This window comes from Sarcophilus harrisii, chromosome X (genome assembly GCF_902635505.1).
Source record: "Sarcophilus harrisii chromosome X, mSarHar1.11, whole genome shotgun sequence".
NCBI classification, from domain to species: Eukaryota; Metazoa; Chordata; class Mammalia; order Dasyuromorphia; family Dasyuridae; genus Sarcophilus; species Sarcophilus harrisii.
This window is the reverse complement of record NC_045432.1, coordinates 58,682,167-58,806,311: the sequence shown is the minus strand read 5'-3', so window position 1 is coordinate 58,806,311 and position 124,145 is coordinate 58,682,167. Positions and strand designations below refer to the sequence as shown.

Genomic DNA, 124,145 nt, shown 5'->3' with positions numbered 1-124,145 from the left:
TCCAATTGTATATTATCCCCACTCATGGCCCCTACAATCCACATCTTTGCATAGGTGCTTTGAAGGCACAGCTTAAATGTCTCTGCTAAATGAGAACCATCTTCCCTGATTTCCCCAATTGTAAATGTTTTCTACCTCTTGAAATGCCTTTGTCCTGCCTTCCGTAAATTGTAGTATAGGGTAAAGCTTCTAAAACTTGATTTGTGACCCCATGGGGGGTCTTGGAACTGAATGTGGGGGTATTGTGAAATTATGACTCATCAGTAAATGTTTGATTTGTATACCTATTTATATACCTATATACCTGGGCCACATAAAAATTTCTTGGGTGAAAAGAGATTGAGAGTGGAAAAAGTTTAAGAAGCCCTGGCATGAAGTTATTCGTCTAGACACAGGAATCCAGAGATCTCTCTTAACAGAAAGTAATCTTACTAAAGTCAAGGACTGCTTTTGTTTTGCTTTGGATCCTTCATACAGAGAACAGTGCCTTGCACAGGATAGGTGTTCAGTAACTGCCTCTTAAATTGAATTAGGTTAAATGAAGAAGGCTAGATACCAAGTGCTAGTAGTTTTTTTTTTCAATTCCACAAAGTTTATTTTGTAAAATTGCAAAGGGAAAAAAGTGGTTGCCTAGAGGAATGCCAGTAATCTTGACTGTTGGTATTAAACTCCTGGAATAAAGGTATTCTATAACACATAGCATTTAGCTCAAGGTATCCTTGCCCATAATAAGCACTTAAATTTTGGCTAAATTATTATGTGCATGAGTATAATAATCACATTACTGAGTGAGACAGAGGCACATGCACTCACTACGCATATATGCCTAGTAGAGAAACTGAAAGTTCTCTCTTCTTCTCTTTGCAAAGTACCCAGAGTTTAACAATAATAAAACCTAAAAAAACCAATACTCTTTCTTCTCTGTCTTAGCTCAGCATGGTAACTCAGCTATGTTTGAGATGGATGGGAAGGTTGAAAAATCCACATGAATTCAGAGGCATCTGAGAGATTCAAGAGAAGTAAGCAGCCTCAGAGAAGGATGGGAAGAGCAGCAGAGAGTCAGAAAGGAGTAGACAACTGGAAGGGATAGAAAGGGCCAAGGGAATCTCCCTTCAAAAATGATGGAGTGAGGGCAGGATGATATACTTCTGGTGGAACTGGGAATTGGCTCAGCTTTCCTCGAAAGAAATTTGGAATTACGCTTCCAAAGTCACTAAGCTATACATCTACTAGGTCTATGTTCCAGAGAGCAAAGGAAGAGCAAAAAAACTCATATGTACAAAAATACTTATGGCAGCTTTTTTTTGGAGCAGGAAGGAACTGAAAACTAAGAGAAAGTTCATCAATTGGGGAATGCTTGAACAAATTCTAGTATACAATGTACCATTGTGCAATGTTACATTGAAGGGGGATTATTTTAGAGAAAATTTGGAGAAACTTATGAACTGATACAGAGCAAAATGAGCAGAACCAAGAAAACAATTTATAAACAACACTAAAAATGAACATCTTTGAAAGACTTTAAAAACTCTAAATCAAGTCAACAAGAATTGATTAAGTACCTACTAGGCACTATATTGCTATGCTAAACCCTAGAAATACAAAGAAAGGGAAAAGAGAGTCTTTGTCTTCAATGAGCTCATAGTCTAGTGGAGGAAACAATATTCAAATGACTTCATACAGATAAGCTATATATAGGATACATTAGGGAACACCAACAGAGAGAAAGTCCTAGCTTTAAGGGTAATCTGAATAGTCATCCTGAACAAGATGGGCTTTTGGTTGGGGCTTGAAGGAAGCCAGGGAAGCCAAGAGATGGCAATGATGAAGGAAGGAATTATAGGCATGGGAAGTCAGGAATATCTTGTGGGTAGAACAGGAAGGAGGCTAATATCACTAGAATGAAGTATGCAAGGGTAAGCTCTAAGGAGATGGAAAAGGTAAAAGGGGGTTAGGTTAGGAAGGATGTTGAATGCCAAATAGAGGGGTTTATATCTGAACCTGGAGGTGATAAGGAACACTGGCATTTTGGGAATAGAGGGATGACAGGGTCAGCTTTGCACTTTAGGAAGATCATTTGACAACTGAATGGAGGCTAGACTGGAGTGGGAAGAGACTTGAGTCAAGAGAGACTAACGTGATATGCTGATGAAGAATATTACTTACCCACTGACATGACTCTTGCTAGAGAATGAGACAAACATTTTTGGAAGTAACCTATATAAGAATTTGTTTTTCTTGACTATACATTTTGTTATAAAGATTTCTTTTTCTTTTATTTTCCAGAGGTTGGTTGGCTGTTGTTTGTTCTTGAAGTGGATCAAAATGACATCACCTTGTTAGAGTTAGCATGTTCCACTATAGCTGATCTAATCAATATGAGCTCAGAATTTTCAGCCACAGGTCAGACACAAATGGTCCCTCTGAACATTTTTTGGGGGGTAATCTCTCTAACTTCGTGCATCTTGCATTTCTTCTGAGCTAATTCAATTCTGCTTTGCTCATAGAGCACAGCACCTTGTCTAATGAGGGCACACCATGCTGGGCGATCCTGTGCCAATGTCTCCCATGTCACACAATTGATTCTAAAGTTCTTAAGAGACCTTGAGAATGTCCTTGTATCGCTTTTTCTGACCACTTTCTATGGTAGTGGGAAAGAGAAAAAAATAAATGTTTGTTAATTGGGAAAAAAATAACTGCTAAAAGAAAGGCATAAGGATGGAAAATACAGGATCATCAGGGTATATAAGAAAGAGCAAGAACAAGACCCTGGGGGAATCCACTAGAAAACCAGCATCGGAAGGATCAAACAAAGAAACAAGTAGTTTTTGAATACCAGCTAAAGGGACTGCTCAGAGTAGTGGGGAGAATTGATCCTGAAGCCAGGGAAACCTTGGTTCAAGTATCACTTCAGACCGGAACCATCTGTATGGACCTGGCCAAGCCACCTTACCCCACAATGCTCTAGACCAATAGTTCTTTAAAAAGTGAAGTCTGGAAACCCAGGGGTTTTCCCAAGACCTTTCCAGGAGTTTTGTGAAGTCAAAACTATTTCTATAATAATACAAAAACATTTTAATTTCTAATAGAGTAAATATTAAGAGATGTGCCAACATTGACAAAAGATCCTTACAGAGGGGAAAGGTCCTCAGTCATTTTTAAGAATGTAAAAGGATCCTGAGACCAAAAAGACAAATTTCTAGACAATTCTTTAAGACACATGCAACAGCTGCAGAGAAGGTTCCAGCCCCCATTGATAGAAAGAGTTGTCTCACTTAGGAGTTCCTTTTTCTTATGAAATAAGAAATCTAGACCCTGTGCCAAATATATTCAATGTAGGGAAACAGAGGGATTGATGGAAGAAGAGACACAGGAAGTCAGAACTATATGTCACAATCCTTAGTTTCACTGACCTTGTGATCTACTACAGAAAATAAAATCTAGCACAAAACTGAGGACAAAGCCAAACCACCTATAATCAAGGAAGAGCTGAATTATAAAGCAAGCACAGTATTTAGCTAGTGCAGAAACAAGAAAGAAGTTCTGGCAACAAACATTTGTTGAATATCCATCCCTTGGTCACTGGAAACACATAGAACTATCCATAAGGAGAGTGACTAGGATGGGGAGGTAGTTGCGCCTCATGCCATAGGAAGAACGGTTAAAGCAACCAAGAATGTTTAGCCTGCTGAAGAGAAAACTTAGGATCACATGACAGATGTTTTCGGTACTTGAAAGGTATCTTGCAAAAGAGAGATTAGCTTTGTTCTTCTTGATCCCTGACAACAGAACAGTGCAGTGGTTGGAGCCTGGGTCAAAGAGCTCATTTAGGCTTGATGTCCTAACCCTTAGGACAATCTCAAAAGAGAGGGAGTGAGCTGCCTGGGGAGGAGAAATCTCTCATTGGCAGCTTCAAGAAAGGGCTGGATGGTTACTTGGAGAGGCTGTGGTACAAGGTCCAGGCTGCCTCTAGATGGAAGATCTGACATCTCTTCTAGCTTTGAGGATTTGAGAGATTGCTTATAACAGTGATATAAGGAGATGTAAATGATGAATGATATCCGAGTATTCAATGTTCAGCACAGATATAGCAGATCTCGATGGACTGGGCAATAGAGAAGGGGGCAATGAAAAGAGAGGGCATTCCTCCCCAGTCAGCTGCCTTTGAGGGATTTTTTTCCCCCAACTGTTCCACATGCTAATATCAGAGAAGGAATTCTCCCCTCCCATAAGCCTGAGAGTCAGCTGCGAAAGCTCCATTAAAAAGGAGTCATGGCCCCAGTTGACCATGGCTTAGCAAAGATTCCCACTAGGGTGTGACCAAGAGGCCCAGGGAGGAGAGGGGACAGATTCTATTCCTTGTCTAAAAGCTCACCCCTGTCAACAAGCAGAGGGGCCTTTCCTGGTCACTGCTTTCTTAGAGATGGGAGCTTCCCCACCAGAGGCTTCCCGATTACCTGAGAACTCACCAGGGTCCAGGTTTTGCTATTCTTTGGCCCAACACCTTGACTGTTCCACAAAGGCACTTCTATCAGTATGATATAAAGGCCTTGCCTTCAGTAGTCTGTGTTACCAGCTGAGTGTGCTAATCAGTCTTTATAAAAAGAAGCTGCATCACTGACAAAGAACTGGTGACTAAAATAAGATTGTGAGGATTGAGTAGCTGGCAGCCTGTGGAGAATTAGCCAGTCAGATCTGATTTCACTACACTCTTAAAGGCCAAGGCCAATTTCACTGATAAAGTCTGCTGGTGACAGCTGAGGTCTCAACTCCTAAATATTCAACAAAAGCAGGGCCTCAACTTAAAACCTCTTCTGGAATGATCAGATTCTGGCTTAGATAGTTGCAAGAGGACCAGCTTCCTCTTATCTGCCTTAGTAAAATGAGCCTTGGATTTGGGGCATGAAGCTCTGCATTCAAGTTCCAGTTCTGATACTAACTAGCTCTGTGACCCTGAGTAACTCATCAAACTGCTCTGTGTCTCACTTTCCTCCTATGTAAAATACACAAATGGATTACATACAGCAAATGGCCTCCAAGGACAACACTGGCCTAAATCTATGATCCTACAAAAATTAATCTGTCAACTACGACTTGTGATGCAGACATGCCAAAAAGCCACTTTGAACGTGACTGCAATTTATCTGCCAATACCAGTTGCACACGATGAAGAAGAGACATATTTCTACTAAGAATGTGACAAGATCCTCCACACCAAGTTAGCATATGCCTCGATACTCAGCGATTCCAATGTGTGGCAGGTACCAGACAAGGCACGTTTGGTATTGGAAAATCAAAGAAGCCACATGGTTAGGCTACTCAGAAGCTTCATACCCGTTTATCATAATAGTCTCCTTAAGAACAGTTAAGAGGTTTCAGACGTGGAGAGCACTGAACAACTGTCAAAAAATGAAACGTATGTTATCTTAGCAGAGAAGAAATGGCTGCTTACTGATGGGATGCTCAGCTATCGATCAGTTGTCTTTCTACAGTTGGTACGACTATCGACTAGTTAAAGCAAAAGTAAATAATCAACACCAGATTAGAAGAAATGGCAAAGATGAGTAGACACTATGTAGAATTAAAATGGCTCAAAATGAAATGATCTAAAGAAGTTGTTTACTCTAAACCCTGACCCATTTTTTAGAGAAGTTGAAGAGGTAAAAGTGACTACAACAAGAAAGCCAAAGCAACCCAGAAACCATCTTAACTAGCAAATGCTTGATCTTGTCACGAGGAGAGGCACAGCAAACTGAGGCTATTCACCAAGAACTCCCTCTTCTCCCCTCCTCTTCATCTCATATCACTCAGCGCTCTTCCCCTACTATTTCCCCCTTTATCATAGTTTACCTGAAGAGGTTACCCTTCTCCTTATCAAAGAGAACCACTCTACAAGAACCTTTGATCCCATTATATCCTCTTTCCCAGCAGATTGCCTCCAATATCAACCCCACTTTGTCACTAATCTTCAATGTCTCCCTATTTACTCAAAACTGCCCATTAGACATTTCAAAGTACATGTCCCATAAGTATTTTAAACTCAATGTGTCCAAAATGTAATTCATTACATTTTCCCAAAGTCCTCTTCTCTTCCTAACTTCCCTATGTTGTTGAGGATGACACCACCCTCCCAGTCATCCAGGCTCTTAATCTAGGGATCATTCTTAACTTCTCACTCTCACCCCCTTCCATGTGAAATCATTTGCCTATCCCAGTCAATTCTATCTTGATAATATCTTTTATATATCTTCTCCCTTTTCCAGACTTCTTAGATCTCACTCCCCTCCCACTATGTATTGTTCTATACAATGACACTGGCAACCTCGCTTTTCCTCCCACAACACACTCTATCTCTCAACTGTGACTTTTCATTAGCTGTCTCCCAAGCCTGGAATGCTTTCCCTCTTTATCTGCCTTCTGATTTCCCTTGCTTATGGATTACTTCAGATCTCAGCTAAAATACTACCTTCTAACCCACAGAATGCTAAATAATCTAGTTCAGAAATTGCTAAATTTTTTGTGTCACAGCTTCCTTCTGCAGTTTGGTGAAGCCTATGGACCCTTTCTCAGAATCGTGTATCTAATTGCACAAAATGAAATCTGGAAGATAGCAAAGAAAACCAATTATCTTGAAATATAGTTACCCGAATTATTTTGTAAGTACATCAACCCCAGGCTAAGCTCATCTGATCTAGAAGAAGTCTTCCAGTAAACCAGGTGGACCATCTATGAAGAACTAATGGGAGAACACAGCCAAGGAATACATAGGCTAAGAAAGCCTGGCTAACGTGTCATCTGTCTCAGTACAGAGAATTCCTATATGAGTCTGAAAACCCACCAAAGTAGTGAATTATAACAAGGATCATCTATTTGAAACTTTTCCTAGATTGGACTCTGTTCTGGATAAGAAATCACAGACAAATTTTACATAATAGAGTAACTTAGCACTTAGATATAGGACTCCACCCAGTGTCATTCTCAACTTCTCACTTTCTCTCATCTCCCATATGAAATTATTTGGCAATTCCAGACAATTCTAGCTTTATAACATCTCTCCAATGTGCCCCTTCTACATGAAAAGCTCATGTTCGTGGGATATTTGATCACTTGCAAAGCCCTTTCCTCACCATACTAAGAAAAAAGAAGTGAAAGGATTCTTAGCCAATTTTATAGATGACAAAACTGATGCTCAGAAAACTCAAAGATGTGCAGAATGCCAAATCTGGAAAGGACTTCAGAGGCTAAATAGTTCCAGTCCCCTGTTTACTGATAACTATGATAGGGACAGTGACTTCCTAAAGCCACACCACTAATAGAAAGCAGAGTCAAGAACTGAACTCAGATCCACTGACAGAATACTAAAAGAGTGAGGAAGAGGTTATGATATGTGGTGTGTGCATTGATTGTGGCAGCGTACCAGACAGTGCCACCTATGGCAGCCAGTGAGCATCAGCAAAGCCATGAATGCTCTTCGGGTAAATGGTATATCTCCCTTCTTACCAACCATTCTCAGGATCAGGAACTTGAAAGGGACATAAAAGATCATCTAGTCTGTTCCCCTCATTTTATGGAGGTAGCAACCAAAATCCTACAAATTAAGTGACTTCTTCAAGATCATATAGGTAATACATGGCAGAAAGAAGATCTGAATTGAAGTCCTCTGGCTTTCTTCCTACTGTTTTTTTCTGGGTTGACCTTACAGTCACCGAAAGAATTTCTTTGGAAACTTCGCAACTTCAGTTATTAAACAGCATTTTCTCTTTCAAAGCTGAAAACACTTCAAATGCATTCTCTCACTTATCTTCATGAGTACCATCCTGTGATAAATGCTTGTGCTGTTGTCTCAACGGAAACAAGAAAAGGGCCTGGCACTCTTTTAGCTCTTGGCATGGCCCCAATGTCTACGCCCTGCTCAACTGCCTCTGGAGACAGAGAGGTTCCTTCCCTTCAGCATTTGTCTGCTCCTCCCCAGCCCTCGCTTCTGTAATGTGAAAAGGCCAGAAATTCCCTGTCATCAAGGCCATCAAAAGGTCAAATAGGCTGCCCTGGGAAGTGAGGGGCAAGAGGTTCTGAAGGGGCTGAGATAACCTTTTTAGTCTCTTCCAACTCTAAGATTCTAGAATTCTGGGATTCTCAGGAAATCTGCACTTCTCAGCTCCTACACCTGATACTTCCTAGTGCAAGCTTGGGGAAATGAAAGCATTTTCATCCGTTTGTATGTAGTTGAGTAGCATCCTACTAAACCCTAATTTAAGGCATTTAATTTAAATAATACTGTTGTCCTTAATTAAAGGGGAAAAGTTCTGCTCGGTTCTCTTCATCATGGTCTATATGAACACTGTTCATTTCCTAGGCAGTGATGGTACAGACGCAGTTCTTTGCCTATGTGTCACAGAGGCTGGCTCTTCTTAATAGTCAGAGACCTCCTGGTTGCCTTTCTGCCAGTCCTGCACTGGGTAACCTAGTCCAGATGGGATGCGCTAAAGCATCACAAGTCCTGCTATCTTGCACCAATATTCATCACAACAGAAACCAGCTCCAAGCTTTTATTAGGTCAGCAGGTATTACAGTTGCAAGGTCAACCCAAAATCTCTCATTATTCTCACATTTCCAGCAGCATATCCAGAAAGGCATTTTGTCAAGATTATTTCAGTCCATTCTCCTTTTTTTTTTTTACAGAAAAGGACAACAAGACTCAAAAGAAATGATCTGCATTATATACTTCAACAACAATACTATATGATGATCAATTCTAATGGACGTGGCCCTCTTCAACAATGAGATGCTCCAATAGAGCAGTAATGAACTGAACCAGCTACACCCAGCGAAAGAACTCTGGGAGATGACTAAGAACCACTACATAGAATTCCCAATCCCTCTATTTTTGCCCGCCTGCATTTTTTATTTCCTTCACAGGATAATAGTACACTATTTCAAAGTCCGATTCTTTTTGTACAGCAAAATAATGGTTTGGACATGTATACCTATTTTGTATTTAATTTATACTCTAATATATTTAACATGTATTGGTCATCCTGCCATCCAGGGGAGGGGGTGGGAGGAAGGAGGGGGAAAATTGGAACAAAAGGTTTGGCAATTGTCAGTGCTGAAAAAATACCCATGCATATAACTTCTAAATAAAAAGCTATAATTCAAAAAAAGAGAAATGATCTGCCCAAGATCATAGAACTCCCTAGTGGCAGAGCTGATACTAGAACCTGGATGCCAAGTCCTAGACCTGTTAGCTCCCCTCTGTGCCACCCTACCATGCTTTTCACTAACCCAAATATCAGGGGCAGCAGCATCTAACTCATATTAACCATCCCCCTGAAAAGCAAGTTTCTAACAGAGATGGTGATCATCAACAGCAAATGAATCCCCATCCACCAGTATATCATTTGCTAACAAAAGGTCATAAGGTGTCTCAGGATTAGAAGACAACAAATAGCCTGATTTTCAAAAATGGGAAAATAATGAAGCCTACCAACTATTTGCCAGAGAGTTTGATTTCAATTGCTAAGCAAATTCTAGAACACACTGTTGAAGTGATGCCTTGCTTGCATTTAAGAGAAGCCGTGATCCCACGGAGCTAGCAAGACTTTATCAAGAACAAGTCATGTCAGGCCAGCCTTGTTTCCCATTTTGTTTTGTTTTGTTTTATTGAGGGGGACTGGGTAGCTAGAATGGGAATGTCATAAATATAAGTACACTAGAATTTCAGGAAAATGTTCAACTAACTCTCTCGTGCTCTCTTTGTGGACAGTATAGAAATATGTGAGCTGCAGTGGAGCAAATTAGATAAAGTCAAAATAGAATTAATGAGCAGATTCAAAGAGTAGTCATAACAGGTTGATGAAGAATTGAGGAAGACCTCCAGTGGAATACCTTGGGGATCTGTCCTTGGTTCAGGGTTTTATGGTGACAGATGAATGAAACAGATGGCAAGATTGTTGAATCTGCAGATGAGACCGAAGTGGAAAGGACGACTACACTGTCTGATGAAGTCAGTGAGATAATACTGAAAATCAGTGGAGGGAATTTAGTGTCTACCATATGTCAGGCATTGTGCTAAGTGTTGTGGATACAAAAAGGGCAAAAGTCAGTTCCTGCTCTCAAAGAGGTCACAGACTAATGGAAGGGACAAAAAAACAAACAAATATGCACAAACAAACTAAAGACAGGATAAATGGGAAATAATTAACAGAGAGAAGAGACTGGAATTAAGAGGGATTAGGAAAGGCTTCCTGTAAAAGATGGAATTTTAGGTGAGACTTACAGGAAGCCAGGATACAGAGATAAGGAAAAACATTCTAGGCATGAGTATAGTCAGAGAAGAGGTCCAAAGCCAAGAGATGGAAGGTCTTGTTCACAGAACAGCAGGAGGTCAGTGTCAATGGATCAAAGAGTGTGTGTCACAGAGTAAGGTATAAGAAAAACCGAAAAAGTAGGAGAGAGTAGGTTATGAATGTCTTTGAATGCTAGAGAATTGTATATTTGATCCTATATTTTATAGAGAACTCACACATGGCAAGCACTCACAAGGCAATCAGAAAAAAACCGATATAAAGAAACTCTCAAGTCTCTCCTAAGAACTTTAGAATCCATTGTGTGACATGGGAGACACTGGCACAGGACTACCCAGCATGGCGTGCCCTCATCGGAGAAGGTGCTGTGGTCTACGAGCAAAGCACAATTAAATTAGCTCAGATGAAACACAAGATGCACAAAGTTAGAGGGCACCCCAAATGTTCACAAGGATTATTTGTGTCCAACCTGTGGCAGAGCATTCCGAACTTATATTGGTCTGATCAGCCACAGTTAGACGTACTGTAACTCGACTTCAACATACTGATGTCATTTTGCTCCTCTTCGAGAAAGGGGACAAAAACAATAGATATGCCCCAGAGAATCAACTAAAAAACTATTAGAAATAACCCACAACTTTAGCAAAGCTGCAGGATACAAAATAAATCCACATAAATCATCACCATTTTTATACATCACTAACAAAATCCAACATCAAGAGATACAAAGAGAAGTTCCATTTAAAATAACCATCGATAGTATAAAATATTTGGGAATCTATCTGCCAAGGGAAAGTCAGAAACTATATTAACACAACTACAAAACACTTTCTACACAAATAAAGTCAGATCTAAGCAACTGGAAAAAATATCAAGTGCTTGTGGATAGGTCAAGCGAATATACTAAAGATGACAATACTACCTAAACTAATCTTTATATTTAGTGCTATATCAATCAAACTCCCAAGAAACTATTTTACTGACCTAGAAAAAAATAACAACAAAATTCATCTGGAAGAACAAAAGGGCAAAAATTTCAAAGGAATTAATGAAAAGCAAACTAAGGTGGCCTAGCTGTACCAGATCTAAAACTATATTATAAAGCAGTGGTCATCAAATCATTTGGTACTGCCTAAGAAATAGAGTAGTTGATCAGTGGAATAGGTTAGGTCCACAGAACAAAATAGTCAATGACTATAGTAATCTAGTGCTTGACAAACTCAAAGACCCCAGATGTAGGGATAAGAATTCACTATTTGACAAAAACTGCTAGGAAAATTACAAACTAGTATGTCAAAAAGTAAGCATAGACCCACACCTAACACCGTATAACAAGATAAGGTCAAAATGGGTTCATGATCTAGACATAAAGAATGATATTATAAACAAATCAGAAAACATAGGATAGTTTAGCTCTCAGATTTGCCGAAGAGGAAGGAATTTGTGACCAAAAAAAAAAAAAAAAGACATTATTATTGATCACAAAATAGACAATTTTGATTATATTAAGTTAAAAAGTTTTTGTACAAACAAAACTAATGCAGACAAGATTAGAAGGGAAGCAATAAACTGGGAAAACATTTTTATATCCAAAGGATCTGATAAAGGTCTCATTTCTAAAATATAGAGAGAATTGACTCAAATTTATAAGAAATCAAGCCATTCTCCAATTGATAAATGGTCAAAGGATATGAAAGACAATTTTCAGATGAAAAAATTGAAACTATATGTAGTCACATGAAAAGGTGCTCCAATCACTATTGATCAGAGAAATGCAAATTAAGACAAGTCTGAGATACCACTACACACCTGTCAGATTGGCTAGAATGATAGGAAAAAATAATGTTGAATGTTGGAGGGGATATGGGAAAACTGGGACAGTGATACATCATTGTTGGTGGAATTGTGAATGCATCCAACCATTCTGGAGAACAATTTGGAACTATGCTCAAAAAGTTATCAAGTTGTGCATACCCTTTGATCCAGCAGTGTTACTACTGGGCTTATACCCCAAAGAGATCTTAAAGAAGGGAAAGGGACCTGTATGTGCAAAAATGTTTGTGGCAGCCCTCTTTGTAGTGGCCAGAAACTAGAAACTGAGTGGATGCCCATCAATTGGAGAATGGCTGAATAAATTGTGGTATATGAATATTATGGAATATTATTGTTCTGTAAGAAATGACCAGCAGGATGATTTCAAAAAAGCCTGGAGACATTTACATGAACTGATGCTGAGTGAAATGAACAGAACCGAGAGATCATTGTACACTTCAACAACAATAGTATATGATGATCAATTCTGATGGACGGGGCCCTCTTCAACAATGAGATGAACCAAATCAGTTCCATTTGTTCAATAATGAAGAGAACGTGCTACACCCAGTGAAAGAACTATGGGAAATGAGTGTGAACCACATATTAGCATTCTCACTCACTTTGTTGTTGTTTGCTTGCATTTTGTTTTCTTTCTCAGTTTTTTTCCCTTCCTTCTTGATCTGATTTTTCTTGTGCAGCAAGATAACTGTATAAATATGTACACATATATTGGATTTAACATGTATTTCAACATATTTAACATGTATTGGATTACCTGCCGGGGGGGGGGGGGGGGGGGGGGAAGGAGGGAAAATTTTGGAACAAAAGTTTTTTGCAAGAGTCAGTATTAGAAAAATTATTCATGCATATGCTTTGTAAATAAAATTAATTAATTATACACACACACACACACACACACACACACACACACACACTAGATAGGGAGCCACTGATATTTAGTGAATAGGGATCAGGAAGTGACCAAAAAGGTGTGCCTTATTGTCCACTTGCATTTTTGTTTTCCTTCTCAGGTTATTTTTACCTTATTTCTAAATCCAATTTTTCTTGTGTAGCAAAATAACTGTATAAATATGTATACATATATTGTATTTAACATATATTTTAATATATTTAACATGTATTGGACTACCTGCCATCTAGGGGAGGGGGTGGGAGGAAGGAGGGAAAAAGTTGAAACAGAAGGTTTTGCAAGGGTCAATGCTGAAAAATTAGCCATGCATATGTTTTGTAAATAAAAAGCAAAAAAAAAAAAAAAATGGGGATAACAATGTGTCTATTTCCTAGGGCTATGTGAATTTCAAATGAGAAATTTTTATGCATTTAGCACAGAGATTGGAACATAATAGGCACTTAATAAATATTTATTTTCTAAAAAAAAAAAAAAAAAAAAGGTGTGCCTTAGGAAAATCACTTTAGTGGCTTAAAGTAGGAAAAATTGGAATAGGAAGAGACTTGTGGTAGGCATCTCTACCACCAGTCTATTGCAACAGTCCAGAATGAGGTGATGAGGTCCTACACTAGGGTGGTGTCAGTGTCAGAGAAGAGAAGTCAACTTATTTAAAAGATATTGCAAAGGTAAAATAGACAGATTTTAGCAACAGATTGAATATGGGGTGGGGAGGTAAGAGACAGTGAGAAGTCCAGGATGACCCCTAGGTTGCAAGCCTAGAAAGTGTTGCCTTCTATAGTAACAGAGAAGGTAATAGAGGAAGAGGGTTTAGAGGAAAAGATAATGAGTTCCACTTTAGATATGATGACTATAAGTTGACTTCTGGACATCTAGTTTAAGGTATCTGAGAGGCACATGGAAATGTAAGATCGGGGATCAGCAGAAAAATTGGAACAGGAAAGCAAGATTGGAGACTTATCAGCATAGACATAGTAATTAAATGCATGAGAGCTGAGGAGATCCCCAAGTGAAGTAGTATAGAGGGAGAAGAGGGCTCGGGACAGAATGTGGAGGGAAACCCATAGTTAGAGGGCATGATTTTGGAGAGGATCCAGCAAAGGAGACAGAATTATTTGAGATGCAATCGGAATCCTGGTCCTTCTGATATGAAGGCCAGTACTCTTTTCTATGATCTGTGCTGGGACTTGATCAACTTCACAGGTGCATAAAAGGACCTTCATATACACGTGCCTAGATAACAGTTCTTGTGCATGGGATCTGGGAATTATACTGGAATGCAAGTTCAATATGAATCATCAAAAGAGCTATTGAGCTCTCAGGTGAAATTACCTTCTTCATAATGAACACTGTATTTCTGTTAATCAGCCTACTCTATTCTTCCTTGATTACACTAAATCTAAAGTATTATATTCTGTTCTGAGTATTACCTTCTAGGAAACTTTATTTCAACCTTACCTAACCTTCTACTTGACCTCAAAGGCAATAACTGAATAAGTTCCAGTTTGGTCAGGTTTGGTCAGGTTACCCACTGAATTTTAATTCAAGATGTGGCCCAATAACCCTCCAAACTGGCATTTCAAGCATTCCACAGTCAAATTTCATATTACCTTCCTTCCTTCATTCTCTGTTCCATTCAATCCGCCCTACTACCTCTTCTCCTGTATACAATATTACATTTTCTGCCTTTGCACTTCTGCCCAATTGGTCCCTCAAGCCTAGCATGCCCTCTCTCCCTCATCGCCTTCCTCGTAGTAGAATCCCTAGTTTCCCTTAAAGTACATTTTGGAAGCCATTTCATTCACAAGGACTTACCTGATTCACTCTGCCTCCCCTGCAAACTCAATCTTGAAATTCCTTGGTATATACAGTCAGTTCTGTTATAAGTTGACAAATGGATTCCTAAAAATCACTGAGATCAATATGGAATTATGCCCAAAGGGCTATAAAACTGTGCAGACCCTCTGACCCAGCAGTGTTACTACTAGGCTTATATCCCAAAGAGATCTTAAAGGAGGGAAAGGGACCTGTATGTGCCAAAATGTTTGTGGCAGCCCTCTTTGTAGTAGCAAGAAACTGGAAACTGAGTGGATGTCCATCAATTGGAGAATGGTTGAGTAAATTGTGGTATATGAATGTTATGGAATATTATTGTTCTGTAAGAAGCAACCAACAGGATGATTTCAAAGAGGCCTGGAGAGATATGACAAGGACAAGTCTAGCAAGTTTTTCCAACTTAAGAATGCCAAGAAAAGCAGAGGGGAACAATGTCAAGGAGAGTTCCATCTTTACAGCCACAGGAGCAGAGGAGGGGCCCTACACTTACACAGTGAGTGCAGGTTGGGACAGGATCCACTTTGTGTTTCCTTCACGTGGGCACTGGGACCAATGAGTGGCCAAGAGGGCAGCTAGGAGAGTTTCTGCTTCAAAGAGTAATGTTAATTGTTCAACAATGCAAATAAAAGCACAAATAACTACAAAGCAGTTCTCTACTAGGGCCAGGTGCTCTCTCTTCTTCAACCATTTCAAAGCATCCTTGTTGCTGTTCATTTTCTCAGGAACAAATCAATTCTCATCACCTCAGAGATGTAAATTAGGAAATGTCCCCCTCCTAGCACCCTGGTTTTACAGATGTGAGCTTTTGTCTTCCCAGCAACTGAAACACCTCTTTTTCAATAGCCTTTTGGCAGATGATGGGAGCAGCTGAATGTCAAAACGCTGTCAACAGGAGATTCTTACTTTCCCCCCAACATGTCATCCTTAAAAGGGTAGTGAGAGAGTCCCTGCACGCTCCTCCCTCAGATAAGCACCCTATTTGGCCTAGCATGGTCAGAAAAAGTGATGCAAGGACACTCTCAAAATCTCTCTTAACAACTTTGGAATTGATTATGTGACATGAGAGACACTGGCCCAAGAGCTCCCAGCATGGCATGCCCTCATCATTGTGTTCTATGAGCAAAATGGAGCTGAATTAGCTCAGAAGAAACTCGAGATTCACAAAGTCAGAGACTCCACCCCAAATGTCCAAATGGACCATTTGTGCCCAACATGTGGCAGAGCATCCCGAGCTCATATTGGTCTGGTCAGCCACAGTCAGACACACTGTAACTCGACTCTAGCATAGTTATGTCATTTTGGTCCTCTCTGAGAATGAAGGACAACCACAACCAGATTTCAATAGTGGGGGATCCTATTTGGAACCCAATCTGCTTGGGCCAGCTCTCCAGCTTTTTCCCCACCACTCACTGCCACACAAATGAAAAATTTTTCTTGGACCTAGGCCTCAATGGGAAGGTTCCAAGGTAGGAACAATTCCCCAGATAAGAAGACAGTAGGGTACAGTCTCCCAGTGCCACTGCCCACAGTCTCCCTAGGTCAAGCAGGCTTGCCAGCATTCCAGTGGTAGAAATGAAGTGAATGGATTTAATTGGACAAGAATGTGCTCTGTCCAAGAAAAGATCCATGACTGGAAGAGCTCTCAGGCCCCAAACATGCTTCGTGCCAATCATATCAGAGGCCCATAGCCTTCTCAGAGAAGAGGTTGATAATGGCAGCTCAGATTTCTAGGGTGCTTTATGGTTTGCAAAGCAGTTTACATACTCAGTTATGTAACTACAGTTTCTTCCTTTCCCATGTCCAAAGCTGATGTATCACCCTCCATCTCTATGTCACTACTGGCCACCTTCACTGGGCATTCTTATACAAAGGAAAACCCCTCCTGAGACTTCCCTCTCAAGTCCAGGCTGCAGGAGAGAATGATTTTTCACTAACAGTGAAAGAGTAGATCTCTTTTAAAATCCAAGGGTGTTGTGAGCATGTTATGTGTGTATGTATGTATGTATAAGTATTTGTATATAAAACACATTTATATAGTGCCTACTACGTGCCAGGCACTGGGCTCATGGCTTTATGATCATCATCTCATTGAATCCTTACAACAGCCCTGGGAGGTCAATGCTATTATTATCACCATTTTATAGTTGAGGAAACAGAGGTAAACAGAGGTTAATGACAACCCACAGTCACACAGCTAGTGTCTGAGGTCAAATCTGAACTCGGGTCTTCCTGACTTGAGGCCCAGAACTCTACTACTTATCTACTATAGACTGAATGGCAGAGTCTGAGAAATCTGGGTTCCATTCCAACACTCACAAATAGGCAATATTATCTACCTTCCACCTTGTGATGAGGATCAAATGAAATGCTGGAAAGTGCTATTGAAATAGGAGCCATTGTTACTATAATGTGGCTTGAATATCCAAGAAATCCAAGTATCCTTTCTGGTTAATGGCTTTACAAGTTTCACTGAATAACCATTAATAGTACTAATTATGGAAAAGGCAATCAATTTACTGCCTCTCTTCTTATGGACAATAATGAATAAAAGTACTGACGGGCTAACTGAACCAATCCCCACAGCTATGTCTACTTGCTGTGTTCTGATTCCTTGAGCTTGGTTGAGTCTACCGAACTGACAAGAAATGAAACCAGTACACAATTTCACACCACTAATGATGGGCAACAGACAAGACTGGATGTCCATGGTGCTAATTTAAGCCATTCTACCATCAAATTGTTTCATTATGAGAAGCAAAACTTGGATGCCAGTTTGTCTCTTCTCAGAGAAATTTAAGATGAATCCAAGTGGATTCTCAGAAACAGATACCAGACACTTCATGGTTACACGTCATCAAAAGGAATCTGGAAAACGTTATTAGTGAAAAGGCCCAAATGCATCTGAAATGCTAGGGCTTTCATTGCACATTGTAGGATAGTGAGAGGGCCATAGAAAGTAGCATGATTACCAAATGAGGAAGGATCACCTTGGTTCATTCTCTCGCCATCTTCAAAGTTTTCTTCATGCTTCTCTCACAATTTGGGCATCTCCTCTTGATCTCACTGGGTGAGCAGCTCAGATGTTCCATTCATCCATTTCATGTTTGGGACTGTCAAGAGAGGAAGTGAAGGTAGTTTGTGTTTTCTACCAATTGCCCTTCTCCCCTGCACCTCATTTTCACTGAGCACTCTTTCTAGTAAGCACTGGTAGTCCCCAAATATTAAAAGGCCAAGAGAACATCTTTCAGAATACTACTTTAATAATAATAAAAGCAAAAATAGCTAACACTTCTCGAGCCCCTATTATATGCATTTTGTAAATATCTCATTTGATCCTCAGCAAGATTCTCAAGAGTATTTATGGAATGACATGGATGAGAATGGCCCAGAATGACATGTGAACAGGCTGTGATCCATACTGGTAGACGGGCACCTATACCAAAGAGACTGTGGAAACCTTACAGTATCAAAGTATCTCCCAAGGCAATACTGCCTCCTATTCCCAATGGATCACCTTGCTACATTTTTTCCAAGTCTTATGAACTTTGTTGGATTTTTTATTTTGTCTTCTCCTGTACAGTAGTAATTCAACAAGCTTTTACTAAGCACGTACTATGTTTCAGGAACTGTGCTAAGCCATGAAGATACAAAGAAAGGTAAAAAGACAGTCTGCTTTCATGTAGCTCACTGCCTAATTGGAAAGAAAACAAACAAGTATATAGAAACAAGACTGATCCAAGAAAAATCGGGAGAATGGTCTTATAGGGAAGACACAGAAATGAAAGAGGACCAGGAAAGGTTTCTTGCAAAAGGTAGGGCTTGAGCCAAATGCTGAAGGAAGCCATGGAAATCAGGAGGCAGAGGTGAGGAAGGAGACAGTTCTAGGCATGAGGCCTGAAGAATACCTGGAAGGTTTAAGAAGAGTGGGAGCAGGAGTCAGATTACAAACTGCTTTAAAAGTCAAATACTGTATATTATGTGATCCTGGAGAAATGAATGTTTACCAAAGTGTGAGTTATTTACTAATTGGCTATTTGTGTAGTCAGGCCACTGACCCATTAGAGTACAGAGCAAAATCAACATCAAGTTAGAAAAAATAACAAAGGTGAGAACATATGATGTCCAAAAAAAGTGGATAAGGGAACATATCAACACAGACTACTATCATATCCTATAAAGTTATAACCAATGGTAAGGCCAAAAGAACCTAGAAACCATTGAAGCTAGCAAACAGTTGATCTTTGCCAAACAGAGAGATGTGATAGCCAAGGGCAACTATCCCATTAGTTCATTTGTAAAAATTTACAGAATAGTGGAGCAACAAATGGTAGAAAGGGAAAACAAGTCTGCAGAAACCTTGGGACAAGACCTAATTAAGTCAGATCATTCTAAAGCACTTAAGAATAAAAATAGAATGTACAATATTTCAGAGTCTGATTCTTTTTGTACAGCAAAATAACGTTTTGGTCATGTATACTTATTGTGTATCTAATTTATATTTTAATATATTTAATATCTACTGATCATCCTGCCATCTAGGGGAGGGGGTGGGGGGGGGTAAGAGGTAAAAAATTGGAACAAGAGGTTTGGCAATTGTTAATGCAGTAAAGTTACCCATGCATATATCCTGTAAATAAAAGGCTATTAAATAAAAAAAAATAAAAATAAAAATAGAAGCACCAGGAATATGAAAAATAAAAAAATATGTCAATATTTTGACAAGAACCCCTTTTCTCCATCAATGACAGAAGAGTTACTACATGAGGATTCCAATATTATAATCCTCATTGTGCTCAATGAGAAATCTGAAATTGGGGGAAAAAAAACCAGAAAAGCAGCTGAGCCAGACCAAAAATACCTGAAGAATGCCAATGCCAGAAGGGACATATTTTGAAAGGCATTAATCAATCAATCATGTCAATCATGAAGTGAAATAGGGAATGATATCAAACGACTGAAAAAATCATGAATGACCTCTTAAAAAGCAATTCAAAATGGCAGAGACAGAAGCAGCCAGTCGAGATGAGAGTTTAGTTGTGGGTCACTCAAGAGAATACTGATTAAAGAGTTTGCAGAGGTGCCTCATAGAATTGGAGGGGGAAGGATGGCATGTGCTCTAGATCAAGGTTTGGCCCAAATAGCAATTCTCTGGCCCATTGGAAAAGCATACAAGCTGCTTGGCAAGGCTCAGTCTCTTCTTGCAGCATCCCTGGAGGTGAAATTCCCAGGAAAGCAATACATATGCCTTACCTACACACACTATGTCTACAGGTACAATGCTTGCACATGCCATGCCCAGACATACTGGGTCTGATATATACCATGTCTACATGGACAATGTCTGACACGCAACTCTGATGGAAAACATTGACAGTGGCTCGTTCTAGCAGCTTTTTCTAATCACACGGTGGAACTGCTTTCATATGGCTTCTCTCCTAGAAATCTTTGCTCAGCAAAGGCATCAGGGATTAAGAAGATCCAGAATGAAGACCACAACCACCCCACCCCCCTAGCCCCGTTTATCCTCCCCCCTCCCCTGTCTATCCTCCCCTCCCTGCCCAATGTTTCTGGGAAACTCCTTTGAAGACTGAGCAGTGAGGTGTGACTTTAGGAAAGAAGATGGTGTCCCAGGCATCTTAATGAAGTATGTGCTTTGTTTTCTTGAGAACCATGATTTTTTGAAAGTAGATAAATAACAGCTTCTTGAGAAAGGGATTTCTCCCACTTTGGGGGCAGCATATTTTTTTCTTTGAAAGTAAATTCCAATTCTTTTTCAAGATATCATCAATATGGTCCAAGTTACACTGGATTCTTGATGTTTTTTTAAAATGTCCAACCATATGCTCAAGCTGGGGAACACACACTTTAAAAGAAATCCCCCTCATTTGCCTTGCTCTGGTTCAGTTCATTTTCATAAACAGGTAGAGAACTGTTTTCAGTTTCATATATTATTTCTTTTCCAACTCCTCCATAATGGTATAACTCCTGTTTCTTTTCATCTATTCATTCTTGGAGCACCTGCCATTCTACCCACAGCAATTTTCCCCGTAGTTGTTGGATTCTGGATCTCAAATGAACTCTGCACAATCATTCTCTACCACTGTTACAACAGAGGAAGAAGGGAAAAGAGGAGAAGAAATGGCAGAGAGAGGACACCAGAGGGGGAAAAGAGAAAGGAGACAGAGGAGGGGAAAGAAACGGAGAAAAAGACAGACTGAGAGAGCTGGTGAGAGTGAAAGAGGAAGAGACAGAGAGAACCAGAGGAAAGAAACAGAGAAAGTTGGGGAGGGAGAGAGAGAGGGAGAGGGAAAGAGAGAGAAAGAAAGAGAGAAAGAGAGAGACAGAGAGACAGACAAGAGATAGAGAGAAACAGAGACAAAGGCAGAGACAGTGACAGCAACAGAGAGGGACAGAGTGTCTTTCTAAGCAATCTCACTGAACTTTTCAGGGAATCCAACCATTAAAACAGAATTCCATGAAACCATGGACCCCAAAGTAATGCACAATGCTAGCATGAAACTACATATGTCTGAAACAATTTTTAAAGGATGAAAACCCTGCCAAAAATGCATTCTCCACGCTCCAGCCCAAGCATTTAACAGTTCTCCCCCAGCTGTAAGTTTTTTCAAGACCACCAACAAGGGGTCCTCACAAAGCCACTTAGAAGTTTCTGAATCAGGATACTGATTTAGGATTATGTTAGGGTCACAAACCAGCTGGAAAATATCTGGCCAAGCTCTCGACCAATTCATAGGACTTTAGCCTCTCAAAAAGATATTTATTTTCCATCTCAACCATAACTTTTACAAGGTAAAGTTTAGGGCAGAGTGAATCACTGGAAAACCACGTAAGGAATCTCCTTGGCAGATTCTGCCACAGAAACAAGTCTGAAACACAAGCAGGGCATGCTGAGGAAAGCTCACAATGAAAAAGGTCCCCATGTCACCCTCATAGAAGCCTCCTCACCTGGTGCTGCTTCAGAGTTTCGTGGTAAAGCACTAAAGTGCTGCTTCAAGAGAAAATAGGAAAGGGCACTTTAGGCTTAATTCATTAATATTTCTACCACCATCATCCTCAAATCGAGAAAAACACAATTAAAGGTCAAAGCCCCATAAGAAGAAATTTCTGTAAGACAAAATATAATATTAATAACCAAGGCAATGGCTTACTTATGTCAATTACTGGAGAAAACAAAATTCCCAGGTAGCCCAAAAGTGTAGAGACCTTTGGAATTTGTACAGTTTGATCTCTAAGACACAAAATATTGGGGTTAGAAGGACCCCTAGCTTAGTTCTTCCTTTTACTAATTGGGGATTTGCCTAAAGGGGCCCAGCTAATTGATGACAGTGGTGGAGCTAGAATCCAGACTCCCAGAAGGAAATGAGCATGGCTAGATGAATGAAGAAGCATTTATTAAGCAAAAATGGAAGGGGATATACCAATCAAGAAGAAAAAGGGCCACATCAAACTTGGTTTCTCACTTTCTCTGTCACTTGATCCTTGCTCCCACTCCCTAAGTTTCTGTCTAAATTATCCCATATTCAAGGAATAGTAGCTTTCCATTTCCTCCAGGAAGCTCCTTAAAGGAATGGGAACCATTTCTCTCCCCTTCCAGCTACCATCATGTCCCTGACTCACTGATGCACCTTGATACATTCCACATTATAGTGGTTGCCTTTATGATCTCTCTTATAACAGGCAAAGTCCCTGCACATAAGTAAACTGCATCTTTATATGCAATATATTTAGAATTACCTGTGGGAACTCAACATGTAGAGTCTAACTTGATTTATCTCTTGGGCTTCCCACCGCCATCTTTCTCTGGTGCATCAAGGTGGCATTTGGATGCACCTGGGCAATTACAGAGTGCAAACTCTGACAAGGCTTTCACCAAACTGGAAAAGCTGTGTGTCCGTTATTCAAGAACCAGTCCAGCAAAGTACAATAGGGGCTCATCTCTCAAGAGATGAAAAGGTACGGCACAGAAACTTCTGTATACCACTGACTAACACGTGGAGGCTTTGGTAAGCCTGGGCTCATCAATGGTGGAGGAATGGCCCACGCCCTTATAACCCCAGAGTCTCAAAGTAACCAGAGCAAGGTGCTAAGAACCAGGTGTCCTGTAAATGGCATCCAAATGTACTGCTCTGGAGGTGTTGATTTCCTGACCCATCTCACTTCTGCTGCCACCCATGGAGCAAAGACTTTCTTCATCAAGATCACATATCCAGGCATGTAGATCTCTTTAAACACTAGTGTGGATGGGGAGAGAAGAGTTATTCTAGTCTGAGAAACAAAGTAAGTGGCTAGCTGGGTACCACCTAAGGGTGCTTATGAGAAGGCTCACTCCAAAGGCACCCACATGGAGAGCAAGGAGGCCTCCACAGCACCCAAAAGTGGCCTGCCTATTCCACTCTCAGCTTCCAGTATCTCACAAGCCTCCTTGAACTGTGTTTTGAGTCAATCTCAAGATGCTGCTCTTGATACGGCGTAGTCGACTTTGACGTTCCAGTATCAAAGATTGTGATGGATGAGAAGAGAGAATGAAAGGCTTCGAGTATTCAAGTGACTAAGTAAAAGCGTAACAATAAGGGGAAAACATCAGGCCCCCTATTATAGCAATTTTGAACACAGTAACCTAGTTCCACAAAGTAGTGAGACAACTTTTTGCAAGGAAACTTAATAGAACTTAACATATATAATGACTTAGTTAACAATTAAACATTACATTTACACAGTACTTTAAAGTTACATAGGATATTCACATATATTTTCTTGTGTGGGCCCCCAACAGCCTGTGGGGTCGGTATTATGGAAATTATTCTGCCCAATGTACAGACAGAGAAAATAAGGTTCAGTATAGAGGTTTGAGTGTTACATAACCAATAAGGAGCAAAATCAGGAGTCATCAAAAAAAGAAGCAATGTGGTATAGAGAGGAAAGGCATGTTAATCACAATCTGGGAGGCATCTATTCTAGGCAAGGCACTGTGCTAAGTGCTGAAAAAAATGCTGGATCTGGGGTCAAATGCCTTCCTACCTGTGGAATGTGGAGCAAGTCACAACCTCTTTGGCTCTTGTTTGGTTTTCCCCTCTCCCACCATTAGTAAAATGAGAAGCTTAGACTACATACCCTCTTCCTCACCTTTTAAAAATGTGAATTTATAAAGCTCGGATTAGGAAGAGAATGCCAAAACTGGCCAGTCTAATCTGTGCGTGGATGGCTCACCCCCACCCATTACCTCTTCACAAGTGCTTAGCTAGTCTCTGAATGAATTTCTGTAGTGAAGGGAAACCTACCGCCTCCCCATGCATCCCATTCCTCTTTGGGGCCACTTAGAATTTTTTTACAATTTAAAATTTTTTTTCATATAGCAAGCTCATTCACTTCTCCTCAACCTTTACCCACTGCTCCTACTTCTACCTTCAATGCCAGGTTTTCCAACAGTACTGTCAGTCTTCTCTGTTTCTGTCTCTGTATCTCTTCTCTCTGTCTCTGTGTGTATGTGTGTCTCTGTCTCTTCCTCCCTTCCTTCCCCCCTCCCTCCCACCCTCCCTTCCTCTCCTTCTCTCTCTCTCTCTCTCTCTCTCTCTCTCTCTCTCTCTCTCTCATGCACACACACACACACACACACACACACACCATATTGCCTCACTGGAGTGTTTTAAAGGCAAACAACTGCCAGACAATATCTAACTATGGCAACAGAATTGTCTCTGGCTTCCGTACTATATATGATAAAGGTTCAAACACAAATAAATGTAAAATCTTGGAAAGTGCTAAGGTTTAATTCATCAGAAACAGAGTAATCCATATACTTAGGGATAAAAAGGTTCCTATGTTAAAGTTCATAACTAATGTGTGGAAGAGGCCAAGGGGCGAGACATCTCTATCGTGAAAGAACTGGGAGGAAGAGGCAGCTCCAAAGCTGAGCAGTTCTGTGCAAGTCAGTGCACATCTAGAAGCCTTAGTTTCCCCATCTGTACAGTAAAGCTGATGGATTGGATGACCCCTAATGGTCTTCCAACTCTGAATCTCTGATCCTATGGGAAACGAGAGCAATGATGGCTCCAGAGAAGCAAAGAGATGCATTTCTCTCTTCTAGGTAGATTGGAGGTACAGAACATTGGCTACGCTGTTGGACACATTCACTATGAAGGTTTGTTTTGTAGAAATGATTTTCTGTGTTACAAAGGAGGAAAGGCAGGGGGATGGAGTGATTAAAGTGGTACAAAAAATAATCCAAATACATGAAGAATTTGTGATTTTATCTATTTAGGTAACTCCCATCAAACAAAGCAGAATATAATAAGACCTGGAAAGTTGGCCGAGGCATATTGAAATTACATAAATGACTTGCCCAGGGTAATACTGGTATTCAAAACAGGATTTGAACTCAGGTCTTCTTGACGCCAAATCTAGCACTCTATTCACTATGTAATTCTGCTCATTGTAAAAAAAAAAATAGAAAAAAAGAAAACCATCTAAAAACTGTTAATATCCATCCCTGGCTGGATAAAAGAGACCAGAGGAAATCAAGGCAAAGCATACAGGCCAGAAGAGAGAGTACTCACACTCTTACAATTCTGACGAGGACAGTGAAAAGGAAAATTAGGCTGTAGTAGCAAGACCTAGTTTAAACCCCAACTCTACCACTTCCAAGAACAATCATCCAGGGCCTCAGTTTCCTCATTTGTAAAATGAGTTGTGTCCTAGATTGGCGACAGAGGTCGGTGATGAGCAACACAAACTTCTCTTCTTCCTTTCCCACTCTGGAAATTCATGATTTGGAAAAGAAAAAAATCCATTTGCAGCCAGTCCTTGCCATCCCTGTCAATCCTGCCAAGACTCAAACTGAGAAGTCAGGCCCATAGTTCGGTTGACTCGGAATTAGAGTTGGAAGGGACCTCAGCCCAAACTCCACATTGTACACATGGAAAAACTGAGGTTTAGAGAAGCAAAACCAAATAGTTAACAAGGGGAGAAGGAATAGTTTGAACTTAGAGGCCAGGCCCTTTCTCCATTCTATCACACCATGTCCCCTACAGTAACAGATTTGGCGCCTCGCTGACGCCATAGGAGAAGACAAAGGGGACTCCTCTTGGATGAGTCTTCTTTAGGGAACTTGATTCAGATGATCACAGGTGATGATTAAAAGGAGGAATAATGCAGTGGGCGAAAGAGAAGCCGGGTTTTGATGATGACATTATACAATGAAGATGTTTGAATCAAACATGCTTTGGCTAAAGTTTCCCCCAGATGGGGACCATGTATAGCTATACATACAGTGAAGCTAAAGGTAGAGGAAGACAAAGCACCTCATGGAAGGATGGAGATGGAGAGATCATTTAGAGGTCATTCCACAGATGGAAGAGACTTCCAATGTCACCTCATCCAGTCCCCTCATTTCTCAGAAGAGGTAAGGTACCTTGCCCAAGGCCACAAACTGGTGAGTGCCAGAGAGAGAGGACTTAAAATAAGATGCTCCAGCTGTGTTCTCAGCCCTCAGTCTTCTGAACCATCCTGGCCATGGTATTTCAGGCTTACTTCTCAAGCCCAAGGCAACCTCCAACAGTGTGTTTCTAACATAACCTGGAAAGTATCCAGGCCAGCAGATCCTAGTCTGTGCTTAGCAATGCTGGGCCATTATAATATCCTAATTGTTTTTGTGATTCTGACATTACAGCAGCCATGGAAGGGAGGTTACCCTCATTAAAGGAAGAGTGGTTGGTAAGGAAACAACATGAATTCAAAGCCAAGAAATATCAAAGACAAGATGGACCCAGGTCTTTCCGGACTCCAACACCATAGTATTTCTTCAACAACACTGTGACTTTTCCTACATTTTCACCTGAGAAAATGCGACCCTGGGTATGTAGGTATACAAATATTTACTGATAATATCCTAATTTTGCAACGTCCACATTCAGTTATGCAACCTCATAGAGGGGTCACAACCCACAGTTTAAGAAGTTTTGTTTTAAATGGCATGCATTCCCCTGATTGTCATAGAATATTGAGAATATCCTTTTCTTTACCGTAAGTTCAGAACACACTTCAGTTCTCTTGCCTTCAAGGAATCTCACTGACCTTTTCTCTGTAGTTTTTATTTTTCAAATTTTCAAATTTCCTCAAGTCTTTTCTGAGCTCTTTCTGTCAGATTAAATATTTTTGAAATTTTGAAATGGAATACTGGATTCCAATAAAGGTCCAAGTGAAGCTGAGTAGCAGAGATAGGGGCTTTTCGGGACTGGCAACTGCAGGGAAGGCTCATGATGTCATTTTCCTACAGATGTAGCCAACTACATCTATGTGAATGTCTTCTTGTTAGCTTCAATTTCTTATTTTATTTTTAATATAACTTTCTAAGTTACAGAGAAGTTGTCACCCTGCATCAGTGAAAGAAGTTTCCATATGCTTGGTGAAATTACAAATCCTGTCCTTATTCCTACAAAAAAAAAAGACTATATGCTGCATAATTGGGTGTAAGTGACAGGTTCGTGGCACCAAAGGCGATCCCAAATCTTGATTCTTATAATCTTTGCTCTTCTTGGTCTGTTTCTTCTTCATCAACCCATTTCATGCCGCTGAGCTTGAGAGGAGTGATGTGACAAGCTGACTTGGATCGGCTGCATTTCACCTCAGGAACTGCTCTAGGATCCCCTACTGGAAAGCAGAGGAAAGGGACACCCATTAGAACTGCTGTTCTTAAGTCTGTCCTACAATGATAATGAGTGAGAGCAAGTCTGGAAGAGATCATAGCATCTCAGTGGTGCAAGAGACCTCAGAGGTCATTGAACTCAACCCAAGTCCACACTTTTCTAAATATCCCTGGCAAGCAGTCATAAGCCTTTGCTTGAAGACCTCCAGTGGCAGGAAGCCTACAGTCTCTTCTGAAGGCAGCCCATTGCACTGGCAGCTAACATATTCCTGCCATTAAGCCTCTGAGATCTCTTCATTTTGCCAACTGTACCTAGCTGGGGCTTAGACAGGAGAAGGGAAAGGTACTTCTTTCTTTTCCCAGGTAGGAGAGAATACAATAACTGTGGCAAAAGCATGTCAAGGACAGAAAAACAGCTGCCCGAACTGCTATTGACCAAGAAGCATGGAACTCTAGTTCTTTTGCCATCAGTCCAAGGGAGCCCCGCCTCTGGATCATGCTCAAAAAGATGATGGAAGAAATGACCATAGAGTACTTGGAGTCCCTACAAAAGAAATCCTGCTAAAAACAGATGAGCCTCTAAAGAGTTTCCAAAGCTGTTTTTTCAGGGCCTGGAAAGAAATCCCAACAGTAACAAACACCACCACCAAACCCTGATGAGCGGTTCATAGGACCTGAAATAAGTCATTCATCTGAGGAGAGCGTATGGCTTTGCAAGGGCTCCTCAGGAACCACAGAACAGTACAACTGCCTATTGGGAATCAATAAATCTGCATATCGCACTCTCACCTACCCTGTAGGAGATAATACAGGATCATTCATATAACAGCCTAATGGGGTTGTGAGAAAAGTAGTGTTTGAGCAACATTATACTTATATCCTTTGCAGGATCCAAGATTGCAGAGAATGCCACCTCTACTGGTACAAACTGCAGCCCATCCAAACTCCTACTCCTATTACCACTACTACTACTACTACTAAAAGTCAACATAAATAGCACCTATGTGCCAGGCATTATGCTAAGGACTTTATAACCGCTATGTTCTTTTCATCTTCACAACAAAACAACCCCAAGAGATGGGTGCTACTGTTATCCTCATTTTAGAGATGAGAAATTGAGGCAAACAGGGTGAAGGGACTTGTCTAGGGTCACACAGCTGGTGTCTCAGGCCAGATTTGAACTTAGGTCCTAACTCCAGCCCTGAAACTCTACTGCACTGCCGCCTAGCTGCCTATAACTCCTCAAAGACAATTTTTGTCTGTCTTCTACTAAATATTCTATAGAAGATTGAGTCACCAGTCATATAGGGACCTTCTTCTAGGTCTTTTGAAATTGCCAAAGGGACATGCTGGCAAAGGGATATTGGTTATCCTTGTCTCTTACCACATAGCTGGTCCATCTCCTTGTCTCTTTATCTCTCTGGCTATTTTCTGAGTGACACCTTACATGTGCACTTCTTAAAAGCTCACATTCACTACATAGCTTTCCATAGCCCTTTGGGTCACCTACAATTTTAATTCTTTGGAACCTGTGATATTCCACAATTTACTCCCACACAGCAGTGGCAAAAGAATACTGATGTTATAAAAATAGAGAGAAGTATGAGATTATTAAAAGCAGTCCATACCTTCTACAAGGCAATTCATTCAGTACACTCTCTTCTTCCTATCTAATTGTGGGTCAAACTAATTAACCATCCACAATATTGTGCTCTCCCTCTCCCTCTCTTGCTCTTTCACTCTGTTATGTATATTCACATACAGACATGTATCATGTGCAGACACATATACATATGTGCATGCACTCGTGCACATACATACATGCATGAATGCATACATACATACATGTGGCAGCTAGGTGACTCAATGGATAGAGCACTGGGCCTGTAGTCAGGAAAAGCTGAGTTCAAATATGGCCTCAGACACTTACTTGCTGTGTGACTCTGGCTAAGTCACTTAAAACTCCGTTTTCCTTAACCCACTGGAGAAGCAAATAGCAAAGCGTTCAAGTATCTGTGCCAAGAAAATCCCATTCAGGGACACAAAGAGTTGGACAGAAGTGAAGACCACCAACACACACACATACGTGTGTGCATATGGATGTATGTATGTTACATTAGTATATATACTTATACATACACATTATATGCATACCAATGGATTAGTTCTATGAGTTATTCATACAGTTGTATATCAGAGAAATTGTTTTTCTACCTGGCTTTCCCATGTGGATAATAAGACTGAACTCCTTTGGAGTGATTGTAGATCTCCTTTAAAGGTCACTACAACGTTCTCAGACGGATACAAACAGTATAATGTCATCCTCAAATAAGCACAGCTGAACGATCCCACCATCAACCAGGAATCCATCTTCCATTTAGACACCGACCTGGACATTTTCCACGAAGGTGGTAAATCCCTCTGGTGAGCATGTTTCCCTGTTTTATGCCTTGTTTGATATTAATGATCTGAGAATGGTCAAAAACAGTAAGCTCTCTTGGATATCTTTCAAGGAATCTGCCATCTGCATGAGAGGCAGCCTGTTGTAAGAGGTCCTTTAAGGCAGCACTGTGCCTCACCAAATTCAATGCCTTTTTACAATCAACAAACAATCAGCACAATGGGAACGTGTGTCCTGTACCTCTTTTGGCCAACCACGTGACTGGAGAAGTGGTTCACTTCAGAATATCAATTTGTGAACACCTGCCTTTTCATCTCTCATACCTTTGGCAAGGATGTAAGATTATATTACCATGTAAGATATATCACATAAGATAAGACCCGCATTATGTAGGGAACGTAAACAAGAAAATAATGGGTGGAGGACGGGGATTCTCCTTGATCTACCACCTACTTCATCTCTTCTATTTCTTTATATTAAAGAGAGTTATCTCTAACCCAAGAGTTCACTGGTGTAGAGAAAGCTTCCTGAGTCCATCTTTCCAACGTTAGTCATGGAAGGGCTGTGAGAACACTTTGTTGCAGGCACCGCTTTCCCATTCCACATTTCTGGGCCCCCTTTGGCACCCCAGGGATCCTCTCCCACCTGAAACGGCTCATCAGGAAAGAATCCCCTGCCGAGATATTGCCAAGAGGCAGAAGGAATAGTGTTAGCTGACAAGAAGGTGAAGCTTCCCAGGTCTCTTCACATGAGAGGTGAGAAGGACAAGGTGAGAGGTCGCCATTTGCTTTCTGTTGCCTCCTGGTTAGTGAAAAGTTTGAGAGAAAATTTAATATCATAACCCATTTATCTATCGATTGTCTCCATGTGTTTAAGGTTTCTGGTAGAAGGAGAACAAATTCACAGCTGTTTAAATGACTTCAGGCTGGAAAGAATTCTTTTGAGAGCAGTACAGAGAGAAAGAACAATGCTCTGGTAGCTGGGATGGAGCCCAATGTGTCTACTGGACATTCCCCAGAAATGGTCTCGGGGCTTTCGCACAGGTGGCTGGTGGCCCCATAGACTGGAATGCCCTCCCTCCACTCCTCTGCCCCTTGGGAATCCTAGCTTCCTTCAAAGTACAGTCCTGGTGCCACGTCCGACATGGAGTAATGACAGTTATAACTGATATTTATAGAGTACTATGGGGTTTTACAAAGCATTTTTATCTCATTTGAGCTTTATAACAGCCCTGTAAGATAGGGAATGTTGTTCTCCCCCCCCCCCCATTTAACATCTGTTGTAGTAAGAAGCACAATTAAACTCGGATCTTCTTGATTCCATTTCCAGCACTCTATCCATCGTGCCACCTAGTTTATTCATTTTGTTTTCTCAGAAACTCTAAACATGAATACCTAGAAGAGGAAAAATCCTAAATGACACTTTGTTTGTGGACAGAACCTAGACCTTTCTTGGTAACGGTTTGCCATTTCCTTCTCCAGCTCATTTTATAGATGAGGAAACTGAGATAAACAGGGTGAAGTGACTTGTCCAAAGTCACAGAGTTAGAAAGCATCTAAAATTGGATTTGAATTCAGGAAGATGTCTTCCAGACTCCAAGCCCAACACTCCATCTACTGCACCACATAGATACAAAAGGCATGCCAGGTTGAAACCACTACGCACCTCTCAGACTGGCTAAGGTGACAAAAAAAGATGATAAATGTTGGAGGGACACTGATACATTGTTGGTGGAGCTGTGAACTGATCCAACTATTCTGGAGAGCAATGCCCTATTGAACTACACCCAAAGGGCTGTCAAACTGTGTACACCCTTTGATCCATCAGTGTCTTTACTGGGCCTGCATCCCAAAGAAATCATAGAAAGGGAAAAGGACCCACATGTGCATAAGTATTTGTGGCAGCCCTGTGTATAGTGGCTAGAAACTGGAAACTGAATGGATGCCCATCAGTTGGAAAAATGGCTGAATCAGTTATGGTATATGAATGTTCTGTAAGAAACGATCAGCAGGATGATTTCAGAGCAGCCTAGAGAGACTTGCATAAACTGATGCTGAGTGAAATGGGCAGAACCTGGAGATCATTGTACATGGCAACAAGAAGATTGTGTGATGATCAGTTCTGGGCTCTTTTCAATGAGTCATTCAGGCCAATTCCAATAGTCTTATGATAAAAAGAGCATCCAGAGAGAGGACTGTGGGACTGAATGTGGATCACAACAAAGTATCTTCACTTTTGTTGCTGTTGTTAATTCACTTGCTTTTTGTTTTCTTTCTCATTTTTTTTTGCTTTTTGCTCTGATTTTTTTTTGAGCAACACGATAATTGTGGAGATAATGTAGAAGAATTGCACATGTTTAACATATATTGGATTGCTTACCACCTAAGGGAGGAGGTGGGGGGAAAGGAGGAAGAAAAAATTTGGAACACAAGGTTTTGCAAGGGGAAATGTTGAAAACTATGTATATGTTTTGAAAATTAGAAAGCTAAAAAAAACAATTAAATACCAGAATAAAGACAGTTTATCAATCTATTTGTTAACACAGTGTCCACTGTTGACGGTACTAGAAACACGCTGAAGTCAGAGGATATGTTTTATATAGATAACACTTTTGCCAAGTGAAAAGACATTCACTGATTGTTCAGACATGTCACCATTCAAGTAGTTCTTTGTACAACACTCATCTTCCTATACAAAGATACTATTCCTGACCCCCTCAGTCAAGCATGAATTTTTATTTGTTTTCCCAAAGCAGTGCTAGTTTCTTCCTCTACTGACATCCTCCTTCACAGGAATCCTCCACTGATGCCCTCTTCCAAAGATTCAGGCACTGTGGTCTAGAAGTGAGTCCAGATCCCTGAGAGCTACACACAAACCTGGACAGGCTTTAAGGAGGGCCTGGTAATGGAAGGGACATCATAATCTAGCATTCTGTCACCTAAGGCCAGCCTAGCAAAGCATGAAGAAGCATAACCAGGTTGACCCATGGGGATGATTCCTTTATTTTTGTCTGTAGTGCTTCATGAAGGCCCTCTATTAAGGCATGGTGGGGTTTTGCTCTTTGTGAGCAGAAGTGGTGGTCTCACTGATGAAATCACAGGTCTGTGAAATACTGACATAACAACAGCTTTATTGATCCATCCAGTATCTTAACCAGGATCCTTTGAGACCAATAGCATGTGGACAATAAGACAACAGCCCAAGAGTTTGGGGGGTATTCTGTGGCCAGAGCACAAAGTAATGCTTCTTGGTCCACAACTCATGACTTGAGGCTTATTAGCACTATGTTTTATCACAAAAAGTCATTCACCTAAAATGCTAAATACACAAATGTCTCAACCAAACTAAGAGATTGAGAGGAACAGGTGATGAGACAAATGTGATCAAGCAAAAAAAAAAAAAAAAAAAAAAAGCAACAACCCAAAAGACAAGGTGTTTAAATAAAGTTCTATGCTAGTCCATTTATTATCACTTCTGAAGTTTATGATAGCTAGCATAATGTGTCAAGAAAACTGATGGGTCAGTGCCTTAGAATGTCTTAAGACAATGGACCCAAGCAGCTGGAGGGGCTGATGGGGAAACCCAGAGAGAGAAAAGGGAGATAGGAAACAGCTCTAGTTAGAGGTCTTACAACTTACCAGTAAGAGACTGGCACCGCTTTGACTTCATTTGGTAACTCTGATGAGCTAAGAATCCCGCAGCTTTCTAGGAAGAACAAAGAGCATGAATGATTCTTCTCCCAAAGATGGCACACAAATCATTGATTCTGCTTCTATGACATTTGAAACAAAACAAATAGTTCCCCCCATTTTTATTTCTTAGTCAGAGTTTCTTTGAAATATAAGCCCCTAAGATAAGATATTACCTCTCGAAAGACCCCAAAGAACAATACATAAATATCTAGGAACAAGAGTATGAAAATCTATCGCTCATTCTTCAAAATGAATTCTTCTGAATTCCATGAGTATGAGCGAACACCAGTGATCCAGTGGGTCCAAGAGGCTATCAACTGGAAAAGAGTTTAACTAAATTAAAGACATCATCTGTTTGAGTGGAAGGCAGGGGCGTAAACTGAGGAACTCTTGTCTCTCTGTTCTTGGTGGTGGAAAGCTCAATTTCATCCTTTATTTTTCTTAGCAAATTATTGTGTTAGGAAAAAATCATAGCACAAAACTCTTTGAGGTACTTGGTAAGCAGCAGCTATATAGGTCAACGATTATCATCATCTTATTTAACTTTTCTATAGCACTCTCCAATTTGCTCACAAATGAAGTCAACACATCAGTGAGAATTTATTAAGGGCTTCTTATTTGTCAAGCACTGTGATAAGGGCTGTTGATACAAGGAAAAGCAAAAAAAATATTCATCTGCTCTCAAGGACCTCACAGTCTAATAAGGGAGGCAATATGCAAACAACTACATTCAGATGAGATATAGTTGGACTAAATGGGAGTTAATCTTGGGGGGAAAGATACCGGCATCAAAGAAATCAAAAAATGAGCCTTGTACAAGGTGGGATTTTAGAAAAGAGAGTCAAGGGGGAAAAAAGAGTTCTAGGCATGAAGGACAACTAGTAAAAAAAAAAAAAAAAAAAAAAAAAAAAAAGGCCCAGAAGCAAGTGATGGAGTATCTTTGAGGAAGAGCAGTTTGGAGTCCAGAGTGTGTAGCTGAGAGTAACATGTAAGAAGACTAGAAAGATAGGAGGGGATTACATTAAAAAGAACTTTAAAAGCCAAACAAGATTTCAGATTTAATCCTGGAACCACCAGAGTGGGTTGAATGGGGTGGGAGGGCAGTCAGATAGTCAGAACTGCACTTTAGCATGATTAAAGGAATATGCATTGGAGGGAAGAGAGACTAGAGGCAGGAAAATCAAGCATTCACCTACTAAGTAGTCTACAGGAAAGGTAATGAAGGCCTTAGTCAGGGTGTTGGCAGTGTCAAAAGAGAGAAGGGGGTACACAGAGGAGAAATTAGAAAGGTAGAAAGATCAGGACTTGCCAAGTGATCAAACTGAAGTGAGGTGAGAGAGACTGAGAAGTTGAGGATGACGCCCAGGTTGTTAGCCTGAGTGACAAGGAGAATAATGGAGACCTCAACAGCAACGGGGACATTAGGCAGAGGAGGGCATCTGAAATGAGAGATCATGAATTCCATTTTGTATATGTTAAATTCAAGATATGCACTAGGCAATTGGTAATGGGAGACTAGAGATCAGGCAGGAAGTTAGGGATGGATAAATAGATTTGAGACTAAGATGATAATTAAATCCATGGAGGCTGATAAGGTCTAGTGAGATAGCATACAGAAAAGAGAAGAGAGCCCAGGATTGAGCCTTGGGGAACACTCACTGTTGGTGGGAAGAGTCAGAAAAGAAAACTGAAGAGCAGAGAACCAGAAGACATCAGTGTCACAAAAACTCAAGCAAAATTAATATCTAGGAGAAGCGGGTGATTGATACTGACCAAAGCAGCAGAGAAGTCAAGAAGGACAAAGACTGAGAAAAAGCCATTGGAGTTGTTAAGTGAGAGATCATCGCTAACTTTGGAGAGAGTAGTTTTGGTGGAATGATGAAGTCGCAAGTCAGAAGGTTTAAAATAGAATGACAGGAGAAGAAATGAAAGTAATGATTAAAAATACAGCCTTCTCAAGAACTTCAGCCAGGAAAGGGAAGAGAGATATGACGCTATCGAACAGAGGTGGGCACTTCATATGCAGGGTTTTTGAGGTAGTCAATGTGTACTATCAACTCTATTTTACAGATTTCGAGAGAACATGGTACCAAAGTGGGAAAGTGACTGGCTGATGGATCCATGGATCCTGTCAGAATGAGAATTCAAACCCAAATCTTTTCACTCTCATCTCACTGAAACACACAGGTCAAGAAAAACCTTCTAGGAGTCACTTTCCTCTCAATCCCTGCCATCATAGCTAAAAGTCCATGATTTTTCCATGCCCAAGATCTGAAGTCAGAAGTCCATGCCTCAAGATTCCCAAATCAGTAAGGTCTGGAGAAAGACGCACTCAGAGATATCTTGCTCTGTGAGCTAATGAGTTCAATTCAATTCATCAACCTTTTACTAAATGTTTATCATGTGCAAAGCACTTTTTCTAAATTCTAGAGATATGAGTGAAACTGGCCCTGTCAATGAGCAAATGCTCCATTGGTTCTATTTGAACACCATTAATGGTGCATGATAGCATTCCCCAAGAGAAGGGTCTCTGCAACCAGCCCCAACTTGTCAGACACGGATCTTCCACGTGCATCTCGGGTCCTAGAATGTGATCAAGGGATATCATGGCAAACATAAATTTTTTAATCACAGTCTAAAGGTAGGGACAAAAGCAATGCCAGAAAACATATCTATAGGAATCAATGAAAAGACATAGGACAGAGACAAATTTCAACGTAAACCAGTCAGCATCATTTTGGCCTGTGCCACAACCTTAAATAAGGCCCTAAAATGCTGCTAAGTGTTATTGAATGAGTCAGAAAGCAGGTATGTCAGTACTTTGGGTCTCAAAAAGAAGTTACTAGAGGGCTGATCCAAATAATGTTTCTGTGATTTTCTTCTTCTCTCATGAGAAAACAGGGTCACACAATTTGAGAAAGAAAAAAACATGAGAAAAGTTCATCTTCAAAGAAAGATATTTCTCATGAGTTAAGGGGAGGGAGAAGGTAAAAAATGACAAGTAATTTAGTATCATTTCTTGTCCCAGAAAGTGTATCTCATTCACAAAGAATTTCATGAAATTGAATCACAAAATAAAGGATTCCCATGATATGCAGGTACCTTACACTGGCTCACCTAGAATGAAGTCTTATCCCCAAAATAAACAAGAGCTTTTAGTGTTCCCAATGATGTTTTTATAACCACCCACTGAAGCGACCATGTGATATTGTTTAATCAAGTCCCAATAAGTTTACTGCTTCTCGCCTGGTCATTTCCAGAAACTACTTTTGCTAGAACATCTAGCTGGTACGATCATTTGGTTATTGTGGGTAAACAAGACACATTAATTTCTAGGATCACAGATTCTCTGAGTTGGAAAGGATCTCAGAAGCCATCTAATAATTCCTCCCTGATAAGATCTTCTCAATAGTAGACCAAACGAGGGGTTGGTCAGTCTTTTATTGAGGATCTCTAGGGGGCAGGAAACTGTTCTCTTCTGGTACACTGCACAGAGGGAAAGTTTGACCACACCTCAATGTGTTTCCCTGCACCTTCTCCTCAGTGCCCTTGTGTCTGCCCTCAGAGACCAAGTGGAACAAAGCTAATCCTCTTTCACATGAAAGCCCTTCAAATATTTGAAATGGAACATTCCCTTGGCTGTTTAAGCTTGGCAGGGGGCTCCAGGCCTATGGCTTTTTACAGAAATCAATTAGCAAGATGTTTTCTTGACTGTATGTCAGAGGCCCCATGAACACTCTCAGAACAGGACAACAGCAAGGCACACTTGCCCCTTCAGACAGCCCATCTCCATCTTAAATGCATCTTAGTGAATTATCTCCTGCTTTTCTACTCCATCCCTGAACACAGCTTTCTGGGAAAATGGCCCCAGCTCCTGTTTCTCCACAAGTCCGATTCCAGATCTTCCAGTCCTCGGGGAGCATCTAATTCTTCTGTGCAGTGCTATCAGTGCCTAACACATGATGATCCTGAACTTCTTGAAACCTTAACATGTGTTTTTAAAGGTTAGGAATACAGAAGGCACTGGATTCCCTTCTATTTCATTTGGTAAGCATTTATGTATTTATTACCACAAGCAGGGTATCTGAAGGACTGGAGTGGGGCAGAAACATTAGCTTTATTCTGCCCTCCACTATTTATGCTCTATAGAACCTCTTCTCCACTTCAATACTACAAATCTCAGTGTGTGAGAAAATACCACAAAAGGCAAGGAGAAGCTAGGCTGCATTAGGAGAAGCAGAATGCCTAGAACTAGGGTGTCGATAATGCCGCTGATCAGGCCAATGCCCAGATACCATGATCAGCTCTGGGCAGCACATTTTAGGGAGCGCGTGGAACAATCCAGAGAGGAGGCATTGGGAAAGTGAGAAGATTCTCCTGTATGAAGAATGCTAGAATGAGCTGGAGATGTTTAACATGGAGAAGACTTAGCAGGGGCATGACAGCTGCCGTCATGCATCTGAACAGCTGCCATAAGAAAGAGGGATTATCCTTGTTCTGTCCTATCTCTGATCACAGACCCATGAGCAGAAGGGATAAGCTATAAAGAGCCATATTTAGATTGGGGCAAAAAGAACTTCCTAACACGGAAGTTCATCAGCCAACACTGTCTCTGGACCAGTGGCTCTGCCTCATCTGCAGTTTTCACAGATGGCTGGAGGACATTTGATGGGGATATTATTTAAAAAGGCAGAGTGGACTAGTGACCAGGGTAGTGGACCTGGAGGTGAGGGATACTTGGGTCAAATGTGGCTCTGCCCCAAGTGAGCTGTGGTACCACAGAGTATACAACAGGGGAAAAGAATAACTGGAGTGGCTACTTCACAAGGCCATGTAGGAATCAAATGAGAGATGCTCAGTGTTGTATAGACAGTATTCACAAAATATAATATATACAATGTAAAGGGCACAGCTGTTATTAGAAGATATTCTCAGTTAGGTACATATTGACCTCAAAGGTCCCCTCTAACACTGGGATTATGTAAAGTCCTTGAAGTCCAAAGGATCTCTGCTTCTTCACCCATAAAATGCAAGGGTCAGACTAGAAGATGATCACCAAGGTCCCTGTGGGGCCCACTTGTCAACTACTATGTCATGTAGACTCCTCATAGACATGGATTGGACTAGAAGGACTCTAAGGTTCCAGTCAGCTTTCAAACTTCTGTCATTCTGTGAGTGATTCATATGAGTGGACCAATTCTAGCAAAACTCTACTGATATTATCTTCAACAATTCATTCATTCAACATATATAAATATATACACATATATGCATATATATATATATATATATATATATCCACATCCATATATCCATTACGTATGTGTTATGAAGTCACATAGTAATTACAAGTCATGAGTTCACATACTACTAGGAACACCAAGAAAAAATGGCCAAGGCCTTGCCCTCACATGGTTCCCGATTCAGTAGGAGAGACCATGAGACAGGTCCACAAATGACGATAACATAAGGTAGGCCATGACGCTGGTCATTCAGAGACACAATCCAACTTGCATATAATGAGAATGGGCCTTCCCGGGCACGCACGCATAAGCAGCACACAAACACCCAAACAGAATTGCCATCAATGTACCACAATCAGCATGTATGAGCACTGTGGATGGAGCCACATCTCCCTGATAAGCCTGTCTGCAACAGACCAATTGCCCTGAATGGACCCAACAAATGTTGTATAGTCTATACAAGTTCACTATGACACCATTTCTCATATAGCATGTGGTTTGATATCAAGATACACGATCTAGCCAGAGCCAGGTGTCCATGCCTCAGGCTAATCTGCAGTCAGTAACTTTAGAGTGCCTTTCAACAAAGAACATTAAGATTGAACATAATTAGCATTCCCTCCGTCAGTCGCCCCAACAGCTGCCACAGTGCGTCATTTCTATTCACTCTTTGGTATGTAACACACAAAACTATCCAAGCAAGGGAACCAAAAATCACTGCTCCATTTCTAAACCATGCCAAAGGCAAGAATGGGGCCTCTTCTATAGGCTGAGGGAGTCCTGGGAACAAATGTGAGTTAATAATATAGCAGTACCTACTGAATCTGATTAAAAACGGTTGCCGGGGGGGGGGGGGGGGCACAGCGGAGCAAGGGAGAATGAAGGCAAAAGATATAGAATAATAGAAAACTGAGAACTTACCAGTACATATATAGAAGATAAAGAATTAGAAGAAGTAATTAGAAATATAGGTTAAATTAGTAGACCTGAGGTCACTAATGGTATAGTAGAACACTGACCTTTGACAGAGAAGCTGACTCTATCACTTAAGACCTTGGACAGATCCATGCTCCATCACCAAATTCTTTCACATTTCTGGGCCTTAGTTTCTTTCTCCTTAAAATGAGGAAGCTGTATTTAATGATCTCTAGAGTCCATTTCAATTTTAAATTGAGTCATTAAGTTGAGTTGATAAGCATTGATTAAATGCTTACTATGTGTCAGGAACTTTGCTAAAAGCTGGGCATGTGTAGAAAGGCCAAAACAATTCTTACCATCAGGGAGCATAAATTCTAATTGGAGAGACAACATAAAAATATCGAGGTATATGCAAGATAGAAATAGAGTATTTGGTAGATAATCTAGAGGGAAGTCACTAGCAGTTGAGGGTTCTGAAAGAAACTTCTTAAAGAAGGTGGTATCTGAGCTGAGTTTTGAAGAAATAATAGAGGTAAAAATGGTAAGTATTCCATGTAGGAGGAACAGCCAAAGACATGGAGAAAGAAAACGGAGTGTCATATACATGGAATACCAAGATGGCCCATGAAGCTGGATCACAGAATGCACAGAGAGAAGATAAAAGATTGGAAAGCTAGGAAGGGGACACTTTAAGAGGAGCTTTAAATGCCAGAGGACTGTGACTAGAGAACTACCGGAGTTTACTGACAAGGGGCAAGCAGAATGACGTGGTCAGATTAATAGTTGGCATTTGCATTGATGATAACTAGAGTGAGGAGGGAGACTGTAACCTATTACATTAGGAAAGGCAAGATGTGAAAAGAGCCTGCTCCAGGGTGATGGACCTAAGTGAAGAGAAAGTACACAAATGAAGGATGCTGGGAAGGTTAAAAGAGCAAAGGAAAGATTACATTAGGGCACAGAATGGATATGTGAGGTGAGTGGGAGTGAGGAGTCAAGAGTGGTATTAAGTTGAAAGCCCAGGTGTCTGGAAACATGGTGGTTCCCTCGATGGTAATAGGGAATGTAGCAAGAAGAAAGATCAGTTTTGAGCATCCACTTGAAGACATGGAAAAACCAGGACTGGAAGTGAGGAGAGAAGTTAGGGTTGGAAAGAAATCTGAGAATTATCAGCAAAGACATGATAACTGAACTCTTGGGAGTCAATGAGATCATCACATGAGAAGCTGGTGTGAGATTGAAGCTCTGGTGTGTGGGGGAGAAAAACCAATGGATTTGAAACCAGCAGAGCTGTGCTACCTCTTATGCTCACTATGGACTAGTGACCAGACACACATCATTGAAGTCTCAATTTATTCAGCTGCAAAAATGGGGATAGTAACAGGTATTACCTATTGCTGTGAGGAGTAAATGAAATAATGCATGGAAAGTGCCCTGGAAATGCCAATTAGTATTATTGAGGGCTCTGTGTAGACTAAAGCACTTATAGAACATCAATACCTAAGGCATCTAGGAAAATGAAATAAGGCTCTGTCCCAAATCCAAGGTAAATGGTATGAGAACAGCTGTGCTACCTAGACTCAAAATAAACGAAGAGGTGGACTACAGGCTTCTGCAAATTCTAAGAGATGTGCCAATCACAAAATGGTAAGAAAAAAATCCATATTAATTTGAATAGACTCGAATTTTTTTTAAAAAAGATCTCTAATAACAATGAATTTATCAAAGATTCAAGAAACTAAAAAAGGTAGAAATTTTTAATGGCATACACACTTCTGGCTCTTCATTCATCCTTTCTCCCTCATTTGAACTACTCAGTCCCAGCCAGTTAAAATTCTGTGTTTTCTTATGCAAAGGAAGGAGGATTATAACAGAATGAAAACAGGGATGGGTCAGTTGTGTATGGAAAGAAGCCGGGGATGTTTGCAGAGAGCAATGGATTGGGGATTGTCAATATGAGCAGAAGAGTCTGGCAGCATGCTTCCTTGCTCCCCCCACTCCTCACCCCCCACGCCTTTCCCACGCTCAAAAACTTCTTACTAGCTCCCTCCATCTGTCTATCCTCTCCTTTCTTTCACACTAAGACTCCATCCATCCATCCACTGATCCTCTCTACCTCTCCTCTCTTTTACCATAAGAATCCTTGGAAATCCCATCAGTTCTTTCCCTTCTTTTCTTTTCACTTTTTCCTTAACTCTCTGCAGTCTGACTCCCCAACTTCCCCATTCAACCAAAACTGCTCTCTCTAAAATTATGAATGGACTCTTAATGGACAAGCTTCTTAATCTCTCTACAACTTTCAATACTGTTGGTGACTACTTTCTTCTCCTGGATAGTCTCTTCTCTAAATCAGGGCTTTTTAATTTTTTTCTACTCAAGACCCCTTTTTACCCAAAAAATTTTTACATGGCCCCAGGCATCTAGGTATATAAAATAGGCATGCAAATCAAACATTTACCCATAAGAAATCATAATTTCATGACCCTCACGATCAGTTCTGAGATTCCATAGGGGGTTACAACCCACAGTTTAAGAAGTTGGGCTCTATATTTTCCTGATACTGATTTGCCCTTATCCTCTTTTTACCTGTCTGATCACTCAATAAATCAGTCTCCTGTGTTGGATCTTCCTCCACATCATACACTCTAACCTTATGTGTCCACCAGGGGTCCCTCCTCTTCAAATATGGTGAGCCTGTCATTGGACATCATACCATATGTCTAATGATCACGTCTCTGCAGATGACTCATGGCTCTCTGTAGTCAGTCCTAGTCTCTCTCTACGGAACTACACTAGTGCGTCTACTTCTCTCTTTGTCATCTTAAAAGGACAGGCATCTCAGGTACAGCATGAACACTATAGAATTCAGTACATTTGTCCGCAAGTCTGCCCGCCTTCCAAGTGTCTCTATTATTATCAAGGACATCGTGATCCTAGTCGCCTTGACTCCTGCTTCTGAACCCCTATAACCAATCAGCTGCCATGTCCCAGCCTTTTGTAACATCTCTTGACCACACCCCCTTCTCTCCTCTGACACTGCTACCCACCTCCCCTGCCCCATGCAGGCCCTCATCACCTCATGCCCGGATTCTTACCATAGCTGCTAAGAGGTCTTCCTGTCTCAGAGTTCTCCTTACTCCAGTCTACCCTTGACTCAGTTGCCCAAGTGATCTTTTTCTAGAGCAGGTTTGACCATGTTACTTACCTCTCTACTTGACAAAGGCTAGTGGCTCCCTACCCCTTCTGGGAATCTATGCTGAAATCATCCCTTTGCTTTTTCAAGCCCTTTATGACCTGGCCCTGGTCCATCTCTCCCACTCTCTCATGCTTTATTCCTCTATGCTCTCCCCCATTCAACCACACTGGCCTCCAGCTAGTCTTTGCCCACACTTCATCTCTTGCCCGCATCTGTACTCTAGCTGTGCCCCCTGCCTGGAATGCTTTCCCTCCTCAGCGTTCCCTCCGGGCTTCCTTCAAGGCCCAGCTCAAATCCTCCTTCTGAAATCCCATCTTTCCCGATCCCCCTTAATGCCAGTGCCCTCCCTCTGCTCATTATTGTCTGTCTAGAGATGGTCAGCACATAACTGTTTGAATGTTGTCTTTGTTAAACTGAGAGCTCCTTGAGAAAGGGACAGTTTTTGCTTTTCTTTGTATTTTCAGAGCTTAGAACATGCCTGGCACATAGGAGGTGCTTAATCAATGCTTGCTTGTTAACTCAAATTAGCAGGGAAACTTGGAGGCTCAGGGTGTTTATATTGAAGGGCATGGGAGGGAGATAGAAGAAGAGAGAGTTGACTAGAGCAGATTTATCTTTGCTAAAAATAGATACGAATTTCACTAGAAGGGGATTTTAGAGGAAATCACAGAATCAGAGTTGAAAGAAAGGCGTTTTAGATGTTACTTAGTCTAACTTCCTATCTATGGCAGAACACTACATATAATTTTACTGAGAATATGTGCTGACCCAAAGCAGACTGGGCTGCACTGGGAGGTGGTGGGCAGCCTTCCCTTTGGTGGAAGGTTTCAAAGGTCAGTTGGGTACTTTTTGTGTCCCCCCCACACCACCCATCATAGCCCCCTGGATATGGAGGGCACTTAAGAAATATGTTGATTGAATGGATGACTGGATGTGAGAATTAGGGGGAAAAAAACAACTGTTCTAATACCTTCCATATCGGATCTATTAACTGCACAGTGCCTTTATTAAAGTCACAGCAGGGTTTTTACCCCACAAGCATTTTTTCTTAAAAAGATTGCTAGTTTTCCTGAAAATTAACTTTCCTAAGCTAATTAAAATGGTGATAATTCCTAATTTTTCTCATTGTGAACATGTCACTAAGGCATTTTCACTTTAATATGACTTAGAAGTCTGGGTGTTCATATATGCCAAAGTTCAAGGGCATGAACTTACCCAATCCCTATTAAGAGCCTGGAAATCAAGGTTTGTCCAGTCTTGATCCTTGAAGCACACTCTGAGAAATCACATTCCAAGCCTCTTAAAAAACACCATCCTTAGAAAATACACCCCCCACACACACACATACCCCACTCCCCATTTCAGGGCATCAGGGCAGTGAGCCTGCAAACAAGGACCCCTGTATTCTCTGCTCCCATCACTGAGTAGGAAGGACTTGCTCTTTAGGAATTGTCATTTGTCGCTTGTGAATCGAATTCTAATAGTTCCATCTGGTGGTAAAAACGAGAACAGAGCTGTGTGATGTCTCAAATCCAACCTAATATGAGGAACTGAAAGTGAGCCCCTCCCTTACTCTTACTGAAGCAGCTGAAAGACAGTTTCATGGCCTATTCCCTTGCTCCCAACTCCCTCCCAGCAGAAAAGAACTTCCCGAAGGCCAACAACTATCTTCTTTTTCTCTTACACACAGTACATGCTGCATAGATCTTGTTTGGATTGGTGTTCAACTAGAATTTGCTTCAGAAGCCTCCTCTGCCAAACATATTGAACCTGCCTCAGAATGTGGCCCATACAATCAGGCCTCAGAATGTATTAACTCCCTTTTCTATCTCAAGGAGGATATAAATCCTGACCTTCCCGACCTTCACTGAGGCATAATTCATTTCTCTATTTTTAACCAAAAATTTTGTTGGATATTAATTTTGGTTTTTCTAGCAAAGAGAGGAAAAAGCTAAACTGTCTACAGGCCCTAGAGCAGATACAACTGGGCAAATCTCTTGAAAAATGTTTCTTTGCTCATGATGGTCCATAACAACCTTGATCAAATTTCATTATCTTAGTAGCAAAAAAAAGGTATCTATTTAGTTATGCTGTCATTGATCTATTATCCAAAATAGCAGATTTGATCTGTGGGCAGGAAGTCGCAGATCTTGAGCTAAAAGGGATCTTGGAGACCAACTGACACAAGCCTTTCATCTTCCAGATGAGGTGTAACCTGAGGGAAGTGACTTGTCCAAGGTCACACCATTAACAAGAGTCAGAGAGACATGATTTGAACTTGGAGCCTCCAATTCTAAGTCTAGTTCTTTTTCCCTGCCTCCCAATCTGGAGCCATCCTTGCCACTAGGACTCCATTGCTGCAATGGGAAAATCAGCCCAATTCAGCCTCCACCCATGACTGCCTTCGGCCATAAAAGGCCCCACCCCTCTCTCAGCACTACTCCACTCTGGTCTGCTGTAATACACATGTTCTTCATTCTCATCCATTTTTACAACAGACCCCAAATGCCAGGTCTCCAGTGGAAAGGGTCAGACTTCTTTGGGCCTCACCTTCCCAAGGTGTACGAAGGTAGAAGGGTGAGCCAAAGAACCAGATTGATTTGAGGAAGCAAAGTTTTACCCAGGACCACTTTCCCCCAGGGAGGATGTGGACACAGCTACTGACATCCTCTGTTGAACAGACTGACGGCTATCTACTGGAATTATCCTTAGGCTAGATCTGAGGCTGAGTGACGGTGTCTCAGGGACTGGATGTAATTAGGCTGGCTCAGACTCTTGTGGATGGCTAAAAGTCAGCTAGTCAACCCTTGGAACTTGTTTTTTAGCATCAGTTGAAGAGTGAGATCTTTTCACCTTTTGGGATGAATCCAGAGCTCAAACCGGAGTGCCAACTTTTGGGGTGGGCCTGGGTACCTGCATGACCCCTCCCAGTTGCCAATGGATGCCTTGGACAGAGGCCAAGACACTCCACATTTGCACCAAGCTTACCCACTAGCTTAAAAGGGAAAGAGCTCTTGGCCCAGCAGCAGAAAGGCATGGCTGAAAGATGGCAGGCAGCAGGAGACTGGGGAGTCATTTGGCTGAGATGGGAGTTCCTAAACCCTAGGCTTCAGGAAGAAAGCTTTCCCCAAGGATCCAAGCTGGTTCTCAGTTTTCCTGTCCTTGTTTGTGCTCAACTCTCCTAAATGTATTCAAAAGTGCAAAACAGCCACTCAGCAAGGGATGCCCTTTTCGATCAGTTTAGCACAAAGGAGTAGGCCCTGTCACAATGGCCCAAGCTAAGATCATCATTCCCAGGCACTGAGAGTGCCTCGCCTAGGACAATGAGAAACCAAAAACCAAAAACACATTGCCTCATAGGAACACGGTGATAGGGAAGATGGGGAGCCATCCATTTCCCCACTATATTTCTAGGCTTCCTTCCATAATATAATCTAGGTCCAAAACAAGCCACTTACTCCTTTCATCAAAAGAAACCGATCCCAACATATCCCAACTTTGCCTTTCCATGGACTCAATAAATGACTCATATCTAAAAGGAAGAGACTTCTGGGCACAAGCCAAAAAAATTCTACTGAAAGTCATACCCACACGTATACAGATGAACACACACCGTACACAAATAATACACATGCATGTATACTATATACACATATATATGTGAACATATATGTGTGTCCACATAGACATACCTAATGCCTATTGGCAATGGGGGACAAGAAGCACCTCTCCTTGCTCCTTCTTTCCCATATGGTGAATTCAGGAAAGTGAAGCACTGAGTTTAGAAGAACCCTACCTACCTGAAAAAGATAATCCTTCTGTCTGAAGACAAGGAACTTATATTTACTCTGCTAAAGAAATAAATTCTAGCTCTGGTGCAGGAAGCCAGTTAAGGGTCAGTCACTTAGAGTTAGTCGCTCCAGTTTTAGAAGTATAGCCCCACAAAATAAAAGTCACATGCTAGTGTGAGGGTCACGATAGCTAAGGAAGCAGATCAGAGAGGTCACTGCTCAGAGTGCTAGGCACACAGCTCCTAGAGGAGCAGAAATAGACTGAGGTCTGCACTGGACTGGGAAGGCCTAGTCTGGGATCCTCATTCTGCTAACTTTTACCTGGATGGCCCTTAGAAGTTGTCACAGACATACTTAGACAATGGTCCATAGGCCCCTGCATCAGCAAAGAGGAGAAAGCCAGCTTGGCTCCAGGTCTCTGGGTCTGAATTATCCCATCTGTAAAAGTACATGGTTGTACTACATGATCCTTAAGATGTCCTCAACCCTCAATCGCCCTGATACATCCCTCCTGTGCAAAAGTTTCAAGTCCTCCATTCTGCTTCCTAAAGAAAGTAGAAATTCTTTTGCCAGTTACTCTAGACTGCCCTACCTTTTCAGATGCTGTTCCCAACAGATGCAATGCTTCATTTAAACTGTAATATTCTCTATCCTAGGGCTAAATAAAGATATTTATTTATCAGTAAATATCAGGCAAAAGGAATATCTTCTGCAGGCAGATAGGGAACATCTAGGTTAAGTGCCTCACTTTCCTGAAGCTGCCAACTGGGAGGGAAGGAGCAAGGAGAGGAGCTCCTTGCCCCCATGAACCCTTCTCCATTCCTGAGGATTGAGGTAGGTGTGTGTGGTGTATGTATATGCATGTGCACATGTATGTTCACGTACACGTGTGCATGCCGTGTGTGTTTGTATTGGTTGTGTGCACATTCGGGGTGTGCTTATATATACCAATATATGCATGTGTTGTGTGCATTTGTGTGTTGTGCATGGTATATATATATATATATATATATATATATATATATATATAAATATATATATACACACACACCTATATACATAGATATATACCATATATGACACACAAATATTTATATATATATATGAGGTGGACATGTGTGTTTATGAAATGGTGTTTGTATATGTGGCACATGTGTGTTATTGTATATATGTAGGGTGTGCATATGTGCATGTATCTGTATGAAATTTGTTAAGTGGTGTGAGGGGGGTGGGTGTGAGTGTGTGTATAAAGTTGATGGACCTAGAGTCTTCCTGAACTCCAATCCGGCCTCAGGCCACTCACTGGCTGGGTGATCACAGACAAGTCACTTCACCCTGTCTGCCTCAGTTTCCTCCTTCATAAAATGAGCTGGAGAAAGAAATGGCGAGCCATTTCAGCCATGAAAACTCCAAATGGGGTTACAAAGAATCAGACATGACTTAAACAACTGAATAACAACAACTCTCTGCCCAAAGAGTGTGCCAATGCTTTCCCTCCTTGACTCATGACTTTTTTGCTCACACTGCTGCAAATGCCTGCAATGACCTCCCTTCCCTTTCCTGCCTGCTGAATTTCCATATGCCCTTTAAAACCTAATTCAAATTGTCTTTCCCCAGGGCCGCCTTTCCTGGACGCCTGGCCTGTTTTGCTCTTTCCCCTCAGACGTCACAAACCTCCTTTGTTTGGGGACTCGGCCGTGCAGAGATCCCATGATAGTGAGCAGCAGCAGTATTCGTAGCATCAGTGCCCAATCTCCCTAGAGCATGACCTCCAGGAGGTAGGGGCACAACTTCCCTCCCCAGTTCTCCCCAAGTCGTGTTCTTCACAGGGCAAGTGCCTAATAAATGCTTCCTGAATGACTGTTACAAGTCAGGCCTGACTCCGGCCCATCCCCTGGGAGTTTGGGTTTGAAACTGGAATTAAATGAGGTACTTGCAATCTCTCTGTCAAACAAAAGGGAATGTGCTTTGCCACAGTAGGGGAAGAATATTGCTCTCACCACAATGAGAGAGTGAAGGAATGAATGAATGAACAAATGAAAATGAACCACCCGATGTTTCAGTGAGTAGAGAAACATGTTAGCATCACAGAAAGAGGAGAAAAACAATCTCTACTCCAGAAGAAATCATGAGTTGTAAGGTTCCTTACAGCTCTGTATCAATGATCCTACAACTTGAGAAGTCACTGAGGAAGGAACAACATAGGTCTGAGGGGTGGAAGGACCTTTCCCGGAGTCTCACAGGAAGTCAGTGGGCAAAGGAGAAATTCAAACCCGGGTTTTCAGGCTCCCAACACGATGGCATTCTAGCTTTCCCTTCTGAGTGTCACATTTAGCAAAGAGAGAGAGGAAAATGGTCCATCATTTTTGTAAGCATGCTTTCCTGGTGTTGAGAGTTTCTAAATATACTGACCCCTTCCTACTGTCCTTTTAAGTTCAAAGTCAGTGGCGACTCCCAGTCAGGCCAGAACAGGACAAACAATATTAATCAGAATAGGCACCATAGTTCCAGTAAGAACATTATTGGCATTGGATCCAAAAAAAACTGTTATACAACATGTTTGTGATAAGCTTTCTCCTAGGTTACTTGATTCCAATAATTCTCATCCGACTGAACTGCATTGTTGGCTAGAATGAGAATTCCTATGCTTATTTGCATTTTCTCCTCATGGCAGGTTCTTAAATATTATTAATCTGTAGCAAGCATGGGCCAAGAGGAGGTGGGGTTGCCCCTCCTCCCTCACATGCCAGGGCCTCCCCAGGGTGCACACGCACAAAAGGACAACGGATTCCATAAAAGAGGGAACATTTGGGCCACAGGAGACATAGATCGAGAAAGACACCACACAGACCTGAAAGCGGCAAGCGGCTTGGTGAAGTCAGCATGAGGCGCACCACAACCCGCGTGCCAGGGGAGATACCTCTGCTCCGTGTACATAGCCCCAGAGGAGATGGAGCTGGGGGAGACCCAGAACCACATGCAGACCTGGAAGAAGCAGGGGGCCAGAAGAGATGGAGATGCCAAGGAACACTTGGGCCTGGAGAGAGACCTGAGCTAAAGGCCCCTGCATCCATGTGGCCCCTGAGAGAACGAGCTGACAGGGGCTGGCAGTGGACCGAGAGAGCAGCTGCCCCGGGACCTGGAGAGAGGCCTGAGCTGAAGGCTCCTACATCCATGTGGCCCCTGAGGGAAAGAGTTGACAGGAGCTGGCAGTGGACCGAGAGAGCAGCTGCCCCGGGAGCTGGAGAGAGGCCTGGCTTAAAGGGCACAGCATCCATGTGGTCCCTGGAAAGAAGTGGCCAGCGTCAGTCGAGGATGCTGAATCAGGAGCAGAGTTCCCAGATGCCGCAAGGTGAAGGAAAAGTGATGCAGCAGGGAATGGCCCAATTGAGCGGCAACGAAGCATCGGGCAACACCGGGGAGCCATATGTCCCAACCCTCCCCTTTATGGGCCATGGGGCCACTGTGGCTCCAGGAGATGAAGGTGAACAGTCATCTCCCTAGCAAGCCCAAGCTAAACAGGGCACTACCCCAAGGGCCAGCGCTTCCAAGCTCAGTAGGGTAGCAATGAAAAAATAGAGTACAATAAGACAGGATTGTACCATGGGGGGGGGGGGCAGGGAGGGGGGGGGGGGAGGAGGAAGGGGAAGTCTTCCTACTGTCTAGGAGTTAAGATACAAATACTTTCAATCTTTTTCTTGCATAAAGAAAACCTTTTCTCTCATTAATGCTTTGTTAGATGCGTGTAGGGAAATGAAGTCACTTGTTGGAGGAGGGGAAGATGCAAAATCAATCAAATACTAAAGTTTCTAGAGTTACCCTGGATGTGGGCATGAGCTAAGGAGTTTTTTTTAAAAAAATAAGACAGATGTTTTCCCTGAGAAAAGACACAAGATTTTGAGGGATAATCCCAAAACTGTATCTAAGTCCTTGTGGAGCAAGGGAGGGAAAAGGAGATGGGGGAGAGGAAGGAGAAGGGGGAGGGAGAAGAAGAGAAGGGAGAAGGGGAGAAGGGAGGGGAAAGAGAACGGGGGAGGGGAGGAGAAGGGGAAGGAAAGGGGAAACCAAGAAGGGGAAGAAGGAAGAACAGAGGAGAAAGAAGAGGGGAAGGATGGAAGGGAAAGGAAAAGGAGGAGTGAAAGGGAGAGGGGAGAAAAAAGGGGAGGAGAGAAGGAAGGGGGGAAAGGGGAGGGAAGGGATGCTCTAACTCCAGAGTTAGAAACACAGCTATAATTTACTTACAAAGATAATTTTTGTGATGATTTTTAAAATCTTGCCTTTTAAAGTGAATGTTCTCAATAATGTATTTATATGCTAATACTTGCAAAAATTATATTCTATTAAGAATTCTGTCTATTAAGCATTCTAGTCCTATTTTGTAACTCATCATGGTGCAGCATGACTGTTCTTGAAGGCTAAGCCCATGGAACTCACTTTCTGCCAGGTCTTCTGGGACCTGGGGATGGGACCATCTCTCTCGTGTCCAACAGCCAACCTGGCTCCCCGCTCCGTGTTTGACCACAAGAACTCTCGGGGACAGCTACACAGGTCATCAAAGAGCTGAGTCTTGCATCATCAGAGGGTGGTATCCATACCACTGGAATGCCAGAGCTCTGGACTGGAGAAGTGTGAAAGTTCTACATGCGTCCTCTAAGAGTTAGTCATTGTAAAGAGAATATCTATTGGTCTTTCATGTGGTCTTTGCATTATACCTTATTGTTCACACACGCCACTTGCCATGCCTTTCCGGCAAATGCAATTCTCCTCACACAAAATGGCCCTTTCTTCTGCTCTTCCTTAGCTCAAGATCAGTGTATGTTCATCCTCACCAGAAGCTTCCCTAACTCACTCCAACCTTTCTCTCTTTTATTGATCTCGTCTTTAGTTTTGTGGATTTGGGAATGGATTTCTTTGGAAAGGATATCAAGGATGTATATGACAGAAAAAGAAGAGGAGAAATAGTGGCTGGGCTGTGCTAATATAATAAAAATGGATGCTGCTAATTAAAATCATCTGCCTATTTATTGTTATACCAGTCAAACTGCTGAGGGGTCATGTTTTATAAAATCGGATAAAATAATAACAAGATTCATCTGGAGAAACCAAAGATAAAATTTAAAGGGAAGTTGGGAGTAGTGGCACAAGGCTGTGATTCCTGCTAGTGGGGAGATCAAGGGTAGAGGACTGCTTGAATTTAGAAATTCTGCAGGGGACAAAGTCAATTAGGCAAGCTTCCAGGAGTGGGTGCCACAATCCTCTCTAAAGAGGGGCACACTGGTTCGGGATGGAAATGGAACAAATCAAAGCTTCCATGCTTTGGACCCAGGAAAAAGTCTCTGCCCTTCCAGTGTGGGAAAGCTATAGACCTTCAGTCTCTAATAACAACTAAGAAATAATGAGAAAAGTAAGATGAAAGAGAGGCTAATATTATCATAACCTAATACTTAATGCTTAATAAAGCAGTATTCAACCAAACTATTGGGGCTGATTTAAAAAACAACAACAACAACAACAATACAGAAAAGTTGATTACTAGCAAAGACTTAGTAAGACTCAGAAGCAATAGAATTTAGTAGCCAGTGTTCAATAAACCCAAAGAATTCTCTCCTCAACAAAAACAGTTGGGAAAACTAGAAATCAGTTTGGCAGAAATTGTATTCAGGCCACAAAAACATCCCAATTAGGTACAAATAAATATATGATCAAATAAGAAAGGCCAAACTATGAAAAATTAGAGGAGAATGAAAGGAATTACATTGGTAAAGAACAAAAGGAGGGATAGTTATGACCAGGGAAAAAACTATTAGCTATATGAGAAATAGAGGTGATAAAAGAAGATAAAATAGACCATTTCAATTACAAAGAATTTAAAGTTTTCATCAAAGAAAAGCAACATAACTAGAATTAGAAGAAAAACAGTTAATTAGGAAAAAATCTTTGTGATAAAGATCTCTCATAAAGTTCTGATATCTAAAACATACAGGGAATTGATAGAAACATACAAAAAAGAATATAACTCTTGTCTTAAAGATAAATGGTCAAGGATTATAATAGATAGCTTTCCCAGAAGCCAAAATGCAAGTTATCCACAACCATATGAAGTTACTAATACTAAGAAAGCCCTTTGACCTTACGTATCTATTCCACAAGGTACAGCACACACGCATATACCCCAGGGAAACTAAAATCTGAGGGAAATGTTCCATCCACACAAAAACATTTACAGCAGTGCTTTTCAAGCTGACAAAGACCTGGAAGCAAAGTGAGTAACTATTGATCAGATGGACCATGAGTAATGATGAACATGAAGACTCGTATGAACTGATACCAAGATAAGAAACGGATTCAAGAGACCAATTGACATGATTACCATAGTGCTGTAAAGGAAAACAATAGCTAACCACTTAAAAATTAATGTTTCCAGTAAAAATAGTGTGTATATTTATTGTTATTCCAATCTAGTTTCTAAGGGGTTATGGAGAACTCTTCAGAAGTGATTCCAGAGGACTTGCTTATGAAACCAGTCTGCTTTCCTCCTCTTGGGACAAGGGCCGAGGGGTGAGAGCCAGTGTGCCATTTTGTTTTGTCTGGCCGCACCTATTGGTTACAATTGCACAATTGGTTACCATTGCGCAATTGGTTACAAAACTGGCCGGGGAAGAAGAGGGGGATGAAGGAAGGGAGTCACTGGGAAGTAATCACTGTGTAAGAAAAAGAAAAGGGCATCCTCAGAGAGGGAGGTGAGTCCAACTTGTATCACGAGTTAGGGCTGACAGATGGCCAGCCAAAAGTTCCACTGGTTCCCGTGAAATATTCAGTGACCCAGAAAATGGCCTCCGGCATCCAAATCCTCTCTCTCCAGAGGCTTTCAGGCAAAGTCTCAAAAGGGTACCAGTGCATTAGTGAGAAAGGAGCCACATCTTGTGGTCACAGTTCTGACTGTAGATAGACATACTTGCCCTAGAAGACTCGGGTGAGTGACTCAAGCCCTCAGTGTCTTTCAGAAGACTCCTACCTCTGTGACAGCTTGCTCCCAGTCACTTCTGGAAAGGTTATGGTGCAGGCTCTTGTGTCTACGGATGAGAATTTCTTTGACCTCTTCAGCTGCCCCTGTTTCTCCTGGAAGTGTGTGCCTGTTATACGCAGGAGTCTGGAAATACAGCCCGATCCAAAGTAGACAGAATGAAGGGTCCCAATGAAATAAACATCAAGAAAGAGACTTAAGGTTGTGGGCACACATAATTCCAATTAGCTTAAATTCAGAATCCTTTAAAACTATATGCACTTTCCAGGGAAGTTAAACCAAAAACAAAAAAAGGAGTTAACTTCTTTCATCCATACATATGTTGCCCCTCATCCTTAAACTCAGAAAACATCTTAAATCGCATACATTATTTCCACACAAAAATAAGCTCTCAAAACGATATCAAAACTAGAAGAAAAAAGATTCTGCCTTTCAGAGAACTAAATCTCCTTGCTGTCTGTTTCCAGTCACTTCTCTTGATGGCTCCAGGGACATATTGCTTCTGGCATAAATGACCAATCACCATCCAAGATGAGGTTTGGTCTGATCTCCTGAGGTTGCCAAGGTGGCACTGCTGAAGAGGGGAGGTTCCCGCATGGTTAAGAACTTAGGCAGGCACAGCAGGCAATCACAGCAAGCCAGGGCCAGGACCAGACTCTTTCTGCTCTACTTCGCAATGGCTCTAGGCTCCCCTCTGGAAGCTGAGAAAGAACATGGGTGGGTTGGTAAATATTTAACAATCAGATGGGAGAGGGAGTGGTGTATGCAACACACACTTTTAAATTTCATCTATATTAACAGTTTCTCTATCACTTTCTCAATTTAAACAATCAACAAAATAATTCATCAAGCCCTGATCAAGCATTTGCTCACACTGAAAGACTCACACTGAAAATTTAACAATGAGGTTTTACAAGTCTGTTGAACTGACACTAGCATCACTCTGAATGGTTAGGCATATGGTTAGAAGCACAGAGGGAATATAAGGGCTGGAAGAGATCTATAGAGTTCATATACAGGTGCCCAGCCACTGTCTTTGGACTGATTTTTTGGTCCTCTCTTCTTACTTCTTATGGACCTGGCACATAAGTATTTAACAGATGCTTTATCTATGATCTCTCTTTAAGAATCTTTAAGAAACAAAGATTCTACTACCCCCTCATGAGGTCACTCATTCTCAAGTTCTATTTCAGAAATTGCTCCTTATGTCCAAGCAAAACTGCATCATGTTGGATCTGGTTGGGGTTTCCAGAGCCAGACAAAATGACCGCTTGACATCCTCCTTGTAAATCCTTACTTGAAAACAATAACTGATGCCTTGTCTTCCTCAAACTAAACAACCATGGTTCTTCTGGTTTACTCTGGTATTCTTTTTGAGGTCTTTACTTATCTCTGTTCATCAGTCCATTCATCCATCTAATTTGCTCATCTATCCATCTACCTGTCTAGCCATCTGTGTTCTTCTCTCCTCTCTTCTTCTCCTCCAATCTCCCAGTTTCTCCACATCTTTTTATGACATCTGGTGGCCACAAAGCTTTCCTATGAGTCTGACAATTGTATAGCCGTGAAAAGATTATTTCATAGCCCTTTCATATAATAATCATTCAAGCTAATCATAGATGATAATAACTCCCATTTCTATCAAACTTTAAAATTTCCAAAGCATCTTCCACAATAACTCTGGGCAAGCATCATTTATCTCCATTTTACAGAAAAAAGTGATATTCAGAAAAACTTTGAATTCTGTGCTCCTATCTTCAAGTCCAGTGTCCTCTATACCCCAACACATTGTATCCTAACATACCCCAACATACAGAGTAATATCTTGCAAGTAAGGAATCTGAGGGATAACAATATGGAATTATTCCAAATTAGTAAAAGAACGGAAATCACATGTAAATTGGCAGAATTATAATTATGTCTTTTATTGGTAGTCTTATTACTGAATTTTTATCCCATCTTTTCTGCTGTGCATTCCAAGTGCTTTCTATTGTTAGATCACAGTTCTCTTTTATTGTCCTGACTCAGTTTCCCTAATTATCCTGACCCAGTCATGACTCAGTTTCTCTAATTGTACTGCTTCAGTTTATCATTATCAGCTCAAAGCTCAGTCCTGCAAACCCTCCCTCCCTCTTTATCAGAATATTTGATAAGGATAAAAGATCTTATGTTTTAGAATATCAGAATGCCTCTCCCCATCCCAAGCTACGGGAATGTCAGATATCACCTTATCAAGATGCCTCTCCCCCATCTCCGGGGTTCTTCCCCCAATTAGGTCATCCCATCTCCTATGTCATCCCTCTCTGGAGGCTCACCCCACCCTGTCAGAGTCCAGTTCCTGCTCTCAGCACCCTGACTCCACCCCCGCCTCAGTCTACTCCCTGAATCTGAGCCACTTGTATATAGGTCATTGAGAACTCACATTGTTGGCTGGATCCTTGGAGATGATAGTCTCATTCAGCCCTGGGAGCAAACCGTGGATCCATTTGGTCCCAGTAAATCTCTCCCTTTCAAATAAATTATTAAATGTTCTCTAATCTCTATCTTGCCTCAGTTTCTCCAGCATTACACTATATCTACTTAATTCTCGTCTCTGAGTCATTCCATCATCTAATATCTTCACACACAGAATATTATTAATATCTCAAAAAAAAAAACCCAAATCTTAGAATTAGAAGGGCAACACCAGTATAGTTCAGCAACTGGCTACCAAAACGAGAGCACCACTGGGGCTACTCAGCTTCACAAAATCCATGTGAAATGTAACAGAACAGAAACAAGTTAGTTCCACTTGTGGAACTACAACAGCATTACTTGAACTAAAAACATCTTTACCCCTCTCCTGATTTTATATAGGTTGGTAGCCAATATGTGCTGTATATTATCCACGAGATCTTGATCCAGAACAGTTGGAGCTGTGGCTGTTGTGGCTGGTTCATGACTGTGGCTGCAAAGAAAAAAACTGAGTTGTTTACAGGAACCAAATACAAAAAGTCACAGGAGCTAATGGTATGAGAATGATGGAAAGTCATGCTATCGAAGCATCAGAAGACAAAAAAGTAAACAAAATAAGGGCGGCCAAGAGATCGGTATATCAAAAAGAAAAAAATTCTTGAATGATTACTGATGGACTTCAACAAGAGGTAGCTAAGTGCAAATGTTAATAAATATGAATGTTTTGAAGAATAAGTCCAGTGCTAGCTGCTAAGAACTTCAGTATTCTTCCCACTGAACAAAAAGAAGGTGGGAGAATTCCAAAAATGAGTTTTGAAAGGGCAACAGTATTGAAGAATCACAAACTTTTTTGAAGTGATTCTTCTTCTGAATTCTGTAGGAACAATGTGGAAACCCAATTAATTCAGACACTGAGATAAGGCACAAAAGCTGGATGGGAGGCATTATTCACAGGCATTTCCAATGGCTTGCAGGTGTTTTCCTAGCTGTGCAGTCAGCTTCCATTTCACAGTAAATGTTTATGATCTTCATGCCTTTAGGGTTTCTTTTTCAGCTCAGATTCTTAGAGCTAGAGAGCTCAATGAAAAGACAATGACCTATGGCTTCGGAATGTCCCTGGAAGTAATCCTCCAGCAAGGGTTATGCAGCCAATGCAATATAGAGCCCTAAGCCGTCATCTGGCTATTTCAAACAACAGACACAGTTGGTCTATGGATTTCAAGTAAAACCTACTTAGGTCCTGAATCATCCAGATTATCTATATCTGCCCACATCCCCAGATTATTCTTCAATACTCCCTTTTTTACATGGGTTACATAGCTCTACCTTGATCAGATCAAAAAGGTCAGTGCCCTAGGTCTCCCCCATCCCAAATAATCAGGCCCAAGGAATCACGTCCCTCCACCACCTACGTCTGCCTCATTCCAATTAGTCCACCCCACCCTGAATTCACATAGAAATGAGCTGGCAAGGTCCTCAGAAGGCCATCTAGACAAGACAATCCCCTTTATGAAGACAAGGGAAGGAGACCTAAGCCATCCAGAACAGCTGAATCCTGCAGGGGTCTGCCCTAACTTAAAAGTTCTCCAGAAGAAAAGATTCTACCATGTTCCTTGATATCCTGTTTCAGCATTAAACTTATAAAATCTCTTTATGAGTAAATGAATGGTCTTATTTTCATTGAAGCCTACTTCCTTATGTGGGGCCCTTTTTGGGAGGGAAGCTAACTGATGAGCATTTTGCTCTCCTTGGAAGGTACAGAGGAAGCCTGGAGCTCTACAGAGGCAGGTCACTGAAGCGGGAGTTGGGAACAAGCAAGTTCTAGGCCCACTTCTGACACTTACTGGCAAGTCATTTAGCTCTGCAGACCTCTAACAATTCCACAGGATTGGTTTTCTAAATCATGGAGGGATTGAAACTGTATTAGGGGAGAATTTCCCTCCACTGATGAATTGAAAAGTCCTCTCCATATACTTGGGTCAATTCCCCCTTAGCCTTCTTTTTTCTTCTATAAGGTAAACAGCATGATTTGCTCTAATTTTCCCTTGAAGCACCTCATTCATCACTGCTGCAATCCCTCTTTTCCAGAAGTCTTTGGGACCCATTTTTGCCTAAAGGCTCTCTGAACAAAGGCAGCCACTCCTTAGCCACCTGGTTTTGTCAGGCCCATATAGATCACTTTTTAAATAGTAGTGTTCCATCAGTAACTCTTCTAATACTTAGGATGGGCTACTGGTGCTTCTTCCTTGGACCTGAATCATTTAGATTTGGGGCCTTAGTAAAAGTGAGGCCAACCATGTCCTCAAGCATAAGGCAGACCCCTCAAGCATCAATGGATATAAAGCATGGAATCAGTGAGAAGCAATGCACTCATACGAGGTACTCACTGGCTGACTGAGTGGAAGGGACCCAGCCATCATTATTGTCTGGTTGGCTAATACAGCCAGAAGTCAAAATTTTACCAGCATAGACACACTCACTCCACCAATAGAGGCTGGCCCGTCTCATGACAAGACTCTCTGCACTTAGCCCAAGACTGTATTCAAGGCCCTTCCAGCTTGATAGAACATACAAGAGGTTATATTCCTCGGGTATAATCTTTCAAAATTGTGGATCATCTCTGGGCCACAATGGGGCTTTAGAGGAGGACTTTGCTAACTGCAAACCCCAAATTCTTCTAAAACCATTGACAAAAATTCCTTGAAACTTTTACCAAGAGGAAGAAAACCCAACCTCACAGCACTCATAGGAGTACCACACTCCCAATGTAATGTACCTTCAATGTGAACTGCTCCACAGAATTATTTCTTTTTCGTCTTTCTCTCTCTCCTAACCCCACCATTTTCCCTTTTCATGTTCTCTCCCCCTTAACCATCATCCAGAAAAAAGAGTAAGGAAACCCTTGGTTCATCCATTATTTCTGTCCCCTTCCCCTGCCAAAAAAAACACCAACAAACTTATGAAGTTGTAGTCATGTCTTACTGGATGGAAGTAAAAAGTAACTTCATTTTTATTTTAATATATATTTTTTTAAAAAATTTAAGTACATTTGAACACTGAAAGAGATGGATTTTTAAAAGAATCTTTTGGAGGCTTCTCCATATAGCTAAAGACCTCACAGCCGGCCTCCCCCTTTTAGATGCTCAGCAAGGAAGCTGAGGTAGCAAGGCCTGGAGTAGGAGAGAAGGGAAACACAGCTCCCAAGAGACAACTTTCTGCTCTTTCTTCTAGTGGTTGTGGCTGTGGCTGTTTGTATTTTTCCAAAGGCCAGGAGACTGAGCTCTTTGGTTGGCACCTGTGAGAGAACAGCACAAATCTTGAACAATACTTACCACTGAGGTACACTGGCTGAAGGATGGACCAGTTGGCCAGTTTCCACCAGTTCAATGGCGTGTTTTCTCTCTAGCTTTTCATACAGGAGCACGATGCTAGACTTGGGCTGGTCATAATCCCGCAGCAAAATCTTCTGCAGATATTGGCTATTGAAATACTCCAATCTGCTTAGGTAGCAAAGAAAAAAAATGCTAAGAATTCATTGGCCCCTGGCCCCAGAAAAGTCTTTTAGTTCAAGTCAAGTCAGTCCCCAAACATTTGTAAAGATCTACTGAGGGCATGAAGGGAAAAGGAGGTACAGTCTCTGCCCTCAAGGTAACATGGCATAAGTGGAAAGGAGCAGAAGGCCTGGGTTCAAGAGCCATCTCTGCCACTTCCTAAGCAGCTACATGATTTTGGCCAAGTCACTGAATATCCCCTGGTCTCAAGTCCTCATCTGTGAAATGAAGACTGATCTTAGTGAGGGGACACACCAATGACACAAACAAGTTAGAGATGGAGTAGAAGGTGGCCACAGAAAAGGATCGTGGGATTGAAGAACATCTAATCCAACTCCTTCATTTATGAGATGAAATAACACATTAGAAAGGGAAAGTGACTTGCCCAGAATCACAAAGCTGGGAAGAAGGAGAGCTGGGATTCAAACCCAGATCATCCTACTTCAAATTCAGTGGCCCCCACTACAACACTCTGTGGCTACTACCCTCTCTGAGTTTTTTGTACTAACTTCTTACTGCCATCACCCAGGGCTACTATAATGCTCTGCCAGGAGGATTACGTGCTTCTATTCTCTTCCTCATCCAAAATATCTTTCAAACTAGTGTGAGAATATTTTTTCTCATGCATACAAGTAGTTTAGTTACTTCTCTGCTCAAAAATCTTTTAACTCCTTATTACATCTGGAAGAAATATCAAGAAGAAATATCAACTGTCCTCTGCACAGCATTCAAGGTCCTCTACAATCTGACACTACCTTCCCTTTCCAGTCTCAGCTCCTGGTACTCTCCTCCACACTCTCTATTCCTATTCAAAAGGCACCTCCCCCATGTAGCCTTCCCTAATGTCCCACTGTGCACCTCTGTCATGCACTTACCACATATCACTGTGGGTTGGGCTTATCCTTGATGGTGCCTTATACCCTGCTAGGCTGTGAACTTCATGAGAGAAGACCATATCTTTTAGAAATTGTGTATATTCCATAGCTCCTAAAACAGTGATGTTTGTGGAATAAAAAGCAAAATAGAAAAGATTTGGAGGATGGGACCCTTGTGGGTTAGGCCCAGGTAGCAAATTGTCTTTAAATGTTCTAATTTGGCTAGTTAAGCTTCACAAGTGCATACCTGAGAATTAAGCTGAAGTTCTAAATTTTAAAAAATAAATCTGAGTTTGATTTTGAACACGGAAAGACAACCCTGTCCCATGTAAAAAAGAGGTTTGGTATTGTGATGGGAATAAGCATTTATTAAGGAAGCATTTATTAAGCATCTATTATGTACTAGACAGTATACTAAGTGTTTTAAACATTATTTCATTGATCCTCACAACCCAGAGAGGTGCTATTATAACTCCCATTTTATAGTTAAGACAAATAGCAGCTCTGTGACTTGCTCATGATCACACAGCTAGTACATATCTGAGCAGGATTTGAACTAAGGTCCTCCTGACTCCAAGGTCACAATTCTATTTTTTTATTTTTCTTAATAGTTTTATTTTCCCCGGTTACATATAAAACACTTTTTTTACATTTGTTTTTCAAACTTTTGAGTTCTAGATTCTCTCCCTTCCTCCCTCCCCATTCATTCCCCATTGAGAAGGTTGAGGTGAAGTTAACATAAAACATTTCCATAAAAGTCATGCAGTGAAATAAAACATTGATCCCCTTCCCCCCCCAAAAAAAACCCTCAAGAAAAATAAAGAAACACAAAGTATGCTTCAGTCTGTATTCAGATAGTCAGTTCTTTGGATATGGATAGGATTTTTATCCTAAGTCCTTTCAGAGTAATCTTGGATCATTATATTGCTGAGAATAGCAAAGTCATTCACAGCTGATCACCCTACAATATTGCTATTACTTTGTACATAGGACGTTTCACTTTGCATGAACTCGTGGAGGACTTTTTTTCTGAGAGGATCCTGCTCATCATTTCTTATAGAGCAGTATTCCATCATAATCAAACCACAGTTTATTCAGCCATTTCCCTAACTGATAGGTATTCTTTCAATTTCCAATTCTTTGCCCTAAGAAAAGATTTGCTATAAATATTTTTGTACATCTAAGTTCTTTTTTTAAAATTTTTTATTATAGCTTTTTATTTACAAGATATATGCATGTGTAATTTTTCAGCACTGACCCTTGCAAAACCTTCTGTTCCAACTTTTCCCCTCCTTCCCCTCACCACCTTCCCCAGATGACAAGTAATCCCATACATGTTAAATATGTTAAAGTATATGTTAAACACAATATATGTATATATAGAGGGATTGGAAATGCTATGTAGTGGCTCACACTCATTTCCCAGAGTTCTTTCACTGGGTGTAGCAGATTCTCTTCATTACTGAACAAATGGAACTGATTTGGTTCATCTCATTGTTGAACAGAGCCAAGTCCATCAGAATTGATCATCATATAGTATTGTTGTTGAAGTGTACAATAACCTCCTGGTCCAGCTCATTTCACTCAGCATCAGTTTGTGTAAGTCTCTCCAGGCCTTTCTGAAATCATCCTGCTGGTCATTTCTTACAGAACAATAATACTCCATAATATTCATATACCACAACTTATTCAGCCATTCTCCAGTTGATGGGCATCCACTCAGTTTCCAGTTTCTAACCACTACTAAGAGGGCTGCCACAAACATTTTTGCACATACAGGTCCCTTTCCTTTCTTTAAGATCTCTTTGGGGTATAAGCCCAGTAGTAACACTGCTGGATCAAAGGGTATGTACAATTTGATAACTTTTTGAGCATAGTTCCAAATTGTTCTCCAGAATGGTTGGATGCATTCACAACTCTACCAACAATGATGTATCAGTATCCCAGTTTTCCCACATCCCCTCCAACATTCATCATTATTTTTTCCTGCACCTTAGCCAATCTGACAGGTGTGTAGTGGTATCTTAGAGTTGTCTTAATTTGCATTTTGCTGATTAATAATGATTTGGAGCATCTTTTTATATGGCTAGAAATAGTTTCCATTTCTTCTTCTGAAAATTGTCTGTTCTGGAGAATGGCTTGATTTCTTATAAATTAGAGTCAATTCTCTATATATTTTGGAAATGAGGCCTTTCTCAGAATCTTTGACTGTAAAAATGTTTCCCCAGTTTATTGCATCCTTTCTAATCTTGTCTGCATTAGTTTTGTTTGTACAAAAACTTTTCAATTTGATATAATCAAAATTTTCTATTTTGTAATCAATAATGCTCTCTAGTTCTTCTTTGGTCATAAACTGCTTCCTCTTCCACAGGTCTTAGAGGTAAACTATCCTATGTTCTTCTAATTTATTTATAATCTTATTCTTTAAGTCTAGATCACGAACCCATTTTGACCTTATCTTGGTATATAGTGTTAAGTGTGGGTCAATGCCTAGTTTCTGCCATACTAATTTACAATTTTCCCAGTAGTTTTTGTCAAACAGTGAATTCTTATCCCAAAAGCTGGGGTATTTGGGTTTGTCAAATACTCGATTATTATAGTTATTGACTATTTTGTCCTGTAAACCTAATCTATTCCACTGATCAATTAGTCTATTTCTTAGCCAATACCAAATGGTTTTGGTGACCGCTGCTTTAAAATATAGTTTTAGATCTGGTACAGCTAGGCCACCTTCAGTGGATTTTTTTTTCATTAGTACCTTTTGTTCTTCCAGAAGAATTTTGTTGTTATTTTTTCTAGGTCATTAAAATAGTTTTTGGGGAGTCTGGTATAGCACTAAATAAAGAGATTAGTTTAGGTAGTACTGTCATCTTTATTATATTCGCTCAGCCTATCCAAGGGCACTTAATATTTTTCCAATTGGTTAGATCTGACTTCATTTGTGTGAAAAGTGTTTTGAAGTTTTGCTCATAGAGTTCCTGATTTTCCCTTGGCAGATAGATTCCCAAATATTTTATACTATCAGCAGTTAATTTAAATGGAATTTCTCTTTGTATCTCTTGCTATTGGATTTTGTTAGTGATGTATAAGAATGCTGATGATTTATGTGAATTTATTTTGTATCCTGCAACTTTGCTAAAGTTTTGCATTATTTCTAATAGCTTTTTTGTAGAATCTCTGGGGTTCTCTAACCATACCAACATATCATCAGCAAAGAGTGATAATTTTGTTTCTTCATTACCTACTCTAATTCCTTTAATCTCTTTCTCAACTCTTATTGCCAAAGCTAGCATTTCTCATACAATCTTGAATAGTAATGGTGATAATGGGCAAACTTGTTTCACTCCTGATCTTACTGGGAATAGTTCCAGTTTATCCCCATTACATATGATGCTTACTGATGGTTTTAAATAGATGCTACTGACTATTTTAAGGAAAAGTCCATTTATTCCTATACTCTCAAGTGTTTTTAATAGGAATGGATGTTGGATTTTATCAAATGTTTTTTCTGCATCTATTGAGATGATCATAAGGTTTTTGTTAATTTGGTTACTGATATAGTTGGTTATGCTAATAGTTTTCCTAATACTGAACCAGCCCTACATTCCTGGTATAACTCCTACTTGGTCATGGTGTATTATCCTGGGGATGATTTTCTGTAATCTTTTTGCTAATATCTTATTTCAGATTTTTGTATCAATATTCATTAGGGAGATTAGTCTATAATTTTCCTACTCTGTTTTCAACCTACCATATCTGTGTCATAAAAGTAATTTGGTAGGACTTCTCCATTCCCTTTTTTTCAAATAGTTTATATAACATTGGAGTTAATTGTTCTTTATGTTTGGTAGAATTCACATGTAAATCCATCTGGTCCTGGGGATTTTTTCTTAGGGAGTTGATTAATAGCTTGTTCTATTTCTTTTTTCTGAAATGGGACTATTTACTTCTTCCTCTATTAATCTGGGCAGCCTAAATTTTTGAAGGTAGTCATCCATTTCACTTAGTTTATCAAATTTATTGGCATAAAGTTGGGAAAAGTAACTTCTAATTATTGCTCTAATTTCTTCTTCTTCATTGGTGGAAAGTTCTCCCTTTTCATTTTTGACACTAACAATTTGATTTTTCTCTTTCCTTTTTCTAATCAAATTTATCAAAGGCTTACTTATTTTGTTGGTTTTTTCATAAAACCAATTCTTAGATCAACCAAATCATTTCCAATGGAGCAGTGATGAACTGAACCAGCTACGCCCAGAGAAAGAACTCTGGGAGATGACTAAAAACCATTACATTGAATTCCCAATCCCTATATTTTTGCCTACCTGCATTTTTGATTTCCTTCACAAGCTAATTGTACAATATTTCAGAGTCTGATTCTTTTTGTACAGCAAAATAACAGTTTGGTCATGTATACTTATTGTGTATCTAATTTATATTTTAATATATTTAACATCTACTGGTCATCCTGCCATCTGGGGAAGGTGGTGGGGGGTAAGAGGTGAAAAATTGGAACAAGAGGTTTGGCAATTGTTAATGCTGTAAAGTTACCTATACATATAATCTGTAAATAAAAGGCTATTAAATTAAAAATAAAATAAAATAAAACCAACTCTTAGTTTGATTTATTAATTCAATAGTTTTTTTTTACTTTCAATTTTATTAATTTATCCTTTTAATTTTAGAATTTGAAGTTTAGTATTTGATTGGGGGGTTTTAATTTGTTCTTTTTCTAGCTTTTTAAGTTGCAAACCCAATTCACTGATTTTCTCTTTCTCTATTTTATTCAAGTAAGCCTATAGAGATATAAAATTTCCCCTTATTACCACTTTGGCTGCATCCCACAAATTTTGGTATGTTGTCTCATTGTTGTCATTCTCTTGAGTGAAATGATTGTGTCTATGATTTGCTGTTTCACCCATTCATTCTTTAGGATGAGATTATTTGGTTTCCAATTACTTTTTGGTCTATTTACCCCTAGCTTTTTGCCGAATGTAGTTTTTATTGCATCATGATCTGAAAAGAATGCATTTACTATTTCTGCATTTCTGCATTTAATTTTGAGGTCTTTATGTCCTAATATATGGTCAATTTTTGTATAGGTTCCACGAACTGCCAAGAAAAAAGTGTACTTCTTTCTATCTCCATTCAATTTTCTCGAAAGATCTATCATACCTAATTTTTCTAATATTCTATTTACCTCTTTCACTTCTTTCTTATTAGTTTTGTGGTTTGAATTATCTAATTCTGAGAGTGCAAGGTTGAGATCTTCCACTACTATAGTTTTGCTGTCTATTTCTTTTTACAACTCTCTTAACTTCTCCTTTAGGAATTTAGATACTATAACACTTGGTGCATATATGTCTAGTATTGATATTACTTCATTGTCTATGCTATCTTTTAGCAAGATATAGTTTCCTTCCTTATCTCTTTCAATTAGATCTGGTTTTGCTTTTGCTTGATCTGAGATAAGGATGGCTACCCCTGCTTTTTTTTATTTCACCTGAAGCATAATAGATTCTGCTCCAGCCTTTTACCTTTACTCTCTATGTATCACCCTGCTTTAAATGTGTTTCCTGTAAACAACATATTGTAGGATTCTGACTTTTGATCCAGTCTGCTATACACCTCCTCTTTATGGGAGAGTTCATCCCATTCCATTTATGGTTAAAACTACTAAATCTGTATTTCCTGCCATCTTATTATCCCTAGATTATAATTTTCTTTTTCTTTCCCCCTTTTCCCCCCTCCCCATATTAAATTTATGAGCACCACTTGCCTCACGTAGCTATCCTTCTTTAGAATCCTTCCCACCCGCTTTGAGTCCCTACCCCTTTCTTATACCTTTCTCTTTTTTCTGTATTCCCTTCTATTTAACCTACTCTTTTCCTTTTCCCTTTTCCTATCCCACTTTTTAATTAGGTGAGAGAAGTTCCTCTGTAAACCAAATATGTCTGATATTTTCTCTTTGGGCCAAATCTGATGAGAGTAAGATTCACACAATGTTCCTCCCCCTCCCTTAATTCCCTCAGATATGATAGGTTTCCTTTGCCTCTTTGTGAAATGTAATTTCCCTCTTTTTACCTCCACTTTTCCCTTTTTCTGATACAATCTCCTTTCCACTTCTAATTCCTTTTTTTAATATTATAACAGTAAAATCATATTTGTGCTCTTTATGTATGCCTGTAACAAAAATACAGTTCTCAAGATTTCTTTTTATCTTTTTGTGCTTCTCTTGAGTCCTATAATTGGAGGTCAAATTTTTTGTTTAGTTCTCACTTTTTCATTAGGAATAAATGGAATTCACCTGTTTCCTTGAATGTCCATCTTCTTCCCTGGAAGAAAATGCTCAGCTTAGCTGGGTAGTTTATTGTTGGCTGCATTCCAAGTTCTTTTGCCTTTTGGAATATCAGATTCCAGGCCCTTTGATCCTTTAATGTGGAAGCTGTTAGATCTTGAGTGATCCTTATTGTGGCTCCTCAGTATTAGAATTTTTTTTCTGGATGTTTGCAATATTTTTTCCTTAGTCTGATAATTCTGAAATTTAGCCACAATATTCCTTAGAGTTTTGATTTTAGGATCCCTTTCAGTAGGTGATAGATGAATTCTTTCAATGTCTATTTTACCACTCTGGTTCTATAACATCTGGGCAGTTCTCATTGATAATTTCTTGGAAAATAGTAACTAGGCTCTTTTTTTCATCATGGTTTTCAAGGAGCCCAATAAGCCTTAGATTATCTCTCCTACATCTGTTTTCCAGGTCTGTTGTTTTTCCAAGTAGATAGTTAACACTTTTTTCTATTCTTTCATTTTTTTGGTTTTGCTTGACTGATTCTTGATGTCTCAACAAATCATTCATTTCCATTTGTTCAGTTCTAATTTTTAAAGAGTTATTTTCTTCATTAATTTTTTTTTTTACTTCTTTTTGTATATGTCCAATTGAGTTTTTAAATGAGTTGTTTTGCTCTATGGAATTTTTTTTCCATTTCACTAATTTTTTTAATGAGTTATTTTCTTTTTCCAATTCACAAATCCCACTTTCCTGGGAGTTCTTTATCTTTTCCAATTCACAAATTATGTTTCCCTGGGAGTTCTTTATCTTTTCCAATTTACATTTCAGGAAGTCATTTTCTTTTTCCGCTTTATCAAATCTTTCTTTTAATGAGTTATATGCCTTTTCCATACTCTCTGGCAGAGCTTCTCTTTCCTTTCCCCATTTTTCTTCTAGCTCTTTTTTAAGATCTTTTATAATTTCTTCTAGGATAGCCTTATGTGATGGGGACTAGGTTATATCCCCTTTTGGGGTTTTATCTGGAGACTGTCTGCTATTAGCCTCCTCAGGGTTGGAAATCTGCTCTCTTTCTGTCTAGAAGCTATCTATAGTTAGACTTGCTTTGCTTTGTTAATCTTTTTTTAAAATCCCTTGGGGTCTGCCTTCAGGGCAAGGAGGTTCTCAGCTTCCTCTACAGAACAGGGACAGATGGACAGTAGCTGTCCTGCAAATGGGCTACAAAGAGCGGCCGAGCTACGGGAGTGTACTGCCCTGGGCAGAGCCCCACTATGCAGAAGTGTGACTGCCCTGGGCAGAGCCCTGCACTGCAGAATGTGGCTACACAGCTATGCCGTGGACATACTGAGTAGGTGTGGCCAGGTCTGTGAAACTCTGTCATTTTGGGGTACACTCTACCTTTAGCGTTTTGTGATTTCTCTGCTGATCTACCGCTTTGCAACCAAAAGAGAGCAGCCTATGTGTGGTAGGGTCCTCCCTGCAAATTCTCCACCTGCAGAGACTGCACTCCGCCCTGCCTTTGCTCAATTTGCGCTTGCTTCCATGTTCTGCCTCCCTGCCTGTGTTGGCCTCTTCCTGCCCAATCAAGACAGACCTTTTCTGGCAATCTTCCATATTATCTTTGGCTGGTAATTTGTTGTGCTCCCAATATTCGTGAATTCTACCAGTCAAGCACTATTTCAAAGGCTGAATTTGGTAATCAGTAGTGAGGGTAGAAGGGAGCTCAGAACGAAGCGTGGGTCCTCTCCACCATCTTGTTTCCACCCCCTACATCTAAGTCATTTTCCTTTTTTTATATCTCTTTTGGGATTCATGCCTATTAGTGGTATTGTTATGTCCAAAGGTATACATGATTTTATAGTCCTTTGATCAAGTCCACCATCCTAGCCCCTGCACTACCACTGAGATGCCTCAAGAAAAGGAGGGAAGGGTTTAGTAGATACCGTGGAAATAAAATAACTTCTTCCTTAGCTATAAGGGGTAAGATACCTTTTCATACCAATAAATGCAAGACATAATCTTCACACCCAAGAACTAAATATGGCCTAACTATTCTTTTTATTTCAGAACAGGGCATGAAATGGGGTGGGCAGGGGGTGGAAACATGATCTCTGAAAGCCATTGAACTTAAAACTGTCAACAAACCACTAACTTTACCCCTAAGAAGAGAACACTTTCTGCCCATTGCTTCAGGATGGGCACATGATGAAGAAAAAAGTGGCTCTGTCACTGGATTCAGGTTTGTAGATCTCCACTGTAATCTATAATATTTTTTAAGAATTCATATCTTCTGAGCAATGGAGATGTATGTCCTGAAAAATTCAGAGGCTTACTAACCTCTCCTCTTCCAGCCAGCTGAGCTGGCTGGCCACATAAAGTCATAAAGAAGTGGATCAGAAGTAGCCAACATCTCCCTGCTGGCTAGGCCTCCTCAACCCAGAAGCTTTGCACATTGGACCAGGCCACCAGCAAGCCCAGAGTAGATCAATAATGAAAACACTGCAGTAGGGTTTGTAATCCAGTGGAAAGTGGGTCTGGAAAGGGTCAAAAGGACCCTGAAAGGCCTTGCTGGGAATTTGTGTGGCAGCCTGTTGGGATTTGATGGCCCAATCTGGTGACCATCATACCTTTTGGGATAAGGTAAAAAAAAATAAGAGAGGGCACTATCTTTGTTTGGGATTGTGACCTTCATAATACAGTAAAGGAATAAAGCTCAGTCCACTCCAGTGGAAACAAAGAGAAATATTCCTAGGGTTCATCTTTTTTCACTTTCCATACATGTACACAATTGTATTTCTGACAGCTTCTTACTTGTCTTTCCAGTAATACTGTCCCCAGTGTCCAGATATATCTTCAATCCCAGCCAGCAAGTGATCCAAGAACTGGAAAAAGAAGAAAGACTCTATACATGCAGCATGTAGGAGGAAATTAACTAACAGTCAAAGAAAGGAGACTCTGCCTTAGAGGCATGAAAGACCACAATGCTTCATATCATCATTATCACCCCACCACCACCACAATGACCATATCACCATCATTGTCACCACCCCACCAGGATCATTATCATTATAAATAGACACTTGTAGAACACCTGAAAGTTAGCAATGGACTTACACACATTGCAGCCTCATAACCATCCTTTCTCTCTTGCCTATTCCCAAGCCCTACCCTATTATAAGGAATAGATAAGAAAAAAAATGGGAATCCAGCTGTCAAAGGAAACAAAGCTCTAAGGAGTCACTAACCATCTGCAAAAAAGCAGAAAACCAAAACAGAAAGGCCACTCAAGCCAAAGTCATAAAAGGAACCACTGTTGATCCAACCAGTTGGAACTAACTCTGTAATCATAAATAAAGATGGCACTAATAGCCATCCTGTGAGCATTAGAGATCCTTCATTCTAAATATCAATGTGCATTCTGATCAGCAACATAAAACCAAATCATCAGTTCATCCACTCAAAATACACTGAGAACCTACTGTGCCAGCATTCTACCTAAAGGACTATGAGATAAAGGGCACAGCCCTTGCTTTTTGGGTGCTTAGAACTGAGTTGAAGAAGCTCATATATAATTTCAACTAGAGAACAAAAATAAGTGCACAACTGTGTACCACAAACTTTAATAGCTTACATTGAGCTCTCAGATGGTTTCCTTGATATCAGAACTACCTCAACTAGTACAAACAGTACTAGAACTAAAACATCCTGTGTCAGTCTCTTCCACATCCCAACTCAAATTCACCTCACGTAAACTAGTCAATATAGGATGTGATACCATGTTGTCATAGATTCCAAATGGAAAAAGTCATTAAAGGCTATTTTATCTAATCTGTCATTCTACAGAGGAAAGCCCTGAGGCACCAGAGAAGTTTGGTGACTTGCCCAGTGTTTCTCAATAGTCATGCCAGAGGTGGGACTCAAATCCAGGTCTTCTAACACAAAATCTAGTGCAATTCAATGCTTTCCCACTGCCACCCTGCTACATCAAATAATGGATGTCTTTTTTTGGTCCTTCCTCCTCCTCCACTGCTGCATCAAATCCATTGCCAAGTAGTAATTCTGTATTCCCCTGACCTCACTCCTATGCGTCCTTTTCTCTCCACTCACATACTGTATTCCTGTGTAATTCTCTGTATGTCATATATGCATGTACAGGTAATATTATGAGAAGGAGTTCCAAAGGGACCATGATATGACAAAGGGAAAGAAGCTTTGATCTAGGTAATCACTAAGGTTTCTTCCAGCTCTGAATCAATGGCCCCATGTCCCCACCCTTCAATGGGTTCCCACCATCTGTATGATCAAATACAAACTCCTCTGGAATTTAAAGCCCTTTCCAATGTGCCTTCTACCAACCTTTCCAGCTTGATTATGTATCACTGCACTTCAATCCACTACACTATTCCACAACAATCTATGGTCTTGCCAAAGTGTGCTATGCCACAATGTGCTGTGCCATCTTTTGTCTCTGGAACTGTCTATCTTCCGGTTCTCAATCTTCATTCAAGAATCAGCCCAGGTGCCATCTCATCTTGGCAGCCTTCCCTGGCCCCAAACCCCCGAAACATTCTTTCTCCTCCTTCAAATTTTTCCAGCATGCTTTGTCTAGATCGCTCCTCAACGCTAATCATCCTCATTTCTATACATGTTGTATTCCATCAAGGAAACATAAGATACCAGAAAGCATCCTTCTTTCATCATTCATCTCTGTGGCTTCACAAGAGAAGCAAAGTAAACCAGAAGTTAGAGCTGGCCTGTGAGGCAGGGAGACCTGAGTTTAACTGCCATGTCTTCTGACAAATGCTAGCTATGGGACTTAGCTGACCCGAGTCCCCCTCGCAACATTCCAAAGTGCTAAGTTGTAGAATATTTCTGGTTTGCACAAATGGAAGTAGCATCCCATCTGGGAGGTGCTTACACCTATGAAATTACAGGCTTGAAGAAAACCTTCTACCCTTGACTAGCCTCCTGCCTTTTATGAGCATGCACATCCCTCTTAAGGTCCTTTCTTAGCCTTTTTGTCCTAAAAAATGCATATGTATATAAGCATATATGGATATGTGTGTGTATGTGCGTGCGCACGCGCTGCGGGAATGCAGAGGAAGAAAATGAACTTCAAGACAGGGTCACAGGATCAAAGAATCATTAAAAAATGCTAGAAGAAAAAGGAAACTCAGAAGTCAGCTAATCCAACATCTCATTTCAGAGATAAGGAAACAGACTCAGAGGGGCCAAGTTACTTACCCAGGTTCACATGAGACTCTAAGGTATTCTACATACAGGAAATAATATAAACAGAGGTGTGGAGAATGAGAATAAATGGGATCGTAGGGCAGAAATCACGAGATGGACTCAGAGGCCAAGGATCATTTGAAGGAGTAAGAAGACAAAATGTTGGATTGGCATGGGGGCAATGGGGGGAAATGAACTGGATGAAGTTCTTGAACATCAGCGGAAGAATTTAGGCATGATCCTAAGGGCAAATTCTTTACTTTGGGTTATAGGAAAATGCTTCTTTGTCCTAACGTTTTGTTTTGAGACTTTTAAAAAATTTTTTATTTGGGGTAGGGAGGAGAGGGCACTGTGGACCTGAGATTTCACCAGTCTGAGTGATTCCCAGGACAGAATGCAAATGCATTTGCCTTTGACTCTCAGAGAGTTCCCTGGGCTACTGAGAGGTTCATTGATTTGCCTGTGGTCAGAAGGCTAGTGCCAAAGGCTGAACTGCTAAGCCAAACAGTCCTGGCTCCAGGGCCACATTCTAACTATTAAGCCATACTGCTTGTCAAAACTGCCATATGGCAAAGGAAGGGCAGAAATGACGAGGGCTTGCATACAGACAAGGATACAGAAAACTAGGTCACATTAGATCTACTATGCCTATAAATAAAAATGACTTTGGTTATATCGAGTCGTGAGATCAGGGCCACAGACAATCAGATTGCAAATTCATCCATTATCAAGCACTATTCATAAAGCATTCACTATGGGCCAAATACTGTGCTTAAGTCCTGGAGAGATGAAGCCTTCACAGGTTCTGAACTGACCAAAATAAGAAAATGCATTGGGCTGTCTTCTACGTAGAAGATGCCTGTATCTCCCATCTAATCACTTCTAGCCATCATTAAGTAATCAGCTGTTCTAACATTGCTAGTTATAAGAATTATATTAGTGAGATTTAACACTTGCATGTGTTTGGGAAATACTGTTACAGGACTGAAAAGATGTCTGAAAAACCCAAAGGCTTCTAAAGTCTTTGAATAGAAGTCAGAAGGCAAGCTTCATACTTTTCAAGGGTGGGGAGTTCCCTCTAAACCCCCAGGCTCTGCTTCAACAACCCAAGGAGGTCCTGAACTCATTCTTTGTATTTGATAACAGATAACCCATCTCCCTATAAAATTCCACACATGAAATACAATTTCTTTGAGGAACTAAAGTTAACTGTCATATATTGCCTGGCCTGAATATTCCCTGACACTTTCCCTGGGTTCAAGAGCAGACATGAGGCACATGATATGGTGCCAGAATCTTTTGTTGTTATAAAACAGCTCGCTCAGACAGCATATTTTGTAATCTTATTGCTTTAACCTTTCACTCTGTAGACATTATTAATAGCACAGAATATCAGCTCTGCCAAAGCTTAAACACATTAAATAAAGTTTTCCAATTACACAAGGGCTAGATGGGTCAGCCTATAAGTGGATGATATTCCAGAGCAAATAGGAAATGATATTGAATCTCAAATCACAAAGAAGTCAAGGCTACCAAACTTCGTTCCCATCACAGAATGGCTGCGATAAATCCTAATGCACACGGCTTGGAAGGGGAGTTCCCCAATTTTGCAGAGTACAAATGGACTCTTGACAACAGCCACCCCTCAAGAGGCTCAAGACTTTTCCTAGGAGGAAAAATCCAAGCATTTAGAAATCTTAAGTTGCACAAATCACTTACTCGAATATGAATCTGTTCACCCACAGTTGGAGAAGTTTCTCTTCCTCTGGTCACGTCTAACAAGTCAACAAGAGGTCGGATGGTCATTCCCTGCAACATGACAGCATTTCAGTAAAATATGAGGTTGTTGAGGACAGGAGCAGCTTCATGTGCACAAGGTCTGCCCTCCAGCAGGCCTGCTCACTCACACACTCTGAGCTCCAGCCACACTGATCCCACTGGCTTTGCCCTGGATCCAACATTCTACACGCTGGCACCATGTCTTTACACAGGCTCAACCTCATGCATAGATTCCACTTCCCTTCCCTCTGCCTCATAGAATCTCTACGTCCTTTCAGGACTCAGCTCAAGTACCATGAAGCCTTTCCTGATCCTTCCCAACTGTGAGCATCTTCTCCCCCAAATCACTTAGCATTTGCTTTATATACAATTTTTGCTTAGCTATGCATGTATGGCTTTCCTCCCACAGAATCAAATGGTCACTGAGGGCAGGTACTATATGTCTTTTCCTTGGCACCCCTAGTAACTGGGATAGTGCCTAGCATATGGTAGATGCTTGACAAATGCTTCTTGTATTGAACTGTTTTGATTAGGCAGCTAATGCCCACTTGTAAAACTACTGACAATACACAAAGTCAAACATTTTTCACATGAATTGCCATTTTGAATTCCACACTTTTTTGTACTTTCTATAGTAGCATGTATAGCTATATGTATGTGTGTGTGAGAAAGAGAGAGAGAGAGAGAGAGAGAGAGAGAGAGAGAGAGAGAATGAATGTGTATGTATTTTAACTGGACCTTGAACAGAACCCTGGATATAATCATCAAATCACAAGGATGGCATTTGGGGAATGGTGAGAGCACAAATGAATAACATGGAAAAACCCTGAGGACTTTTTCCCCTCTAGTCATAAGGGAAACGATGACATGTTAAGATATGGGAAGTCAGAGAAACCCATAAAAACTTGGTAAATATAACCTGCAGTTTATAGGACAAAAGGAAATAATGAGGGCTTGAGAACATCAAGTCTTCTATTGTGGTTCAGTCGTTTTCAGTCATTTCTGACTCTGGAAACCCTTTTGGAACTTTTTTTCACAAAGATACTGAATGGCTTGCCGTTTCCTTCTCCAGCCCATTTTACAGACAAAGAAATGAAGGCACACAAGGTGAAGTAATTTGCCCAGGGTCACATAGCAAGGAAGCATCTGAGGCCAGATGTGAACTCAGAGAGAGGAGTCTTTCTGACTCAGCAAGATGGCATCCTGACACCAGGACTACTACATCACCACCCACTTGTACCCAAGAGGCTTCTGTCCTAATTCAAATACTACCACCGATGTTAGCAGGCAGGTCATTTTGTCATGGAATGACTCCCCTAGACCAGGCACCATTTTGGGTGGCAGGAGTCCAGCCCTGTGGTTAAAGGGAACTCTCAGTGTGGGGACTACTCCCATCAAAGCAGAGAAGGAACATCTTGGAGAACTGTTTGGGACCCTGGAAGACCAAGCAACTCCTCCAACCAACATGTGTCAAGTGTAAAGCTTGGCCGCAGCCTTCCTAACTATAAGGCTGCACTCTACTAGTCCCTGAACACTGCCTCTCACCTGCAAACCTATCACTGTGGTGGACTTTCAAGGAACTGCTACTAAAAAAACCACCAACTTGCAATTTTAACAATCACATGGGCCCAAGCCAAATCACCGCCCCCGAGTCTGGGTGGGCACCAACTCTAAGTATGAAAATCAAACTTTCTCAAAAAAAGAATGACATTAGAAACAAATGAAGACTTAGAATTTGTGCTGAAGTGGCCAAATTTTTATTGGCGGCAGGGGGGGCAAGGGCAGGGGCGTTTTAAAGTCTCTTTTCCTGAGCTTCTTGTGATAAAGTAGAAAGGCTGAGTCTGGTCTTCAAACTGATTTTCTTAAAAACTGACTCTAAAGACCTAAGGACATACGCCTGACTGTCCCTATGCAATACTAATGAGATGGCAGCTGTCCAAAGCAGAGCTAGGCCACAGGATGAGGAGCCCGTGAATTACAGTGATAAAAGAGCTCATGAGTTTCAGCCTAAGTTCTGCCTCTTATTTTCTGCGTGACCTTAGCCAAGTCACTTTGGCTGACTGTAAAATAAGGTGGCTGAGCTGGATGATCCCTGGATGATGAATTTGTATGTATTTGTAAATACTGAAGAATTAGTCAAAAGTATCAAGTCAAAATAGCCACATACAAGTATTAGGACAGTGATTCTGAGTAACTTGCAGGGGAAGGTGGGAATATTCTTTCAATTAAGAGACCCTACTAAAATCATTTTGCAATTTGGAAAATTATTATATATTCTTTTATTGTGGGAACAACTGATTGTTAATGATGGCTGTCAAGGGCAGCTATGAACAGTGTGCATGGCTTGAGAGAGGGAATTGGTGGAATGGGGGTGGGAACCAGAGCAGATCTTCACTGAACAAATTATTCTATCAGAAACACATCAAAAAGATGATTTCTACATACAAAAGATTCTCAAATTCTCCAGATTCAGTAACAAGCAACTCCAAATTCAGCCTCATTTTTATGTTGGATGCCACTGCATTCTGACCAGCAGAGGGCATGAAATGCTGTCAGTGGAGGTGACCAGCATGCTCCCTTTGGGTCTGGCCTGTCTCAGTTGGAGGCCAAAGTCATGGATTCCATCTGGGGAGGGAGCGATCAGTACTCCTCATTTTTTCAAATTGGGAAACTGAGAACAATCTCTGAGGTTGATGCTCATAGCATTCCTTTGAGGTAAGAGTTACAAGTATTACAAGCTGACAGGTTCAATTGGTAGGGTCCTAAAAACATCTTTCTCTTGTTAAAAGTCCTCATTGTACAGATGAGGAAACTGAGGCCCAGAAAGATAAAGTAATTTTCTCAAAGTCACAGAGACATCAAGTGGCTGAGGCAGGATTTGAATCCAGGTCATCTGGCTCTAACCCCAGGGGGTCAAGCTTCCTTTCCACTTTAGATGGGAAAACTGAGTCTCAATTGCTGAATGATGAGTTAGCTTCACTGGGTTCCATGGGCAAAACCTATATCCCTAACTCCTTTGCACTATCTATTAGGACATTTGTCAGAAAGACAAGAAGGCAAACAGGAAGTTACATCACCCTCTAGAAAACATGGAACCTGTGATATTATCAGTCATATTGTCTGGTATGTGAACTTCCCCCACTGAGGGCAGATCACAAGCAGCCTAGGTCTTAGTGAAGAAGCCCTAGAGAGGGGCTTGAGGTTCAGAGAGGAGAGAGCCCCCCCCAGGTTGAGGGGTCCGATGCCAAGTTTCCTTGTGAGCCCAGATCATCAGGTCATCTGAAGCCGGGCTCTCCTTACTCCAAGCTCAGTGTTCTCTGCACTATGGCACACTTGCCACTTCCTACTTTTCCTGTGGGGCTTCCCAGCCCCGGCATTTCAATCTTGGGTAAAACAAATCCTAGGAGTACTTTAGCCACTAGATGGTGGTGGAATGACATGGCAGGCTTTCCACCTCCACGCCCGCCTTCAGCTGCTGCCAGCTCTACCTCAAGGCTACAGAAAAGAAAAGGAGAGCAAATAGACAGCAGCTCAAGAAGAAGAACAGGGGTTCAAATGCCTTTCTTTCGGTGTTCTCAGGTCAATTTCAAACAAAAGAGTAGCTCCTATTGATGACACGGGAGAGAGGGGTAGACCTGAGATTTCCGCCAGGTTGGGCTGGCCCATCATAGCCTCTCCATGGATAACATATGGATGTGATTAAAGTTGCAAACAGGGAGAAGTGGAGCACATGTAGGCTATTTCACAGGAAATGGAAATGAATTCTTGAAAATCACGTTATATTTCAAACCAGCATTCTTCTGTTAAAAGCATCTATTAAAGTGAAAGCTGGGTAAAGCTTAGTTAAATCAAATGTGATTTTTCTGAAGCCTTAATTAAAACTGATGTTTAAATGTTGGAGCTTAACCAAAACCATTAACCAAAAATAAAAATAGGGGCTTTTCAGAGAAGATGAGTGCAGCTGCTAAGTGGCAGAGCCAGGTTGGGAGCCAGGTCTGCTGACTCAAAATACGCGTGAGCATTTCCATGGGGCACTGTGTTCTGGAAAATACTTTGAAAACATCGAGTCATTTGACTGTCACAATAACCCCGGAAGGTGGCTACTATCATTCTCTTCATTTTATAGATGAGGAAACTGAGGCTGACAGAGGTTAAGAGACTTGCCCACAGTCACACTGCTAGCAAGTGTCTGAGGCAGGCTTTAACTCGAGTCTTGATGGATGCAAAGCTAGCACTCACACCCTTGTGCCACATAGATGCCCCCAAATGAGTGCTCTTCTCACTGAACTCGGTGGTCACAAAGACTTTAAGTGGAAGGTTTGGGGGAAGTTGCAAAACAATGTTGCTTGGCAAATGAGGAAGATGGCTGCCGTTCCTCCCAGATATTTAGAACAACAGGCACCGTCTCCACTCAAGTGGGTTGAGCTGAAAATGACATAGAGAACACAGCTTAGAAAGCCAGACAAGGCAGGCCTTGCAACAGCTTTGAGTGTATTCTGTGTTAGTTAGGTGGCAGGCACAATGGCTGGAGCATCAGGCCTAAGGTCAGGAACGTTCATCTTCTTAAGTTTCAGTCCAGACTCAGACACTTCCTAGCTGTATGACGCTGGGTAAGTCAATTTACCCTGCTGCATCAGTTTCCTCATCTAAAATGAGGAAACGGCAAAGCGCTCCACTGTCTCACTGCCAAGAAAACCCCAAAAGGGGACAGAAGAATCAGACACCATTGAAAATGACTGAAGAACAACCACAAAACACAAGCCCTTGTTCCCACTCCCCCAACACTCTGCACATATCTTTTGTTTGAAGAAATTGAAATGGAAGGTTTGACGGCTAGCCATACCACGCAATTCCACAAAGCCCAGAGCCTCCTGCTTTTTGACTGCAGAGACATGCTTAGAATGGGCTGGCAGGCCCGTGGGGCCCAAGTTTAGTGGATCTCAATGCCACTACTCCAGTGTCAATCTGCTCCTTAGCCATGGCCATGCTTCTCTGCACCCTGGCCAGCTTCCTGTGGCTGCCTCCTGGGCCTAGGGCACGAATTTCCTGACCCTTCTCCCAGGTTCCCTCAGCACCATACAACTGCCCCACAACACTAGCCAGTCTTTCAGCAGATAGAAACCTGTGGCCTCTTAGGCTTGCAAAGGCCTAAGGTGAGATACCCTGCCATTCACAGCCCCTGTGCCAGGTGCAAAAATTCCTTGCTATGTCTCTGCCTGGCAGATTCACTAATGAGTCAGAGCCACCTCAGACTTGTTAGTGCATATTTTAACAGGCTGTTTTCCTAGACAGCTCAGTCACCACCCTCTCCTTCCCCCCCCAAAAAAAATATATTTACCTGTACAAAAACTGTGAAGAGGATCACCACCGTGGTCGCTGCAATGAAGAGCTTCTTCCGGGGAAAGTCAGGGAGGAGAAAAACGAGGGAGAAACAGATGGCCCCCCTCAATCCACCATAGGCGATAATGAACTGATCCTTTCTGGTGACAGTGTTCACGTGACATTTATTCACAAAGAAAGTCAGCACGAGGACACCTACATTTTCAAAGGGGAAGGAAGACGAGGGGAAACGAAGGTAAGTATAAACAGTAATGACAGCACCATAAGGAGACATAACTCTGAATGACATGAAAGGCACAGTGGGCCCCAAGGAATAGATCTTTCTTCTTTCAGCAGAAGCACTGTCCTAAGGCAGGGCAATGAAGGCACTTTGTTTACACCTCTCTGGACTATACTGTCAGAAAAGGTGACTGAACTATTGCTTAACTGGTTTTCTCTGTTACAAAGGAATCTTCAAAGTTGGGGGAGGGTTGTGTTTCAATTGTGCCCAAGACTGTGATGCAAAAGCAAAAGCAATCAATGAAACTTATTTTTCAAGGGAGTATAGAAAATTAGTATTAAACTAAATGAGAATTCTAAGGATTTGTGATAAATAATTTAAAAGCTAAGACTAATTAAATTCTTAGAGGCTTTGCTCATAAGGTCATGGCATTTTTTCAAGGTGGAAAGGACCCTTAATATCCTCCCATTTCAAAGCTAAGAAAACAGATGCAGAGAAGTCAAGTAGTTGCCCCAGGTGACACAGCCCAGGCCCTATTCATTTTACCACAATCTGCTGCCTCTCCCCATCAGAGGGTTTTCTTTAAGAGGCTTTCCTTGCATTGATGCATTGTTGGTGGAGTTGTGAACGAATCCAACCATTCTGGAGAGTAGTTTGGAACTATGCTCAAAAAGTTATCAAACTGTGCATACCCTTTGATCCAGCAGTGTTACTACTGGGATTATATCCCAAAGAGATTATAAAGAAGGGAAAGGGACCTGTATGTGCACGAATGTTTGTGGCAGCCCTCTTTGTAGTGGCTAGAAACTGGAAACTGAGTGGATGCCCATCAGTTGGAGAATGGCTGAATAAATTGTGGTATATGAATATTATGGAATATTATTGTTCTGTAAGAAATGACCAACAGGATGATTTCAGAAAGGCCTGGAGAGACTTACACAAACTGATGCTGAGTGAAATGAGCAGGACCAGGAGATCATTATATACTTCAACAACAATACTATATGATGACCAGTTCTGATGGACCTGGCCATCCTCAGCAACGAGATCAACCAAATCATTTCCAATGGAGCAGTAATGAACTGAACCAGCTACGCCCAGAGAAAGAACTCTGGGAGATGACTAAAAACCATTACATTGAATTCCCAATCCCTCTATTTATGCCCACCTGCATTTTTGATTTCCTTCACAAGCTAATTGTATAATATTTCAGAGTCCGATTCTTTTTGTACAGCAAAATAACAGTTTGGTCATGTATACTTATTGTGTATCTAATTTATATATTAATATATTTAACATCTACTGGTCATTCTGCCATCTGGGGGAGGGGGTGGGGGGTAAGAGGTGAAAAATTGGAACAAGAGGTCTGGCAATTGTTAATGCTGTAAAGTTACCCATACATATAACCTGTAAATAAAAGGCTATTTTAAAAAAAGAGGCTTTCCTTGGTTTTTTGTTTTTTGCTTTGCTTTGCTCCAAAGTTTGAAAATGGCCCTAGAATTATGCATGGTATTCCCTTGGGACTTGGAATGGGAATTCTGGGTAACTGCAAAAGAAGACACAAAAACCAAAGAAAATATTTCCATCCATCCATTCTCAGAAAATCTGGCAATCCATGTCCTGACTCCTAGTATGGAGGCAGCCACCTCTAAAAACCTGGGATGCTATATGTTGAAGGTATTGAAAGAGAGAAGTACCTCTCTTCTCACTCAAGGCCCATGTTCCAGGACTCCAAATGTAGGCCTAAAAGGAAGGGAATCCTGAAATCTTACTCCCACTCAGCCCTGCCTGGAAACACAGAAGCAAACTCTGTCCAAGACTGGCTTTGCAAGCTTCCAGGTCATGTGGCTAACAAGACGGAGGAAAATCCATTTTTTCTGAGTCCCATTACTTCTCAAACCTCTCCAAAATAGGAATAATGCAGCAAACAAGAAGCTAAGTCAGCTGTCTCCATAGCCCAGGACATCCAGAATCCGAAACATTAAAAACAATTCCATGAACTGACTCTGACTTTGAGGTCATTCAGTACCTCTCCCCTAGCTCCCATGCTACTGGCAGCAAGGCTACACTAGCAGAAGCAAGAGTACAAGCTTACATCAAAACCCACCCCTACCCCTCGGTCCTCCTCCCTCTTTTTCCAGGGCCATGGAGACCCCAGCTTCAGGCTGTAGAATTTCGTCAAGGCTTCAGCAGATAACCAGCATGGCCACAGCCCTTCAGGAGCCTACAAGTCTGTAGCGCCAGTCAACTCTGAATACCAGCACCACAAAGCTCCAAATTGTCAGGGCCACGCCAAAGAACTAAGGAGCAGAGGGAGCAAGGGAGGATACCAGGAAAGAACACTCTATGTGTATGGGGGGGGAGGTTTGGAGGGGTATATGTGTCTGAGGGGATGGGGTGGGTGTGCATGTGTCGGGGGAAGGTATGTAGCATTCCACTAAGCCAGAGGGAAAGAACACACATCCAGCTAGGGCCAATCCTAACCACTCAAAAGTAACTTGAAGCAGAGATCTAGACGGGTGAACTATGAATTGCCAAGCATGAGAGGAGGCTGAGACATTGTGAGATGCAACCTCCAAGGAAACCATAATCAGAGGACAGAGTCAGAAAGTGAGCAACAGGGGAGAGAAAAAAAAACGATTGAAATTATCAAGGCCTTCTGGAAGAATAAAATCCAAAGACCTAGAACCTAAGCAGATAATTCAACAAGAAAATCAGTAACAACAAAAGCAAACATGGCTTCCAGATCTAGTAAATTAGTTCACGCATCTACAAATCAATATTGCAAAATAAAGGAAGATGTCTCAACAGTTGATAATACAGAGGATTCTGTGGAAGCTGTGGAGAACATGGAACTTCAACATTATGTTTCTCCTGAATCATTTAAAACATAAAAAGGAATAATGACAACAGAATTTATGGCCTATGTTGCAAAAATCATTAGCAGAATAGAAAAACTGGAATCTTCAATGGTAAAACTTCCCAAAGAAAAGAGAAAACAATAGACTGGGAATGCAAATACAAAGGAAAGGAAATTGAAATAATGCAAGATTGTTCTGTACCCATTAGAAAATATAGGAGGGAATGGAACAATGTGTTCTAAAGAAGAGCAGTGGAATTCGGGATGTAGCCCATGGTGACCTACTCTGCAAATCTGAGCTTAACCATACATGAAGCAAGATGGTCATTCTATAATAAAGAGGTATTTGAAACATTTTTATAAGAAAACTATAATTGAAAGTATTATCTGCTCTTCAAACACCCCAAGCAACATGCATGCAGGAGAGGTGGATCAATTCAGACTACAACAACAACAATAACAGAGTGACAACAAAGAGACTCTAAATGTACAGAAAGAGGCAGGGATGAAGGTAGATCTTACAGAGGTAAAGGTGAAGGTGGACAGGCATCATCATTGATAAAACCTGGCTTTTTGTGAAGTGATGCTTTTTGTGGGACTGCATTACAAATCGGAGGGTGCATGAAAGAGGAGAGGGGAGCATGGGGATGTTGAGGAGCATGCAATGTGTCAGGGTCAAATCAAGGGCTAATGATGAGGGAAAGATGACTCCTGTGGTCTCAAAAGGAGAATTTACAGGGGAGTGGGTGATGAGGAGGGGAGAAGCATTAAAAAGAGAAAAGGAAGGAGACCTTACTATGGTGGTATGAGGGGACTATGCTGATAAATGTTTCTACAGGTAAAGAGCAAGAGTCTGGAAAGAGAAATGGGGGCTTACATTGGGTATGACCTGGGGGAATTTGCTGCTTGAAAAGTCTACCCAGCCTACATCTGGGAAGGGAAGAGTTGGAACCTTTAGGGGCAATTGCACTTGGGGATTTGAGAAAATAAGGATCCAGGGACTTAATTTTTGAAGAAAATGTGGGAGGAGGAAAGGTAACCAAGGGAGGGTAGAAATCAGTGGTGGGTTGAATAATCAAGGACATGATGCAGGAGGAACCCTCCCATGGTGTATCTTACTGGACCTTGGCATAGTAGAAGCATGATGGACCACAGAGGCTGTAGGAGGACACTAGTTCAAAACTGTCTTTGTCTCTTACTCCCTGAGTAACTTTGGACAATTCATACCCTGCCTGAGCCTCAGTTCCTCGACTATAAAAATGAAAAGGTGAAGACAAATGGTCTCAAGGGCTCTTTCCAACCACTGATATGCTGGTGAATGTTTGACAATTAGCTTTCCAAGGAGAAAAAAACGTAGGCGTAACACATTTAAGTCTAATCTGCATTATCCATTACTTTTTCAGTTAACAAAATGACAAATCAAGGCCTCATTTGCAGCATTTGCATATTTCTGCAGTGTAAATGCTCACACTGAAAATTTAACAATTGGCTCACAAGTAAACTCTTGCTTCCAACTCTACATCTCTGAAAAAGAGATCTTCTTAACTGCCTTCACTTTGCCTTTCCCCATCACTAATCTTAAGATTCATGGTCTAACTGTATAAGAGGAAGGAATTTATGACCAAAGAAGGACTAGAGATCACTATTGATCACAAAATAAAAAAATTTGATTATATCAAATTGAAAAGTTTTTGTACAAACAAAACGAATGCAGACAAGATTAAAAGAGAAGCAACAAACTGGGAAAACATTTTTACAGTTAAAGGTTCTGATAAAGGCCTCATTTCTAAAATATATAGAAAACTGACTAATTTGTAAGAAATCAAGCCATTCTCCAATTGATAAATGGTCAAAGAATATGAACAGACAATTCTCAGACAAAGAAATTGAAACTATTTTTAACCATATGAAAAGATGCTCCAAGTCATTATTAATCAGAGAAATGCAAATTAAGACAACTCTGAGATACCACTATACACCTGTCAGATTGGCTAGAATGACAGGGAAAGATAATGCGGAATGTTGGAGGGGATGTGGGAAAGCAGGGACACTGATACACTGTTGGTGGAATTGTGAACACATCTCCAGCCATTCTGAAGAGCAATCTGGAACTATGCTCAAAAAGTTATCAAATTGTGCATACCCTTTGACCCAGCAGTGCTACTACTGGGCTTATACCCCAAAGAGATTTTAAAGAAGGGAAAGGGGATCTGTATGTGCAAGAATGTTTGTGGCAGCCCTTTTTGTAGTGGCCAGAAACTGGAAAATGAATGGATGCCCATCAATTGGAGAATGGCTGAATAAATTGTGGTATATGAATGTTATGGAATATTATTGTTCTATAAGAAATGACCAGCAGGATGAATACAGAGAGGCTTGAAAAGACTTACATGAACTGATGCTGAGTGAAATGAGCAGGACCAGGAGATCATTATATACCTCAACAATGATACCGTATGAGGATGTATTGTGATGGAAGTGGATTTCTTCGACAAAGAGAAGATCTAACTCAGTTTCAATTGATCAACGATGGACAGAAGCAGCTACACCCAAAGAAAGAACACTGGGAAGTGAGTGTAAACTGTTTGCATTTTTGTTTTTCTTCCCGGTTATTTTTACCTTCTGAATCCAATTCTTCCTGTGCAACAAGAGAACTGTTCGGTTCTGCACACATAGATTGTATCTAGGATATACTGTGCCATATTTAACATGTATAGGACTGCTTGCCATCTAGGGGAGGGGATGGAGGGAGGGAGAGGAAAAGTCAGAACAGAAATGAGTGCAAGGGATAATGTTGTAAAAAATTACCCAGGCATGGGCTCTGTCAACAAAAAGTTATAATTAATTAAAAAAAAAGGAAAAAAAATTCTGAAAAAAAAAAGATTCATGGTCTGAAGAGGTTTGTTTTGCTATTTCATTAAAAAATGATTTTATTTTAAAACAACAATATAGACATTTTCCAACCTTGGGGAGGCTTTACATTATGCCTTAGAAGAGCAGGAAAAGGATTCTATGAACCTGAATGACATGTAGCTGCTGGCTTTCCCAGTAATAAGCACCCTACACACATGTTAATGGCTAATCAAGCAGCCCAGCCTGCCTTATGGCTCCTCCTCACACACCTGGGCAATTTGTGTAATGTGCCTCTCTATCTCCACAGGGGAAGTGTCTCGGCTCGCTGCAAAGGCTAACGGTGCAATGATGACTATTTGTTGGGAAGGAAAGGGGAGGGAAACATATAAATGTCAAGCAAAGATGATGAACTATAAACAGAATGCCGAGAGAAGCTATAAATTGTACGCGAAAGAGGAGGCCCTGTTTAGCTTGTAATGAAGCAATGAGGTTTTCAGGCTAACACGGCATGGCGCACGTGGGCACTACCCTTGTCTGTAGTCACGGCCTTGTAAGAGACAAGTGATGTGGAACAGCAAGGATCCTCCACCAAGAGCACTGAAATCACGGCTCTCCTTCTGTCTTTCAGTCTCAGTTTTACCATCTGTCAAATGGAGAGGAGGGAGTTTGGACTAAGTGATCTCTCAGGGCCTTTCCTGGCCTCAGTCCTATAAATGTGGGTAGAGTCCTAGGAGAAAATCTCAAGGTAGGAATGAGATGAGGATGTAGAGCTGTGTCTGTGGTTCAGGGCCCCAAGGTTGCCCTATTCTACAGTGCAAGTAGAAGATACTGGAATAACAGAACTGGTAAAGCCCTACCTCTGAAGTTATCTAGCCTAGACCTAGTCACCATCACCCCCAACTCCTACTTTACACAGGAGTAAACCAACATAAAGACAGGTGAAGTGACTGGGTCATGTTCATACAGGATGTTCATAGCAGAGCTCTCCTGACTTTGTAGCCAGCAAGATCTCTTGTGACCTACTCTCTCCTTCAATGTCAACGGCACCAAACATCCACGATGATATTTGAAGGTGGAAAAGGCAAGACAGGAATACAGAAATCACTCAAGACACAAGGCCCATATTTCTTGCATACTGCCAACAAAGGCAAAGCACGAGAGAGTGGTAGTCTGTCCTTCAAGGGCCATACATACATAGAGCCACAGTGACTGGCTGAGTGTACTTAGGAGGAGGGCACCAGAGGCAGCCCAACTCACCCAATGACAATATAACATTAATATACTTCTAACAGCTTCCAGAGCCATAGACTTAGAGCTCGAAGAACCTTAGCCACCATTTGGTCTAATCAGGAGGAAACCCGTACCCAGAAAAGTCTGAGTCTAGCAGAGCTGGAACATGAACTCAGGTCTCCTAAATTCTGCCTGCTTGTCATCGCACTACTCATCCTCCCCTATTCCACTGCTCTGAATGTTCCCTCCACCAACAAAATCACTACTGGGCAAGGACTAGCCCCCCAAAAAGGTATCCCCCTTCAGCAAAGCTGCTGAGGAGTCTTTCATCACTCATCTCCTTTTACGATGAACCTGCAAAACTAAGGTCCACATAGGTAAATGATAACTGACATGGACAGCAAGGTTATGCTTTCATGTAAATATTGATAATAGACTTCAGAGAAGAAAATATTGCAATTCGTGGCAAGAAAACAAGATTCAGATTTAGGAAGTCTATGATCATATCCTGGCTCTGTTACCTTTGGGAAGTCTGTAGAAGCCTAGAGGTCTCAGTTTTCTTCTCTGTCAAATGAGAAAGTTAAACTAAGATAACTTTTGAAGTACTTTCTAGCCTGAAATTTGTGATTTCAAGACTACATACTATCTTGGCATTGGAAAGGTATGTCTAATTTAGCCCAAAGTTCACCTCATTTGGTTCACACAAAAATACTCACGACTGGGTGCCCCTCAGTTGCAGAACGGCCAAATAAGTTATGGTATATGAATGTAATGGAATATTATTGTTCTATAAGAAATGATGAGCAGGCTGATCTCAGAAAGGTCTGGAGAAACTTACATGAACTCATGCTGAGTGAAGTGAGCAGAACTAAGAGACACTATACATAATAAGAAGAAGATTATGTGAGGATCAACTGTCATGGCCTTGGCTCTTCTGAACCATGCAGTGATTCGAGGCAATTCCAATATACTTGGGATGAAAAATATCATCCACATCCAGAGAGAGAACTATGGGAGCTAAATGTGGATCAAAACATACTATTTTCACCTTGTTTGTTTTTTCTTTTCCATGGTTTTTCCCCCCTTTGGTCTGATTTTTCTTGTATAACATGACAAATATGGAAATATGTTTAAAAGTTTTGTACATGTATAAGCTATATCAGATTGCTTGCTGTCTTGAGTGGGGAGAGGTAAGGGAGAGAAAGAGAAAAAATTCACAATCCAAAATCTTATGAAATGAATGTTGAAAACGATCTTTACATGTATCTGGAAAAAAAGTACTCACGGTCCCATACCTAATGCTCGCCACACGAGGCAGAAAATGATGGTGAAACAAATGTATGGCCAATTCCACTCGTGGTTCTCGCCAATGGTTGAAACCCCCAGGAAGATGAAAATAAGCGTATCACTCACACTGCTCCACATCTTCATAAAGTACTTGATGGTGGTATGAGACTTCTGGGAAATGTTGGCCTCTACATAGCGCTTCATACTCATGGCACAGGCAATGATGCTAGAGCAGAAAAAAAACCCAGTACCATTAAGAGGAAAGGAGTGCACAAACTCTTTGGACTGATGTCTAGTTCATTCTGGAACACAAGAAACACAGAGCTGCAAAACTATTCATCCCCTCTGACCCAGGGAATCTACCTAGAAGAATGCCAAAAAGCCAAGTACTAATATATACCAAAACATTCATAGCAGCTTTTATGTGGATCCAAAGATCTAGAAACATTTTATCCAGTGACTATAGTACTGTAGACAAAAAAAAAAGAGAACTGTTGTTTTTGTTATTATTGTTCAGTTGTGTCCCAACTCTTCATGACCTTGTATGGAGTTTTCCTGGCAAAGATACTGGAATGGTTTGCCATTGTCTTCTCCAGTGGGTTAAGGAAAACAGAGTTTAAGTGACTTAGCCAGAGTCACACAACAAGTAGAAGAGGTTAAATAATTCGCCCACAACCACATAGCTAGTAAAAGTCTCAAGCTGGATCTGAATTTAAGTCTTCCTGATTCCAAGATTGAAAAAGGAGTAAGACAAAGCTGTATGTTGTCATCTTATTTAACTTATATGCAGAGTACATGTGAAATGCCAGGCTAGATGAATCAAAACCTGGAATTAAGGTTGCCTGGAGAAATCTCAAAAATCTCAGTTACACAGATGATACCACTGTGATGGCAGAAAGTGAAGAGGAATGAAGAAGCCTCTTGATGACAGTGATAGAGGAGAATGTACAAGATGGTTTGAAGTTTAACATAAAAAACTAAGATCTTGGCAGCTGGTCCCATCACTCCCTGGCACATAAAGGAAAAGAAATAGAAGCAGTGTCAGATTTCATATTCTTGGGCTCAAAGATCACTGCAGATGGTAATGGCAACCATGAAATTAAAGATGCTTGCTGCTTGGAAGGAAAGCTCTGGCAAATCTGGATAGCATACTGAAAAGCAGATTTATCACCTTGACAATAAAAGTCTATATAGTCAAAACTATGGTTTTTCCAGTAGCAATATATGACTATAAGAGTTGGACTATGAAAAAAGCTGAGTGCCACAGAATCGGTGCTTTCAAATCATGGTGATGGAGAAAACTTTTGAGAGTTCCTTGGACATCAAGAAGATCAAATCAGTCAATATTTAAAGAAATCAATTCAGGCTATTCACTGGAAGGTCAAATATTGAAGCTGAACCTTAAATACTTTGGCCACATAATGAGAACATGGGACTCGCTGAAAAAGACATCTGATGTTGAGAAAGACCTAAGACAAAAGAAATAGTGGATGGCAAATTATGAGATGGCTAGATAATGTCACAGAAATAATAAACTTGAACTTGGACAGACTTCAAGAGATAGTGAAGGACAGAAGGGCCTGAAATGCTATGGTCTATGGAGTCATAAAGAGTCAGCTACAACCAGACAAATGAACAACCTCCTCCTCACTCCAGGCCTTGTACCCTATCCAACTGAGCAATGTAGCTGAACTCCCCTAGACTATAATGGCCAATGTTAATTCCCAGAGAAGGAATGATGAAGCACATCTCCTTATCTACTGTAAATATATAAGGGACAACATGAGCAAAATGTGGCATATGCCATCACTAATGGTCACTACGTTGGTTAGTTTTCCATGTATGATTTTTCCATTATAAGGAAAGGCTGAATTCATGGTGGGGAGAGGGCAGAGAAGGAGAAATTTGTGTAATACAAAAGGCATCAAGCCAACTTAAGAACAACCACCATCACTGAGCTGTTCTACTTGTACTCTTACTTTCCATCCATTTTCTAGGTGATTAAATGTTTTGTCTCCTGAATCAGTGGCACTTTTTGACATTCTTTTGTGCAATGAGAACTACCTATTTTAGTATCCTTAACTTTGCCTAATCTGTCGTCCTTAAAGCTGACTGGGGTTGACAAAGCCTAATCATTGGCTGGCAATAAATCAGTGAGAAGCAGGTGCTAAAGATGAGAAATCTATTCCCTGTGTTCTCCAAAGCACTGCTGTTTTATTAATGAAACCAATTTCTGAAGTGTGGGAAGCTTTTCAGTGGCTTACCCATTTCACTCTGTTTTTCATTCATTCATATTCATATTTGAATCTGTCACCACTCAGTGCAGAGCTACTGCACACCAGAATCGATGGCCACGTGCTCACAGCCTCCAACTCTATCCAAATAGCAAGCTGCTTGGCTTAACCCATCAAGGTCTTGGCCTGCTGGGCAGCCGTTTGTGGTCCCAGGGAAACCAGTCTGTTCTCTTCTGGCCCTCCTATTGAGCAGGCCTTTCTCGAGCTTCACTGATCATTTGAAAACATCTCTCGAGTTGCAAATGTAATTCTTGGCCAGCAAATTTTTCCAGCTGTCTTTCATACCCAAAGCCATGGAGGGTTGGACAACTCTACCAGGCAATTGGGCACTTTTCCAAAGGCTTGTGGCAGGAACAGGCCGCTGAGGAAGCATAACAAATCTATAGGTATTTCTTCCCTTCTCGGAATGGAAAACAAGGAAGGAGAGATGGTGGCCATCTACAGACTGTGGCTATGAAGCCACTTCAGAAGGAGACTTTTTTCCAATCTCAAGAGTCACTATTAAAAATGTAGACCCTCTTGAATAGGCATAGAGGCACTGTGGGAGAGAAGGAGGAGGACAGAAGAACATCATGAAGAGAGGGGAAGTGAGTGGAAGGAGGATGCTTATTTCACAATTTTGTTGAGAATTGGTCCTGGCCATATCATTCAAAATGGAGACCATGTCACCTTAGGCATACAAGACCTTGGCTGTGCTGGTTCAATCCAAGAAGATGAGACAAATGGAGAAGAGATGTAGCTTGCTTAGTAGCCACTAGTAGCTGGAAATAGCAGACCCACAAGAGTTTTGTACCAGTGATAATTTGAGAGCAGTCTAGACTATTCTCTAGCAATGCCCTCCTTCAAGGGCATTGTTCAGAGGAGTCAGCATGAATCTAAAAGAACCCTGGGATCAATAAGATATGTAGTGAGTAAGGAAACCACTGGCTACCTATAGGGTGGGAACCAGGGCTCTGATTACAGGGAACTTCTGAAGGAGGAAAGTCCCTCTCCCAATGCAGCTCAGAAACTTCTCTGCAAGTACAGACTTGGAAAGTCACCTAAGTGATTTGCCCATGCTGGCCCAGCCAAAATGCTTCAGTAGTGGGACTGACCACCTCCATTCTCCCTTTAATACAATGCAATACAATGACTTGAAGAACAAATTCCAATTCTTCTATCACTATCTGGCTCCTCCATTGAAGACAAGGCTGGCCCATTTGCTGTTCCCCATGAAGGACATTCCACGTCCCACCCTTGAGGTTTTACAATACATTCCAGGAAGCTGCTTCACCTCACCTCCCACTCACAGTCTTCCCAGCCTCCTTCAAGGTTCAGCTCAATGCCACCAATCCCACAAGACCTTCCCAGATGGCTCCCATGGTTATTGAAGCCATCAAAATGACCTTATACTTATTCAGCATATACTTTATATTTATTTGTACAAATGTTGCCCCCCTTCCATAGAACATAAGTTCTTTAAGGGAAAGATCTGTGTTGTTCCTGCCTGCATATACCTGGTGCCCAGCACAATGCCTGGTACACAATCACTATACTTATAAATGCTTGTCGAACTGAGATGGAGTTCTTGTTGAGCAATTTTCAGAAGGAGGAGTAAGATATACACAGCGCCTTGTATTTGTGCCAACATTGGTTTGTGCTTTGCAGGTGTCCAAAATCTGAGAAGGTTATAAGCTTTTAGAAGCACAGGGAATTCTCTTCACTCCCATCAAAGCAATGGAACCCATCTCTGACTTAAGAGATAAATCTTAAGATGTTGTTTGTTGCCTGAAACAGAAAGAGCTTAATTTGTCCAAATTCAAATGACTAGTACATATTAGAGGTGACATTTGAACTCTGGTCTTCTCCACAGCCAGAACTCTAGCCACTGAATTAGGTCAAATCCTTTGCAGATTTTATATATTCCAAAATCATGTTCTTTTCTTTGGATTAAACCAAAGAATCAGAGTAGGGAAGGATTTTTGGGAGCATCCAGGCAACTCATGACTAAGCAATAATGCCTTCAAATACTTTACAATAAATATCCTGTCCCTGTTTGTCTTCTCCTCTCCAGGTGAAATATGCCCAGATCATTTAAATGAATTTCCTAAGTTATGGACTTCCCAACTGTCCTCCTCTGGACACCAACGCATCAATAGCTTTAAACTGCGGATCCCTGAACTGAACACAGAGCTCCAAATGTGGCCTACCCCACACCAGAAGACCCAGAGCAGGGCATTAGTATCCTGTCCTTGTTTTTTCTGTGATTAGGAGAAGGCTGTGGGTTAATATATTCCTAGGGTACTGCCTTACTGTGAAACAAAACTTTTTGCTTCTATGACATAAATGAATTTGATCTTCTCTGGAAGGAAGAAGAACAAAACAACAGAAGCCATCCTTTTGATAGGAGAAAAAACAACAACAATGTACACTGTGACCTTTTCTAGTGACTATTTTAAGTTCCTTTGAAGGTATAAATGCCGAGTCCTCCTTAGCGTAGGAATTCAGTATGGTCGCCAATGTGTATTGCTTTCTTTGTTAAATTTCGCTCATCTCCTGAGTCATCAAAAGAGTTGCCTTCTCTGTCCTTGATATAAAGTGTTGCTTCTTTGTTCTTTAAATAGATTGGGATTTCTTCCAGCTATGAAGAGTGTTTCTTGATCAAATTCAGTGGTACAGGCCAGTTTTTTAAATCACTTTTTCCCTTTAGGCTCAGCAACTTGAAGTAGGTGAACTTGGTCAACAAGAGAACAACCAAGCTTTCCAAAGTGTGATCAGTTACCATCTGTTTCCAATCTGTCACTGACTTTTTGCCTCTGTGTAGAATGGACAAGTTGTAAATAAGAAACGCGAGTTCCTATTATGACGGCGGGTATCTCAGCAGCAGCAAAACTAATCTGACTCCACAGAACATCCATTCTATATTTATTATTTTTTCAATCAATAAGCACTTTAATAAGTGCTTATCATGGGCTGAACACTGGGCTCAGCATGTTACATACAAATACAAAGTATAAAACAATTATTCTTTGCATTTGTATTGCTTAAAATTAATTTTTTCCAATTTTCAAGCATTTATTTTTCTCCCTCCTATCTTGCCAGAACCCACCCACACAAAAAGAGATACAAAAACCAGGTAGTAAATATGCATAATCAAGCAAAACAAATTCCCATCTTCATCTTGTCCAAAAAATGGACATCACATTCTGCACCTAGAATTCATCACTTCATTTTTAGAAAGTGGGTATCATGCTTCATCATTGGATCTCTGGAATTGTGGCTGATCATCCCAATGACTGAAGAGTAACTCCTTACTTTCCAGTTCTTTGTTACTATAAAAAGAGCTACTATAAACTTTTTGTAGATGTGGTTCCTTTCCCCCTTTCTGAGGTCTCCTTGAGGGCATAAGCCTACTAGTGATATCACTGGGTCAAAGGACATACCCTATAACTATAGAGACAATGTTCCAAATTGCTTTCCAAAATGGCTGAACCAATTCACAGCTACTCCAACAGTACATCATTGTGACCATTTCCCCTCAGTCCTTCCAACATTGGTCATTTTTATTTTTGTCTCATATACTATTCTTTAGTACTTCTGACACTTTGAAGATCTGTGATTTTGTCATCATGGGGCCTACGCAGACAAAGGTCACTCTACCTGCTTCCTCATGCTGCTATTGCTGCTGCTTCTACAGTGTTACAGTTCTTGTTTAGTGAAAAAGCTCACTAGGTTTTTTTTATGAGGCCCACAGAACTTATCCATTTACACCCACATCCATGAGTAAGCCATGCAAATTACCCTGAGGGTCTGGAAAGCCTACAAAAATACACTAAAAATACCAGAAAGGAAAAATACACAGCTAGTCATGCTACTATCAGCCTTTCAAATACTACTATATCTATTTAAACCTAACAAATCAGCTAACAATGAAACCCTCTAAAAATAATCCAAGCACCATAAGGGCTTTGGGAGTTTCCAACAGATAACCATACATACATACATATACATATATCTATATATATATATTCAATAATCCATAATAAATAGTAATTTGCTCATGGTAACAGATTTAGAGATGGAAATTATTTCAAAGGCCATCTAGTTCATTATACAGATGGAAATACTAAAGCCTTCCAGAGGTTAGGGGTCAATTCATAGGAAATCCCAGGCCAGGGCACAGATTTAAATCAAGGTCCTCTAAACCTGCCCTCCCCCAGCCATTCAGTACTCTTTCTACCACCCTGGCTTGCTCAGATTTCTAGTTCCTACCATGTCTATCTAATTCCAGGCTTCATCATCTCTACTGGGAGCAATATTCTGGCCAAGCTTATGAAGCTCTTCTTAGAATAATGTTTTTAAAGAATTGAAAGCAATGCTAAATTTCAATTAGAGACTGGTGAAAATAAAGATGTGCTTTTTCCCCAGGCAAGCTTTTGAATTCACTAAAATGTCTTGAAGGCCAAGGAGGTAAAGGGGTCAAACTTAAGGACCTTGATCTAAGTCAAGAATTCAACAAAGGTTCAGCTTTGAGGACAGAAACGATGAAAATAATGCCCAGGATGGATTCTTGACTGGCCAATCGCTCTGTACCTTCTCTACACACCACTTAGGCAGCAATGTCAAATTGCTGCTATTTAATATTGTGCTGCATTTATAGAAAATAACTATAACATGACTTCTGTTCTTTATCAGCTTACGTTCTGAGGTGACATGAAATCACACTGACAATGTGTATTTCAAAAGACAATTATCAAACATGTATATGCTGATTACTTCCTAAGGTTAATTTCTGGGGAGAAATACTGTTTCCTAGTTATAGACATAGCAATAGTTCATGTTTCCATGGTGCTTTGCAGTTTATACTGAGCTTTTATCACAATAACTTTGCAAAGTAGAGAGTTCAAATATTATCATCATTATATATAGATATAAAAACTAGAGCTCAGAAATTATCAGGAAAACTAAGACAGAGAAATAGTGGGCTGTGATATGGAGAGAAACAAACATTTTCAAACACGGATTTTCTTCTTTCTTTTTTTCCCCCCTATCAACTCTACTTATATAAGGAAGGGTTCCTGGAGGGGGAAAGGGAAGAAGAATAGAGGAATCTCTGGGAAGTAATAGTGACATATAAAAGAAAAGCACATCAGTAAGACCTCAGGTTTTTAAAATATTGGCTAGTCACAAAGCAAGGTCAAGGGACAACGAATGAAGAGTCCAAGTACTCCACTAGCATTCATGCAATATTCTGAGATCTCTAGGAGAGACTTCTTTACCTTAAGTGGACCTCCTTCAGATAAGCTAAGGGAGGCCTGGACAAGAGCTCCAGAGTTGTATAAGATGAGAAGGTGTAAAGAGGCCGGGATCTGCATGGCCAAAGGCCGCCTGCTACAATGACCTGTAGTGTGACCTCTGGCAGTTACTTCCCCTCTCTGTGACTCAGCTTTACCATCTGTAAAATGAAATACACACTTCCTCTAGCCACTAGCTCGCTGTGTTTTTATGATACCCCAGTGACATCATATGAGGAAAATACTTAATAAAATTCCATGTCCTGCAATGTGACATTTATATAAAATATCGTTATTATTACCATCCATCAAAGTATTGAAATTTGAGCTCCCTAAATAATGGCTCTATGAATACCACAAGGATGAATCAGAGGAGGGAAATGCCCAAGATCTGAAAGCAAACCACAAAGAAGGCCTGAGTCCTGTCCCTAAGAAGTTATCCTCACAGGGAGCTGCAACAGGATAGTCCAAACAGCATAAGGTCCTAGAGAGCTAGAGCCAATAAAAACCTCCATGGGTCACTTTGTGAACTCCTCCACCCTAAATGGGAGAGTGCATCTTGTAAAACGTCATGGGACTCATGAGCCTCAAACTCCATTTCTTCTAGATTAAATTAACTTGGCCATCACAGCCTGCACTCACTTGGAGAAGGTCTCAAAGCAAAAGGCTGGGTGCCAGGGGAATCAGCAGCCATAGTTCCTAAGGACATCAACTGCAAGCTGAATGAAGCTAAATATGGCTCCTGACAGGTCAGCACCTGCCATGCACTAATCTGGAGAGCTTCTCAGTTCCTTGATAAAGTTCCCTGGCTCTCCCTCCTTCATTCCATTCTCCTTCGCTATCAGAGATCACTCTCCACCAAGTGCCTAACATGGTAGACAATTTTTTTTTTTTATTTATCAGACACTATGACCTTTAACTCCCCTACTTCTTTTTTATTCTTTCCACATTTACTATGAGATTTCAAAATCTCATTTCACCCTTTATTGAAAATTAGAAAATTAAGCTATTTTTAAAAGCATAAAACCATTTTAGTTGAATTGTAAAAGTATACAGAGGTTAAGAAAATATAACATTTATAAACATGCTACTTTATAAGTGATGTCTTAAGAGATCTGAACAATGTAGTCCCTCTTCACATTACTTAAATAAGTGACACATTAATGTCACCTCAAGTTGTAAGCTTCTAGACTACAGACAACACATCTAATCCAATTCTTTTCATAGAGTATCTAGTACAGTAAGTTACAGGACTGTCGAATCAATGAACTAATCAATCAACAAGAATTTATTAAGTCAGCCTTTCGTATCCACCAGATACTGTACTCAGTGGTAAGATACAAAGAAGAGTTGAAACAGTCCCAAGATTCAAGGACCTCAAGGTCTGCTGGATACAACACACAAACAACAATGTACATAAGAGAGAGATACAGAATAGATGGCAGGCACTATCAGAGGGAAGGCTGGGAAGCAGGGAAAGACCTCTCACAGAAAGTGGGATTTGAGCTGAATATTAGAGGAAGCCAGGGAAACTCAGAGGCAGGGATAAAGAAGCTGTCTATCCCGGGCTGCGGGGAAAAGATGATGGAAGATGAACAGTATCTTGCAAAGAAATAGCAAATAGGCCAGTGTGGATGGATCTTAGAATTTGTGCAGAGTAAAATGTAGGAAGACTAGTTAGAGGATATGATACTGGTGATGATCCAGAAAAGGAGGAAAAGGAAAGGAGAGAGCAGAGCCACAAAAACCCTGAGAGGTCAGATTATTTAGGTAGAGAAGGTGATAGCCACAGTCATATGTTGTAAAGAAGTCCAAAAGAAGAGGACTGAGAAAAGGACATTAGCTTTGGTAAATGCATTTAAAGCATTATAAAGCATTAGACTCAGGCCAGAAGTCAAATTAAAGCAGATCTAGAAGAGAGTCAACAGAGAGAAAGGGTAAATACTTACTCTAGACAGATTTGTCAGGAATTCTAAAAAGAAGAGAAATATGGGACTCTGGCTACTGGAGATGATGGGATCAAGTGAGGGTTTTTTTTTTAAATGGAGAAGTCTTGGGCATGTTTGAAGGCAGCATCTGAAGAGCCAGTATACTAAGAAGGGATTAAAGGTAAGAGAGAAATTGGGGATGACCGAGGTAGTATCAATCTCCTAGCAATTTCAGCAGAGGAACAGATGAAGGTTGTATGCAGAGGAGTTTGCCTAGGGAAGGAGAGGAGCCATCTCTTTATTCAAGATCAGAATGAAGGAGGAGATGGGAGGAGAAGAATCTGGATGATAGTGACGAGGAGATTTTTGGCAAACACCCTCAATTGTTTTTCCATGACGTCTTCAAGTCCTTTCCAGACAAGGTCTTCAAAAGAGAACATAGGAGAGGGGTGCTGTGGAAGGTAGGAAGAAAGAGAATGTTTGGAGCAGTGACAGAGGGTAGGGGTGGGAGAGTAAACTGAGTAAGGGGGAATAGAAAGATTGCTGCAGTAGATTAGATTATACATTAGGTAAAGTCAATTTGTGGTGAGTCCAGCCAGCAAGGTGTCATGGTATCTTCCAGCTATACAAACAAAGAAGGCACATGGTGAGAGTAATTTAGGGCTGGGGTTTGGCAGATAAACAACAGCACAATGGGGCATGGGATTTAAGTGTAGAAGATAGGATGTAGGTAAACTGGTTCACCAAAGGCTGGAGATGGACAAGAGAGGAGAGTTCAGCAGGGATGATTGTCTGGGAAAAGAACTGGGAGAATGAAGGAACTAAAGGTCACAATGAAATCAAAGAACAGGGTTAGGGATTATAAGGCATGAGGAAAGATGGACTGTTTAAAAAAAAGGATAAGAACATAAAAGAATTTCAGAGCTCCTAAACATCCAAGTGTAACACTTGTGTGATGGTAAAATCAAAGGTATGACCATTTCTGTGTGGAGCTGAGGAGGGGTAGACATGGAAGCCATGAGGAATGGATGTAGTGAGAAACTGAAAAGTTAAGATTAATTGAGGGAGCACTGATATTCAAGCAAAAATCTTCTAGTACAAGGGTAGGAAGAAGGGAAGAGAGACTGTGAGTCAGGAACCCAGAAAAAAAAAAGGAGAATATCCTGCAAGCTTCTAGATAATGGCCACAACAATCTAGCTTGAATGATAAATCCTATGCCACAGATCTCAAAGAAGGAGAGGTTGTTCAGTGATAATCAACCAATGAGTCAGCAGGTATTACTGCAAGTTTAGCCAATACTAGAAATGGCAGAGAGGGAAGCAGTATCATCAGGAGGGAGCCAATCTCAATGAGTACCAGAAGATGGAAAAAGTTTAAGTTGGCAGCAAACTTGTTCATTATGGAGCAAGCATTCCAAAAGGCATGGTAAAAGGAGCAGACAGATGTGGAATGGGATGTGAGGATGGGGGCACCAGTTGGTTGGGAAGGTGAATTGAAATAAAAAGCAGACAGTTGGAGATGGGCAAGTTGCTTTATATATCAGCAGTTGGAGAGACAGAAGTGTAAGGGGTTGGTTAAGACAATGCTAACCATTAAGGAGAGAGTATGGGCAGAATGCCAGTGCTTGGAAAGAGGGCCACTGAAGAAGAAACTCACAGACTATTCAATATCCTCCATCAAGGTCCAACTCAGAAGCCATACAGTATATCCCCAATCTTATCAAGAATTCCCCATACAGTATACCTGACAGTCATCTAGCCTTTGCATGAAGACCTCCAGTAAGGTAGAATCCAGTACCCGTCATAGCAGGCTATTCCATTTGGGGAAAATATGAAAAAGTTTTTCTATCAAATTTCTCATGTAAGTGTTTGGAATCCAAGAAATCATGAAAGAATGCTCCCAATTACTAACAATAAGAAAAATGCAAATCAAAACAACCCCAAGGTTTCTAATTAGCAAAAATAAAAACAAAATGGGTTCAGTCAATTTGAGAAATCTAGTGGGAAGATAAGCTGGTACATTGTTGATAGAGATGTGAATCAATATAACTACTTTAGAAAGCAATACAGAACTATGCAAAAACATAACTAAAATGGCCATATCCTTTGACCTAGAGATTCTGCTCCAAATTTTATATCTCCAAGAGGCAAGTGGAAAAAAAGATTCCCTATAGACATCAAAATATTTATAGCAGCACTTTCTGTGGTAGCAAAGAACTGGAAACAAAGTAGATGCCCATCAACTGGAGAATGGCCAAACAAATTGTGCTGTGTGAAATTAATGGAATATTACTGTGATGTCGGAAAATGATGATCAGAGAGGAATATGTAAAAATTTACATAATCTTATAGAAAGTGAAATATGTAAAGGCAAAAAACCCCAATATACATGACAAAAAGAAAGAATAGGTATGAAACATTCAAATGTGAATGCTGCAAAATCACAAAAGAAAAGATGTGAATGAGCCCCCCAATTCTACCTCATTTATAGAAATGAGAGTCCAGGGAGTAGAAAATTACATATATTTTCAGATTTCTTTCAATCTATTGATCAGCTTTACTGATTTTTTTCCTCTTCTTTTTTTTCTTTTTCTTAAAAAAATTAGTACCATGGAATGGCTCACTGAGAAAGGGGAAAGAAGGGGGATGATGAGAGAAATTCTGGTGGTGTAAAAAAGACCCAAATCAATAAAATTTATTTTTTAAAAGGGCAAGCTGATTTTAAATGGTTTTTAAAAGGTTAAAAATACAAAGATACAAATAGGCAAAAAACAGAATTCAGATACTCAATTCTTCTTTGTATGATGAAAAGGCAGGAGGACAAAATGGATAGAGTACATTGAGCAGATAGAATCCCACAATCCTGAAATTCCAAAGTGGAAGCCAAAAAATATAAAAAAAAATAAAAATGAAAGGCTCTCCATTAAGATGGAAAAACAAATTCACCTTAGGGTTATTTTCATTTTAATTTATGCCAGTGTTTCCTTTTTATTTTTTCTTTTTCTCAACTGTACATAAATATAGTTTTCAACATTCATTTTTATAAGACTTGGCTACACCCTGTTCCAAATTTTTCTCCCTTCCTCCCTTATCTCCCCCATCCCCAAGAGAGCAAGCAATCTAACATAGGTTAAAAATGTGCTACCCTTTTAAACATAGTTCCATATTTGTCATGAAAATGACAGACCAAAAAGGGAAAAAACCATGTGTCTCTTTATTTTAAGTTTTTCTTCTCTCCAGTCTATCCTTCAGACAGCTTCTAAAATAAATGTCCTAAAGCATGGGTCTAACCATGTCACTCCTCCACTTAAAAAACTTTCAATAATTCCCTGTTGATTGTTACATAAAATGCAGACTCCTCAGCCCAGCATATAAGGCCCTCCACAGTTGAACACAAGTGCCCTTCTCTGACACACTGACCCACCTCCAGGCATTTATGCAGATCACCTTATATCCTTAAAACACTCATTTATCATATGAGACTGTCAAAACCCTTTTCTTCCTTCATGGACTGAGTCACATGTTACCCTCTACATGAAGTATTCACAGTGCCCCCCCCCAAAAAAAGCTCTCTCTCGTTCTCAGATTTTTCTAAAGCTTTTTACCTGGATCACTTCTTTCTCTCTACCATGCTATACTTATCATTATACTTATGTTTTCAGGTATGTGCACATGTGGGCATGGGCATGTGTGGTGTGCATGACTAGTGTGTGCATATATGTAGCGTATGTAGGATACATGTGTGTTGTTTCTTGTGGATTGTGTGTGTAAAAGTGATGTGTGTATGTGTTTGGTGTTTATATGTAGAATTTGTCTATGTATGTATATGTATGTGTAAGGGGTATGTTTTATGTAGTATATGTCTGTCTGGTGTATATATGTTTGGTGTGTTATATATATGAGTTGTATACCTATGTGCATATGTGGGTGTGATTGTACAAGTGTGAGCACATGTGTAGGGCCCATACATGTGTGTGTGCCCCACCCCAGGAGGTCTTTCAAGTCAAGGATTCATTTTTTTTCACCTCTGTACCCCTAGAGCCCAGCCCAGCACTTTGCACAGAGAACACTTAATTAATGAAAGTTTCTTTTGGTGAATTTACAACCAACCAAAACTTGACCGAAACAAAAGAATTCAATTTTCAGACAGAAAAACAATATATGCAGCATGTGCAGGGAATGTCACCCTTTTGTCTTATAGTACTGAAGCAAAAACAAAATCAAGGCCTGTTCCAGTCATGTGGCTGCAACATTCCTGCAGCCATTCTCCCCTTTGCCTTTGAAATGTAATTGCATTTTATTATTTGATGGGATTTAATGTTCTGTAACAGTTGCAAATTTACCAGCCTTGTCTGTCCTTATCATCCCAACAGTACAAGTCCTTTCCAAAGAGCACGATGGTGTTAGCTTATTTCCCTTTCTGGAAATGACCTTAGCTTCTACACCCTGCTGTCCCCCAGCCCATTCCAAAACAAAGTGTGATTGGGAAACAGTTAAAGCACTCATAGGTGACAGGGATTTGGAGGATCTGAGGCATTTTCAGAAACTAAGAGTGCCTCTTATCTGCTTGAGACCATTTGCTAAGAGTTTTGCCTGAAAGGAGGAGCTAGCCTTTCTGTCCTGGGACTCCACGTTTCTACATGTATATATGAGTCAAGGGAAAACTGCCTGCTTTTGGACAAAGGACCAAGGCTCTTCTCCATTGCAATCAGGAAGCCGAAGGCCCACAAACTCCAAAAGTAACACAAGGCTCAACAAATCCCCCCGACATAACTCTAGAATCTTTTCTTTACAAGAAGCAGTTGGATGTGCTCTCTGGCCAGTTCAGTTTCCATTTCACTGAGTCATTTATGTGTAGTTGAAGAAGGGGTAATGGGAATATAAAATGTTGATCTTTATACTGATCTGGACTCTTCTAATCTTGTGCTGACCTGAAGTCAATAAATTTCATTTGAAATATACTGGTGTTCTCCTAACCTAAACTTAGAGAGAAAATGAAGACCAAAAAGAGAGCTCATCATGAAGCAGCATAGTATGGTGAAAAGAACACAGGAGGGAATGAGCGAAACCTATCTCTGACACTCACTGGCCACGTATGACCCTGAGCAATTCCCACTGCTTCTCTGAACATCAACCTCCTTACATCTAGAAAATGGAAATCATAAGACCTCTAATACCTCTCTCACCATTGTTTTAAGAAAAAATTACAAAATAAATCTAACATAACTGGGGAGGGAGAGGGGCTCGAGCCAACGGCATTAGAAAAGAGATATCCCTAACTCTCTTAGAGTCACCCCCTAGAAACCTGAGGGAAAATATAGCAGCCTGGCTCTGGAAGGGTAGATTAGAGAGTACTCATTGCATATATAAAATGCTTTATCAACCTTAAAGAACCATGTTATTGTTCAGTCATCTCAATCACATCTGATTTTTTCATAACCCTATTTGGAGTTCTCTTGGCAAAGATTGTGGAATAGTTTGCCATTTCCTTCTCCAGTTCATTTTACAGATGAGGAAGCTGAGACGACCAGAGTGAATTGACTCGCCCAAGGTCACACAGTAAGTACATGTCTGAGACTATATTTGAATTCAGGTCTTCCTGATTCTAGGCCCGGTACTCTGTCTACCATGCCACCTAACTACCCCCAAGGAATCATATAAATGGCCGCTGTTTATTACACAATTCATCTTTCAATGAGAAAATTGGCCAAGATGAGTTCCCAAAATCCCCTTTGGGCCTAGATCCAAGAAATGCTAGTATCTAAAGGAGCTGACCCTCTGACAAACTGCATGCTGCAGTTCTTAGGTGACTCATGAACAATTTAATCAATCCAGTTAAAAACAAAATTGATGAACTAGTCCCGGTAGAACAAACAACAACAAAGCCACTTATAGCCTTACCAAGGGCACTATAATGAAAGAAATGGCTCTCACAAGTTCATGCAATGAAAAGACAAGCCACATCAACTCTCTGAGGCTCCAAAAAAAGTCTGGACTCTAGTACAGTTCTTTGAATTCCCACCAAATGCTGGAAAATGGCAATACCACATAGGCCTTCAGCCTTGTACAAGTCAAGCCCGAAGGACAAAACTAAGCAACAGAAAAATATGAGTGATTTTTTCCTTGATGTGTGAGAGAGCAGACAATGCTTGGCTAGAAGTGTATTGAAATTCTCTGTACTCTCTGACCCAGCTCATCCCTGTGCATCACTGCCCAAGAACAACAGAGGAAAAGGTCCCACATAAACCAAATGTTTAAGGAGGCACTCTCTGTGGTAGCAAAGAATTAGAAATAAACTGGTATCTATCAATTAGGGAATAGCTGAATAAGCTGCGATATATATAAATACAATGAAATATTATTGTGATCCCAGTCCCAGTGGTGGGATTAAGTGAAGTTGACAGATGCAGCAACAGCTTTGGAAACTCTCAAGTCAGAGATTGTAAGGGAACTTGGCAACTAATCAAAAAGCAATTACAAGGTACCCTGCACTAACACTGAATGCAGGACAAGATGCTGTTTGGCAACTCCATTGCTTATACCCACTTCTGTGTCACAGTTCAAGGGCAGAGAGGAACATTTTTGGTCAAGAGAGAAGGGGAGAAAGAGCCAAGATGGCAGAGTAAAGGCGGGGACTCCCCTGACTTCTGCCAAATTCCTCTCCACAGAACTTTAAAATAACACCTCAAAATGAATTCTGAGCAGCAGAAACAACAAAAGGACAAAGTGAAACAATTTCCTGATCCAAAATAACTTAGGTCAATAGGAAAGTTTTCTCCACTGGAGTTACAGAGGAGTACAATCCAGTGCAAGTGGTATCACATTCAATTAAGGGCCATGGAAACAGATTAAAAATAAATTGCCAACCAAATTATCTAATCCCGAAAAATGAGTGGGTTAAAGAACAAATTGTAGAAAAAAATCTTCATTAAAGATAATGATAACAAATGAGACAACATATCAAAATTTATGGGATATAGTCAAAACAGTATTTCTGGGAAATTTTATATCTCTAAATGCTTACATCAATAAAATAGAGTAAGAACAGATCAATAAATTGGCCATGCAACTGAAAAAAAAATAGAAAAAAGAACAAAATTTAAATTCCCAATTAAATACCAATTGAAAGTTCTGAAAATCAAAGGACAGATTAATAAAATTGAAAGTAAAAAACCATAGAACTAATAAATATAACTAAGCGATAGTTTATGAAAAAACTAATAAAATAATCATTGGTCAATTTGACTTTTAAAAAAGAAAAAAATCAAATTGCCACTATCAAAAATGAAAAGAGTGAATTCACCACAAATTAAAAGGTAATTAAAGCAATTATTAGGAGTTATTTTGACCAATTATAGGCCAATAAATCCAACAATCTAAGCAAAATGGATAAATATTTACAAAAATAAAAATTGTTGAGATTAATGGAAGAAGACCTAGAATACTTAAATAACCCTATCTTAGAAAAAGAAATTGAACAAATCATCAATGAACTCCCTGAGGAAAAAAAACTCCAGGGTCAGATAGATTCACAAGTGAATTCTACCAAACATTTAAAAGACAATTAATTCCATTACTGATTAAACTATTTGGGAAAACAGGCAAAGAATTTCTATCAAATTCCTTTTATGACACAGGGAGATACCTAAACCAGGAAGAGCAAAAACAGAAAGAATACTATAGACCAATTTCTTTAATGAATAGTGATACAAAAATTTTTAATAAAATAATAGCAAAAATGACAATTCTACCAAAATTAATTTGCTTATTCAATGCCATACCAATTAAACTAGAAAAGAAGTATTTTAGAACTAGAAAAAATAATAACAAAACTCATCTAAAAGAACAAACTATCAAGAATATCAAGGGAACTGACTAAAAAATGTGAAGAAATGTGGCTCAAATGCATCAGATCTCAAACTGTATTATACAGTAGTAAATCAACAAAACAATGATACTGGCTAAAGAATAGAATGGTGGATCAGTGGAATAGATATAGGTATATGGTGCACAGTAGTAAATGACCATCGGAATCTAGTGTTTGATAATTCAAAAACCTAAGTTTTTAAGATAAGCTCTATTTGACAAAAACTGTTGGGAAAACTGAAAAAAAAAATTACAGCAGAAACTAGTATATACCAACATCTTACACCACATACCAAGATATGGTCAAAATAGGTACAGGATTTAGACCTAAAGTGTGATACAATGAACAAATTAAGAGAGCAAAGAATAGTTTACCCATCAGATCTATGTGAAAAAGGAAGAATTTATTATCAAGCAAGAGATTGAAAGCATTGTAAGATATAAAATAGATAATTTTGATTATAATAAATTAGAAAGGGTTTATACAAACAAACCCAATGCAACCAAGATTAGAAGGAAAGCAGAAATATGGGTAAAATTTTTAACAGAAAGTACTTCTGATAAAAAGCCTCATTTCTCAAAGAAATAGATAACTGAGTAAATTTATAAGAACACAAATCATTTGCCAATTGATATATGATCAAAGAATATGAACAGATAGTTTTCAGATAAAGAAATCAAAGTTGTCCAATGAGGTGATTCAGGTTAATTCCAATATACTTGTGAAGGAGAGAGACATCTGCATCCAGAAAAAGGAGTGTGGGACTCAATAGAGATTACAACATAATATTTTTTTTACCATTTTTGTGGTACTTTGCTTTTTTTCTTTCTCATTTCTTTTCCTTTTTGATCTGATTTTACTTGTGTAACATGATAAATGTGAAAATATGAAGAGAAAAAAATGCATATGTTCAACATACAATGGATTATTTGCTATCTAGAGGAGGGGATGAGGGAACAGAGGGAGAAAATTTGGAACACAAGGTTTTGCAAAGGTGGATGTTGAAAATTATTTTTGCATGCATTTTAAAAATAAAAAGCTATATTAAAAAAGAAACCCAAGTTATCTGTAGTGAAATTTTAAAATGCTCTAAATTGCTACTGATTAGAGAAATGCAAATTAAAAACTACTCTGAGGCACCACTTCATACCTATCAGATTGGCTAATGTGATAGAAAAGGAAAATGAGACAAGCTGGAGGGGATGTGTGAAAATTGGGACTCTAATGCACCAAAATGGGACACCAACTAATGTTGCTGGAGTTGTGAACTGATCTAACTATTCTGGAGAGCAATCTGGAGCTAAGCCCAAAGGGCTATAAAACTGTGAATACCCTTTAATCCAACAATACCACTACTAGATCTGTATTCAAAAGATATCAAAAAAAAAAAAAAAAAAAAGGAAAAGGACCTACTCGTACAAAAATAATTATAGACTTTCAATGGTAGCAAAAAAAAATTGGAAATTAGGGATTATCCATCGATTGGGAAACAGCTGAACAAGTTGTGATGTATGATTGTAATGGAATATCATTATGCTATAAGAAATGAGAAGTAAGATAATTTCAGAAAAACCTGGACTTTATGTAGAATGGTACAAAGTGACATGAGAAGAAGCAGGAGAACAAAGTGCACAGTAATAGCAATGTTATATGATGATCAATTGTGAGTGACTTAGCTATTCTCAGCAATACAATGATCTAGACAATTCCAAAGGTCTCATGGAGAAAAATGCTATCCACATCTAGAGAAAGAATTGAGGGAGTCTGGATGCAAATCGAAGCCTATATTTTCACTTTAATTTTTTTCGTGGTATTTTTTTTCTTTTGGTTGGTTTCTTCTTTCACAACAGAATTAACACAGAAATACGTTTTATGGGATTGCACATATATAACCTATAGGGAGAGGGGAATTGAGGGAGGTAGGAAAAATTTGGAACTTGAAATTTGTAAATTAATGCTAAAATGTGTTTTTACATGTAATTAGTAAAAAGTTCAATATAACAAACATTCCTGACTTACTCCAGAGAATGAAACCAACTTCTGTCCTCTTAGTAAATAATGGATTAAAAGTGAAGAATGAGGCATGCACTGTCAGTCATGGTTAATAGGGCAATTTTTTTTTCTTAACTGTTCCTTCATACACAACAAAGGAGAAATAATTGGGAAGTTATAGTGATTTAAAAAAACACAATAAATTTTTTAAGGGAAGCATAGTGTTCAAAAAGAATTCAGAATTCTAACAGTCAAATGCTCCAAAATAACATAGTCAAATATTAGAATTTTGATATTTGTAATTAAGCAACATCTATTTGTGTTCCCGTAGCCAAATAAAAGCACTTACATCTTACAATGCCTTTCTTTGGCCCCTAAGGACATGCCAAAATGAGGGAAGGAAAGGAATAGATGAAAGTAATAACAAAGAAATTAAATGATTAATGAATGTTCATGACCCTGTAATGTGTCCCCATTTCAATGGAAAACCAGACATTTCTTCCTGCTACACCCTTTCATCTCTTGGTACCCCACATCCAAGGTCAATTTCAAAATGCAAAGTGTTCATTTAAACTTTTGCCCTTTGATTCCTCTTGAATAACAGGTTCTTTAACCAAAAAGGACATATGTGGTTAACCTAACAGATTAGCTCTCAAGATTCCCTAATTTCTTCCTAGCAGAATGCTTGATCTGGAGTCCAAGAACCTAAATTTGAATTCTGGCTCTGCCACTTACCTCTTTTGCAACACTGAGCAACTCCCTTCATTTCTCCTAGTTTGGGATTCCTAATTTATAAGGGGACAGGGTTTGGCTCCATGACCCTGAACTGTAAAGAGTCTCTTTAAGAGAGAGACTATTTCCCAGGTCTCTTTGATCCCTACTCCACTACCAGAATAGATACAGGTCTTTATCATCTCCCATGCTAACAATGTCAACTTAGAATAATAAAATAGAAAGTGAAAATAAAAAATCCAGCCAAAGGACAATGGAGAGAAGCATGGTGAGGGCTGGGATGCTGCAGCTTATATCCAGTGATAACCTCAACTCAAAAAGTGGCAGAAGAAACATGAGGGAAGAAGAAATGAAGGTTTACAAAAGGAGGTGGGCTAGTCATGGGATACGAGGCAGGGTTAGCACATGTATGGCTCAGTGCTTAACATTTATAAATTTATAAATAAAAAACATTTAACAATCCAAGCTGTCAGCTGTAGTCTTTCATAGAGCAGTTATACAGGAGCACAGAGAAGAGTCCACGAGGATGAGAAGTGAATGGGCCTCATTTGGTACCAGTGAAGGGTTGAAGGGCTTTCCAATGCACTGAGGTGCTGACGGAGAAGGCCACACAAAGCATCCCTGATGTCTGAGTCCTTCTCTTTTCTTCTATGAGAGAAATGTCCTCTTGCATTATTTTTTCAATTTCGTCTGTGTGTAACTCTTGATAAGGTCAATAAGGTGGCTAATGGTATTTAAGACCTGACCTTGGACTTTCCTTAAAGGTTCAAGTATTGATTACAGTATGGGGATAGGAGTGTATTAATGATTAGAGGCTAACTTAGAAGGTCAAGTTTGCAAGTGACTCATTAGTGAACCATGGCAAACTCACTCCGCCTTTCCTTTTTAATACTGCACACAGAATTCCATCAAAGTCGGGACATTTCAGAGCCAGAAGGAGTTGAGAGATCACCAAGTCCCTCTTTTTTTTCAGACCACAGACCCATTTTTTAAGCAGGGCTGTGAGTAGAAAAGGCATTAGGGACCGAGTAATCCAATGAGTAGCTCTCCTCCCCCCCCAAAAAAAAGCACAAGTCTGGAAAGCAGTGACCTCACCCTGATTTTAGTTCATCAGTCAACTTGAATTTCACCAAAGAAATATTTGTATCAATAAGACCATGATGCCCTCCTCTCATTCATCCATTCCACAAATTTCCACCAAGCTCCCCTCCAGGGCATAGGGCATGCTAAATAAGGACCCGAACAAGCCAGTCTGTGCTTTCTTTGTCAATATCAGTATTTTTAAGTTTGGGGCCAGTCTAAGCTACAGGAACTTTGGCTAAAGACCAAGTCAGCAGGGCAGTCATGACTACAGTAGCCTCTCCCCCAGCCCAGCACTTTCTGGGAGTCTGTCTGACCATCCCCCCTTTCTACTATACTTACATATCGGGACCAAGACAGACAGCTGCCTTCAAAGACCCAGAGGTCTGACATTTGGAAAAGAAATAATAAGGCAGTGATAACAGAAAAAAACACTATCCTGCTCTACTGACATGAGTAATGCCTTTCACCCTTTTCTTTCAGTCCTATTCAACTGCACAGACATTCACTAAGTCCTTACTCATGTACCAGGTATTGTGCCAGGCACAAGAGAAACACCAATATGAGAAAGGTCTAGAGTGCCCATTTCTGTTAAATTTAGAATTTCAGAAGTCTAATTAGATTTTAAGCTCAACAAACACCTCCTATCTCAAAGCTAAAGATAGGCAAGGAAACACTGCCAGATGAAAGCATAAGAAAAGTATGGGATGGAAAACAGACCCCTTTAAAATGGACATACAATGGGTACTACCCTCTTGGGTTACAGGATTAACAGAGCAAAGATTTAGAGTTATAAGGGAGTTTCAAGGCCACTGAACCCAACCTTCTCATTTTACACATCAGGAAACTAAGGGGAAGAGAGCTGAGATGACTTGCCCAAGGTCACACAGCTAGGAAGTGACCAGATGGGACTTCAATCCTGTTCTTTCTCACAGCAAGTTTGCAGCATTGTCTCCACAACTCAGGAAAATTGCTGTGATGTTCATCCTAAGATGATGAGCTGGCTCTTCACCAGCTCATTGTAGAACTTAGAATTGAAATCAGAAATCACCAAATTCTAGGCCCAGGGCCCAATCGGCATATTTGGCAAATCACTCAAAAGATTCATACCACAAGGAAAGATGCCTTAATACACAACAGAGGTCACACAATTAAAATTTCAGATAATGTCCTGCCCCCCAAATCCCAATTTTTAAACAAGCTTAATGGTAAGAAAAAAAACCATGACTCAGAAAATTCAACTCTTTCCTACTTGCCATATCCAAAGGTTTTTTTTTAATCTCAGTTCTCACCTTCCTTGATCTTTCTGCAGCATTAATCAGTACACACTATCCCTTTCTCTCTGAAACTCTACTCCTTTCCTCTTGCAGAGCAGCTAAAAATTGGCCATATGTACATGCCAAAGACAGTTATGTGCCTAATCTTGGGAAAGAGATGAACTTGTCCTCTGACCTTGGTTTTTATGCATGGATGACAGACACAAAACATCTTGGGTCCCCTCAAGAAGGCTTTTGTAACATAGCATTCCCATAAGGAAATTAATCAGAAAAATTAAGAAATTTTTAATGTCAAGATAGAGTTTCTGACAGACCCCATCCCCTCCTGCCCCTGAAGAACATTAAGTCAAGGAATAAAAAAATATTCATGCTTTCTGGCATTAGCTAGTGGTGGCTGTTCTGTATCCTGAAAAGCCTGGCCCCTGGAAGGAGTCTCCTTTTGGAAAGGAAATACTTTTTACCATCAAGGCTCTCCCTATGGGACTGAAAACCTCTGAGAGTTGCATCCCCTTGTCCAATAGCTAGCTGTAGAAGGATTTATCTTTCTTAAAAGGCTATTGCATGAGATGAACCAAATCAGTTCCAATGGAGCAATAATGAACTGAACCAGCTACATATACCCAGCGAAAGAACTCTAGGAGATGACTAAGAACCATTACATAGAATTCCCAATCCCTCTATTTTTGCCCACCTGCATTTTGGATTTCTTTCATGGGCTAATTGTACAATATTTCAGAGTCCGATTCTTTTTGTACAGCAAAATAAAGATTTGATCATGTATGCTTATTGTGTATCTAATTTATACTTTAATATATTTAACATCTACTGGTCATCCTGCCATCTAGGGGAGGGGGTGGGGGGAAAGAGGGGAAAAATTGGAACAAAAGGTTTGGCAATTGTCAATGCTGTAAAATTACCCATGCATATAACTTGTAAATAAAAAGCTATTTAAAAAAAAAAAAAGGCTATTGCAAAAGGCCTTTGAGCTTTAAGTCACAAGAGAGAGAGGCCAACTCGATCTTTCTCTTACAAAGAAAGCAAGAAGCAGAAAGACTTCGCACACCCTCTCACTGAAATGATATCTAGCAGTGGCCACAGAGCCAGTGGGACAGCAGCCATGTGAGATCAACAGAGGACTTGGCTAGACTGGGCAAATGAAGAAGGGACCAATGGATACAGACTAGAAAAAGCTCCAATCCCACCTGCAATACATGGATTTCCCCCATTGATGTGATAGGCCTGTCTTTCGCTACTGGATTCAGGGGCAAATTCAATTTATATCCTCATCTGTCTGCAATAAATAAGTTTAAATTAAAAAGCAACTGATTACAGGAAGACATTTGGCGAAACTGTTATTAAGGGCAATCCATTTCAACATTATACCAATAAGTTTGCTACTCAGCAACCAGCCAAGCAACATGACCTCAAGAATTTTCAATATTATGTTGAATTATCAATTACATTTTTTGGGTCCAGGTCTGTGATTTCATCAGTATAGGAGAATTCCTGCTATGGAAATGCCTTCCACCAACCCAGGTCACCATCTTGCCTGTGGTGTCAGTCTCCTAAAGGTCTGGTGGAATTCAACAATTACTGCCAAAGGATGGTGCTCTAAGCAACGTTCGATAGCATCCGCTTCTACCTGGAAAACAAGCTAGCAGCAACTTTTGTTCTCTGTACTGAGAATGACACAAGGCAAGACAAGTTGTTCTCCTGCCTCCTCTGCCAAGAAGTGGCATTAGCCTGACATTTAATTACAATGGCTGCTATTTTCTAAGAGCCTCAAAAGTCAGATCAAGAACTATCAGACCCAAGCAGAGTTAATTAACAGATGCCACTCTCAAATCTACACTAATAGGGGGAATGCAAAAATTGGGCCAATACATTAAAACGCTTCTGAGAAGGATTGGGCCACCTGGTCGCAAACCCAGGGAAGATAAATTTGTACCTGCTGAGCTCAAAAGGAATGAATGCAAGGGAAAGAATGCTACCGTTATGGCCAAAGACTTGAGGTCAAGTCCCAGCTCTGTGCTTTTACAATCTGAGTGATTGACTACCTTGACAAAGTCACTGAAGCCCTCTAGCCTCCTCAATTGGAAAACTGGAGACTAGATTAGATGAGTTCTAAAGTTCCTTTTATCTAACTAAATAATCTGCTAAGATAGGAAAGTATAATTTTTGTTTTTAAAAGTTCATAAATTTCTATATTGAAATCTCGCTCTAGATACTAAAAAAAGAGAGTAAGATGCCATAAAAACAGGCCAAAAATGTTGGAAGCTTTTAACTCATAGTAGTGAGGCATGGATACCTAAAAGACACTCTCAGAAAACAGAGGTGTGAGGGGAGGCCTGGTATCCAAGCACTAACAGCTCAGGGAAGACACCCTCAGAAGCTTGCACATGACAGGACAAATTTTGTTTGGCAGAAGCCATCTGTGAAATTATCCAATAAGATCTGACTAGGTGACCCTACATAAGTCCCTTAACATCTCAAGGCCATAGATACCTCAATAAGATGTCTTAAAGCTCTCATGCTGCCTGAGGACTCTGGAGTCATTATGTGGAATAACAAATACCAGAGGAAGACAACATGAAATGGAAGGTATCAAAGGGCCAGGAAACAGAAAAGTATGGAATGGTGGCATTGGCAAGGACCTTGGAGGTTGTCATCCACAGCCCATTTCACAGATGAGGAAGCTGAGCACCGGGAGGGGTTTTGCAAACCTTAAACATTGCCAAGATCCGAGCTGGCATTCTGAAATGACTTCCCCAAGATCACATAGCCTCTTGACTTCAGAAGCCACACCAACATAGGCTGCTTTCCAGAGCCTGCACTACAATGCTAAAGGCAACTCTCATTAAGACTGGATGCAACATGGGGGGGTGCAGGGTCCAAGGTCCAATTATCCCACTGGAGTATCCCAAATACTCCTAGAAGAGGAAGGCTGGCCAGAGTCATTCTTGCAGAAGCTGGTTCTTTTAAGGGGCAGCCCTGGGGTACAAGGCCTAGGTTTGATGTACTGAGAGGCAGATCTCAGCCTCATGCCAGAGAAAACTCCCTTATAAGGGAAATTGTCCCAAAAGGAAGGGGCTGCTGTGGTGGGGGGTGGGGGAGGTTCTGTGGGGAAATAGGCTTCCCCCATCCCTGGAGGGCTCTAAGTAAGGGCTAGATGACCACCTTTGCAAACGTTAGTGCAAAGATTCCTCCAGAAACTTAGCAGAACAAATGATCACTTCAATCTTTTCCAGTTCTCAAGTTGTATGATCCGTCCTTCTGGAGCCCTAGCTTGCTAACTTATCTCTCCTTCGTCAGTCTACCTAGCCCCTTCTGGCTTTACCTGTTCACCCACCCTGACCCAACCTAAACCCTACACTCGATCTGTTCAACAACTTGCCAACAGCTCAGAATCCCTTGTCTCCTTGACTTTGCATTGTATCCATCCTACAGACCATCTCCAGCCTGAGGCAAAACCTGCCAGTGGCCTTCTCTGTTTCTAGGCTCACTCTTCCTTCCTCCAAGGTTTCCTAGTCTAGAGGATCAAAGTGGCACCCAGCTGATCGACCACATCACAAAAACATTCTAGCTAACATTAGCACGACTCTCAGAGTTGCTCAGAAAGCTTTTGATCATGTCTACCTGATTCCCCCATTCACCAGAGAAACTCTTCAAAACTGTTTATTCTCTCTTCAAGCCCCAAAGCCCAAGCCTTTACTCTCTGCAAACTAATTCACCTTCTCTTTTATCAGAAGGAAAGAGGTCATCTGAGACGATCTTCAGCTATTTCTCTACCATCAACCTCAAAATTTCTTGACGTCTTCACTCCATCCATCCTCCTACACTCTCACCTCAAAGTGACGACGTCCTTTCCAGAGGAATCCTTTCTGCTGATCTCCACTTCTCTCTACTGTATCTTCCAGCTCTCTTTCCATTCAAGCCCCTTTCTCCATGTTCAGTTCTTCCCTAACCTAAAAAAAAAACTTTGCCTAGAATTCCCTTGGAGCACTGTCTTCTTTGCTCTTATCTTCCTAATCATACTGACCCCCCCTTGTCCTGCTCCATACCTGGCTGATGAACCCCAGAAACCTGCCTGCTTCCCTGACCCTGCATTGGAACTGCTCTCTCCCAGCTCATCCACAGCCTGCTACTGGCCAAATCCAATGACCTTTTCTTACAAAAACAGGTCCAGAATGTTTGCCTCAACTCAGAAAGGAATCCAAATTGTTGGGTGAATTTGAGAAAAATTGAAGGAAAAAAATGGTGCAAACTTTGCCTATAAAGAGATCAGATTAGCTAATTAAAGTTTCAAGGGCTACAGTCCTAGCCTACAAAATTAAAAAAAAATAAAAGAGCACTACTGAATTCAAAAGAAAGGCCAGTGCCCAAGCTGGGGACAGGGAGCTAAAGTTGGGTTCAGCCCCATTGATCCCTCACGTGTGGATTACCTTGGACTGAGGACAGGCTTGAAGACCAGTCTCTAAGCAGGAAAGTTGAAAAAAACTGGACACGGACTTCCAAAGAACCAGGCTTTCACAGAGATACTCTGTGGGAAATCTTTAAAAATCCCCTAGACTAGATCAGCTCAATGTAAAATGTCAGAGGAGACCAACGTGAGACTGGATTGGCTCTCTCTATCTTTCTGACGATAGCTAATATTGACTGGTAACACCAGGGGCGATTTAATCATGGAATTCATTCCCTTGCCAAGACAGAAGACAATTTTCTGGGCTCAGAATGGAATCCTTGAGCTTAGCCAAGCCAACATGCAGTTCAAGCAAACTAATTCCAACCACTGCACTGTGGCATTTATTATTTCAAGTTAAATCCCTTTAGAGCTTCGAATCACCTAGGAAGTTGAATGGCATTAGTTTCTGAAACTCAACAGTAATTCATGCTTTGTCTTTTTAAGCTTTTGGAAACCGTGACTTGAGTACATTGAGGAAGGAGCATGTTCTCATTTTAGTAGCACACAAGAATGGGAGGCTAGCTTAAAATCCAAATGCCAACAAAGATAGACATTTCCTTTAGTCTATCATGTAAATATTTAGCAGCTACTAAATAGTAGATATTTAGTGTTGAATGCCAGCCAGCTATAGAGGAAGTTCTCTCTACCAATACAAATCACCAAGACGTATGTGCAACTTCTCATTGCAAAGAATCACCAGGAAGACCTGCCATGTCCACAGTTACACAAGCCACTACGTGCCAGAGACAAAACTTGACTTCAGATCTTCCTGACTCCAAGCCTGGCTCCCTATCAAATTTATCATGATATCTCTCAAAAGCACAATGTACTTGTTAATGTATAGTAACTTCATTTTTTAGCTGCTATTCACTTTTATGTATTCATTTGGATGTCAGACCTGAGATTTCATTGACACGGGGAATTCTCAGGATTGAAATTCGTTCCATCAATGCCAATCAGTAATTCTTCTATAACTTATAGTCACAGAGAGTTACATGGACAACTTTGAGATTAAGTGACTTGCCCAGAGTCATACAGCTGCTATATGTCAAAGGCAGGCCTTGAATCTGGTCTTCTTAACTTCAAAGCCAACCCTCTATTTGCTATGCTAGCTTGTCCTAAAGGTTTGTCAAAGAAATAACAAAGTCTATAATTATGTAGTAAAAACCATGGTTGTCTGAATAAGAATCCACATTAACATAATTGAAATGTCTCATGCCACTCCTTATCATAAGTATTTCTAGACTCAAGACACATTATAATAGGAGATGATTTGTCTTCTACCATATATGAGTCAGAAGTTTACATGTTCTAGATGTGTACAACAGGGAAGACCAATAAGGGAACGCTGGACAAAGCTTCCAGGGCTGTTGAGAGGAAAGCTGAAGGGAAGGTCAGATGTGATCAACTCCAGCTCCAAACTTCTCCAAGGAGCCAGTGTCAAGAGTCACCTTCCATCTGGTAATGCCTCAATGATCAAGAGGCTAGGAAATTCTGGAGGGAAAGAAAAGGGAATAGTTCCTTCATCCACAAGGTACGACCATTTCATATTTCTAGAGCCCTTCATTTCATAGTAGCATAAAACTGGAAATGAAGGGGTGTCCATTAATTGAGGAATGGCAACACGAATTATTTTATATGAAGTTTATTGAATACTTCCATGCCATAAGAAATGACAAAGTGAAAAGTTTCAGAAAAAAACTGGGAAGACATCTACGAACTGCCATAGAGTGAAGTGAACTAGGAGAACAAAGACAACATTATAAAGAAAAACAACTTGGGAAATCTTGAGTCCTGCTCAATGACAAACCACAATGTCATTAGACTGAAGATAAAGCATGCCATTTGCCTCCTTCTAGAAAGGTGACAGACTCAGGATGATGAAGGAGACGTGAATTTGTTTGGACATGGTCAACACAGGAGTTTGTTTTCTAACTATGCCTATGTTAAGAGAGTTTATTGTTGTCCAAGGGATTGGAATTCAATGGAGCGAAATGGAAAGAAAATGCCTGCTTAAAATTAATAACTTCATTTTAAATCTTTATAGAACTCTTTAAGGATACAAAGCACTTTTTATATTCATTCTCAAATTTGGGCCTTATCTCAGTTGTGTGAAGAATGTAGTATTGGTTTCATCCCCATTATACAAGGGAAGAAACTAAGGTTCCAAGTGAAAAGAACTTGCTCCAGTTTCCATGGCTAGGAAGAGAGAGCAAATGTTCTTTCTACCTTATGTACTTCACCAGAGGCACCTCCTGAGTTCGCTGGGCAGAATTAAAGCACAAAACCTGAAGCTTGCCTGAATCATCGAGGGGTGTCTGGGGTACTTACGCCACAATCCCAGACAGGTGAAACATTTCTGCGCTGAGGTAGGAAAGGTAGCTATACAAGAAGACAAAGAGGGGCTCGATGACACGGGTGGCCTTGGTAAAGCGAGTGGTAAAGGCAGCGACCATTCCAAACAGGAGACCAATGAAGACTCCTCCAATTCCAACCACAAAGAACTTTCCCATCCCAGCCAAAATGTCCAGTGTCGTGATAGATGGCATTTCACTGAAAGACTGAAATAATTTATATAGCACCTGGAAGAGAAAGGGTTAGAAGAAACTGTCATTAGAAAAGGCTAAAATGATGGCCCACGTCATCCAATTGGATCCAAGCCCAACCAGAAAGTGTGACACAGTGAATAGAATGCTAAACTTGGAATCCAGAGCAAGGTTCAAATATTCCCCTAAGCATTTGCTGTATGAACCTGGGCACGTAATTTCTCAGAGCTTCAGTGTCCTCACAGTGAGTCTCAAAGCACTATCTAAATATCAGCAGTTATTATACACAACTTCTCAAACTTCAGGTTTCCCCAAAAAAATCTGAGCTTCACCCTCGGTTCTCAGGACTCTTCTCTTCTGAAACCCTTCAGTGTTTACTGTGCCATTACTTTGTTCACTTATCCATGACTCGAGCAGAGAGACTACCCCTACAGCAGCTCACTGTGGGGGTATTGTTTGGCCACTGGTGGACTGAATCTAGTTTCTGGAATTCTCTAGTTCCCTTTAAGGTAGAAGCCAAGCTGGCTCATCAGCTGAGACAGCCCAGGCAAACAACAATACTCACAACAATCACAGCATCATTGAGGAGAGACTCTCCAAAAACCAAAATGTGAAGCTTCTCATTCACATGCATCTCTGCAAACACGGACAGCACAGCCACGGGATCCACAGCGGCAATCAGGGTCCCAAACCAGAGGTTATGGAGCAAGGACACATCACGCAGGCTGAAGTATTCCACCTGGCAGATACCATAGAGGGAAAGGCCGATCCCAAGCACATTCCACAGAGTGCCCACAACAGCGTACAGAAGGATGGTGCCAATGTTCTCAAAAAAGGGCCGGCTGGGCATAAAGTAGCCCGCGTCAAGGACAATAGGGGGGAGCAAGTAGAGAAAGAATATGTCGCTGTCCATGACAGGTGGGGATTTATCATTTAAGCCATAAATGATGCCTCCCATGACGAGCCCCACAAAAATTAACAAGCAGCTTTCTGGAACAACTGAGGGCAGTTTGCCGTAAAGGTGAAACCCTGAAAGAGAAAAAAACGATGGGGACGGTTGATGAGAGTGTGGCATCTCTCTTCTGAGTAACTTCTTTTTGGAGAGACAGAGTGTGATTTGGAGAGACAGAAGATCTCTGAAACCCAGCTCTGACACTTTCCAACTATGTGACTTTGAGGACAAGGCAATTAACATCTCTGAGCCTCAGTTTCCCCATCTGTAAGATTGAGACAATAACATTTATGCTACCTTCCCTCACAGGGTTGATGTCATATGATTTGAATTAGTTACCCCTCCTCCCCCAGACCTGTGATTTCACTGATATGGTGAACACCCACAGCAAAAACTCCCTTCACTGCTACCAAACAGTAACTCCTCTATAAGAATGTTAGAGTTGCCTGAAAAATTGAGAGACTGGCCATAGTCACGGCTAGGATATGTCATAGGTGGAATTTGAACTCCAGTCTTCCTGATTCCAAGGCCAGCCCTCAATACACAATACCATGCAGTCACTCAAAAGAAAAATAACTTCACTACATCAAGAAGTTGTAGTTTTGTCAGCATAGAAACTCTCCACTGATTCAGATTGCAACCCCTCTAGAATTTTATATTTGACAAAGTCCCACAATTCATCCCAAAGCTGCCAGCCTGGTGACAAGCTTTCCAAAATTAGTCTGGCTGGTCCTAGAGCCAGAGACCAGCTATGAAAAGGTTGACATGGGATCCATGTAGCCTGGTAGGACCTGTTGGCATAACCTTAAAGAACCCAAGGTCACTCCTACTATAAAGTAGGGCTCTGTACATAGTAAAATGCCATGAAAAGGGCTTTATTGTTCCATAGTTCAGCATCATCAACGAGCGTCACAATTTACCAAAAAAAAAAAAAGAAAGGGTTCGATTTCAGATGTCCCAGTTTCATAATGATGTAGTTAAGATTCAGAGGCACAGACAAAGGGATTTTTCCTCTCTGGTGAAGACAATGTTGACTCATAAACCCTATCCAGCTAACATCAGCAGGATTATTCATATGTATCCACTGAATTCTTCATAAAGGGATATAGACATTTTGAAACATGAAATGATATAATTATCAGCTTGCAATATTTCTACTGGTCCTTGTCATCAGAATGAAAAGAAATTTAGTGGCAGTGGGTCTTAATAACCTGAAAAGGCACAGTACTATGCTGGAGGTTAGAGTTAAGACTGGCATTCAATTCTTATTTAAAATAGATTTAGAAGGAACCTCAGATGTCATCTAGTCCATGTCACCTCCACCACCTTCCATCTATAATATGAGAGGATTAAGGCATGGTCAGGAGAAGAAACTTGTCCAAGGCCATACAACTGGTTAATGGCAAAACCAGATTTAGAACGTGGGTCTCCTGATTCTCTGTCACTCCATTCCTCTCCTCTGTTATGGGCTCTCCTCTGGGGGCTTTCCTCCACTGAGCCAGCGAAAGGCAGGCATCTCATATGCGGGCCCCTTGCAATGGTTCTTGATCTGCCCCATGCACAGACCCCCATCATTTAGAGCTTTCCTTGGCACATATCCAATCATGTACTTGCTTAGATGGTATCCTATCCTACAGAAGTCTAATCTCTCCTGTAACACTGGAAACCCTTTTACCCTTCCTGAAGCACCAGATGCCCTTGAGTAGAGCGTTGAGTGGGTCCATGAGACATCATTAAAGAAGGAAGATCCGAGAAGCAGTCCAACAGACCCCATCTGAGAAGCACCTCCCTAGGCAATGCAGCTGCAAAGTAACTAGAAGGGAGCCACTGCTCCCCAGGAGAAATTTACTGAGGTCACTCCAAGGATGTGTCAGTCACATGATCTATATCTGGGACTGTGTTAGAGCAGGCCCATCTAGAAATGCAGGGATGGATACTTTCTTCAAATTCCTCCTAGGTTCATAATTCCAATGTTACAATCTCATCCAGGCACTGAAATCAGCATTTACAGTGTAGACAATAAGTATCAGGAAAGCCCTATAGGCACCAAGCTTCAGAAGTACAATCTCTCCCACTAACACTGCCAAATGCTTTTGCACCCATGTCTTCGAGCTCTGGGCAGTGAGGCAGCCGGGGCAGGGGCCATGACCCAAACCAGTTTGTTTATACACATGAGGAAAGCGAGGTTCAGGGATTGGGACTGCCCTCGCCCATAACGTTGGCAAGCTCATTTACTGAAGCAGCAGTATTTGCAAGGGCCTTTTTTTTTTAACTAAAGACCCTGCATGGCACAGCAAAGTCATTTTCAATAAATGTGGACTAGAACCACTTCTCTAAGTGACTGTTCTTTGTCTCCCAGCCAAGAGAAATTGTCCCAAAGACTCCAATAGACAAAATCTCAACCCAGTGCCTCTCCACGTTCTGCAGACATTTCCTGGGTAACCACTGCATGTAAGACCTAAGGTTACAAAGAGACAGCCCACCAGGCCCAACTTCTTATGAAGCTGTTGATATGTTTTGACACAAAAAAAGGCCATACAACTGATAAAATGTAGCTCCTTCCATTCTTTGCTGAGGTGTGGGAGTATGGGTGCAAAGCACTGCATATGCTATCCTACCTTCTATCAACTGAGCACTTCTTAGTTTTCTTAAGCTTTAGAATAACTTATTTAAAAAGACAGTTTTGAAAGTCTCACAAAGAAATGTGAAGACCCTTCTTAAGAGGCATCAAAGATAGTCCCAGTAAATAAAACTCTTGATCACAGTATATTTTGGCTTGGTGCATCCAGTTCTAGATTTGCCATGAATTGAAGTGGGGTGAAACCCTGCCTCTGATACACACTTCACTGTGTGCTCCATCTGATCTAGAGCTGGAAGAGAATTTGCAGCCCAGCCCCTCTCACTTTACAGCTCAGGAAACTGAGGCCTGGACACTTATCCAAAATCATCCATGAAGTAGCAGAGGTCAAATCTAAGACCTCTTAGGACACCTCAGTGTCCTTTCTATTGTATCTGCCTGAGTTTCCTATCTATAAAACAGAAATAATAATGGTCCTTTAAGTCTCATAGGGTTCTTGTGTGAATCCAATGAGACTATGTATGTAAAGCTGACTACAAACCTTAAAGCACGACATACATGTCAGTGTTGACTCCTCAAGGATTTGGGAGAGTCCCTACAAGCCAAAGATTGAAATGTGAATGCAGACACACTTCTAATACTAGAGTACTGTTTTCCCCGATGCCCGAGCAGGTCTCAGCATCTTGCTTTCAACACTCGTCAGACAAATACAGAGAAATGTCTAGGAGCTGGGGGTAGCTCATTCAGAGGGGCATTAAGTGAGGGCAGACCTGGAAGAGTCCTGAGCCTTCTGGTCCCCTCCAGGGAAACCCCTCCCCAGGGCTGCAGCTCCTACCACCACTCTGGGGTGCTCCTCACTTCTACTCTCTATGCCTCAAGAGGACAGGCTGGTGCCCAGAAAGGGCCCTGCGAGGGCTGAGCAAGTCTAGGTTTCCCAACTCACCAATTTTAGCCAATGAGGCCAGCATGATCCACAGTGTGATCTCGAAGGGCAGCTGCACGTGCTGGTAATCCAGGGAGAAGAAGAGTGGGTGTATGGGCTCTGAGCCCTTGGTGTCAGTGGGGCTGCCCGAGGGTCCCTGACCGCTGACGTGGTCAGGGCCTTCCTGGAGTCCCCAGTCACTATCACCATCTGTCTTGCCCAAGGAGTCCCGGCCACTGCCAGTGCTCTGGACCTCCTGGGGTCCCCAGCCACTGCCAGAGGCTGGTTCTCCTTGTGGTTCCCAGAAGCTGCCAATACCTTGGTCAGGGCTACCTGGGGGTCCCCAGGGCACAGCATCACTGCTGACCTGAGAGGCAGTCAGGAACAGGGTGCAGATCACAGCCAGCCCCACGCCCATGGCAGAGCACTTTGCCCTAACTCAGCCTAGTCTGCTCAACCTTCCAACTCCCAGCTGGCTCAGGTCCTGAGCCACAGCTTCTAGTCTCCGCCTCTGCTCTCAGAAGCCTCAGGCCAGATGCGCCCTAGTCTCTGTGACTGCACCAGTGGGGCTGCAGAGGGATAGGGGTGGGAAGAGGGAATAGGAGGAGGGAATGGGGGAGGTGGAGAGGGAGCAGGGACCAGAAGGCTGGGGCACTAGCTCTCTTGGGAGGGCAAACTTTTGGGAGCCTGTTGGGCTTCCCACAGAATCTCATTTCCTGCCAGAGCTCACCAGTTACAATTCACAGCACCCCAGGTTTGGAAGGGACCTCAAAGACCACGTACACAGGCATTCCTGACCATTCCATTTTTAGAAAGCTCTGACTGCTGGGAAGTGCTAGCATCAAGCAGAAGCCTGCCTCCTTGCTCCCCATTCTGTTGTTGAGTCAAGATTAGAGGCTCCGGGAATAAAAGCTGAAAGGTGCATTAGGGACTATCTGATTCCGCCTTCTCACTATTCAGAGAAAGCAATTGAGGCTTAAGGATATTAGGTGCAACTATGAGAGGCCTATTTTGAACCCAGAGCTGAGTGCAGGACTCTCTAATCCTGTCCTGCCTCTCTCACCTTAACAGCCTAAGAGTAGACAGGTCAGGTCTTAGAGGTTTCCACCATCTCTTTGTGGGTTCTGGGGCTTTTGGTGGCCACACTCTCACTTCCAGACCCTGTCCCTGCCCAGCACTCATTCAAAGGTGTGTATGGCCTACCACTAGAATAACAAACCATTGTCCCATCTGCATTGTTATTCTCATTTTTCAGAAAAGGAAACTGAGGCCCAGAAAAGCTAACTGACTCCCTCGGGAGGGAGGGAGGGGTGGCAAACCTTGGCAAATGTGCATTCCAGAATAGAGCAGGGCAGAGCAATCTTTCAGCATTACAGATCCAGTGTGTCATCCTTCAACGAGGGCCCTCCAAGGGACCCTGGACAAATGATACATTTTCATTTCCTTTTCAAGAGATCCAGACGGGCTAGAAGTGAGATGAAGCTGGACATACAAAGCGAGGTGATGGCAATTCTGCTTGCCAGAGGATCTCTTTTCATCTTTGATTTCTCTCACCTTGAGGGAGGAAGTCAAGTGTGTTTGTATTTTCCAATTATCCAGCTCATTCACTTATGCCCCCTGGCTCCAGGGGCACTAGAAATGAACAACGTGGAGAAAATGCTCAATAGCTAAGGCAAGCTGAAGAGACCATGCACATGTGTGTCACAGGCAGAACCGAGAGACCTGGGGTCCAGACCTGCCCCAGATGCATATAAGCTGTGGGACCCCTGGAAAGTCCTTCAGATTTCTCCTCTGTTTCCTCATCTAGACTATGGGCGTAACATACTTGCTCTACCCTCTCACAGGGTAGTTGAGAGGAAAGACTTTTGCCAGACAAGTGGGACTTAGTAACTTTGGTTCCTCCTAAGAAATCCCCAAACGGTAAAGCTGTGAGGAAACTTCAAGATCATTCAAGACAAGCGTTTTTAACTTTGTACTCAGATAGTGCAGTGAAGCCCGGGGACCCCTTCTCAGAATGCCTAAAACAAAATACACAGAGGAAATCAATTATGTTGAAATAAAGAAGCATTTTTCCCATCCAAGTTCACAGATGTTCAAAAATCTAGCCAAGGACCTTTGAGGGGTATGCAGGTCCCAGACTAAGAACTCCAAACTGAGTCTGAGATCTCCGGGCTGGCAGTAGCAAAGTCAAGGACAAAGTCAGGGAAACAGGAACCACCAAACTCACCAAGTACTCATGGGATCTGAGTTTTAAAACCTGCTCTGCCACCAACTTAACTAGCCGGGTGACCTCTTACAGAGGAGATGAATGAAGCCCAGGGCTTGGCCAAAGGCCACACAGCTAACAAAGAACAGAGTTCCATCAATGGATTATGGATCAATGATTATTATGGTCCACGAATTGACAACATGAAATTATTAGATATGATTTGGGCAGTAACTATAGGAGAAGCAAAAAGCAAAAAA

The 124,145-nt window shown here is 40.9% G+C and overlaps 2 protein-coding genes across 3 annotated transcripts; one reads left to right on the top strand and one right to left on the bottom strand.

Annotated features, from left to right (window-relative positions):
* Nucleotides 1–25,297: 25,297 nt before the first annotated feature.
* Nucleotides 25,298–122,260, bottom strand: LOC100927725 (sodium/hydrogen exchanger 2-like). 2 transcript variants are annotated; one of them, XM_031944290.1, is made up of 12 exons: nucleotides 121,701–122,260; nucleotides 117,793–118,256; nucleotides 117,013–117,263; nucleotides 87,785–88,002; nucleotides 79,325–79,521; nucleotides 73,927–74,016; nucleotides 69,787–69,857; nucleotides 59,596–59,763; nucleotides 56,645–56,756; nucleotides 53,801–53,935; nucleotides 33,584–33,650; nucleotides 25,298–27,549 (listed from the first exon to the last, which is right to left on the bottom strand). In XM_031944290.1, the coding sequence occupies exons 1-12, from the start codon at nucleotides 122,095–122,097 to the stop codon at nucleotides 27,416–27,418; spliced, it is 2,304 nt and encodes a 767-aa protein (XP_031800150.1). In that variant the 5' UTR covers nucleotides 122,098–122,260; the 3' UTR covers nucleotides 25,298–27,415. The 2 variants fall into 2 exon arrangements, with proteins under 2 accessions (XP_031800150.1, XP_031800151.1); XM_031944291.1 differs by having other exon boundaries at nucleotides 59,596–59,760; nucleotides 121,701–122,259.
* Nucleotides 49,574–50,819, top strand: LOC116420176. Its single transcript, XM_031944292.1, has one exon. It carries the CDS (start codon nucleotides 49,669–49,671, stop codon nucleotides 50,287–50,289), a length of 621 nt encoding a protein of 206 aa, XP_031800152.1. The 5' UTR covers nucleotides 49,574–49,668; the 3' UTR covers nucleotides 50,290–50,819.
* Nucleotides 122,261–124,145: the final 1,885 nt, after the last annotated feature.

Coding starts and splice junctions, on each gene's coding strand:
- LOC116420176 (XM_031944292.1), top strand. CDS start 49,669: ATGAGGCGCACCACAACCCGCGTGCCAGGGGAGATACCTCTGCTCCGT.
- LOC100927725 (XM_031944290.1), bottom strand. CDS start 122,097: ATGGGCGTGGGGCTGGCTGTGATCTGCACCCTGTTCCTGACTGCCTCT. Junction 56,757..59,595: donor TCAGCCAGTGTACCTCAGTG/GTAAGTATTGTT, acceptor TTTTCTTTGCAG/CCACAGTCATGAACCAGCCA. Junction 33,651..53,800: donor GGGAGCAAGCTGTCACAGAG/GTAGGAGTCTTC, acceptor TGTTCTTCCTAG/AAAGCTGCGGGATTCTTAGC.